Here is a 144,179-nt window from a genome sequence, read left to right on the forward strand (position 1 = left end):
CAACTTCACACAGACCTTTAAAAAAATGAGGTAAATTCAAAACATATGTATATATGTATGTATAATATATCTTTACAACTGTTCAACGTTGCGTCACTTAAATTCAAATGACATTAATATATGTATATATTAATATATAACATAATGCACGTGGCTCCAAAGGTCACGTGTGCGTTAAGTCGCGGGCAGTTCAGTTATGGTGCGGGAGCAGGTTATTAATTGTTAATAATGTTAACGTGTGCGCACATTATCAAATCAATAGCAACTTGCAGGACTTAAGGGGCGCTGTGGTTTTGGCTGCTAGCTCCCGACACAACTAGCTAACGTTAGCTAACGTTAGCTAACGTGCACCTGCCTCCGGTGAGCTCTTTCCCCGTCAAACGGGTCCTCCCGCTCCGGCCTCTGTGTGTTTGTGTGTGTGTGTGTGTGTCTCCCGTGCGCGTACACGTAGGAGACTGACGTTGGAAACAGGAAGTAGAAAGGCAGTCAGCAGCTCATGACAACAAGGAAGTAAACTCTGTCGGGTCGAAGTGAGGAACACTTTCTTTTTCTGCCGTAACGTGAAAGTAAGAACGGCCGAGAGCTCGGCGCTAGAATCCCAGGCGCAGCGAGGGTGGCTACGGAAGTTAGCCTTCAAGCTAATTCCTCCACTGACTGAGCAGCGTCTCAACACCAGCCCCAGAGAGAAGAACACACAGGGGTGCGGGGGGAGACGCGGACAGGTAAGTACACTGCAAGCCCTACGAGATGAGCGCGTGCTTGTGTGTATGTATGTGTGCGTGCGTGCGTGCGTATGCTTGTGTGCGCGCGTCCGTGAGCAGGGCACCAACTCTGTCATGAATGTGTGAGATAGAACTACCAGAGGGCTGTGGGGGAGGGACGTGCTGCATTACAGCACTTTTACCACCGGTTATTTGTGTCAGCATTGAGGAAAGAGTACACACACAAAGCTCAGGAGAGGATGGCTCCGGGGAGAAAGAGAAAATGAGATGTCTCTTTGTGTGTGTGTGTGTGTGTGTGTGTGTGTGTGTGTGTGTGTGTGTGCGCGCACGCTTTGTGTACAATGCACAATGGTCTCTCTTAACTTCCTCCAGCTTCACTCCTGCAGGGTGAGGTGAAGGGGGGGTGAGAGGGTAAAGGGACAAGGAAGGAAAAAAACAGAATTAAACCATGTAAAGGTCACACCCTGATGACTGATGACTGACAAAAAAACAAAACAGCGTTTGAGTCCTGCTGAAGATGCAGCACTTTCTGTTTGTGTGTCAGTAAACAAAAGTGAGTCTGTTTACACACAGAGACGGTTACTGTGACTGCAGATCAGGTCTTCTTGGTCAATGTCCTTGCAAAATGATGGATTTCTAATGCTGCAGCTGGTGGGATGGTGTGGCTCTGTAGGCAGTGTCCTGTGACTCTAACTCCCTCTGTGCATCATCTGTTGTGGGAGTATTATATCAGAGGGGATTAGTGCAGAGGTTCTTGGACTTTCCCCAGTGCAAATATGAGAGCTGTTCAGAAAAGGTCACCGCTATTAATACCCTGTCCTCTCCTGTGTGCGTCTCCTATTTGACTTATTCCTCTTATCCTCATATCTAGTATCCGCCACTATGGACCACAAAGGGGAACCCCAGGAAGAAGTTATGGGGTTGAAACACGAGGAGCTCCCGCAGATGGATGGATCATGTGATGCGTGCGAGCCTGATGAGGCCCAACCGGCCACACAAGTTTGCCATACCTGCAGCTTTGCCTTCTGCCCTGTCCATGGTGACGCACATGCCAGCAGAACACATCATCCCATACTGCCTTACAACCATGCCGAGACACAAGCTAATGGACCTGGCACTAACAGAGACTCCAGAGTTGGAGGCGGAGCTGAGGATGAAGCGCGTGCGGACGGAGCAGCTGCAATGGCCACGAATCGGGAGACTGCGCCGCTCGGAGCGGCGATGCCCAACGGCGATGAGAGAGACGAGGCTGGTGGAAGAAAGGGAGCCAAGAGCGGTCTGCATCCGGAGGCTGAGCCGGGGGATGGAGCCGAGGGTGCAGAAGCAGGCCAGGAGGCCTTGGCCGCTGCAGAGCCTGAGAAGAGGGACACCGTGACCGTGGAGAGGCTGCGCTGCAAGGAGCACGCACAGGAAGGCTCCCTGTACTGCAAACCCGACGAGAAGATCATCTGTGTGGTGTGTGCTGTGCAGGGTGAGCACCGGGAGCATGAGATCATCACCCTGCATGAGGCCTACGTTTGGCAGAAGGTGAGTCTCACAACCAGTGGCTTTTGAGAATAACTCCATTTAGAGTCAAATGTTGCCAGCAAACACATTTTGTTATTGCACAGTGGACCAATGACAGAGGGGGGTTCGATAGTATCAGAAACCGTGACACCAAAACAAACTGAACGAGCTGCACTAGTACCGGCCCACGTGATTGGCTGAGGGTAATTCACAGAGCACGAGGTTTGTGCTCTATCCTCTGGCAGGGGATCTGAAAAAACAAAAGTAGAACAGTGCCTTACTCTTACTTTATGGATTGATGAGAGACAAAGGGGGTCACACACAGAGCCTAAGGCCTCATTAGTTACTCTAAACCTACTTTAGTTTCTGTCCTGCTCAATGTGTCAGTGGGTACATGTAGAAGAACTCTTAATTTCCGGCAACCGTGATATGATTTCCTGTTGCAGGAGCATGTAACAACACCTATACATCGCATCATGTGTTGACTGATGAGCTGTCAAGAATGTTGCATGCTTTTTCCTGTAATAGTCAACTCAGATTTTCGACTATAAATATATGAGAATATTTCTTTTTGTTGTTGTGCCCAGTTTCTCTTCGTATAGAGTTAGGACGACAACATTTGATGCTTTTCTAAAATGAATAACAGTACCACAATGGCCTGCTAACAAATACTCTTTTTGTAGTTATACGCTGTTTTTTATGTTGTAGCATTGTGTTTATTGTCTTTTTTTGTTTGCCCCACTTTAAGAGCAGGCAGGGGCATGACCTTTTGGGCTGCACGCAACAAATGTCCGAGAAGATCAAGTCCAAATGGACAAACCCTGAGGTGAGTGCGAACTCTCGCACACACCGCTGCAGCAGCAATAAAAGTACACTTGACCGCCTTGCAGTAATTGAGAGACGTTTCAGTCAGCTTAACAAATGAAAACGGCAGAGCCTCTTCATGCAATTTTGTATTTAATTTCCCAAGTCACTTTCTTCCTTACCCACCAAGTCTAGTTTCAATCTCTGACATTTTATCGATGTGATTTAATATTTTCGGTTTGTCTCAAAATAGAAGAATGTTTTATAGATTTTCAAATAGCTTATGTATATAGCACCTTATTCCTTTTTTGTTTTTCTTTCATTTTTATTTTCTTCACAAAAACAGTTCAGTTGAACCTGGTTTTGAGGCAACAGAAGCCATAAAAAAAAAGAACCGATACGCGTTTCTAATTCATTGGGTACACACTACGAGGTGTATAGACAATCAATGCAAACACAGCAGTCCAAAACGGAGACAAAAAGGGATTAGAAGAAGAAGCGAGAATGTCATAAACGCATTGATTAGTAAACCTGAGAGCAAACTATTTTAATTCCATATATTTTATAATGGTGCTCCATTCTGCAGCAGTTCTACTTCAAGTGATCATTGTGAGATCCCTGAGTCGTGTCATAGTCCGGCCTCAGCTGGTGTAGGTTCTTCTGGGTCAAGTCAGAGGTTGTGTTTTCACGAGAGAACCACACCCTGTACATTTTTTTTTTTTTTGTCTTACTGGACTTTTTAAGTTGACAAAAATCCCCCTCCTTTCATACAATGTAGCCCAATATAACACAATTTCTCAAAACACCCCCATAAAGCTGTGCAACAAAGATGAGCAACCACTAGTTGAAACATTCTTCAACCAGGTTGCGTCTGATTAGCAGGGTGTCTGCTGCATTTTGCACACAGTCACCTTCCTCTTGATATCACCAACGCAACAGCGGCAAAGTATATTTCCATGTCACGTCAACCTCGAAAACCTTGGCTGTGTTTCCATCACGGGTGGCACAGCGCAGGGCGTGTTCGACCACTGAAAATCCGACCTGACCGCAGGACGCTTGGCGCTGTGCAGGTGAGAGGCGTGAGGGTGAGCGACCGCACCGGCTCGCTCACCCGCCCCTGCGACGCCTTTTCTCCCTTGTGGTCTTCTTAAAACTGTGTCTGAACACACCGGGGAGTATCGACACAAGGCGGCGGCGGCAGCAGCACCGGGGACTGGTGGGCCAGTGGCACAGGGGAGCAGCGCTCGCTAGCTGCAGAGATGTGACCGGAACACTGTGGCACGATGCAGAAGGTTAATTCGACTTTAGCTGGCAGCTGGCGCTCGATCCAAGTTCATGTCTATTATCATGCTGAAATATCAATGCTGCCCCAAGGACTTCCTGGACATTTAGTCTTCTGCTGTTCAGCTTTGGAGGTGCAGTGCACCCGGGGGAAAAAAAAAAAATTTAAAATCACTTGCCTGCTCACTGAGACAGCATTTTGGCTTAAATGTCAAGGTTACTTATTATACGTGACAGGCAGCCATCTTCAGAGTGACTGCTCCTGGTGAGGAAAGTTGTGTCTCTTCGTAAGTGAGAGAGAAGGAGGCCAAAAAAGGGAAGATGAGACCAGAGTTGAACCAAATCAACATCCAAGAGTAGAAGCATCCAAGCTATGAGAGATGAGCCTGGCACAGGGAGAAGTAAAGAACAGCACCTTCTCGTAAATGACTAACAAACAAGCGCACAGCAGCGCGCTACTACGCAGATGCTCTTTTCATTATCATTTGTTCCTTTTAAGATGGCGACACAGTTCATCACTAATATGATAATACCGTAATGTAATGAATGCAATCAATTGTTATAATGTGCTTGTGAAACTTGCTGTGCGTGACAGAAATGCATACATTGATGAAACGCAATCAAAGGTGCGATCTGCAGTCTGTGAGAAGGTGAAGGCGGGTATTTAACCCGTAGCCGGTGTTTGCTTATTAAAACTACCTTGCATAATGATGTACTTTGCTGCAGGTGTGGGGATTTTAATCTTTCCGAGCTCACATCTGCGTACTCCACAGGGAAACGGAATGTAATGCAAAAAAAAGGAAGGAAGGAAAAACAGCGACGAGGCTGCACACATATTGATGCGGGGCCAGAGGCGCTTCGTAGCATCAACGTCCTGTCAGTCACCCGGCCGGTCAGCGTGCGTTCCTTCTCCTCGGACAGCTGGGGGGTGGTTTGTGAAGCGCGTTGTGGCTTGAGTCCCGGGACAGCGGGTTGTGGGCACATCTCCCTGCCTTCCGTCTTATTTCATCTACTCCCGAATCCGCCGGGCAGGGCGTCCGTCCCGTCGGCACGCGCACAGCCGGAGGCTCCCTGCTGCTACGAGTCGGGCATCTGGACGGCAACACCGAACCCAGTCACTAATGACCGCGTGTGCCGCAGCCGCATCCGTCTTCCCCGCCTTGCGAAATGTGCGAGAGCCGCAGACACATTAAAGCTGTCTCGGGGAGCCGAGGCCGAGGGACTGACGGGAGCGGCATGAAAAGACTCTGGGTTATTTTCATCCTGCTTTTCTTTTTTTCCTCTTGTTCGTTCCTCATCCTTTTCTTCCTCCTCCCCCTCTCCGTCTCTTTACACTCTCTCCCAATGCTCTTTTTAAGACTGCAATTCCCCTTCCATCTCAATTCTAATTGAATTACTGGTGAATCGTTCCCTAGAAAGTTGCTCGGCTGACATCGGCTCACTCAAAACCAATAAAACGGTGCTGGGTTTTTAAACTCGGTCATCGTTAAACCAAAGGCCTTCTCTCTCATTGTTCCGCTTCCTCTTTAAACATCCCCACTTTGAAGTTCTGTATTTGAATTTTGAAAAGCTGATGTTTTTCAAATGAACTTGTATTGTTGTGTTAGAGGTTTGATTGGTGAATTTAATTTCTGGAAGATCTAAAGCAGGCATTAGAGAGATGTGTTCACTTGGAACGGAACCATTGCCAAGGGCAAAGACAGTTCAAATCCATTTACTCCTAATGTGCTATTAATGCTCCTTAAGGCTTTTAAAAAAAAGAAGGAAAAAAAAACATCATACAAAACAGACCCCAGTAAACACCAGGACTGGCACTGATTTCAAAGAAAGTTAACCAGTTGAACTCGAGTGCTCCCAAAGTCCTCCTCAAGGAGCGTCAAAGTGTCTCTATGCCAATTTCAAAGAACATGTTCTGCATCTGCATTTTTCATTACTTCATTAAAGCTCCAGCATGCTTACATTTTAGGGGGATAAAAGAACACATCTGGTTGAATGTAAATTTGAACTCACTTGGTGTCTGTTGAAACTTTGGGACTTAAAGATAAATGAATTAAGGTAAATCAAACAATTTTTACACAAAATGAATTTGAAATTATGGACCCACTGATGAGTCTGTGCAGTTAAAAAGATTTTGATTCTACTCTGATAGACCTTAGGAGCTGTTTTCAGATGTCCCACCAAAGTAGTGCAACACAATTTATTTTCCCTCCAACACATTTTTATTCCCAAGGGCTGTAGTTTTTCCATCTGCACTAATGACTAACAACCTTATTGTTTTATATCCAGTTACAGAGTACATTATTGTGTGAAGTTAATTTTATTTGATAGTAATCATGGGTTTGTAAAAAGTCTAAAGTTTATTTAAAATTTTGAGGCACATACCCAACCATTGTTTTTCTGATGAAACATTTTCACTCCCAAGGAGCTGTTTTTTTTCTTCTTTTTTTTCACGTCTCCCTCATTTTGTTCATTTAAGTAATGACCCAAGGAGGGGGGGGGGAGGTTGTCCAAAATGACTGCAGATTAAATTGGATGCATGACGTCTTAACCGCCATTGACCTTTTTTAAGCATTTTCCCGCATTACCATAATTCCTGAATTCTGATTCCTGAAACATGGCTTCCCTAATCTGCTCGCCCAACATCGTACCTTTTCCTTCAAAAAGAAATGAGCATTCCTAATCTGCTTGCCTGATGTCGTACCTCTGCCTGCCTGCCTGCCTGCCTGCCCGCCCTCTCCCTCGCTCTGCCCTTGTAAGAAGCGTGCCGCTGTGTCTCCCGAGGCCTTGTTTTGTGGCTTCAGCTTTCCGGCTATGCAAATGAAGATTAGCACGCACGAGCGCTGCTTTCCTCACTCGCCGGGCAAATTTCTCAGAGAAACTCTGCGGAAAGGTTCAAGGGCCGAGGGCTCCTGCTTCCAGATGAACAACGAGGGCCCGTTGGGGTCGCTGAGCACAGGAACATGCGATGATGAGCTTTGTTCTTGTTCTTTGCGTGGTCCTCTGTGATTTCTTTCCGTCCTCTGAAACCTGGTATCACCACAAAATATGGTCCGTATGGTCTGTGAATTTCAACAGGAGATATTCATATAGATATATAGAACAGGAGATATAGTTTTAGACCTGCACAGTCACATTACACTCGGTAAACTGTTTATGAAGGAAAAGGCCTTCTTTAAGCTTTTAAAAATGTTATATTTTGAAGGAGAACTTAAGAACTTGACTTATATTTAATATGATTAGAATATTAAATATGTAGTTCCATCAACGTGATTTGCCAATCAGAGCCCTCTTGGAGCAAGATGTCTGCCTCATCAAAACATGAGCCATGGAATTATCTCCCTACAAAACTATGTAGTGAAGGCCTTGTTATTTGTAAAATTTTGTAAATATTTGTTTTTTTTTGTTTAATACATACGTTTTAAAGGGAGTTTCTAGAAGTTTTAATCCGCCTATATTGTAATTAATTTGAGTTTGTTTGTGGGCTCTTTCTACTATTTCTCTATTTAGTTCTTTCACAGACACATTTCACTTGAGTATCTATACATGTAATAGGACATGCTGCTAGTCCAACACAGTTGTAGTCCATTGTTCCTTATTATTCAGACATATATTGATTTCGGTGAAGAAAAAAAAAAAACACCACTCTTGCTCTCCAATTATCCCCTAACTAAATCTCGGTCTGATTCAGAATGAACAATGTGCATAATTTCCCTCGCTCATACAAAGAAAGTAAATTAAAAGTGTTACCTCTTGCGCTTGGTTTAATGGCCAATTTGGTGAATCTGATTGCTTGTGCAGAAATGGCACCAACATGATGGTACTGTGGGCCCCTAGGGGGCCGTGGCTCTGCCAACCCCTGTAAAGACTGATGATTCTGTGCTTCACTGGAGAGAGGAAGGCTGAGGGCAAACAAGATGAAATAGATAGAAGGGAAGAGCATGAAGTTCTGCTCAAGGGAAGACGAGAGACCGAGCATCTGATGTTCATAGATCGAAGCGATAATAACGTATTCAGGAGCGGAGATCATGACGAGAGGCGGCAGCATCTGCGTTGGAGGTGGAACCACCTCGGTGGCAGTGATTGGAGGCAGGCACCTTGTTCATTGAGACGTCTTCACGTAACGAGTCGGAGCCAAAGAGCGCTCCATCGGGGAAATGGATGGAAAAGGTGTCTGTGAGCAGTTTGGTTGCCCCGAAAGCCAAACAGATGGCTTGCTTTTGTAGATGAGCCTCTGAGGTCTCTATCTACAGATGGGAGGCATGGAGTTTACCTCCGGGGCCTTTGCTTCATGCTATTAATTAGGTGCTGCATGACAGAGACCAGTGGGCTTGTTAAAGTCGTATTCCCACCTTTTTTAAAAGTAAAACATCTCTTTCCGTCTTTGTTACTTCAACCGGTTCATTCTGTCACTCACGCTCTCCTGTCCACCGTCTACCCCACCACAGATGTCCACGGAGGAGCTTGAGGCCTATGTAAACAGTCAGTTTGATGAGCTCCGCAAACTGGTGCGTCTGGAGGAGAAGAGGACCCTTCACCTGGTGGACCTCAAGGAGGCCTTCCTGACGGCGTCCGCCGCGGAGAAAATCGCCGAGATCTCCCTGCAAACGGAGCTCCTGCAGGAGGAGATGGCCGAGATCACACACCAGCTGTGCCTGCTGGAGCAGGCTGAGGCCATGGGTCCCGCCATGGCAGCAGAGGCCCTTGGACCACTGCCGGCCCACAGAGTGCCGGTGAGGTTACGGCTACACTATGTACACAACTGCAGTCTCCGTCAGTACACCAGTCTGATGAAGTTTAAAGTGTCCCTGAATCTGAATGGTTAAAAAAAAATACGGTTTTTCCAGTGTCGTTTCAATCTGGTTGGTTTAGAACTGGGAAGTGAGAAACCGCAGTCTGACTGACAGTTGGGGGCAAATTTAACGCCAGAAAATCCCCCGACAGTCAGCTGAGAAACCCGGTCCAGATGATCTGGTAATGTGAGGGGGCTACAGATCCAGTCCTTTATCTCCCTAACTGCTCGCTGCCCCTATAATTACAAAATGTTTTAGATTTTTAGGGGTTGAAGGCTGCATGACAATGCCAGTACCTTCTGAGCCAGACCGTAATAGCCACAAAGAGACCAGGCCAGAGCAGCCGACGGGGATTCTAAGCAACAGTAACCGCTCTTCTCCATGAACGTTGGCTTGCACTCTGCTGGCAACTCCTTTTTAAGACCTCACCTTTTAGCTCCCGCTGATTAACGTTGGCCGCTACTCCCGAGCCATTCTCTCCCCCCACACTCGTTAAGCCTTCTGCTTTTTTGTTTTTTTTTCTCTCACTGCTAAGCTTTTCTCTAGTAACTTTTAGTGCCATTTTACTCTCCGCTTTGTTTAACCCGGCTTCCGCACGAGATCGTGTGGCGGTTGACGCGTGGCGCCGCGTTGCTCCCTCGGGCACGACGATCATAACAACGTGGCGCCATTATTTTCAAATCTTGTACCTTGTGCGTGTTTAAGATTAGAGACAAAGAAGATCTGTGAAGATTTTAGAGACTAGAAAAGGGAATAAAATAAAAATCCCAGTGCATTCGACCCGTAGTCCTGTTACTGATCAAAGCTGCATCACATGACAAGGTCTGCTGAGACAAACCAAACCGTGTCGGTGCTTAATTAAGGCTGATTTTAAACACAGAGGTGCCGTGCCAAAGTTGGTAGTGAGGGCAGACTTGTAAAACCGGGATCAACTGCCTTGTCGATAAACAATTAAAGGTTCGTGAGGCGGTAGCAAGCTGTTATGTAGCTGATCACGTGTATCCAACCTAACCGTGCATGCTGGTTATTATTCATAATTTCTACCAGTGCGTAGTCTCTGGCACCTCGGTTTATCTTCATCTGCTTGTTGTCTGGCTTCCCTTACAAATATTGTGGCCGGTAATTAAGCCTTTTTCAGAGACACCCGAGCAGGGTGGTTGAATCGACGTCAAAAGACGTTTGAATCCAGGCCTTTTAACCCAAAGGATTATCTTTCTAATGACTGTGGCATCTGTGGGTAAACAGGTGCCACTGTACACAGGTTGGTTCCAAATGAAAGCAGAGACTGGCTGTATTCATCCAGGCACGGATTATGTTCATGCCGACTCTTTCTTTCATATAGTCCGTTGCGTCAGTGTGATTCGGGTAGTCGGATGAACTAGACCAATATACACAGCAGCTGGCTACACTGTCTTCGTCTATTTTTCATACTCTTTTGGTACCTTGCTTTGACTCCCGAGTCAACAATTTACACGCAAGTTCCCGCAGTCACAAATACAAGCCAGAACAACGCTTTTCATGCACTCGCATCTCCTGTCTGCACATTGAAGTGGAGGCTTTTGCTGTGTAAACATCCGACATTTAAATACGCCATCGGGCCATTTTTCACTCGCGATCCCTCCCCCACGTTCAAAAGGAAAAGGAGCTTGAGTGTTCCCAAATGACGCTATACAGGACCAGGGAGACCGCAGTAATGGTGCTGTGCAGATTGCTTTTTCCAGCTGAGAGATGAATCCATGGCGGGCCAAGTTCATTAAGGCCCTAATTGAATGCTGATTCTTACCCCGCTTGCTCTTGGGTTTTAGTTGTGGCTCGAGTGGGCAGCGTTATTCACAAATGTATGGTCACGGGAGAAGTATGTGCAGCTGTAGAGATGTTGCTCATGCAGCGGGTTGTGTCCTTTTTAATGATCCAAGTGAATCGAGGTTAGTTGTGTGCAAAGTCTAACAGTCGTTGCGTCACCTGCAGACACGCCGTCCTCTGTTAAAACAATTGTGATGTGCAGAGTTTCCAGAGAACAACCGGCTCGACCATTAATCCTCCTGCTGGGCCCCTCGATCTATCACTGTTAGTCCGTCCGTCTCATAGCTGCAGTGTCTACAGAGGCTACACTGAACTGCAATCATTCACTTGTCCCTTTACTGCAGTTCCGCTGAACTTTGCAGAGTGTTCTTTGTCTCTCCGTGGCGCTGGATCTGAAAGGATACACTTTTTTTCTACAAAATAATTGTTTGGATTAATACGTAGTTCAAAACCACAACAAATCAAGTCTGTCCAAGAGAAGAACGGTCCAGCAGCTTTTGAGCCGAGTCAGAAAAAGCAATTGTTGCGTCAAGCTCACCCGCGGCAGCTCTGTGACAGCCAGGGAGCCTGTGGAATACGACTAACTACTATATTCTCACCTTCCTTTCTCCGCTCTCCAAAGAATAAACCACATAATTGATGTTAGTCTTTGGGCTCGGGGTCAAACAAACAAATTGTTGCTGCTTCAGTTTAATAATCCCTCATCGTTCTTTCATTGCATGCACAGGAACACACAAGTGTAGACACACACACACACCCACACACACACACACACACACACACACACACACAAAGAGGGTCATCAAGGATGAGAAAAACATTCCGAAAATGATCCAATCAGCGGGAGCCAGAGGGAAAATACATTAAGCAACTTTGACAGTCCATTTATCAAAATACTCGCTCTCGGTTTTCATTAAAAGGCGCCAGGAGGTCCTGTTTTGTACACCCATACAGTTTGTTTACTTGAGCATTCACTGATGACTGTACAGTAATTAAAAAAAAACAACGTATACGTCACTGGGCAGGAAACGATGGTTCTGCCTGACTGGGACTCAGCCAGTGCATAAAGAACAGCAAGCCGAGCTGCCTCCTCAGTCGGGCATTGGGAGTCGGCACCAGTGACCCGTCTCGGGGGTGACCCGGGTTCAATGTTTGGACTGTTTGCAATGGATGGACTTTGAATGGGGTTAGCAGGAAAACTGTGTAGTTGCATCATATTAAAGGGACCGCTCACCCCTGAATAAATATATTTATATATATTTATAAGGCCAATTGCAAACCCTAAATTGCTTTAATGAGGAACTAATGAAGCCATCCAATATTAATTTCATGATATACTGACTTTTTTCTACTTGTCTGATATCATGACTGTACTAATTGCTTATTATGAAAGGCATTTATTATAGATCATTGCTAAGTATATTAAAAAACCGAATAAGCCAAGCTAATTACAGGGACCAATTTACCTTAATTTAATTGTGAACGGCCGTTTTCTTTTTTGCTGTGACCCAGCAGATTTCCTTTTTTGGGGAGCTAGCGGCACCCCTTTTATAATTAATCTAGGCTGCATTCAAACGGATCAAGGGCACATATTGCATCAATTTGATATTGTCTTAAAGAGAGCAGCTTCATGTTGCCGAGTTGGCTTTGAGAGTTTGAGCTTGTATGTGTGCACATTATAGACTGAACAGCCCCGGGCCATGTGAATGATGTAACAAATGTTTCAGCAAGTATTATTCAGCTGTTTTTATTCCCATAATACTGCTAGCCGTCAGCCTTTCTAAAAGCATATTTTGTTAGCAGTGGCACGAAAGTACTCAAAAATACGAACTTCACTACAATGACATTCCATTTATATTGTTGTAATGGAATTTAATGTTAAAGCAAATATAAAAGAAATCATTGTGCATTACTAATTCAACATTTACAAACATAACATCATGTTGAAAAGTGAACTAGTGTTGCATGTCACCAAATGCATCAATCCGCAAAGTGCTGGAATCAAATGGTATTCTTGATACAAGTCCACCTGGTTACGAGGATTGATTAGTCACTATGAATGATGTCATAGCTTACAAACGACAAGACGACATTATGGCATCAACTCCATATAAGCATGACTCCCTTGTTGATTTTGGCCTCTAAAGGGAAATTGATTAAAAGATGATTGAACGCAATTGTTACACTTTAATACGCAAATGTGTTTCCAAAGTGTTGCATTACTCCGAATAGTGAGAACCTTTTCATTCATTAAATCCACCCAGCAACATCATTAGTTTTAATAGCAGACTTGTAGTATTGGATTTTTTTTTTTTTTGCATCTCTTTGCATCTGCCGCTGTTAACTGATCTGTCATCAGATGGTTGCCAACCAACCAACCAAGCAAAGAGGGAGAAAGGCAAGCTTCTCTGGTGAATGTGAGCTTTGCACTCTCATTTCCTAAACTTACCTTTTAAGTCTCTTGAAGCGTTTGACGAGGTAAACCAGGCAGAATCTCGCCGAGTTCCAATATTAGAAAGTACGCCCTTTGTCCAGATCTGAAGCTAATTAAATCTAAAGCCAAACCTTAGTCAGTGAGGCAGACAGCCAGCCAGTGCTCGTCAGCTCATCTGCTTTGCTGCCAGGAAGCCGCTGCGTTCGAGGCGCCGTAAATTACACGGTGTCAAAGTCCCCATCTTAGCGTCGGTAGTCGCGGTCCAGAGCTACAGGACCGTCTGTGCTGGGGTGAAATGTGAAAAGAGTAGATTTAAAAAAAAAAAAAAGAGAGACTGGCTGTTGCCCCAAGTCCTCTTGACTGAAAATAAACAAATTGAGATTACGGGTGGTGTGAAAAGTAGTGAGACTGTTGTACACGGCACAGATTTCAAATGTAGTGCATTGATACAGGTGCAGAATGCTCAACCTGCTAAACAAACCAGTGGTGCTGGGAGGCCTTGTGAAATAATGCATTTACATCTTGGTAGATATTGACTGAATCTGAATTCAATTGGCACATGAATATGCTTTGCCATGTCGGTGCAGCCACAGTCACACACTGGCACTCAACGAATCGTGTCCATCATTTTGAGAGGAAAAATGTTTTTAAGCCCCAATTGCAATTAAACATTTGGTGCTTTGTTCCAGACTGCTCCTTTTTTTAAAGCTCATGAACATGCATGAGTGAAAATGATTTGGTCCGATTAGGAGCTACACCAGATGCACAAACTGGTTGTAAATTGTGTTTACGTTATTTACCTGTTTATTTGTTATCTTGCAGGAAGATTTAAAACATTCTCTCTTTTTCCTTCTTTTTCAGCGGGACATTGAAGCGATGCCAAGGTAAGGCAGCCAGATTGATTCATTTTCCCCCTTTCACGACAGCAGAGTTTCACACACACATACACACACCCTCCGAACCCCTTCTTATCTTATCGTTACTCATTAAAACAACTCACAAGCTCACCGCGGACACAGAGTCACATGTGCGCATCAAGCCTCCCAAAGGAGGGAGGTGGGGTGGTGTGTGTGTGCTGACATCAGAAGAGGTGACCGTCTCCCTTCTCCGATAACGGTGCTACAGACAGTGTGTGTGTTTCTGTCCGTATGACCCTCTGATGCAGCAGAGTATTTGATCATGTGGGCCTGCAGGTGTACACGTGACCGAGGTCAAGGAGCCGGACTGGACAGAAGCAGATGTATTATTTTACGGGTTGGTTTTGGTCCATAATTTATCCCAGACTTTTTAGACGCGTCCGTGTCAAACGTTCCGTGAGCGGATGGTATCTCTCGGAGTCTCGCGCCTATTGATCTGTTGACACTGAAAAACCGTCTGTGCCTCCTCCACCCGGTTCCAGCACCACCTGCCGTCTCTGGCTCCCCTCCTGGCCGTGTCTCTGGGCTTTCATCTCAAAGCAGCTGCTCCTCCCGGCCCGCCGACACATACAAACCTTCCGCAAACGCTTGCACGAGCGTCCTCAGAGAAAACAACGGCACTTTCTGCGAGACTTCATTCGATTAAGATAAGACGAGATGAATGCCTGAATAAAAACATGATCCTGTCTGCTACAAGATAAACTTCTCATGGATAACATGCATATTCGTTTCATTTTACATTTAGAATCTCACTTTTTGCCGTTTCTACTCCAGGAAAATGTGCTACTAACGTATTTCTTCTTTGGACTAATATTTCTATCGTTAGTGAAAGTAAGTCACCGCCATGTCTGGTGCGCCGGGCCAACATGTAAAATGTTATTGATTATTGGTCAGCCAGTATTATGAGCCCACTCTAGAGCAGATGGCAGCGAGCTTGGACCCAAGGGTGAGACAGAGCTAATAGTTTGCCCTTGGCCAAGGTTAACCTGTACTGTTACATCCCTCCACTCAATCTCTTCCCCCACACACACACGCATACTGATAATTACCTTCTCTGCTGTGGCGACGCGTTTTGTATTCTGTAGATTACACGAGAAGTTCTGGTGTTTTGAGGAAATCAACATTAAGAAATTCCGTTCCGTTTCTCGTGTGAGCTTATTACGGCGTCTGAGCAATAGAGATTAAAGGGCTTAAGTTTTGAAGGGGAAGCAAACAAAGGGTGAAAAGAAATCCAGACGGAGCAGGAGGATACAAATTTAGGAGGATCAAGCTAGGAGCGGTTGTTTAGGTTATACGGAGTGGGATCCAGGCAGCAAATTGATTATGAAGCAGAAACTCTAATCTGGTGTCTGAGCTGCATCGGGCCGCCATCCTGCACCCACACGCATCTTTCCCAGAGTTTCCTCATCAATACGATCCCCAAGCCCCTTAACATGGGTGGGCCATGCCTGCCAAGATTTGTCCTTCTCTGAATATAAATCTTGCTTTACTCCCCTTAGCCCAACCTTCTCACCGCTGCCTCCAATGTGATGGATTGCACATTTTGCTTCCCTTGCTCGGTTTAAACCCTCCTACCTCCCTTGCAATTTCTCCTTGTTGTCTTTTGGGTCTGGGTAGAGTGTCTGTCACTTTATTTGTATGCTTTCATAGGCCTACTTGGAAAACCAGAACAACGCATGTCGTTCTGACTAAGGGTGGGAACATTTGGGTTATGCAATTATCTTGTGCCGTTTTAAAACCTTTAATGTGTCTGGTTAATTATTTAAATTAATTTAATTAGAAGAGTAATAATTAAATGTCGCACCTTTTAACTTGTGACAATAATTGTATACCTCTCTCTCTCGAAGTCGACACTGTCTTTCTGATTTGCTTTCAGTCATGGATTCTAGTGTCTCGGAAGTCGCTAAATTAATGATAAAAAGAGGAGAGGGTCTCCTACCATCTTCACACCCACACAGACAGACACACACGGTCTGGGGAGGACAGGCTTGTGTCTGCACTTTAATGTTGTCTCCAGAGTTATTGTGCATAAGGAAGAAATGGAAGCAAAGACAGCGGCACACTGTTTCCCAGAGTACTTCTCGAGAGGAGAAAATAGTCAAAGGAAACCCGCCTGTTAGACTTAAATTAACTATTATTAACAGAATATTTCTTTTGAATAGACACGTCGTATAGTATTTCTGTCTTTTTGGCTTCCTGGCAGATTACCTTAACCTTCAAGCAACATATTTCTAATTGTGACTCCGCTCGGGTTTCGGCTGTCACTCAAATGATGATAATTATTGGCCACTTATAACTTATGACTGTCTCCCTACATTTATGAAATACGTGATTATTAACACAGAACGAACAACAATGACCCTTTTGTGCTCACCAGCCTCGGCACGCAGCCTCAGAAAAACAAAATAAATGATTCTCTTTCTCATTTCGAGGCATTTATTTCCCACAAACCAACATTAAATTGCTGCTGGGGTCAATGTATGCACATTTGGTGTATTGTGTGTGGGTTTTATTCACTGCTCTCAAAAAGAATTGTAAAATGTTGCATGTTGGAATATTAGCCTGACAGACGTGGCTAAATGTTGATACAGCTCGCTGCTATGTACGACGCAGTTTTATGTAAAAGGTGTTTTTGCTATGCAGTGGAGGTAGCAGGATAAATGCATGACTGCAGGAGTGGCTGCATGTCTTTTGTAAGAGACCCATCTGTGTGAGCATATTCTGCACCTGGTTCCCTCTTGAGTTTGTTTTACAAATCTGCGACAAATAATTGAAACCGAAGAAATAAGAACTACATGTCTGTGAAATCCCAGAGCCTGCTGTATAACCTGTCACCCAGGTAGAAGAAAGATAAAACGATGCAAGAGAATATCCAATATCGTCAAAATGCATACATACAGAATGAACGGATATAATGGGCATAAATAACCGGTATCCAAGGAATGCGAGAGCTCTGTTTGACAGCCTTTGTGCATGTTCTCCACAACAAACACAACAGAGAGCATAGAACTCCAAAGCTCCAGCTGAGCACCTGGTTTGTTCCTGAGTTTATTTCCTGCCTCATGATCAGTAAATATCTAAGAAGAAAATGACGTGCTTTGCTGCACGTGGCGAGTTTGCTTAAAGAGAGTGATGGAGGTCCTCTTAGCATATAAATCACAGCGTAATCACACTCAAATGGTAAAGCCTGCTGGGAAGCAGAGCACTTCTAATTACAATGGGAGGTCCCTCCATTCATTGCTCCAATCGATCACTCACCACACGCCGTATCTCAAGAGTTTCTCTTGCTTTATCACGCACGCATGGCCCGGAACACACACACACACACACACACACAGCTTGACAGTGGGAAGACGCTGTCTCTTAATTTTCTTAAATTCTAACATGCACTCACACATTCCAATACGGCCTACATTCATTTGCATCTATAAATAACTAATGTGCTTTACACTTTGTTATTTGGTTTTGAAGACTCTTTCTGTCCTAACTATATATACATTTTAAGCTTGAGCTTTACATTTTTTCCCAACCCCTCGCATGCTCGCTGACAGACTCGCTCTATGTGGCAAACTGCTCGCTCTGTCTCCCCCTCGAGTGAATGCTGTCGACCAGCCTCTATCACCGCACGTTCACATGGACACACAAGCCCAGGGGGACGGGGAGGAGACGCTTTGGGACACGTCCTGACTGTCGGCCTGAGGGGGCCTGCCTTGCGTCGGGTCAAATAGATGAGTGAAGCCGGGAGGCGTCGGCACAGAGATCAGGGAACGGGAGAGAGATGCATTTCCTTTCGTGAAAAATGTACTCTGGCGCTTACAAATGGAGCCACTATTGGCCCATTGGACTTTATCCCTTTCAATTTTTGTGTGTGAGTGTGTGTTTAAGCCGCTTTTCATGACTATACTTGAACTGCTTCCTTTATACATTCTATCTCTCTCGCTCCGTGTCACTCTCGCTCTGAATGGGTGTACTTTATTTTTTTTATTTTTTCTTTGGAATAGATTTGCATATTCCTCTTTCTCTCTCCCTCCTTTTCTTTTCTTGGCCATCACCATTCTACAGGAGCGGGTCTAAGGTCCCAAATGAATGCAAATCACACACACCAAATACAGACATGCATTCAGATGATAAGAGACTATAAGCATGCATAATTCATGCCACATGCACAAGTCTTTATTTTCTGTTTGTGTGTCTGCATACTCGCATGACACATCAAAGTATTTGGAAAAGGGGTGTGTGCAGAGGTGTCGACGTGAACGAATGAGTGGATGTGTTTGTCACGTATGATGACTAGTGGCAGTTATTTGTTTCTACTTAAATGAGGAAATTTGTGCCATAACAACCCGTCTTTCTCATTATTCGTTCATGTTCGAGCCAAAAGATTCCATCCAAACCCTCCAGCTCGATGTGACGGTTCAAAGAGCAAGTTGGGAAATGGAAGACGTCTAATTGAAAATCCTGTTAAAGTGTGGCTCATGACTATATATCAGCATGTCAAAATGCAAACGAGATCAGACCATTAGGGATGTCTTTTTCCCAAACATGAAAGGTATGAGTGTATTTTCAAACAGAAATGGCTTCTTTTAATTTTGGATTTGACTGAAACCTAAACAGTTTTATGCTATTCAGGATTTTGAATTTCTGTCGAGCTGCAGTGGGACCGCTACTGGCTTTTTAGTTGTTCATTTAATGTATAATTGATTTTCCCTTCCATTCCCACTGCTGCTATTATTATTATTGTTGTTGTTGTTGTTGTATCTGTGCAAAGTTGTGTTTCAGTGTCAGCATACTAAAGAATGGCAAACATTTTAGCAAAAAGTGTCGCACAAAGTAATCTGTTACTAGTATTAAAAAAGGACAAAGGAAGAAAAGCTAAAAACAGTGATGCACAATACATTGAGAATCAAGTATGAAATGTGGCGGTGTGGTGTAACCAGCAAAGTGCAGCCTGTAGAGACCAAGAAAGATGGGGGGGGGTGGGTGGGGTGCACCGCATACTAGAGACAAGCTTCCCGGCTACGTTGCAAATACACATGGAGAAAAGCATGAAAAATGAAACGGCGTGTGACAAATAATATTTCCCAAAGCTCCAGTGCCCAAGACAGCGACAACAGGGTTGGTCTCTGATGGTGCCCTTCACAAGGCAGTTTATATATCTGCTCCAACAAATACCCTTTCTGAAATGCAGCAGTGTTTAACACTGCTGAGAAGACTTGAGAAGCCATATTTTTTATTTATTTATTTATTTTTTCTTGCATTCATTTACTGTCTTTGTAACTGCAAATTCAGGCGGAACGTGTCTGACTTGTGTCACGTGGTAAAGTGTGTTGATGTGTTCCTATCTACTTCATTATCTGTAAATGCAGAACAGTTTCTACGTGCTGCGCTCCTTTTCTCTCAGCCCGACTTGTTCATTACTATTTCCAGCCGGCACCTGCTCATTAAATTACCTTCCCAGACTCCTCTAGCTCTCTAATAATCTCATTGCCAAGGACGCGTATGCGGTTTGTCTGTTCGGTTAAGAGGAAGCAGCGGGGATTGGGTATCGGAAATATATCCTTCCAAATGTGAAACTCCTGGCGTGTGTGCGTGTGTGTCTGTGTGTGTGTGTGTGTGTGTGTGTGGTGACAGTTCATACCAGGCCAGAGGTCTGATACGGCTCAGGTTCATCACCAGTTGGCTTTCCACTATCGTTCTTCTACATCTCAACCTGAAATCAAACTGGTAACTCCACCCGAAGGCTGACGCACTGTGCGTGTGCCTGTCTGTGCGCGTGTGTGTGTGTGTGTGTGTGTGTGTGTGTGTGTGTGTGTGTGTGTGTCGGTCCAATTATTCGAAAAGAAGAAAGCGAAAAAGGCAAAATAGAAAGCGAGACGAAGGTGATCGAGGAAGTGCAGTGATGTAGTGAGCTGGCAGATGCATCATATTGGATGTGCAGATGTTGTGATTTTCCTTCTTTTTTTTTTTTTTTTCTTCTCTCAGTCAAATGTCAAAGCACATATGGCGAGATACAAATCTGCAATGGAATGACCTTCTAGATCAAATCCTGTGATTCATTAGCAGTATATTTTATAGTCCCTCACAAACCATGTTGATGGATTTTTTTTTTGCCGTCATTAGTTTTGCAGGCATATTATTGAATTATTTTGACCCACAATACCTGAGCAGTAGTAATGAATATTAGCTATGACATCATATGTGGTTCATAAATGATCTCATTAGACTCTACGCAACATGTGTTTGATACGTAAACAGTCAAACCCCCCCTTTTGAACGACATGTCGGCACCAGTGGAGTCAGGGTTCCTCGGCCGGAGGCCAGCAGTGTCCGGACCCATCGGGCCTCTTACTAATTGGCATGAGGGGCGTGATGCAGGCTGTAGGCTATGCACGAGGGTGCTTGTGAGATTTGATCTTTGTGCATTTGGGGAGAAACACAATTTGCCTCTGGTAAGGGAGATGACGGAAAGGACACCAAAGCCATCGAGGCCCCTCGTCTCCTGTCCTGCATCAGTCAGGAAATCGCAGCCAATTTACAAACAGGCGAAACTGTTCTCATCTCTCTGTCTCTATCATTCGCTCAGTTTAATATTCTTTCTTGATATGAGTGTTACAAGGGCGTATTGCAGAAGCGTTAAATAATAATGAGATTACAAAGAACAAGGTAGAATTCATAAAATCAAGAAAGCGCTTTCTCACTCACTCCTGCTTTGCATGCTTGGCAAACTTGATATGTAGAAACTTTTTCCGCCACACTGTAATGCATTTGGATGCTGATGGGGGGGGGGGGGGGGGGGGAAAGGGACTCAGAAGATGTTACACAGTTTAGAAACATTCATTTTTAATTCTAGAAAAAGCACAAACGGTCGGCACGCGGTTGGGATAATTAGTGGAAAGATGGAAAGATGAAGCAAACTTTTTCTCCACATGAGAAAGAAATGAGGATGTATTTATACACCAAGCCTTTCCTCGCACTGTCTCAACTACTATGTGCCCTTTAGCTACACACACACACACACACACACACACACACACACACACACACACACGCACAGTGCGCCAGCCTTCGGGTGGAGTTACCAGTTTGATTTCAGGTTGAGGTGTAGAAGAACGATAGTGGAAAGCCAACGGGCGATGAACCTGAGCCGTATCAGACCTCTGGCCTGGTATGAACTGTCACCACACACACACACACACACACACACACACACACAAAATATCCCCCTTCAGCAGTTGGACACAGCAACTACGTCACAGCACATGTCTCAGGGCTCAGTGGGCCGGTTGTCAGGGCACTCTTCTCTCTGCCGGTCCCACAGTCTGTCGCCCTGCTCACTTATTCTCCCAGTGGGGTGTGGGGGGGGTTGTGTGGGGGGGGCAGCGAGCAAAGGCTGGCCTGTATAATTCAGCTATCACCATGTAGATTCATAGTATCGGCGAGAGAGGACGGAGGAGGAAGTGGGGATTTAACTACCTGGGGATTCTAATGGGAGATTTAGCGAGCACTTTACAGAATCACCTTAATCCAGCGGTGCTCTGTGGAGGGAAAATTAATTGCTTTTTTCCACACGTCTGAGTTTCTCTTTTGAACCAGACAATTTGCTCACTGAGTTTTTGCTTTTCATCATCAAATGGCATTGCTTTTTGATTTTTGTTTTTTTTATGTTGTTTTTGTTATTTCTGTATTCTGTGAATAGACATTTGCCTTTTTAGATAGAAATGATGTCTTGGCTTTTGTCTTTTGTGACCGACAAAGACCTAAATCCCAAGGTTGGGCACTTATAAGGAAGTTAAATCCAATACCTAAATAGTGGCACGTCACCTTCAGGAGAACCTTCTCTGACTGATGTTTCAGAGGATGCATTAGTGTCACGCAGCACTGGCGAGCTGTCAAACCCCCCCCGCCCCAACTGCATTTCACTGTGTTACAATGCTGAGCTGCATCAAACTGTGCTGCTTCTACAGAAATATAACAACACATTTCACAGACAGTTCCTCTTTCCATTTGTTGCCATAGGAAAATGCCTACACACTAAAAGAAGTCCTTTATCCCGCAGCCAGTTTGACATTGTGCAGAGGAAAGAGCGGGGAGGTACTGGCGAGGCATGTGAGACTTCTATCAGAGATGAGAGCTGTGACAGTGTGGAGCCCAGGTTTTCTGGGCTGTCTGTCTAGGTGTCCTTCACACTGAGGGCTTGGATGATGGGGCTTGGAAGCAGGGTGGGGAACTTTTCATGTGACAGAAGGCTTTTCCTGACAAGCCAGCCTGTTCTCCAACTCTAAATGGGGTTTTTTGTTGTTGTTGTTGTTTTTTTACATTCCGTCCCATGGATGCACTTGTTTTCTCTCTCCTCCCCCATCCCTGGCCATATGTGTCTCTGACATCTCTGTCTCGAGCGGAGGACATAAGCGACGGAGGAGGAGTCCGTTGCGTTGCCTCAAGTGCGGCGTAAACAAGCCCCTTCATTTTAAAATCCCTGGGGAGCGATCCAGATTCTGGGACAGCCGGTCCGGGCACCTGAGCAGTTCCCCCGACTCAGGTGGCGCCGGCATTCTGCAGCTAGAGAAAGGGGTGGGGGGGGGGGGCTTTGAAAGAGGCAACAGGGGGCAGCTCTGCCAGCCTGCCAAGTGTGCGGGCGCCGCCAGTCTTCATAATGGCTGTCTGGCCGTCACACGACTGACTGTAGAGATCAGAAACCCCCCCCCCGCAGTAACCCTGGATCAATGGTGACTAAGGGGGGGAACGGGGCATAATGAGTTGAAAAGTATGGACCATGAAACCAAATCACAGCCTGTGTTGAAGTCACAAAAGAGGAAATGGGGAAAGAAATGTTAAGTAAAGGCAGATTGGGGACAGCATAAGTGGTCACTATTGTTTCCCCATAAGCGGATGCTGCGGATAAAAGCTTATCGCTTCAATGTGTTTTCCTCTCTCTCATTCTCAGATTCAAACTTCAAAGCAGTATTGAATACTAGAAATAAAGAAAAAAAAAGCCAAAAACCTAAGTCTGCATTTAAAGTTAGCAAGTCTTTGATAACTTGCAGGAGAGGGAAGTTCTGCCCTATTTGGCAAGTATGCCTGGACCTGGGACCAGTATAATGACGCAATATCAGCCCAACTGTGTCTGAGACATGGAGGTTCAGCACACCTGATATAACCAGTCTGACAAAACGGCTTTAATCAGAAGAGGATTTTCTGATGCAGTAGTGGTCATTTACGTATTTAAGATGTGGGAATTAAATCCCTGATCGCATGCAAGAGGTACAAGATGAAGAACGTGATGTAATGGGAGATAAGATTACTCTACACGGGGAATTGTGCAACAACATAAGAATAAAGACAGAAATGTAAAGTCCTCCGGAGTTATTTCTCAAAAGATTCTCTTCATAGAGAACATCTTTGTTAAAAGTTGTGCTTTCTTGTTTTGTGGATAAAGGCTTTTTGCAGTGTTGCTTTGTGGGAAAATGCAGAGACGCCTTCAATATAATTAGATGCTTACAAGTAATCATACAAATAAAATAACATTATGGTCCGAGAGTGGCCCGAACCAAAAGACGTTGTTGCTAATTATGCAAAGAGTTTATCCCCAAGCGAGCATGAAAGCGTTTCGCTTTCTATGGAAATGTGTCACACTCTCTTTGGCCTGAGGTTGTTCTGATGGAATTTAATACTTTAAACTGACTAATTCAAACTGGCAATGAGATGCTGTGTTGTGGAAATTTACAACTTATTTATCATGCTTTAATACTGACTTATTACTGATGAATATATAATCCATAACGCAAGACTAAAAGTAATTCTTTTATCTCATTTGTTATCTTCAGTGCTCTGTAGCACTGGAAGAGGAAGGCGGCCACTCAAGAAATAAGATTTCTATTGTTTTTTGGAGTTTTTTCTGTTTAGGTCGATTAAAGTCAAGCTTTAGGCAGTGTTTTTAGGAGCGTTCTCACCTTTGGGCAACCACTATTCTTTTCAATCTGGTAACTACATTAGGTGTCTGTGAACCTGTTTGACACCAAACAGTAACGTTTGCCTCGTGCCGCCAGAGTGGGAGATGGTTGTGGACCAAAGCGTGACATTTATCCTGATTCTTTTATGTCCTCCTTTGCTCACCTGTGAGGGATCTTCTTAACCCCCCGACCCTCGCCATGTCATTTGTGGCCAGGCGTGCCATGGCTGTTGAAACGCAAGGCACCGTCTACACAGCGCCGTGCTCTTCGGGGCAGTTGTGTACCGTCCGAAAATGCATCTCAGCGAGAGGGGCCTTAGGAGGAAGTACGATCCGATCGCCATGTCCAGCTCACTTTCATTTTCACATTCAATCTAATGAGCGCTTCTTTTTTTGTGCTCAATGATTTCCTTTTTGGCTAAATCTCTAAATGAGCCGTTGCAGGTTTGAGTCTTCAATGCTCTTGTTTGAACGGCGCTGCTTTGATTCCCACTCGTGCGATTAACGGCAGGCGGCCGTGTCAAAGTGCGTCGGGAAAAATTAGCTCGTGGAGGCAAATGATATTCATCTGACCCGTCACACCTGCTCCAGCGTGGATGAACCCGTGTGATTATTCTGATTGGCTGAACATCGGACAGCGCGGCATTTTACTTTTGCTCCGCTGACCTTTCCGCCTCACCGTTGGCCGTCTGCATGGCGGGAGAAAGCGTCCCGGGGGCGTAACGCGTGTACCGTCTAGTGAGTTCGCGGCGCGCAGTCCTCGGTTTGGAGTGGTATGCGCTGCGCTTTCTGATGCACATTTCAAACTAATGGCCTGCATTAACACGAGTTTGAATGGGGGTCTACTTGAGGCGATGCGTCTGGGGGACGATAAAGTGGATTCATCGCTGCTTTTCCCATTTCGCTCTGATGAATAAGCTGCTTTGCCGACATATTAAACCTCCCCCTAGCGCTGTCCCTTCAACCCTGATGCATTGTCTGGTGCCGTGCATCGTCTCCCCATTTCCTTCCGTGGACTGATTAAGGCTTTGGGACGCCATAGAAACACCACAGGAACACTATTAATAGACGAGCCACTCTGTCACTGTGTGTGGAGACCACTCGGGCAGCTCGGGCACATCCAGCGGCGTCTGACGGGCCCCGTCTCTCTTTGGTCAGGGAATCGGTTCCTCTCCATTCCACCCCCCCCCCCCCCCCCCCCCCCTTTCGGGCCTTTTTGGAGGACGTCAATCACTCAATTCATGTGAATGCAGGCGTGAATTCTGCATCTGTGCTTGTTTTGGAATAACAAAAAGAATTTGCTCCACTACTGACGAGATGAATCACAACACTCCCCTCCCCCCCCCCCCCCCCCCAGCTGTGTCGAGTTGTCATCTTGGATAAAATGGTATTTCTTTTGCAACACTGTGGTCAGCGTGGATGTTGATGGTTATATTCCGCCGGGAAAAGCATCTCCTCATCCAAACAAATCTGCACGTAAACAAAGCCAATACTGCCGTGACTGTGGCTCAACAGGGGGTCTCTGCACGGATGGGCGCTATAAAGCAATTTTTTACGGATTTCTCATTAAACTGCCCCTGGGAATTTTGACACCCGTGTACATTCAGGTCCCAGCACGTGGAGGAAGAATCGTGTTGTTGGTTGTTTTCTTTGTCTCAAGGCGAATCGCAGTCTGAATCCCTTCTCTCTGTGTGTGTGTGTGTGTGTGTGTGTGTGTGTGTGTGTGTGTGTGTGTGTGTGTGTGTGTGTGTGTGTGTGTGTGTGTGTGTGTGTGTGATGTTTGCACAGCATGTGGGTGTGTGTTTTTCTTTTCTTCATCTGAGAACGTTAGACACTGCTGAAATTTTAGCTTGAGGAGAAAAGTTCCAGCTTTCTAGTTTCAAACAAAAAAAAGTCAACATCTCCATGTGCTTTCTTTTTTTGGGGGGGTCGGGGGGGGGGGGGGGGGGTTGAGTGTTCTTCGTCAAGCTTCCTACAGCATGTCACACATTTGTGACCCTGACACACCAAGTCCATGAAGGTCCTCTGTGTTCCTTTGCATCATTTAATCATCCTGTCTGTCAGTGAGTCATAAAATCCAAGCTGTGAACCATTCTTTCTGCCATTCACCTCCAGAGCTGCTACCACCTGCCCCCCCCCCCCCCCCCCCCCCCCCCCGGCTTAATGGAGTCCTCACTCCTCAAAAACGGCTGTCACACTCGCTGGGCTTCTCTTTTTCTGCAGTGGAAGATGGTGTGTTGTACAGAGGCGTTGGAATACACGTAAACCAGAAGTCCACTTAAGATGAATTATTAAAGACAAATAAATGGGGGGAAAAAAGCCTCCACTAACCATTTGTATGATGAATTAGCCTATTACAGAAGTGACTTGAAATATTTATCTCACCCGGAGCGCCGTTCTAGGACGGAGTCTGGACCACAGATCATCTAAAAAATCCCACCGTGTTGCAACTCGTCAAAAAGGTCTTTGATCCAGTCACGCTCCAAAAGTTATCACCGCTAAAAATAGCGGGTACAGTAAGCGACGAAGAATCGACGTGCTTTTCTTTTGTTCTTTTTCTTTGTTCAGCTGTGACAACCGGAGCAAACGGCTGCAGCGATGCTTGATAACGGTTCTCAAGTAGAGAATAAAGAGCTCCAGCAGTCACAGCGAGACAAGAGGCCAGTGTGAATTACACATGCAGTGTTTTGTTAGCCCAAGGACGCCTTTCATCTTTATTATAGAACAAAGCTTACGTGAATTGTGAGTTGAGGAGCCGGGGTCAGTGCGGTTTAGAAAAAAGTGATATTGTCAGTATGATCGAATGATTCAATTCTGGTCATGTGTTATCTACACACTGTACAGGTCCGTGCATTTAACAGTGAAAACTGGGAAATGGGTACTGCAGAAGGTATCTTTGTACATCAGAGCGAGGAGACTCCATCTCTTGTTGTCCTGTCGTTGAGATGAGATTAAAACCCGGGGAAATATCCTCAGGAGACACGGTCGGTGAATGTTGTACCCGGAGATATTGCAACCAATGTTGCACTTTGCAACCAAAAACCAAAAAACTGTTGTTGGCAGGTGCTGGGGCAAAAGAAGACAGCAATGAAATATGGAAATAAGGGTATACACACACAGTAACTCCCAATTTATTAGCACCTCCACATGTGACGTTTCAAGATAACAGGCTTTTCCAGACCTGGTTATTGGTGATATTGCCTGCAGGAATAACAATGTTTTTGTTACATCCTTATAAATGAGTAAAATTAGGTCCATTTGTATCATCAGGCTGAGTTTTAGCACCACACAACAGAAAAGTCTAAAATAGGCTATTTGTTTTTCCAAAGGAAGACTTTAAAATGTTTTTATTTCATTTGTTACTTCAAATGAGATGTTTTTCATAGATTCAATTATTTGTAATGAAAAAATGTCTTGTTAGTTTTTGTGGAAATGGGTTAGTAATTTGCTGCAGTAGCTGTCTACAGCCCGACATCGCCTCCTTTGGGAAGCTACGCCTAAACTCCTTAGTTCTTAAACTCTGAGGCGTAATTTAAAAGGCTGTTGATGAGTGTGACCCTGGCATTTCCTAAAGTCTTGCCCCACCTCCATGTCGCTGCTCTGCCCTGCGTGTCATTTCCTCTTATTAGGATACAGCCGTATGGCAAATCTGGGCCGGCAGGATCATCGCAGTGCAAAGTGTTGGAAAGATCACAGGGCTGCTCTTAATGAAAGGTGTGTGCATGGGCTATTTCTAAATTACACACCCCTAGACAGAGCTGTCAGATGAAAGGGCATCAATTCCGCACAGAGGGGAGGGCAATTTGGCAGACAAGCTGGCAGATGTAAACCTTTCCAGGACAATGGTCAGTTGGATCCAGCAGAGCATTAGCGCAGCAAAGTTAAGGGGTCCTAATAGCAGTACATCTTTACTTCTTTACCGTTTTTATATCTTCACTTTTCCTTTCTCACATCATTAAGACTCTACGAGCCTTTAACTCTCTAATTTTTATGAGTTGAATTTTTTTTTCCCCAGTCATCAGTCATCTCTTGTCGTAAAGCTGTTTGTAGTTTGAAATCCTCCTGCAGGAATCGCCTCATTAGGTAGTGGCAGAATGCACTTGCTTCACTGAGGAGTAAGAGTACGGTCTGTCCTCGTGGCCTCCTTCGGTACCATTCGGTGTCCTCTCTGGTAAGACCGGACCTCGTAGGCCTCGAGGGGCTGAGAAATGAGCTCACTGTGTCACTTCTGTCGGCAAATGCAATTGACAATAGTGACTATTGCCTGCAGCACTACGTAAGCAGCCTCATTCTCCCTCGTAGCTTCATCCAGAAGAGACTCTCTCTCTCCGCATATACCCCCCCCCCCAGTTTCTTCCTTTTCCCCCTCCCTCACTTTTTTCTTTTAAACACACACGCACCTCAAACCCATTCAGCATATCCAAACTACTGCAGTTTGATTATTCATGTGGGAACGAGGCTGGATCGAGCTGGCAAGGCGCGATGGGAGCGTTTCCCGAATGATGACTTAAGAGTCCTGCAGCTCTCGCTGCCAGGAGCAGGGAAGGGACCCCTCCCTCCCTCCTATCTCCCAGAGAGAGAATAGAGTGAGAGAGACAAAAGTGGAAGTCTAGGCGGCTTCCTGCACACTCCAGCCCTCTGTTTTCCTCATGGGGAGCCAGAGGTTTCCTCCTGTGAGTGATGGGTTCGTTTTAGGGCAATTGGAGACATTTTTCTCCTGCAATCTGAAAGGGGACATTAGTAAGATTGTCTTTTTTTTTTCTGGTCTATCAGTGCTATCTAAAATCTGATCTCTCACTTACACACACACACGCGCGCGCAGAAGGCCGAGTGAGTGAGCTCTGTAGCAGATGTCCCAGCCCCTCGGCTCAACCCTGCCTGCAGGACATGGTCACACCAAGGGGAGGAGGCAATGATCGGCCCTATTCAATAATACATCGACTGCATTAAAGCGCATGAATAAGTCATGAGCGAAAAGAACCCAGTCGTCAGGAAACACACACACACACACACACACACACACACACGTATATCCACAGGAAAACCAAGATATATTTACTTCTAAGGCCAGGGAAGATGAGCACATGGACATGAAAAAAGAAGAAAGCAATGGCTTTAAGGGAATTTATCACACACCCACCGACATTTTGTTGCATGTTGAAGCTGCACTCTGTCTTTCACCCACAATCTCTCTCTCTCTCTCTCTCTTGTAATGGCCTTTTCTCCTACGGGTGGAATAAATAACTTAAATCTATGTGTCCTATGGCTTAGTGAGGAGCGTTTGAATATAAATAGTTAATTTGCCTCCATAGTGCAGCCCTCGCTGTGTAACCATACATATATATTTGTAATTATTATTATTTTTCTCCCTTTTCTTTCTTTTTCTCTCTCGTGCCAACGTTTTGCCCCCAAAAACCCCCATGTGAGACAGGAGGGATTCTGCAATGAAGACGTTCACGGGTTGCGCAAACAGCAAAGCGTGAACAGCCGGTGTGACGCTGCAGACGCTTTGAACGCTGGATTAAAAATGTGTGCGTCACACAAAAACACAAAAGCGCCAACTATGCCGAGGAATGGAACGGGAGCTGCACCCTTTGAATAATTAATGTCTCGGGATGTATAGCGATGTTTATCCACACATCCTGATTCATTTTGGCGGGCGATATGTAGCTTGTGTGTGTGTGTGTGTGTGTGTGTGCGCACACTGTTGCTGCTTGGTTGAAGCATGACCGTGTTGTCTTTCACTTGACCAACAGGCCTCCTGGAGTCAATCCGTCACGTTTTGAAAAAGGCCAACAGTTCCTCGAATGGTTTCCGCCCGCGTGCAGCCGTGCGGGCTCGTGCACACTCGTGCACACTCGTGCGCGCACTCATTAGAGGCTGCTCTTTGATGAGGTGACTTGTCGGGGGGAGGTGCGGGAAAGGGAAAGGAAGGAGCTCCTTGTTTTTGCCAACAGAAGTATGTCAGACAGCAAAGCTCGGGGAGCAGCCCCCTCAAAGACATTAACCAAGATTTATTTTACCCAACTAAAACAGAGGCAAGCGCAGGTAGTGTGCGCTTGAGGGAGATGGAGTTGGCAGAATATTGCTGCTATTAATCAAAATGATATTGAGTATAATATTGAGCCGAGGAATACAAACAAACGTTTTATATATCCGAAAGACTTGAATCCACGTGTTCATTGTGGATAGTTTAGTGATTGTTAATGGCCTGCAGCGTTTAAAGCCTTCTTGGTCCAATTTAGTCTTTGTGGAGTTACACAACACTGACTTTGACAGACGCTCCTTTACCTCATTCAGTGGCAATTCATTATGATACCGTGTGAAATACTTTTTTTTTGTAGCTTGTGCCCTTTTGGAACTGTACACCAGGATGACAACGCCGACTAGAACGCAATAATGTTTGTTGGTTCTCCCTGTGATGGATGACTCTGAATTCACAAATATAAATGCAAACAGGCTGCCCGAGGTCAAAGGAAGTGATTGTTCTTAAAAGAAACATTTGGAAAGTGAAATTAGATAAAATAGCTCCAAAGCAAATTGAATTTCATTGACTTAAACAGAAGAGAAAAACACGCTGACACGTCACTGTTTGGGAAATGGATGCGCTGTGGACTCCAGGGGGAAGATCCGAACAGGAAGGATGCAGGGAGGCCAGAGTGGAATAAGTTCCAGAGCAGAGTGACATGTGATGGGAGGACCCTCGCGACAATTAGCGCGTGGGATTAGTGTGGAGCGTGTGAACCCATCAGCCTCAGAGCCATCACTCTGTCTCCGTCACCGCAGAGCTGCTAATATGAAAACCGACATAATGGATGATTTCTACTTAAGGCGAAGCATGATTGAAGCTGATTACATTGTGTTTCCATAAGTGTGTATGGGGAGAGGGTGCGTTTGTACAAAAGTCTTTTACCATTGGCCAGGACAAATTCACAGTAGTCTGTATTATTATTATTTGAAGGTATTTATCTTCTTCAGTGATGGAAACATGACGCATACTTGGAAGATTTCCCCCCCCCTCCTCCGAAATAAAGACTGAAGTCTCAAAACCACATAGGCAAATAGGTCTAACTTTTCTTTCTTCTGTTCTTGTGCTCTCGTTTTTTCCCCAGACTACCGGAGCCGAGGCCAGAACCCATGAACCCACGGGGCTTTGACGACAACGATTCTGGACCATCCATGGACCACGCCCCCTGATACCAGCTGAACACGCTCCGATTCACCTGTCCCTCAATGTGTACTTCAGCTGAGCTGTCAGGCCACCCTCTCCCCCCCCTCCCCCACCTTCCCCTCCCCTCTCTCTCTCTCTGTCAGCCTTTTTCACCCCCCCCCCCGGCGCTGTGCCTGCTGCCAGCGAGCTGACCTTGAAGAGGGCTGATGTGACAAATGTGGCTGATGGCGACGTCTTTTCTGTGCTCCAACTTTTCCTTCACCAGCGACTAACTTCTTCCCTGATTGACATGTTCCGTGCCATCAATTACCATCGGGCTCAATTTCCACAGCCAGTCGGGCCCTGGGCTTACTGGTCGACTCGGGGGGGAGGAGTCCGTTAAGCCCGACAGATGTCAGAAACGGGAGGTTCCGCGGGCGCCGTTCTCTTCGCACTTCAGCCGTGAACAGTGTAATTCTGTTTCTGTCGTTTTGTCGAACATTTGGACGCGAAAAGGGAACTTTTTTTTTTTTTTTTTTTCAGACGCCGCAATGCCTTACGTCATCGAGAGAGGGTTCCGAAAAGGGTGCTCTCTGTGTCGTGTTTTGATTGTGTACTTTCCCTTCACCCTGAGCCCCACCCGCTGGTTCTTTGTGCTTGTGGATTTGAGCGCACTTCCTTGTGTGCTTGTCAGGTCCATTATCAGAAGCGGGAGGGGGGGGGGGGGGGGCATTTTGACGCCTATCGATTTTGTGAATGTGGTTGAGTCTTTGTTCAAATCAAACTAGAATTCCACTGTGCAAAATAGCACTTGGGCAGTATCAGCTTTCTATTTACTGTAAAGGCTCATTACTCCTGTCCAATCCGCAGGGCGCAATCCAGTGCACGCACTCTCCACCGTGACCCACTCAGCCGTGGCTTTCAGTCTGTCTGTCAGCGGTTTGCTTTTAATGCCATGGTGATGCTGTTGCCTCACACTCAGAATTCAGAAAGTGGTGTCACCCGTCATACGTGGCACATGTTTGACAACGACATTTGTCACTTTGCTGTGACGTGTCATTGCACCAAGAAGCCAAGCCAAGAGAAATGTTTGTGTGTCAACAGCTTATTGAAATAAGCCTTTATTCCAGGGTAACAGAAGGCAGACATCTGACTTTCTGATATTTCCTCTTTGTCTATTTTTTGTTTGAAATCCATAAATAAATTACCAACCAGTGGGTTTCTGAAGATGACATTCATACTTTCACGCATTTTTTTTTTCTTTCGCCAAACTCTACAAACACCTCAATGTCATCAGTCATCCAAGAGACTAATATAAAAAAAAACTTGTTAAGCATGTGACGATGGGCGGAGACAAGAGGATGAAGTGCTGTTTAGGAGGGGTTCAGGGTGGCGGGTAGTTCTGCTTCATCAACATGCAAGGCGAGCCCCCCCCATCTCGATAAGACTGGGAACCTGTAGGTTTGGGAACAAAAGGCTTGTTGATGGAGCAGCAGAGCTCTTCGGGGGGGGGGTTTCTTCTTTTCCGCAGATACATTTAAATGTCGACAGGTTTCATTCCTACGCTGCCAGCAAAAGCCAGAACCCACTTTCGTCAACTTGAAGCCTCAATCACTAAAGCCGCTCTCTCGAAGGCTTCTCCTTTTTTTCCCCCCTCTCGCTTGGCTTCTGTTGCCCCGTCAGTACAGCGCTGTGCGTTTCTCACTCCTTCCTGCCACGTCGGCTTCATCGAGGGACGCCTTTGCAGCGTCTCTGATCCCTCTGCAGCCAGATATTGACCCGGAGAGAAACTCATTTAGCCGGCGGTCGCTTCCTGCCTGGGTGGGATCACGTCTGGGTTTGCATTCTCTGGTGAATTCCCTCGTATAATGGGGCCTAATGACTTAGCGCGTGAGGCATTGATCCTTTAGCATTCACTAAGCCACTGCGGACTGACCAATCACTCAAACCCTCTTTAGAGATTTTTTTTGTTTGTTTCCTATGTGTGTGTGTTATAATGTTTCTGCCCCCCTTGCTGTTAGAGACTGGCTGGCTTGGGGTAGCAATCATTAGGTCGAGAGTCTGGTGTGATCAAAGGAACAAAAACCAACCTGATCGGGGGGGGGGGGGGGGGGACAATGTGCCTGTTTGTCTGTGGAGGAAATGGAGAGGAGAAGATGGTCAGATCTAATTCAGCCAGGGAGAACACAAGGTTCCCTTTTTCCACCCCCCCCCCCCCCCCCCCCCTCCAATTACACTTGCTCTTCAGGTTCACTTCACAGGGCGTCTTCACACGGAGGCGTAATGACAGTTTTGGGGCCGTGCACGTACCGTGTGGGCAAAAAAAAAAGAAGAGAAAGACTTTGTATTTGCATTGACATGAATGAATTGCTTCATGGGCTGCGAGAATGAATTAGCTACGTGACACGCGTGCTAGTGGTCATGCAGCTTTGATTGCTGCCTTTTAATTGGACCCCGTTGCGTTATAGAGACAGTTGGTATTACGCGGTAATAGAGCAGCGCCACCGCAAACCAACCCACCAAGACTTCTGTTTGTTAGCAGCCAACAGGGGAATGCGAGCTGTCTCGTACGTACAGTACAGGCGTGAGATGTGTGTGTGTGTGTCTGTGTGTGTGTGTGGGTTACACACCTCTTGTACCATTCAAGAGAATGTATTGCTTGTCTCACAGCAGATGCACTTTCGTATTCATCTTTCCCTTTGGCCTCTACACACACACACACACACACACACACACACACACACACACACACACAAAAACAAAAGAAATTGGTATCTGTCGAGATTGAAGCTTGGATTTTTACATTTTCCACTGTTAGGCCCGAGTTCAACCACCAATATGACACCACTCATTGTGTTATGAAGTTTAACATTTTGTATTCCTTATGTGGGTTTCCAATGTGTTAATATGTGTTTTGTATTATGGGACAAATGGACACATAAAGAGCCAATAAAATGGACAGAATATGCTTAATGCACACAAGTACTCTGCGTTTTTGATTAGATTTATAATTGCAAACCTCACTTACAGCTCATGCTATTCTACATTGTGGATAATGTGTTAATTATCCAGTTTTGTCTCGCGTTGACATCCAGCCTGCGAGAAGGTGCCACGGATTACGGGCCATCCCCCACTGACTGGCAGCGGGCATCTGTCAAACGCGTCAGGTACAGACAGCCGTCTGGCAACCCCTGGCTCATGAACAATGGCTGGGAAGAGCCGGGAGGGCAAAGGAATCCGTCTCTTCCCCCCCCCCCCCCCCCGAAGACGGCACCCATCAGTCTTTCATCCTCGGGTCAGCGCACACACACACCTTCAAGGCTTTTGTCTCTAATTTCTGTGCATCCTACTCGAACAAGTGAATAAACTGTAGAGGAAGACTGAGGACTGGAGGGGGATACTGTTATCAAAAGAGCAGCATGTGGGCGTGCTCTTACCAGGGTTTAGAATGATAGTACTTAAATGTGCAAGGGGGAGACATGCAACCGGTGACATGCGAGGTGATAAGGATCTCGAAGGCGTGGATGCACTGGAAAGCAGCCGGGATTTTTTGGTGCTTTCTTCCAGCTGATAGTGGGACGTGGCTGTGAATAAAATGAACATCCCCGCCTAGATAAGACCCACGGCTGTTCCTTTGGGGAGCTGTAACGTATTAAACTCTCTCTGTCACGGCTGTGATGAATCATCCTCCCAAAAAGGATGAATGTAGAATGCAAAGAAGTGGGAAGTGAAATATAGCCTTTGCAGCCTCGCTGGGACAAAAAAAAAAACAATATACCTTTATATTGTAATACCAAAATGGAATTTCTCCGTCCACACGAATACGTCTGCACGATACATCCAAAAACAATACGGCGTGCTGTAATCCTCCAGAGGAGTTTCGATGTCCGCCCTCACTAGCGCCACCCACGTATTCCCCCCTCCATCTCTGCTCCCCGGCCTCGCTCGCGCCTCCCATCGCTCACGCTGTGTACGCAGCCTGTCCCCGAGGCGTTGCCCGGGCTCTCCCGGAGCTTGTTAATTGCGTTGGTGACAGGGGTCCGCTTGTGAAGCAGCAGCAAGTAATTGCTCCGGCCCCGAGGTCCGAGGTGAGGGAGGGTGCGTCCGTCTGGCCTTGGGGTCTGCCCCCGGGGGCCGCGGGATTGGACGCGCGCCTCCATGTTTGATGAGACGCAGAGCATTAGCAGTTTTATCAGGGACGTTTGACATCAAACTCGCAGCGCTCTGCGTTTTGCGAGATTATGTGGGCAGATAAGTGATACGTTAAGTATGCAGTTCTTTGGCTGCAAAGCTAGTTTGTACTATATTGTGATGACCTTCATATTACGGTCATGTCACCATGTTATCCGTTCACTTCATTTGTTTCTCTTCACTCTAAATCTAAAACAGGGAGCTCAAATACCATCGCTTTGCATAATTTGTGACGAGGCAGCGGAGTGTCAGTGGCCCTCATTAATCAAGCCGCTCTAGACGAGACTGGGACAGATGCTGTTAATTTATCCTAATTAAATCCAAGGCAACATTTGGAGGGAAACCAAGGAAATCTGTTGACCGTTTACATATAAGACACCCAAATGGCTGCTTGTACCTTGTTGGTCCATGCATGCAGCAGGCTTCGGCACAACTTTACCAGCTTGCAATGTGAGTGTAGAAGACAATTTTATCTGATTGATGCAATAAAGGCTCAAATCTGGCAACGGTGGGTCAGTGCTGGTTGAGTTTTCCTCCCACCACTAAAATACATGCATGTAACCAACATGTTCTTCACCTGTTCAAGCTACTGCTCTGTAACCTCGACTACCGGTGAAACTCAAAAAATTAGAATATCGTGCAAAAGTTCATTTATTTCAGTAATTCAACCGTCTACCAGGATATTTCGGAGCACTTCATGCTTCCTTCAGCAGACGAGCTTTATGGAGGCGCTGACTTCATTTTCCAGCAGGACTTGGCACTTGCCCACACTGCCCAAACATTTCTGAGATTTTGAATTTGGGGTTTTCATAAGCTGTATGCCATAATTATCCAAAATTATATTAAATAAAGGCTCGAAATATCTTCCTTTGCTTGTAATGAGTCTATATAATAATAGTTTCACCTTTTAAGTTGAATTACTCAAATAAATTAACTTTTGCTCGATATTCACATTTTTCGAGTTTCACCTGTACATTGAGGCTCACATTGAGGCTGCCCACTGGTGCTAAATGGGTCAAATGCAAAGGAAACATGTCCCGACAGTGACAAATGAGGTGTAACATAGCAGGTGTTGTTTGGGTTTTGAACTTCAAGGTTGCACACGTTGCTGCCAAAAGTGGAGCAGAGTTTTGTGGCAGTCAGACACATTTTGGAGAGTTATTTAGGAAGATTTTGTTGGAGTATCTTTCCCAATTCGTACTACTCTCAGGTCAGAATGTCTCTTCTATTTCACCATCTGGGGTACAGTTTTACAGCTCTGCTGTGCAACCCCTCTTTTTACAAAGAAAAAGGTAAATAATAATAATAATACAAGGACAACACAAAAATAACAACCGGTGTGTAAGAACAAGCAGTCACAAACATGCTTTGCATTTGTTTGATTAGTCTGGTGTTGTATGGAGATAATTAACAATCTAGAAAGGGGAATATAAAAGCTGTAAAGAAACACACAAAAATGTCAATATCAGAAAGAATTTTATACAATTAAGATCATTTTTTTAATCCGACATGTTCTTGTACTTCCTGCCTTAACGAAGTGTCTTCAGCAGACTCCCCATGGGCACTGCTTGATTATAATGATAAGCATCTTAACAATCTGATCCTAATTGGATGCACTGATGACAAGACATTAACTAAACATCTACTATCTTGTATTTACAAAATAATTTTCTCCCTCAATCAGCATCGTCATCGATGTTGTTTAAAACTGCTTAAAGACAAATATTTTCAACTTTCACTTTTTTAAACCTTTCAGTTGTAGCAGTTTCCTGTTGACGGATCCTTCAGCTCTTTGGCGCCGCTTTACTTGTTAATTCAAGCACCTTGAACCACGTGCATGTGCTAATGACTTAGTTCAACTCTTCCTCTGCATGTACCTTTGCTCCCGCTTCTTAGAGACACCATACGGTGTTTGATAGTGTGTCCGAATGTCTTGCATAGAAGCCCCCAAACACCCCGATGCAATAAGACACGACATAAGAAATTAAAGCTGCATTAGTAGGGTTTTTTTCTTTCTCCTAAATTGGAACGGCAAATTGTCAGAGTAAGTGTTTCGGTCCGTTATGATAGTGATTTAGCTCCTACTTTTTATAGCGTAGAATAAAAGGTGTACTCCCGAAGGGGGGTGTATTCTTCTGCAGAAAAACACAGGAGGCGGAGGGATGCATCACAAGTAGTGTCTGAACTGGGGTGCAGTTTGAAAGGAATACAAGTAAAGAGAAATGTAAACTGTAAACAAGACATGAGGCGGGTTCATCACCTGTTTCTGTTGCAAATAGAAAATGTTTAGATAGAGCTCCTAGCATTAATACAGCTGTTATTGCATTCAAAGATCTTTTGAATAACTTTGATTCAATTTCCAACCAGGCAGCCACAATTCTGCGGGTGACCTAGAAGTCCGTATTCAATCATCCTTTAGCATTATTGATGTATCTTTTATTTCCAGTGGGGGAAATTGGACATGGGGCTCATAATAAAGAGCACAGAAAGGGGAGATGGAGGCGAATGAAAAGTAATCCTGCAGTAAACCGACACATCCGGGCTCCAGTGAACCCATGGTGGGAAGGCAGCTCTGCCCTCAAGGCTAATGGGAGGTTGTTGTGGAAATCGCATCGTGAATAATACACACGGTAGCACAAAGGGATAAAACGTGTTTGCATTTTTCACTCATGTGCAGATATGCCACAGGAGCCTGAAAGCCTGTCTTTGGTCCAATTCCATTGTCTCTCCAAAACAGGCCGACGTCCATTAGTAATGGCAGGCAGGGGATTGAGATGAATGTGTTCCTATTTTAACCACCCTTCTGGATGCCTCGCGGGGTCTCGCAGCATCCAGGGGGCCTGTGAAGCGGGAGCTGGAGTCGTCCCGAGGGTGGCTCGGACTGTTTGGGGAGGGGCCTTTTGGACGTCTGCGGGCGGAACACCAAACACACAACTCTGAATGGGCTCCTACGTTTTCATGTAAACATTTCCACTCGCAAACTCCTCTCCTTCTATCTCGTCCGTTTTTTTTTTCCTTCTTCCCTCTCGCGTGCACACGATGTCACTTGAAGAACACTGCACCTTCAAAGGTCAGTCTCTGAAACGCTCTGTAATCACTTGAAGCGTGGCCGCTCCATCTCGGCTGCCGTGCCTGCGTGGCACACAACGGGGGGGGCGGGAAGACGGCGACAACGTGCGCGCAAACACGGCGCTAATGAGAGCCCCTCTTGGTGGGAAACAACCCGTTTGTTTGTCTCCGAGACACAATTAACAGCACCGCGGCTTGAGTCGTAGTTGCACTGCAATCCTGAGGAAGCCTGTGTGTGACTGAGGGGACTAATGAGTGGATCCGATAAAACTTTCCTCCCTTTTAACATCTTTCTGCGTGTGGTCCCTTTGAGGAGACGCATTAAGCCTCCGATAACGGGATGCGCATTTGACCCTGTTTTTAAACCTCCCCACTGTGGTGAGGTTGAAACCCGGGTTAACAACTTGGGGAATAGAGGATGAATTTGACCGTGATGTATGGGCGGCCATTAAGGTAATGATGAAGAAATGGCTGATCAAACGAGCCTTCGGTGCTGATGTTAATTGTTCTCACGGTGAAAGGTCAAGCTCAGCATGTTTCTGAGCCCAGGCGCCACCAGTAGTGGAATTCAACGCGGCTTTTCTCAAATTAAATCATCCACAGGGAGACAAAATACTGCGCTGTCTGATCCCTAGTGACATTTATGGAACGCGCTAGGTCCTGAAGGCCATTTAGCAATAAAAGGCCGCTGGTCGCCCACCAAAGGTTATGGTGGATGGATCGCTGCCCACCTTCCTAAAAAAAAAAGCTTATAAATAATCCCCCCCACCCCCCTCTTTTTAGGTTTAGAAACAATCAAAGCTATGCTCACTCCACGCTCACATTTCCTCCCTCCAAATAGCAACAAGTGGACACACACACACACACAGACACACACACCTGGGCACCCAAAACGGCTTCTTGTACCTGTGCATTCCTTCCCGTTGACGGCGTGCTGTGTTTAGGGTCCATATGGTCCCGTGCACGTCTTGGATTCATTCACGTTGCGTTTGGAATTTGGACGCCACCCTTCATGCCGTCCAGTCAGAGACACATGCTGGGACACGTTTTCGCCTTCACACCTCAAAGGACGTCCATTGTTTAGAGGCTTCGAATGAGGCGGCCTGATGAGGCGCCTCCTTTTTGTCAGTGAGTCAGTGCTGACTGACGTACGTGCGTGCGTGTGCGTGCGTGCGTGTGTGTGTGTGCGTGCGTGTGTGTGTGTCTGTTCTAACTGGTATCCCCCTCACGTCATAGCTCCTCAGCGGGCCACTCCGCCCGAGGCAACGCAACGTCCCCAAAACATTTAGTTTGTGCGTGTGTATTTCTGTCTGTGTGCCTGCCAACAAATGAATGCACATTGTGTGTAGCATCGGGGGGGATATTTAAAAACAACCACTTCCTGTGGGGGCTTTTTTTGCGATCCAGCAGCCGTGGGCATTGAGTGAATTCTTCCACCCTGTGATCAAAGGCCCGGTTCTCAGCAAGCTCCCCTGCCCCCTCCCGGCTACCCTCCCCGCTACCCTCCCCCCTCTCCCCCTTCTGCTCCAATCAGAGCCCACGGCCACCAGGAGTGAGTTGTGATCCGGTGGCAGCCTTGCTTAATATGCCCGAGTCTGGCAGATCTTACTGGTCTCGGTTGACAAGTAAGCCGTCGCTGTGCCGCCCGTTGGGATCGGAACTTTCTCCGTGCTGCGGCTGGCTCACACCTAAACAGATCTATTTTGGTCTGGAAGCTTGAGGCAGCGCTGCTACCTCTCGCCTCCCGTGTTCAGGCTCTCGGACCAGCTTTGAACTCTGCGCATGATCCACTCTATCAAGCCCATGGCCGAGACCGTTCTTAAAGCCCGTAACTTTCAGTTTAGGAAAGATGTTTCAGGCTCCCGTTTCAAACCCCCATCTAAATTCATGTACTGGACGGCCCGAATCTTTTGCATGAACCGATTATTTCTTCCATGTTTGCTCCAACTTTCTTTTGTTCTCAGTAGCTGTCTACTGCTCTTTCTATTCGAATTCACGCTTCAGTAGCTCAAACGTGTCACTCACTCAACGCGGGATGTGCATATTTTTTCATCTCGTAGACGTACAGCACTTCTGTAATATTCTCAAGGTTGCTCTGAATGTCACCCTCCTGCACATTTTGGCTCTGTTATGCAACCCGAATCTGGCCTGGGGCACCATGCAATCTGATGAAAAATGCAGAATGAGGGCTAGGATCTGCAAGTGGTGAAGCTTCATCACATGATGAAACACCTGAGATGGTCGAGGGTTCACCAAACAAAGGCAGCCTGCGGATGTGAGCGGTGGGTCAGGCCTGCTGGGAGCACTGGTGCCGCTTCTCATCCTGGCCTCACTCCATCAAATGACCTTCTGGCCCTGGTGTTCTCTTCTGTCCTTGATTTTACTGCTCTCCCTTACCCACTCTGTGATCTCCATGCTTTTCTATTCTTCAATATTTTATTAGATTAGGGGGAAATAATCAAAATGTAATTGAGTTCTTTTTATTCTGTTTCATCCCATTTTACTGTAACGTTGCCTTTGATTACCAGAGTTATTAACTTTAACTTGAGGATCTTTTTTGCAAGATGACACGAGCAACACCTGGCAGAAGAAAGAGAATATAATTGCAGAGGTGGACATTATGCAGCGAGGAAGCAATCAACGGCTTATAAAGCAGGAGTCGTGCGGCTGGAATAAATGAGAATACATGTTTTACTTTCTGAGACAGTTTTCTTAATGCTCTGTTGGGTTTGATGCCATTCTGGTGCTTGTGAGCGGTCCAGAAAGGCCTCACAGTGCCATCCAAAGCAACACGGATCAGAAAACAGAAAGTAAACGGGACAATTACAAAAGAAATTCTGATCTTCCACCTTTTTGAACAGCTGGTCGTCCCTCTATTGGTCCAGACTGAAATCTTTTGCCAAATATCATGGATGGACTTAAGTAAAAACATTCGTGGTCCTCATGGGATGAATACTAAACACGTATTCCCTGGTTTTTTCGAGTGCTACCTTGAGTGAATGATTTTGTGTGACCTTCCCAGTGTATTTAAGCCATGTGTGTCATTTATCCCTTCCCCCCGGTCGTTGAATATCATCACGTTAAATGTCTTTGCGAGTACGCTGAATGCCTTTTGTCTGCCCCAGTCCTGATCCCCGTTTTTCCCCCATGCATTTTGGCTTTTGATGTTGAAGTATTTTTCTGGCTGAAATCTGCATTCGAGCACTGTTTCCTCCTCCCTGTTGTGACAGCTGCCTTGCCAAAGAAAGTTAATCCAAACACGTCCAGCTTTATTTTTTGGGTTGATTTGGATCTTTATCTATCAGAAAGAACTGCTGACTAGTATTTACATTTGTATTTACATTTGCATGTACAATGTAAGACCCAGGAATTTATATTATTCTTTTACAGTCAGATAGCCCCCATTTTGTAGTTCAATAACATAGTTTTAATGCTATATTTACTATACTTATTATCAACATTGTGTTTTGCAATTTGCTGTGTAGCCCATTCTAATCTGCACATCGTTTTCTCAGGCTTAATTAGAAAGTAATTGTTGATGCTTCAGGCCCTTCTACCTCAAATTGTTATCGGCCCGCCGCGTTTGAAGTCCCAAATCAATATCTGTTCCCCGTTTGATTCTCTTCCTGGGCTTTATAGATTGTCAGTCGGACCCCCCCCCCCCCCCCCACACACACACACACACACACACACACATGTACACGGAGACAAACGACCGCTTTCTGTCTCTGATTCAATTGTTGATGCCCATCTGATGTCCCTGCAGCGCCGCCATGCTGGACGTCTGCTTTTGGAACCAGGCATCAGTCAAACTATTCAATGATATTTCAATTAAGGCTTTAACTGTGTGTTTGAGCATGTGATTGGTAACTCGTTGGGTGTGTGTGTGTGTGTGTGTTGCTTTGTATATGCATCACTAAAGACTACTTCTTCATAAGGCCATTGTCCCCCGATGCCCCCCCTGCTCTCCTCACCTGTTTTTTTCTCTTTCCGACTCACACACTTACTCACAAACAGAGATTTGTCCTTCACGTTGGTACGCTGGTTATTAAATGTAAGAGGAATGTCAAGAGACATGCACCTGAGAATGAGCCAGTCCTTTCAGGGCCTTGGCATATCGCAGCTACCTCGATGGCGTCCCGACATGACAAGGACATGTCAAACCCAAAGCTCTCATGAGTTTATTGCTCTCTCCCTTGCATTAGATTTAGTGATATATTAGCAGAGCTCTCACTGACGGGGAACAGAGTTACAGTGTATTTACATTCAGCAACACCCCCCCCCCCCCCCCAGATTGCATTAAATGTTTGGTAAAAGATGGTTTGATTCCTCTTGCTTGCTATCTTTCTATTACAGTATCTACCACTGATTTTTTTCAGTTATCGCCTCTTACTTTTTCTTACTGCCGGCTTCTTTACTCATTCTGCTTCCCTACTGGTCTGTAAGTGTTCGCCACATCTCCGGCTGAATCTCTGTCCCGCACGCGATTTCTCTCAACGCCACCGCCACCACTGCCCCGGAGGCAAAGTCGTCCGAGGTCGCGACGCCGTCCGAGGTTTTCACCAATCAGGTTTTCTCACTCTGTCTGGGATTTTCCAAATCGTGCCACTAATTGGGTTCTCCTGCCATTAACTCAATAACAACCTTCATAATAGAGTTTAATGTCCCCTAATGGGATAATTTGAAGGCCGGCGGCCAATTAGGTCCGAGCTGTTTAAAAATAGCCTAAACTGATTGATGGGCATTACTGCGTCAATCAGGAACATAGTTAAACTCATTTCTGCTGTTTGCCTCTCTCCCCCCCCCCCCAAACATATTATACCATTGTGGTTCATGGATCAGCCTGTATCATTTGTGAAACCGCTGTGCATTAACATTAATGATAACTCCGGGGGAGCAAAATGAAACCCATTTAACATTGACTGACAAATCATCATCCACCTCCTCAAGCATCTAGTTTTATTAGTCTTGATTGTACACAGGATGTGTGGAGAGGAAACTTGTGTGTGCTTTCGTCAGCTCATTAAGATATTCATATCCGCCAACAGTATCCGCTGCGAGAGCGTGTCTGCTGCGACGTGCACGGCCGCCTCACATCGGGAATCCTAATACACTGAAAAACGTGAGGCCCTACAGGCGATAGAAGAATAGAAGGATACGAGGACGACGGGGCCCTCGCAGCAGCTATCGAGCTGGGATCTTTGACAGAGTTTAACAGATTCCAACGACATGCCAAGATCCTGCACCGGAGTTTGAGTCTGCACGAGGCTTGATAAAGCAGTGTGTGGATGAATATAAAGTGAGCGGGAGAGGTCTGATGTTGGTACCCATCCCAGTCGTAGGCCCCCAGGTTAGCGTGCTATCTAAAGGGGGGGGGGGTTTGTTTGAAGCAAGCTTGTCTGTCTGCACACAGCTGCAGTTGTGTGATAAAGAGGAGAGAGGTTTGATAGGTAAAGCCTCCCGTCGTTCTACCCCTGTCACTGTCTCCCTCTGATTCAACTTAAATACCAGTATAAAGCATGAGGATACGTTCTTGTGTCTTTTCTGCCTTGTAGCGCTTATAAATCCGCCATCTGGGTCGTTAAATATTTGATTCATTACTATGTGGAACGTACAACTAGTCAGAAGATGTCTCTTTTTGTGCGTCTGTCTCTCTCTTTCTGTGCCATCAACAACAACTCTTCAATGCTTTGATGTTCTATGAGTATTTTCCTCCTTTAACTTACATCAAGGCAAAACATATGTCTAAAAAATGCTTCAAATATTTCGCTCTCGTGTCATCTATGTCTTTCAAACTTCATTTTAATTTTTCTGTTGTAAAAAGACTAACGATTGAAGGGGGTACTTTTAATCCTTCCTACCTGTATGTAATAAAATAAACAGGGTGTCTCTAAAAAACTGTTGTGGGGGAAAGGTTGCCCTGATAATTTACAGGTCAGGCAGTGCTTTCTAATACCGTGTTAGGAAAGTACTGCAACGTCTACATCTATTGTATAGAATTTAACTTTTTCTGTGTGTTCCAAAAGTTATGTGGTCCCAAAAGTCAATCAAAAAGAGCCTTCAAATGAAAAATGCTGATGAGAAGCTGTTGCTTTTAAACCTTTCTCAACTTTTCAGGTGGCGCTATTTTTTTCTGAATATTTTTAGGTGAAGCATTTTGAAAAAGACTTTTGGGTGATAAAGAGGAGATGAATGAGGAAGAGCAACGATGTCTGGTGCTCCTCAGAAATCCATCATCACATTGGCATTTACAAATAACAGAATGAATATGATGCAGAATGTGATATCTGTTGCTCCTCTGTGGTTATCTTCCACTCTTTCTAGTAGTGACATCGTTTTATAAACAGTTAGTAGTTTTATCAGGAGCTCAGGACTGCTCATATCTTTATTACCTTCCAGGGAAACCACACTAGTAAGCTCTGACCCCTCAGAGCTTACTAGTGTAAGCTAGCGGCCCCTCGCCCGCAGTTTGAGAAACCCTCTGGTCTCGTCGTACTGGGGCGACCCCTGCTCCCCCGGCTCTCTGCCTCCGACTCCGCCTCCGCCTCTCTCTCTCTCTCCGCACCCCCCCTCCACCCTCACCCCTTCCAGCCCGTGCTCCCTCCCACTCCCCGAAACCGGACGACGTTACGTCCCGGACGCGAACCCACCACGTCGAGCGGACTCCCTAGTTTTTTCCCGGAAGACATAAAACAAAGAGTAAAAGCAGCTCCACTCGGGAAGTAGTCCACGGCGGAGGGACGGAGGATAAGTTGGGTTTTTCTTCTTCTTTGCCCCCCCCCCGCCCCAGTTTACGGCCCCGCGGCGGGGCAGGACAGCAAGGGCAGACCGGGGAGAAGGAGGAGGAGGAGGAGGAGGAAGAAGAGGAGGAGGAGGAGGGGGAAGGAGACCGTAGGATGTGGATCTGGTACCTTCTGCTCGGTTCGGGGTCAGGCTCGCGAACAGTTGGTAAGTTTTTTGTTTTAAAGCACACGGAAACTGTTGTGACGGCGCTTCGCCGTGCGGGTGGGTTAGAGGGAGGAGGAGGAGGAGGAGAAAGAGGAGGAGGAAGAGGAGGGGGGGGGGCGCCTGAAGCCGCACTGTGACAACACTGTAACTTCTACACTGAAGTAAAGAAGTTACTTTGTTTTCGCTCAACGGTGGATCCGGTTGTGTTGTTGTTGTTGTTATTTTTCGCACGTCGAATGGATGCGGGTCCCCTTCGCGTCCGAGTGGGAATATCCGCATCCCATTAACTGCGTGTTCTGCCGGGATGGGGCTGGGGGGGTAACTAGTCTCCTCCGGCTGGGTTACGACCGGGAGGCTGTTGGCCGAACCGTGTGGACCAAGTCAATCGATCCCGCGTCCCCGCCATGGCAGCGGGGGCCCCTGGTGGCGGAGGAGGACACTTGTGCACGAGAGGACAGACAGTTGGCATTTGACCCCTTTTTCCAACTGGGGCAACTGTTGGTTTTGGGGCCTGGGTGTCTCAATCGGGGACGCATCTAGGCCCCCGCAGTGCGATGACACACGAATGGGCCAGAGGAATGCGAGACACGTGCGTGAGAGTCAATCATCCAGAGGTGATGTGCGATGAGGTGATATGACCCGTGTTCCTCTTTACCCCTTTTTGAAATAATATTTTCTCTTAGGGGCTTTTCTTGTGGCAAACAGGTATTGAATGTGTGTCAAACGTGCATAGTAAAAAGCACTAATGCTCCAGGTACCATGCAGGTCTTATCTGGGAGACGTGTTGACAGGGCCCCCGCAGTAAGAAATGCAAACAATGATGGTGGGTGATTTCTATTTTGCTACCTTGAGTTTAGGGTTCAGATTATGTTGACCCTGGCTCACTGTCACATGGTCATGGCGTACTAGGACGCTTGGACGGAATCATTGTAGGTTATTAGTAACACCTGTTGCTGGTTCATGGCAAACACCTGAATATACTTTTGTGAGTGCAAGTTAAGTGTAAATATAATTTTATTAGGTGTGGAACAGAGATTTAGTGTTGCATGCTTGATGTCAGACATTTATATATGGTTTAATTAATGTAAAATCAATGCATTTGTGTGTGTATGTGTGTAAATATATCTGGGGACACACACACAATTACGTGTGTGTGCGCGTTGCACATGTATCCTGTGGAACCTGTGAATCACAACACAGTAAACATCGATTTGCATGCTGTAAGTCATGAACTTGCAATTAACACAGTACCCAAATGTACTGCTCTTCACAATTCGTAAATTTAAATCCACCTAATGGACTTTGTGAGCCTTGCAAAGCAGCGGATTCAGTCCACCAAGGACTACGCTTAATGAGCCACACAGTACACGGGATGCTGCATCAGCCGGTTCAAGCCCTTTTCCAAACTAAAGACGTTCTCAGTGTGTACTTCACTTTATAAAATAGACAGAATCATCTGGGTTTGATGCACAGCCTGAGAAAGTTCCCCATTCTTTATCTTATTAAGTGTCACTCCTACTGTTCCTTCTTGTGCTTTTGGTTGATAAAGTAGTTGTTCTCTTTTTGAGAGGATACCTACATACGTTGTTTTGCGTGCTGCATTCTTCCCCTTAAAGCTGCAAGAGATAAATCGGCGATTATGTTTAGTTTAAAATGTTGCCACCCAACTCTATTAATGATGGATTGTGGCGATGCTGTAACGAACGAGGACAGTTTCTGGCATAGGGCCGTGCAGCCTGAAATGACTGTTGGGATGTTCAGCTGGTCTGCCGGGCCACGCCCCATGCAGACATAGAGATGCATCGAGGTACAATGCGGAACAGATGAATTATCTTTAGTTATTTATTTCCTAAGGATGAGTATTGCCTGCTAAAGATCAGCGAGGTGATTTGTGTGCGAGTGCATTGCTCTCACCCAGAGGGTTTCCTCTGTCAAATATCCCTTAATGTAACACGTCTGTGTGTGTGTGTGACACCGGCTATACTTACAGAATTAGACAACTTAAAAGGATATGTAATTACTACCTACTCGCTGCAATCACACATCATATAAGTGATGATATCATATATCACACAAGTTCAAAATGCACCTCCTCGACCGATAAAACACATACAGTAAGTGCATTTCAGCTTCAAAATGACCTGTGCATTTAGATTCACGTTCTCTTGGTAGTGCTCTTCGTATTTTCTACCGTCCATCTCACAGAGCTCCCGAAAGCCGACGTCGTGCTTCTGTGAGGAATTTGGGAAGAAAAGCACAACGCTTCCCGGGTTACTGTGGCGAAACAGCTCAGGGCTCAGTTCCCCCCCCCCCCCCGCTCGCCCACTTCCAGCCGTACAGTACAACTGTCAAAGCCTCTTTCCAAAGTTATTCTGTATGTCCGGAGCTTTGTATGTAAGGAGACCTTACACGCTCTCCTGACTCTAACAAGGCTCAGTCAGCTGACTCAGCCACTTAAGTATCTCCTCCATCAACATGAAGGTGCCTGCCTTGTGTTACCAGTCCACACACACACACACACACACACACACACACACACACACACACACCGGCCAGGTGGTCTGATTCATTTTTTTTCTTTTTTTTTCTTACATTCAGAACCGAACCGTTCGACTCTCCGGGTCATTTCTCCCCTTTGAACGGGGAGACAGAGTTGCATTGTGTGCTTTGGGTTTCCTCCCACAGAGGGGCCAGCTGGCCCAATAAACGCTCTGCGTCCACGCTCATCTTGGCACGAGGAGAGATGTTGGGTTGTTCCTGCCGTAGTGGCTCAGAGAAGGCCCGGGACTGGGTTAGGGTCAGCGTAGCTCGGTAATAAACAAGAGAAGCGTGACTGGGGTCCGGTTCCAGGCTTTAAAGGGGTCGGTTCATCTTCTTCCCAGTAATATTGTGGTCATATCTCTTTGCATCGAATGCTCTTGACAAAAAAGGAAGAACAAAAACCTGCTATGGGCACTGATGCCGTCCCATCACTGAATATGGGCCGAATGAACAACCAACCCTGATCACTGTAAGCGAACCTGTGTGTTCATTATTTATCGATCAAATGGAACCACTGAAGCTGTACGTCACACTATGTTTTTTTTTCGCCCTACGTTCATGCTCTTTGAGCCTCTGTGATACATAAAGTCATGAAGCTAAATGTTTTCATGAACCCCCCGGGGGGTGTGTGGATCGAAGGGGACACGGAGAAACGGAGGGTCAAATTTACTGGAAAAAGTTTGGAGACAGCTCATTACACATTGATTTTGGATTGATCCGTACCAATTAGCCATGCAGCGATGCACAAGCTTTGTTAAGCCCTTTAAGCTCCTATTGATCCACCTCGTCCTTGGATGCTAAAGTCAATCTCCAGTCTCCGAAGAATCTGCTTTTTTATTGAAGAGAGCCGTTTTAAGAATTCCAGCAAATAGATTTTGGTGTTGTGTCCACTTGGGAACATTTGTGGCCCTATTGGTTTTTACCAAATATAGTGTCCGATCGGTACATCGAATGCCATCAATAGTTTTTTCCCCAATGGAAGCGACCACAAGGACACTTTGTGCTAGACATTGATTTGAACTGTCTGGAGTCTTGTAGCTAAAGGCGAGAAGTGCTGACGCGTCCGTTTTCAAGTGAGGCCCCGAAGACAGAACGCTTTTATTAAAGCATTTTTAAGATGGCTGCAGTCTCATGTGTTCACAACACAAGACCATGCGGTGCACGTCGTGAGAGGCACAGCGCCGGAGAGAGAAAGTGAGATTTACCTGTCCCTGCCAAGTTTTACAATGGACTGTAAGGGGGAATATTTGTAAGCTTGTTGATGTGAAGGAACTGTGACTGTAAGAGATTTGCAGTGAGGTAACCAATCACACCTGACATTGGCTCCACAGTTTATCGATATCAAGTCATTTTTATTGACGATGTTGTTTCAGACGCAAGCTCCTATCTGATCCTTCAACACCTATTATTAAGCTCGCAGTAAACCGCATGATCTATCTGACCACAACGAGTGGAGGTTTGTGGGATGTACCAGTAGTCACCATGTGACGTGCAACACCAACATCTATCTGTCTAACAATAACTAGGCACTTTAGAACCATTTCATCTGAACTGAGTAAGCATTTAAGATGTTCCAAACTCAGGAGCTGTAACAACCAAAGTTGAGAGTCGGTGATGTACCTGATTGTTACTCATTCTCCTCCTTCTCTTTCTATTGGCTTTTTAGTTTAAGGTTTGATGTTTTAATGTTTAAGGTCATTTAACCCCGTCATCTCGTTGTTCTGTTTGACAGCTGGAAGGAAGCCGTCCCGCCTCCCTTGCTGTAGATTGTAAATACTTTGATTCTGTACATGGCTGATGTTAAAACATTTGCAATTAAAGCTCTCGCAGAGTACGAGCGGTGAGCTGGTCGTCTCTCTTATGAACTCGCATGGACCAGCGTGGGGGGGGGGTATTTATTTTTCTACCAAGCACATTTGCTCATCTTGGGTTCCCCACTTTTACCTCCATCTAGTGTGTCCCTTAGCGCCATGTCCCCAGCGCTGCTCTGGCTGCTCTCAGACAGGGAAGAGACGCTGGCCGGCTGACAGCTGGCTCCCCCGCTGTCTCCCCCCCCCCCCCCCTCCCCCTCCCCCCGCGATTAGCCGTCATTTGCTGCACTCTGTATCACAGCCAGCGTGGACGGGCTATTTTGGATCGAAAGTCCCAGCATCCTGCCGTCAGAGCAAACAAATGCCACATTAAAGGTCAACAGACACACAAAGAGAATCACAGATAACACGAGGGGCCGACTCTCTGTCTCTGCCCGGGGGGGGAGGGGGGGGGGGGAAATACACGTGGTGTGAGTGTTTTTATATATTTGGTTCTTCAAATAGATTTGATTTGAGGTACGGAGAAGAAAACGGAGTCCATATGTTCCGCTGAGCTCCTTTTTTGTGATGCGAAGTCAGGTAACATAAATGATCTCTGGCAGATTGTAGAACACATCCGGACCCAGAAGTTGTCCCGTCTGGACCCGGGCCCAAAAGCTAGAAGAAGACACTTGTGATTCAAACGTGACAGCGCACTTTTGGACTGCGCATCTTTGGTCGTCTTAAAGCACAGTTTAAGCTTAAAGCTTAAAGTTTAAGCCACTATCACGTTAGGATCTTCTGGACCTTTGCTTCTAGAAATGTTCTCTAACTGGACTTCCATAGATTTTAGTTGAAATACCCCCTGTAGAAGAAGACAACTTTCTCCGACGGGAAGACGGCAAAACTAAGCAAAAAAAGGAGAAATGGTGGCGAAATAAAAGATTCAACTTATTTATTTGGGTGTTTCACACATGACTGTGGAGGCACTCAGTGTCCTGTGTGATGAATATGCAGATTGCATTAATATCCTTGGAGGTAAAAATAAGTTTTATGTTGCTACCGATGCATTTATGTGCAGGTTTAGTTTTGAGAGATCGTTTGTGCAACCATGTGCAATTTTGGTGATTTGCAGAATGCACTGAATTCTTTTGCCCTGTGTGTGTGTGTGTGTGTGTGTGTGTTATTAATGGGAATTTGACCAATTCTTTTCCAGGTGTAACTGGGAAGATTGCATAGCGCCCGTTGTTCCACAGAGATCTTTGCATGCCACAATGTGTCTTATTCCAGTTTCCCTATTCTCAGAGCACACCAACACGGCCGGGCATGAGGGTTGCAACACTAGCAGGCTGATAAACCCTCAGTTACACTGATAGCCGGCCCAATCCGCAGAGGAAACAGTAGAAAAAGGGGACTGATGTGAACCCGCACTTCTCTTTGCACCAGACCTTTAAGTGACGGTAAAATTGTCCTCTCCGGATATTGCGTGCTCGCTCACACCGGCGCAGGTTGTGTTTCGCTGGTGAAATTCCAATCTAGTGATGCCAAAGCTGTCACGCACTTGAAGCTTAAACGAACAAATACAATCAATCTCAATTTGGGTGACTAGAATAATGGCCTATTAAGCGCTATTAATTGCAGAGCTTCGAATCTAAAACCCCTCGATATTGATTTTTGAATTTTCCATTATTGCAGACCCGAAAAGCTGCTCATTTAATGGAGCCGAAACCAAATAATTAGTCTCCGTGTGAAATGGATGATAAAAGGTTCAAGGCATTCGGGGGTAATTTGAAGGCTGTTAAAAGGAGGAGAGGCCAAGCGATGCGGCGGCAGGAAGTGGAGCAGACATGACTCCACCTCTGTCATGTCACAAACCCCTTGAGCCCTCAGCCCCTCGCTTTGAGTGTGCACTCTGTTTGATTTCCCGATGCATTGTGCCTTGCTTCCCTAAGAGTGCGTATGTGCGCGCGTGTGTGTGTGTGCAGCGAATGCACAATATATGTAGGGTAATCCTCTCTTGGAAAGGACCCAGCGGAAGCTTATCTTCACGGTAACTAATCACCTGGTCTCGCCTGCTGTTTACAGAGGCAGCCTCGTCTGCCAAAATCACACGCAAAACCCATGTTAATTGCCTTAATTCTGCTTCCCTCGTCAACCATGACTCGGCAGAGGCTCCAGGCTGCAAAATCAATCCTTTTCACTCGTTCAATGAATACCCCGAAATGAAAGTGAGCTCCTGCTCCTCAGGAATGAGAAGCAGAAATGCATTTTTTTTTTTACCCTCTGATATTTTCGACAGGGGGGAGCAGAGGGGAGGAGAGGTCAGGGAGAGGCGAATGAAAGCGGAAGCGGGTTTGTTGTGGAGCGTAGAGGGGGTTGGGCAGGAAGTTCAGGCCTGGCTTGGGGTCATGATGGGGGCCAAAGGCATTAGTCCTGCCCGGGTCTACTGTGTCGCGGTGGGTAATTGAGTCCGTCGCTGTGCAGCCTTCTCTAATGAGAAGCTGCAGGCCTCAGATTTGACTAATTTCTTTTTATGCCCTGGACGATATGTGAGACCCGGCCTTCCTGTGCCTAATGACTCTGGATGCTTAATGAAGGGTTGGTGGGACTCCGAAGACTCTGATGGAGCTTTGTATTAATATACTTCAAAAGTGAATGCACTCTGGAGATTTTCCTAATGACATTCATAGGCTTTTGATGTCCTGACGGTGCCCTCTGCCGCAGATCAAAAGGTGTTTGTGGATATCGATGCAGGTCTGGAATAAATTAAGAGACCACTCCAAAATGGGTCTGAGATCTCCACATGCACGGCATCCTTCTGCTCGGACAATGTTCCCCAAATCAGGACAATGCTCCGTGCCACACGGGCAGGTCAGTGAAGGTGTGGATGAAGACCACCAGATCAGGACGCTGTCATCAGCCCGGTCCTTTTGGAAAACGTGTGGAATTTCTTGAAGAGGGCGATGGACGGTCACACGCCATCAAACGGAGTCAAGCGGCTCAAACCTTTGTTTCCATGGTGACATAATGTCACCCAACAGAAAAGTGACGGGATGAGAGCAGGTCGAGATTCACGGAAGATGTTTTAAAATGGAAATTATCTTGTTATCTTAATTATATTATTTCATTATTATTCATCTGAAACCACCGCTTATTTTTAGTAAATCCTTTAAATATTTGACATTTTAAATTTGGAATAAATGGACTTTCGATACCTGTGGAACCAGGAAACAACATCATCATTCTAACATCAAAACAAACTTGAGTTACGAGTAGTATAAGTATGATAGTATTGAGCAAACATATTATGTTCATTCATATGGGTGATCATTGGAGTGAATTAAACTACAGGTATTATGACCAAAATGCAAAAAGTTCATCCTTGAATACACATACAATGGCATGTCAATCATTCACAGTGCAACATCAAACAGGGGATCTGAAACCTCTGGTGCTGCTTAATCTCCCAAGTGACATTTTCCAAAACGGTATACGTGCATCCACTGGAAAAAATATTTTAAAAAAAGGTTGCTCAATAACGACGTGCTTCTGTCGGGGGCCCTGATGTGTACACGTTGTCTACACGCCGCCCCCCCCCTCTCCCCCCCCCCATTGAGATGAAAAGCAGTCAAGCTGGTAAACATCACATTCCTCTCCAGCGTGTCGGCCACGGGTCACGAGCTCATCTGTTCTGAAGAACCAGCACCGCCGCTGATTATGATGGATTATGATAGATTCCTCCTTGACTGACCTCTTCCAGCCAGCCATATATCCTTTACAGCACACACACACACACACACACAAATAGACAATCATTGTATATGGAAACAAGTATAAACATAACTGCAAGACAGTTGTTAAAATAAGATACATTCATCCAAGGAAAAAACATGCAGGATATTCAGTCACATATGGATGCACACACGCACACACACACACACACACACACACACACACACACACACACACACTGTAAGGCTGCATACACATACACGTTACCACATTAGTAACTGACCCTCTAGCAGGTTCGCTTAGATCAGCACCACTGAGAAGGAAACAGCTGGTGTTTGTGACCCGAAGGGCATATGAAACTTTTCAATGCAGTGTGAGGGTACGTTCTGGTTCTGGTTCTGGTTCTGGTTCTTACCAGCAGAGAGATCCAGGCCTCTGGTGTGTGTGTGTGTGTGTGTGTGAGAGAATTAAGAGTAGCAGCTGATCTTGCAGAAGGGAGGCAAAAATCTGATGAATCGGGCTCAACAGCAAAGTTGAATCCATTTCCAGTACCGGTGATACCGCCGCCACGTCGACATGGATTTAGATCAACGGAAAAAAACGGATGAAAATCTCCCCAGCATCCACTTTCTTTCCCACAGCGCCGAGAGAAGAGCGTATCACACTATCCCCGTTGCCCTTACTGTAATTACCATTTGGGAAAAGAAATTGGTGACCTCCGAGTACTCCGAGGACCTTTCTGTTCACGGCTCTGGTCACTGCCGCGTCCACGTCAGCCTTTCAAAGACTCAAATGGGGGTAAGAACGACCTTTAATACGTTAGCCGCGGTGAAAACTATTCACTCAGCCGGGTGCCTTTTTTAAACTAAAACCTCCATTTGACTCATTAGCATTTTGACTCATTACCATTCAGTTGACTGGATATTTTATCACACAGAGAAAAAAGAGAGAGGGGAGGCAGATAAGGAGCACGGGCAACGCCTGGCGCTCTTTTCTGTTGAAATTAACATCTGCCATTTTCCCCTTTACCCCTTCTCTGTAATGTAGTGTCTCCATCCCACATCCCTTTGTTTCATGCCCCCGCTCACCTTGTGCTCTCGCCTTCTGCTCCTCTAGCACGGTCCTTCCCTGCATAATCATGGCAGGTAAAGCTCATTCACACAGCTTTTCATCCCTTGCAGTGACTCCATGGCCTTGCTGCACAATTAGGAGCTCATTACTTACTTAAATACAGACTCGAGCAATCCGTGCCTTTTCTGTTGAGATCTCGCTGCTTCCATCACTTTATTTCTCTCTCTTTCTCCTAAGTTTACAACTTCAAGGGGGGTAATAGGTAATATACATATACACAGGGGGGGGGGGGGGGACCCTGCTATGATGGCTAAACGGGATGTACTAAGTACATGCTAAGAAGAATCAATAGTTCAGTTTCAATCCCTCCAGCATCGTTTTTTAATAAGTCATTTGCAGATGTCCTGTCCAGTTTTTGGGCTGAGTTCTCCCCCCCCCCTCCCCCCCATCTCCATCAGCTCCTCCTCGCGGTGAAGGTCATCCCAAGGTGAGGTTGATAGGCTGGGATGCTGTGGAAAATGCCGCTGTCATCTCTCAGGGGATTAGATGGACAATTGCTTCTCTGCAAGCCCGAGCCAAGAGGTTAAAACCAAACTGCAACCAAACAACTTTTCTCACGCTGTTATATACTAACTTATGTGGGACATGTGGTTTATTGTACTATAACACAACCACACTGGATTTTATGACCTCTATATTCAGCTCCCATTGCAATGTGCATAAATGTTCGGATCTCGCTTTAAATTCCGCCACAGACAGACTTATAAAAAGCTAAAATAAACCAGTGTGTGATTATTAAGGCCTTGTTTAGGCCGAGTTTGGCCAGTCACTGCTCCGAATACAATATCTATTCCATGAAGGAGAGGCTAATAATGAATACATAATATCAAGCAATCCTCATTGTGCTCATGTTGGCAAAAGTTGTTTGCAAAGTAAGCATTTTTTGTTTCCATTAACCTTTATGGATCCACACGTGAGAACACACAAATAGCTTCAGGGAATCAGTTGCGGGGAATAACTCAAACAGACCTCTGTAATTTGGTTATTTTATGAATAATGTACAACCAATTCTTTCTGCGGCAGCATTCAGAGGAGGATTTGCTGAATGATGTTCCCGACTGACCCTTTGTGTGAGTTCACAGGCAACAACCTTGACCTGAGATTGTTGTTTGCATGGATGCTTTGTTGGGCTTCATGGCAGTCCGTGCTCATTTCATGCAACGAGTTTCGAATCCATGACAAATTCGGCGTTTTAACATGACGCGAACATACAAATGCGGTTGATACGGACACACATAACACACACATTTTTGCTCAATAGCGGTAATACAAAATAGCAAAAATAAAATGTAACTCATTCAAACTAGTATATCCTCGCTCTATCTGTGTCTCTTTGTGCCTCTGTCTTGTTCTACTGTTCCAGCCCACAGATGTGCCATCAATAATGCAGGGATTTTTAAGAGGGGTTTTTTTTTCTGTGCCCCTCCCTTCTGGAGGCCTGCTGGAAGCTCCGTGGTCGCATCCTGATTGGAAATCGTTGCTTTTGTTCTGAAACCAAAAATAAACTCTCTGCTGACAGACATTTTTATTCTTCATTTATATTTTTATGGAGACTTTTGTCCTTTTCCGAACCTTGCAAGCGCTGGAAAGCCCTTAATGCTGGCGGGGGTCGCTAAAGCAAGCAGTAAACACGGCAACAGTATCCCACCCTGAAGTGCATCTTGTAGTTGAACATATTGGGATTACATCCATTCACACCACAGATGGTTTGAAAGGGCATCGCACACCTCACAAAGCCTCGTGCTGCGCTTCAAGCAAACTCTCTTCAGGCAGACCCGTGCGGTGCAGCCTGTGCTTGAATTTGAGTTGGATCTGTGTGTGTGTGTGTGTGTGTGTGTGGATTAATTATAATGGGGGTTTGAGGAAATAAAGGGTGTTTGTCTTCTGAGTAATGTTCCCTGGAATCAGTTATCCTTCAGCCTCTGTGATAATGCTGTTAGCTGGAGCAGGGTAGAAGACGTCCATTTATTCATGGGTGTTGACTGTAAACAGCGCTGTGTTTGATTGAGTGTACATCCGATGCAGAACAACAACATTAAATGGATAGTATTGGCATTTTGGCATTTTTTCATTATTTCGGAAAAGCACAAGATAAAGAAGGATGAAAATGTTCATAAAAGCAAGCGACTGCTTCCAAACCTGGATAAAGTTTACATGCTGTTATAGTTAAAATACCATCCAGGGGTGTGCATTAGTAAGCAACTCAGGGTAACTTACGTATCCTAATGTGAGGTTTGTTGATTGATAACCCACAAATGACATGAAAACCACCCACAATGTATTTGTGTTAAACAGTCACTCTGCGCACACAGGAATTGAAACAGGGTTTTATTATGTACTGATACGTTGTTGTTGTTGTAAAAACTAAACTGTTGTGTGTATCTATCCACAGCTATCTACTGTGTGTCATTCACGTTTCGTACAAAGAATACGTCGTGTTTTCACGCCTCCTTTTGATTACAACACAAACAACAAAATACAGTGAGACGCTGCAGAAGAGAAGAGGTTTTTCCGCATCGCTCGTCTTATGTCGCGTCTTCTTACCTCGAGGAGTTTACTCCGACTTCCTGCTTTTGGAGCCCGTGTCCTTATTTCATTACACAGCCGCAGCAAAGTCCCGGAGACAAAGAATCGCCTCGTTATCGCGCTGCATGGACGGAGACTAATCCTGCTTAAGCTGAGAGGACAAGCCTGTGGTCCATTGTTCGCTTCTCCCTAGATGCACCCCGAGGGGGGGCGGGGGGGTTGGCTTTACTGACCAGAGCTTTGGCCAATCCTGTTGAGAATGAACCACGCTCTCCTGGTGAGCTTGGTGCTTTTTAAATAATTAGTTTAACCGGGGGGGGGGGGGCGGTTGCGTTGCCCTTGGACTGTAATTCCTTTTCCCAGGATGGGGAAGTCAGCTCAAGTCTCATTTCTTTTCTTTTTACCGTCAAACTAGGACTTAGAGAAGGCAGCAGCAGCCTATCTACTTGGTTTGGCATCCCCCACCCCCCCCCCCCCTTAGTATTACACAATGGAATGCTCAATACTCTGCTGTAAAGGATTAAAAGTACACCAACTCCTTCCTGCTTATCAAAGATGTCAAATTCATTGCATATGCAAATATGGATGTGCATTGGACCGCCCTGTTTAACTTTGAATTCTAAGCGTGTGCTTAGTTGCATGAGCCCTGAGATTGTGTTTTCACATTTAATTCAGCCACCTGCGGTGATGGGTTTAGTACGAACGTACTCTTTTTAATAACTTCTCCTTCCTCAGGATATTGCCACATGTGTCCTAAAATGATCTTTTCATTAGTTAGGCAGACAGATGCGTGCGTGGTGCTCTTTTGTGGTATGAATGCTTAAGCATTCTGTGCGATGGGGAAACTGTAATATTGCTTCACCGCTGACTGATATAGGCAGTATCGTTTAGTTCATCCCCCCCTACTGCTGCTGTTTAACTTTCTTGCGCAGTATGCCTCCTGCGCTCTGTCTGTACGTCTCTTTGGTGATGTTTACACACGCGTGGTTTACCATTAGAAATACACAGACGAGGAGGATGCTACTGCTGAAATTAAAGCCAGAGAGAAACAGAGGAACATCATTGCACTTTTTCATATTTGATACATTTTATCAGTGCATTGGTAGATGGGATGGGCTAAAAAAAAAAAAATCAATCATCACAATATTGTTGGCCAAATACCTCTATCGATCATTCTTGCACAATATTGTCCCTCAATCACATTTTTGACAAGTAGTCATTGGTCATTTGGAAATAATGACAGTCTGGAAAATTCAGAAAATGTTCTAACTGTTCTACATATGAGGAGCCCAACCAGGTCTGTGGCCTACACAAGATTGGGGGCATTTCTGTAACCAAATCATATCAACCACCATATGAAAGCATCTTTTTCTTCAGCAGTCTGTGTGACTGACTTCTCTCCGCTTCCTTAATTACCACAAGTGATGATGACTCCATGAGACACCAAGATGTCGGCAACAGTTTTACATCCTCATCCCCTCACTTCTAGAATAATGCTGATTCAGATGTTCATCGCTCACAGCTGTCACTGCCAATAAATCTATCGTAGCAGAGCAGATGACTCCGTCTAGTATTTAACGAGGCAGCACTTTAGTATTATATTATGCACTAAAGTTAAAACTAAAAATCCAAGTGTAATGTAGAGTGGTGTAGATTGCTGTAAATATTCTCGCATGTTTAATTTTGACTCCGTGTTTTTTCATCGTTACCACCAAATGTGTGGAATCAAGGATTCGTTTTTTTAAACTCTTCTTGGATTTCTTGTGTTGGCCGTTGTTGTCGGCAAGGATAAATAGATATAACAGAAGGGGGAACTAAAACCTGTTTACACCAGCTTTAAGCTCATAATACATCATTACAATTTGCAATGACAAGATTGCAAGTATTTAAAATACAGTATTTTATTTCTCAATAATTTGCATTGTATGCATTTTGATAGAAAAACCCCCACCATAGTGACATGGTGGGTTTTCACATACTTTAATGATTTGTGATGATGGCAGAAATAGCCTGGAGCATCGCAGGCCGTAATCAGACCACAAAGGGATCTGTACCTCTCAATCACCAGTTAGAAGTAATATGAGCAGCGACCGGCCTTTAATATTCACAACCGTCTGCTGCTCAGGGAACAACTGATGCTCGGGCAGGAATTCTGACTCACGTCACCCCCCCCCCCTTGTCTATTTTTCTCTTGTGGGCAAAGTCTTATTTTTGGAGTGTGCTGCACATCAGACGCTGCAGTGAAAGAAAGATATGGCCCACATATTGAGTGAGCCGGTCTAAAATTACAGAGGCTTTACTGTGAATAGATCCAGATTATTTTAATACATGCAAACAATTGGAGAAAGCCATTGTGTTAGCCCCACATTTAAAAGCTGCACAGGATTAGGTACTTTTGGTTCATTAATGCATTTTCAAAGGAAATATTAGATTCAAAGTTTTTCTTGTTGAGTATTGTCCTAAATTTTTGAACAGATTATCCAGAATCCTGGTGTTTATTTGTTAAGCAAAACAACCCGTTTCTTCCTCAAAAAGAGCTTTTGATTAAGTTCCCCTCGTGCTCTTATTCTGCTCATTCAAATTAATTTTATATTTTTACTCCAGTTCTTTCTTTCAGCCCCCCCTTAGTTTGCACCTTGATGGGATTTGATTTTTTCTTTCTCTTAGCAGATCCCCACCTCGACCTGTTGTCCCCCACACGGCACTGGTATCCTTACTGGATTATGATCATCACTGATATAGTTTTCTGAAGGACTCAAACAAAGGACACAAAGTGCAACACTTTATCCCGCTGCACACCATCGTGTTTAATGATGTGTCTAATATTCATGTCTAATAGGGTGGTTTCATCACGTCACATCATATTAATATGGGTGTTCAAATGTTATTATCTAGGACTTGAGATCTGCTTAATGACTTGAGTTCATTTTTAAGCCTAATTACATCCATAATCTTCTATTGTATTGTACTTTTTCTTTTCATTGGGTAGTTATACTATATTCATGGGGTTTTGTTATTGACTGATAAGGTTGTGCTTTGCAAGTATTTATGGTTGTAATTCAACCTCCCTTTTGAAATGAGTCAAACTTTGTCTTTTTGACTGAGTTGCTCATTTAACATTTTAATGGCCTCAACTGTACAGTAACTACGTAGCAGCCAATTAAACTTATTTCGATGTGGCTTTAAGAGGTCGACAAAGTCGGAACAACAGAAGGCGCTAGAGGCTAACATGTAGCCGATGTTATTCTGTCGTTTCTTTCTTCTTTCATGCAAGGCTGCCCTTCTCTCCATCTCTGCCCATCGATGCCTCCTGGCTGGCTCTGTTGCTTTGTGCTGCTGTGTCGTTCTGTCCGGAGGATGCCTTTAATGGATGCAGACCAGGTCCTTTTTACACTTTGGCTTATTCATACTTGACGCATCAGTGTTACGTTTCCATCCTTTAACCTAAAAGTTGGTTCTCCTTATCCTCCAACACAAGCAGACATTTCTCTTCATGTTTTGCGTGGATATTACCCGGCTGAATGTAACTCGACTTTCTTTTTTTTTTTACACAATACTTTTGAGGACACAATGTGAAATCATTTCTATGACGGCCAAACTTTGTTCATCTTTCGGAGGATTTCATTTTTATTCTACTTTAGCTTACAAGATCAAATCAATTTTCTGCTGCTGTTTCAGTTCGAGGCTCGACCTTTGACCCAGGGCTAGTTCACGCAGGTTGGGGGGGGGGGTTCAGCCTGCTGAAGAAAACGGGTGAAAGCAGTCACAGCTAAGCCAATAGCCATCCCAGATATGGATTTGTATCACTGACCTTCCAAGCGTGGAGCACAGCGAACAGAACTTTCTTGGGGAGGTTATTACAGTTTTTTTTCAATTGCCAAGAAGCGTTGTTCAACACTCGAACCGCATTTTCAAAACTCTTCACACATTCAGCGACGCACAAGTGTGCACGGACGTAACTGTGAATAATATTTCATTGCTTTCAGAATAAATGCGTTCAGTCACCACATTTTTTTCCAAATCCACAAACACTTTTGTCATTTGTACTACACAAAGAGCAAAACGCTGTATTTGCAGGATATTTTTCATATGCTAACACACTGCTTTCAAAACTGATAAAAACCACATTAGAAAGACATGAATCAGAATGATGACAAATTTCAAACATTTCTGCAGTAATTATTTTGAAATATAGAAAATCTTGGGAGAAAATCAAAGAATAATCATTCCAAGCTAGTTGCAATTTCAGCTCTGTCCTGCTTTACTCTCAATACCATGTTTCAGTAAAAGGTGAAGCTTGGAACTGATTTTGTTTGAAAATATGGATCACAGAAGACAGGTCGTTGGGGGAAGATGATAAATGTTACCGTACAATACATAGTCTACATTTTGAAAGCTATTACAATACAGTAGTTATTGTATTTTACTGTAGGATCCAACGATTGCTTTAGAGAGTTCAAATGTGCAGGAAACCAAATGATTATTATTACATGAGTATGCTTTATTACATTCAGTAAATTAAAAGTTGTTTATTCTGTAATGAAATAATGTTCATGTGAATGCATGTTCCCAGTGATCGGTGGAACGAGCTTATTTTGAGACACGTATGAAGTGTTTTGTTGGTCCAAGTGAGTTTTGTAGGTTAGGTTACCTGTTTGCACACTGTGTGAAGAGTTTTGAAAGTGTGGTTTTAGTATTGAACGATGCTTGTTAGCAATTGAAACAAACTGTAATAGGGAGTCTGAAGGTACAAAATGATACCATTGTCCACCTCTCTTTCTTCCATACTTCCATGTATGTGTTCCGGTTCTCCAGCTTCTTTACCTCCCATTTTCTCCCTTCATTTACTTCTTTACTTCTCCTTTTCTCTTGTAGTTCCCCCCAAACACACTTTGCTTGTCTTTGTTTCCCTGTCTCGAGAATTCTAGGAGCAGCTATTTCCAGACATCCACTGAAGAATCATCTAATCAAAGACTTACATATTTACGTATTTAATAACAGGCTTTTTTATATAGAGTAATATAGATATTACTACCAAATTAGTTGTCCATTGTTAGATGGCATTATGACATTTGGGTTTTCATCTGGGTGGCTGAAGGCTGTTTGCATACTCGGAGAATCGATAAGGCTGTACTGATGCCTCCAGGCTGCCATTTCCACCATCATTATGCATGAAGTGCACCCAAGGAAATTGCGGAATATTATTTGGAAGCTTGCCATTTACACACCAATTTCATTTTTGCTGTTCAAATGGGACACAGATGGGACACAGGTCAAAGATATTGAATAATAATTTTAAAAATGTTCTAGTGCTTATACATATACATAATTTACATTTCACGCTTTTATTTTAAGGTAGTTTTATCAGAACAATTCTCGAAAGCAATTCCCCACGTTAACATGCAGTATATGAATAGTTTTCTCTTTTTCCTGAACAGGTACCAGAAGAAACATTTGTCTTTTATCAGGGAACTGCATAGTGCTTAATGCAGCACATGTCCAGTGGTAAGGCTCCCTGTTAGAGTGAGATAAAGTGGTCTTTAAAAAAAAAATTGGGATTTCCTTTGAATCTCAGTCAAAGAAAAAAAATGACCCAATGACAAAATTAACTTTTAACTTTTTGCACTTTTTTCATTCCTCTGACTTTACATTTTCTCACTCCTCTGCAACAAGCAAGTTGCTTACGTTTTCAGATGATAAAGAACCTTTTTTTCTTCTGAACAACATGACCAGAAAGAGAAAGCCACCTTCCAAAGGGCATATTTTGTAACATCGACCAGCGCACGGCTAATTCACCGCTTGTTGTTTTTTACACTAGCATAACTAAAACAGGATTTGGCTCTAAAGGTCTGAATCATCACTGAAGAAGACTCGAAAACAGTGTTTGAGACCATAAACCCATGTTCACAGTGTTTACTCAGGTAATAAATCAAGTGAAAGGTAGGGTCATGTTTCCATAGACACAATCTCACATTTCTTTGAAAGCGGGGGAGTTGCTATTATGCAAACAAAAAAAGCAAATATCTTGCATTGCAAGCCAAAATAAAGTAAAATATATAAACTGAGAATTAATTATTTGTTTCCGTTGGTCTCAGAAAAAAAAACCGTTGGTCTCGAATCAAAAGGTTTTCTCTCTCGGATTTTCTTTTTTTGTTTTAAATTATAATAGAGGTAAGAGAGGTGCACTGCAGAACAGCAGCTGACCAAAGAGATGGAGAGGGAAGACGTGAAACTCCTTGTAAGCAGCCTGAATGTAAAGGCTAATCATAAAAAGGTTTTAAAAAAAGAAATAAAAATGTTCTACTCTAAATGATTAAACAGTCTAAATAGGACACAGACGTCGCGGTTGTGCACAGGCAAGGACAGTATAGTCAATATTTACCCCGAGTAATTGGTCTGCACTTCCCCCGGCAAGATACACAGAAGTCCACCTTCATCCCTGCCTTATCTCCTCCGGCTCTCCCTGCTCTCCCTTACACACTCACCGCCTGACCACCGTTGCTCCTAGCAGCGTTACGCAATGTGCCGACGTTTCCACAGCAGAGTAGCTAAAAGCGTCTATAGGGTGGCCGAGTGAGTTGCTGTGCTGGGGCGGTGTCACGTCCATTCGCGCTGTCCCGGTGACCTTCGGCAGCGCCGCTGTCGTTCAGGTAATAAGCACAAAGAGCCGTCTCTAATGAGCTGTGTAGCCGCGGTCACCTTTGTAATGAGGTGGTTATGTTACTCCCAAAAGGTGCTCCGTCCATAGGACGACAAGAGAGCAACTCACAGCCTTTCCTATTTCTGGCTGTCTCTCTCTCTCTCTCTCTCTCTCTCTAACCTAAAGTCTTTTGGATTCCTCCCTCCTTCACTTGTTCCGTGTGGGTTTGTTTCAATTCATTGAGCTTCTTCCTTGAAGGACGCAGCCTTCGTGCTACACCTGGGCTGGTCCTCCCACAACCGCATAGGCTGAACCGAGCGGTCTCTGAAATGGGACAGTCCACGGGGGGGATTGGGGGGGGTGGACTACCTTTGTGCGTCATTAGCGTTACCTCCGCTGCTCCCGTTGCCCGGCAACCTGCTGCGCTTGACAGTAAAAGCCTTAAAATCCGAAAACATGCTTCTCTTCCATAGCATAAGATATTTCAGGCTGAGAGAAGAACATTTTCTTTTTTTTCAAATGCAAATTAAATCAGTTTTGTATTTTCAGCTACAAGTGATATTGCAATCTCAAGGCAGAGGGCATCAATCAATACTGACAATAAAAACCGCAACAGAAAACACATTTATTAACTTCCACAAAACAAAAGGAGCTAAACATCCAAGTTGAGTTTCTGCGTGTAATTTGTTCTCAACGTTACCGTAACATTACTGACTTAGAAAGTGATATTTCCGGTTCATAACTTCTCTACTTGAGCTCACTTTGATCATAATACAAAGTATAAACAATACATAAAACTGTCACAGCCGCAGTAGGATGTTGTTTAGCCTCTAAAGTGTGAAAGTTGAGGCGTCGAAGGGACTTTTCAGTCAGATGCAGCTATTATGTTATAAATGTGTGTATTAGTGTACATAAGAAGCAGTACATGGACCCAGGGAGGGGTTCAGGTGAGGGGGCACTCTTTAAATAAAAAAATTCCACATCCGTTATCGAATTCACTTAACTTCCATTATTCTAATTGTTGTTACATAACGTTACATTTTAAAGTGAGCTCCTTCCCCTGCTGTCGACTCACCCGCATAAACGAATCCCTCGTCTGTCGCACTGCATGCTGGGATATGCTGGGCTGCATAGGACGGATCCGATTGTGTCCTCCCGAACCGGCGGCAGGAGGGCTGCGTCCCTCGACCCCGTTCACAGGGGCCAATAGAATGGGACGGCCGAGTCGCAGCCAAAGTGAAGTGTTTTGGGTGGACCAGTGAATTCGCTGGTAGATTCAAATCCATAGTGTAAAAAGTAAAACCAACATCAAGAGTGCGTTATGAGGAACTTAATGAGAATTAAGGGTGTCCAACATTGACATGAACAAAGCAGAAGGAAATGAACAAGCAAGGACGGGGGGGGGGGGGGGGGGGGGACGAGCCAGGGGACACTGAGTGAATATGGCGGTGTTTTCTCAAAATAGACGAAATGACATTTGGTTGTTTTTGCGTTCCTGTTGGGATTTTGTATTTTCCACCACACAGGTGACACTAATGAGAAGACACAAACAGTCCGCTATTGGTTTCCTTCTGGGGAAGGAAGTAATCACATATTTGCATCACATTGTTCATTGCGTGGGACCTAGATCAGTTCCGTCGGGTGAGGCCTCCCACCAATGAGGTAGGATAATTTGAATGCTTTTCAGTCCTCACGAGGCCCTCTTGTATATTGCAACAGAGAAAAAAGCGGGGTTTGCATCATGCAGACAGACGATCCGAAGGGTCTCATGAGAGGATCTTTCTATGGTTTCACGAGATCTGCTGCGGGAAAAGAGCAGCAGCAGTGTGATCACGTGAGAGCGGACGATTTCAATGTGTCACTCACTCAGCGGTGCTCTGGGAAGAAGCTAGTAGTAAGTGCACATCAACTGGCTGTGAAGCGGAGAACTCACAAACACTGACATGTTAAAAGCTTCCTACAACGGATCCCTCAGCAGTGCCTCATTGAGGACGTGTGTCGTTGTAATGGTTCCATTTCATATGATTCATTTTGAAATAAAGGCTGCGTCTTTTGTCCTTTCTTCAAATAACACATGTTTCATCCCTTTGAACACTTATGAAGTATGACATTTTTGGGATGATCTCGAAAGAAATAATAATATTGATGTGACTGATTTTCACGTCTCAATCTGCGTCATGTAAGAAAAAGTCAAGGTACTGGTCAAGGTACTGTCACCTGAGGCTCGGAGGTCCGCTGCTCCTCCGTCCTCCTCCGCGGTGTAACGAAGTGGCCTCGACCAGCCGGGTCCAGCACTGCAGCAGAGAAGTGTTCTGTCCCGAGCTGCTCATTACCGCCCTGTAGTGTTGTTTACGAGCCACGGCGTTCTCCGCATAGTGTCAGACCTCAGCCAAAAGACCATGTTTCACATTCCAGCCCATTACGCCACAGCTGCACTGCGTCGACTACAAAAAAACGCCCCGGAAACAAGCCGCTGGATGCTTTCATTTCTGGTCACTGTGTGCGTTTGTGTGTGTGTGCGTTTGTGTGTCCATACGCTTGCACAATGGTGCCCGTGTCCAAGGCATGAGCAACATGTTTTCTTTCTTTTTTTTTTTTTTGTGCCTGCCTCATTGGGGGATCTGACAAGCTCTAAACCTGCTTCTTAACGCACCCTGTTAACACTGAATGACCCCGCTTCCGTTCGCACTCATGATATCGCACTGTTTATTTGCAATGAGCTTGATCTGGCTTCATAAAGAGAGACACTGCCCTTATTGCCTTTTTTATTTTGCTATAGTGAACGGAGATAATAACGGGTCCGGTTTGATTGCGTTGATGCATATCGCGGGGATGCAATATCTCTGCGGGTTTAATTCCCCCCCCCCCGTGCCGTGTGATGGTAATAATCGGTTCTCTTTCTCTTGCTGTTCTGTTTGTTTGTCGAACCAGAGAGCCAGCTTCTGCCAGGAAACAACTTCACCACCGAGTGCAACATCCCGGGGAACTTCATGTGTGGAGACGGGAAGTGCGTCCCGGGCGGGTGGCAGTGCGATGGATTCCCCGACTGCTTTGACATGAGCGACGAGAGAGGCTGCCGTGAGTCCAACCCGGACCTCCTTACCGTTGTTCTCGGGCCGGTGGCGCTGGAGACGGCCTGCTCGGAGAGGCCAGATCTCGATTCCTGAAGTCCTTCTTGTGATCGGGCGTTTTCCCGCTGCTACCCCAAACAGCCACAAAGGCCGTGGGATCCTAATTGTGCGCCGATTTAAAATGAACTTCCTCAACCCGTCCCCCCCCCCCCCCCCCCATCGCGCTTAGAGCCGCTTTAGCGCAAATCTTAATAGCATCAAAGCGAAGGCCCGATTGCCTCTGTGCGCGGTGATAGTAGCGCATGCATTATTCCACTGTAAGAATGTAGTAATCTTCCCTCTTAGTCGCCTTTGATCTCTCTTCCCCTCTGCCGTCTCGGCTCCACGCGGAGATGAGCCTGCTGATGGGGATTGACTTAGAGGCCCCGCCATACAGACTTAGATACCCCCCCCCCCCCCCCCCCCCCCCATCTCCTCATAAATTCTTCTCTCTGTCTCTAACTGTCTCGCTCTCTCGTTTTTCTCACTACGATCTCTGGTTATTTTTGGCTTTTGGCTTGAAAATGGGCGTCACAGAGGCTTGTTCGAAATGAGAGTTTTTCATTGAATTTTTTCCCCTCCCCTCCTTGTAACTTCTTTTCTCCTTTCTCTCATTCTTCTCTCTTGTTGGCGCCTCAGGGAACACGCAGACATGCAGACACACTACATGGATAAACTTTGCAGTAATTCACCTTTTATTTTTTTAACGCCGTGGTCATTTAATGTCACAAACATTTCAAGAGACGTCCTGGACTACATAGTTCAGTACAGTTTTGTTGTTAAATATCCTTCTTACTAACTTCAAATAAGTCATACACCACTTGGGTGGATGGGCCCCGTGTCCTAGATTCTCATTATTCATTGGCCTTAAACTGTCAGCAACTGTCTGACCTGGCAAATGATATTCCCGTGCATTGAGGCTAATTTCATCAGAATGAGCTACATTTAGTGCTCCTTTTCCATCAAGTCACATTTAGTGTTTCATTTGTCGCACTCAAATTCATCCCGAGTCCTTTCTCGTCGAAACCCCTCGGACAAGTACGACTTTCTTGTCTTCTGCTGACTCTAGCAGACTCGCTGGGGTGAAGATAAAAAGTTATCCTCCGCTGGCCTCTCTGGTTGTCAGAGGACTGTTGGTGTTTGTTGGCGGCGTCCACGTTATCCGCTCTGGCGTAAGTAGGCCTAATTATGCTCAAATAGACGGCTACTTGTCAGTCGACGTCTCCACAAAACTCCCCAGACAAACCTTGAGCTCCATTAGGGGATCTCTGCGGGGTCAGCCAGCCGGGCGGGGGGGCGAGGTAGAGAGGAGGACTCATTGCGGTGGCTACAGCGGGAGCTCTGTCTGGATGTCTATTATCTGAGGAGAGCACAACGCCTGCAAGCTTTGAGACTGCGCTGCTGGATTCTCTGTCGGCACAATCATAATTAGACACCCCCCCCCCCCCCCCCCCCCCTTCTTGAGAAAAACACAAACCAACACACGCACACACACATATTTAACAGGGGGGACGACACATTTGCTAACTGTAGGTATGTTGACTTATTTTATTCTCATTCTGTTACTGAGAGAGCATATTCCTCACAAAATACTAAAGGCTGTGTAACTGATGATGTCCTCCGATCTGGAAAATGAGCAGGTGGCCCCCAAGTATTCTTCAACATAGATGATTTTAGCTTTATATCCTTTATATCTTTACACATACAGAAATAACAGAAATAATATGTATATGTATGTAGCCAATCGATGCTGATGTGGGCATCTCTTATGTGAGGAATGCCTATGAAGAGCCTGATATGCGGTGACACATCCCTGGTGCCTTATTCAATTCTCAACAAAACTCTAATAGCCAATAGAGAACACAAAGGAGAACGAATCAATTATCTTTTGAATCCGTGCGAAATATGTAAACTTTGCAACGCACACTCTGGTGCTCAAGTACTTTGATCGTATCGGTACGAAAGTGCTTCGCGAGACCCAACAACCCCACACATGGACCGATGCAGACTCATAACACATAACTTGATTTAATTCCCTGCAAACCTGGTGTGTGTCGGTCTGCTACACTTCACGGGCCGGGAGTAATCTCTCTAATGGTCAGGGGATTGTTTATTCACTTGAAAAGGCAGCCTTCCCTCCTCCTCCTCCTCCTCCTCCTCCTCCCATGCCCCGGCGCCTGTTTGTTTGTTCTTCCGGTACCCTCTAGCAAATGGGTCAACTTGAGTCACGTAAATACCTCTCGCTTGCACTTAAATACCCGTCTGGGCTGAGAGCAGATGTTGTATCTCCAGCCTGAGTTTATTGCATTTAAGATTCAGCTCATTGTATTAGTGTTCTACTGAGCGGGGCCAGGACCCCCTTACAGATCATTTTAATCAAATCCAATTGTACAGTTTGGGCTGTATTTAAGATGAAACAATATCAGTAGATTCTACAGTATTGCCAATACTGAACTGATCTGCTTTACTCTGGTGTGCTTGTTTGCACATATTTTTTTGGCAGATCTGAGTTTTTTTCTTCTTCTTTTTTCAAGCTATGTCAGGGACAGGCTGCTGACTAACTCCTCATACAAAAAGGTCAAAAGTACCACCCTGCTCTCGGGGGTGTCCATAACAACAGCCTGGGAGAGTGTTGGACGAAACGAATCCTGACAGAGGAGAGAGGGAGCAGAGCGGACTGAGCTCACTGGGCCTCACGGGCCGGGGAACAGTGTCTTTGCCCTCGTGTGGGCGGGGCACGAGCAGGGCGAGCCGGGACAGATGTGTAGCGGGGCTGAAGGGGTCACTGGGCGTGATGTATGACACAAGAAGTGGGGAATGGAAGACGGAGGGTAAAGAACCTAAGTTGAGAGAGGGAGAGAGAGAGAGAGAGAGAGAGATGCTTTCAACCAACATACCTGTTTTTCCACTGGTGCAATATCTCAATGATACAACTTGTAATCTTGGGTTTCCCACCATGTTGCTGGTTGAGCCCGTCTCCTCTCTAAGAAGAATGGTGCCCTGCCAGCTGTTTGACACCAAAGGGGTCGCAAGATAAAGCTGATTCATCGCGACACATTCAACAATGGTTTACCCTCTACAAATATTTGCTTTTCTGTCTTCTTTCAAATAATGACCTGTCCTTTGTGTGTTTCAGCCATTTAAGCTTCAAAGCAGGACTGCATATCTTTTGATATCCTCCTTCCAAAATGACTCGAGGAATTCCAAGGCGATCCAAGAAATGGTTCAATAAAATGAACCACATTTGGTTATTGTCACACTTCAAATGCATATTACTGCGTACCTGAGATTGCACAGCCAGTTGGCTGACTGGATGACTCCTCTTTAGTTGAGCTACATATTTTTGCATACATTATAATACATCAATTGCCACTTGTGGCCACCAAGCTGTGTCAGCTGTGTAGGCGTCAGACCAAACTATTTGAACAACGTGAAACGGAGACTTGTGTCTCCAAGAAAAAAGGTTTTTCCTCGATAACATTTCGCTGCAACATGTTTCTAGATTGTGGGAGTCGTGGGGACATCGGTCCTGGCCTGCGTCACTCAATCGCTGCGTGACGCGCCGCGAGGGCAGCAAATTGGAGGCCCGCCCAGCTGTGGACTGATGTTTTGTCAGTTAGTTTAGAAGTCTATTATCACTTCATTAGAACGGGGGGGGGGATACGACCATTTGGAGTTATCATTATCCGACGCACTGCTTATTGATTCTGTTAGCTCTTTGCTACAGTTCGGAGGAAAATGAATTCATTTCAGAGGATTACTGGAACGTGATTGTATTATTTGCGTTCCACCGTCATAACACAGCCGAAGCCTGGAGCCGCATCAGTGCTGCTTTTTGTTTTTCTGTCTACTGACCTCCATAAAATGCCCACGAGAAATGCTTAACAACAACAACAACGTTTTCCTGGAGAGCAGCGGTGCAAATAGCTGAAAGGACTCCTGAGACGCATTGGCTTTAATTTAGATATTTAGGCCCAATACTAAAAAAAAAACAGGTGACGGGGAGGGTTTACTGAGATTAGAAGTGTGTTTGTCTAAGAGCAATCACCAATTTACTGACCTGAAACACACAAAGCCATATTTAGATGGTTTTTATTCTGGTTTTCACACTCTGCTTCGTTCAAAAATACGTATTTTCTGCTCTGAGAGGTGTAGTGCGACGGAGTCTGCTGCATCGCCCGTCTGCTAAATGGCCGACTGATCAATGAGCTGCTGTAATTAATACCGAGGAACAGGGATGAAGTATTGATAAGCGTCTCCTCGTCTGACTCTGTCTCCTCGTGTCCATTTTCCTCTCCTTTGCTTTTTCATATCGAATGCTGCCCCTGTCAGATCGTTAGTCACAAATGAGATGAAATGATACCTTTGAAATGTGACCGTTTCAATTAAAAGCACAGTGTTAAAACATGGCCATTTTAGCCCTGTGATGAATATTGCAGCAGGGCTCTTATGCAGCAGAGCTGCTCCCTCACTATGTGCTCTTCCCTTTCTCTCCGCCTTTTTTTTAAAAATTCATTTATTTTTGCTGCTGAACTGTATTTTGATAACCACTATGTGTTAGACACACGAGCCGCCCCTTGCTTCCTCGTCTAGCGCGCAGTTTTGATGGCTTCGCACAGCGCCCATTGGCCTGCGAACACTCGGGCCCCTCGAGATGACGCCAGCGATACGACGCTGCACACAGAAGGGTCGTGGTACCGTGCGGCTGACGCGCCGCGCCCAGACAGTGTAACGTACCAGGTGATTATTTCTGATCCCCGAGCCCTCTAGACTGATACTACCCTTCCCCTCCTTGCTTACAAGCTGACAGCATTACCTATTGATTTTTCCTCCCCGAAGAAACCTCAACAAGGTCAGAGAAGCCTCTCGCTGCCCCTGCCGCCCTCCACCCACCCGACTCGTGCCGCTCTCACTCGCTAGTTAGTCTCCTCCTCCCATCTTCCATCCCTCACTTCGTCAATCGCGCATGCCCGTCACGACCGAGCCAACCTGTGCCGGAGCAAGTTATTCTGTTCTCTCGGGATTTGAGGAGAGACGAGAAAAAGGGGGGAGAAGTGTGGGAGAAGGGCATGGGGGGGGGGGTGCGTATTTGGGGCCTGCAACAGGAGTTCCGCTGTCAGATTCAGCCTGACATTAATGCCGAGGCCACAGGGGAGACACAGACTGTGAAGGAGAGACAATCGCTAGCATTTTGTTTTTATAAACTTCATTATAGATTATCAACGGATGGTCCGGGTTTGAACCTTTGTTTTTTTTCTTGATTAAATCTGTGAAAATAAAGCAATGGCTGCAGGGAGAAAGTACGGTGCAGCATTGCAGGCGAAATTCCTGGCAGATGTGAATATAAGCGCCTGTGTGTAGTGTGCGGGGGCCTGTAATTGTGCAGGAGACCATAAACCAGAGAAAGAGGGGGGGGCCGGTATTGTTGTGTGTGTGCTTTTGTGCCATTTGTTTTGTGTGTCCTCCAGCTGTGCGTTTCTGTGTGATCCAGCCATGTTTTTCCTGCTAGTTATGGTGCAACCATCAAGTAATCAAGCTTAACTGCTAACCGTTGACTTTAATTCGGGCTGCTCGGCTGAACACTGGGAATACGTTTGGAAGCCACCCAATTTTTGGCCTGCTTTTTGTGAAAACAACTAAAGGCTCAGAGAAGAGAAAGTGAAGTTGTCATGGGACTAATGCGGCTCAAACCAATAAACAGAGGGTTGGTAGAAGGGATTGAGACTGGGGACGCCGGGTCGTCAGAGGCTGCAGAATAAGGCACAGGTGCTAAAATCCATCAGCGCTACCTGCATTTGAAGTTACCTGGAGTAAAACACGACACCTTCAAAGGATCATCAAAGGAAGGCTTTTCTTTTTTTCTTTTTTTACCATTTCTTCCACCCTCAACTCGCTTCTTCTAATTAATTTTTCCTCCTCTTGCTCAGCTCAGGCTACAGAGGGCCGCACATCCCCGGGAATACATGCTAAGTACGTTTATCGCTACGCTTCCAACCAGTCCCGCCTCTCCCACCCACGACTTTCCCTTCAGAAGCTTACCCTTTGCGTGACTTTTGAGCTAATTTGGAACGCGCACAGTGGGTCAGAGGAAGCCTTCCAGCAGTAGACGTAGTAATGAGGATTCGGATGAAGGAGAGAGTGAAAAAGGAGCCTCGGAGCAATAACCGGGCTGTAACACGTGGAAGTATCGGGTATCTGTGCGCATGCAGAGAAAACGCTTCATATTTTCAGGCCAGAACATCGTTCCTTTAATTGTCATCACAGGTTAAAATAAGTGTGTAGAATTGAAATTGTTATTATTATCGTTATATTGCCTTTGTGGCCACACAAGTCGAATGTGCCTGTGTACAGTTGCGTGTCTTTGTATCTTTTATTGGATGTTTGTGCAGCTCAGTGGCGATGTGTTTTGTCTCCGGACTGAATGCGGCACGCCGTGTGATTTGGGCTCTGGGTGGTTACGGCCTCTGCTGTCCAGGTAAACAAAGGCTTTCCAGACAGGAACACAGAGATCGGGCGCTATCCCAGCTTCCTCCCGCATTCGGCGGATTACATTTCATCCTTGAGATGGGCCCTCTAACACCCACCCCACCCCCCCCCCCCCCCCCAGGGTTGTTGCGCCTGGCCCTCCCACCTCGCTACACGTAATCGCTGCAGCTTGAAAGAGCTCATAAATCAGCCGACCGCGATACATCGCAGAGGGAAAAATGTGCGCCCCTGGCATTTGAGACGGTACCATGCCAAGCTATGAGCGGGCCAATTCAGCCCTTTGTGTTCAATAGAGAGGGGGGCGCGGGGAGAAAGAATGTTTGGTGGCTTCTTGAGATGTTCAGCATTCCCACAAGCCCCCCCTCCTCCCCCTCCATCCTTTTGTTTCTCTGAAGTGTTTAACATGTTCAGAATGCTGTTCCCTCACTGGAACCAGTGATGCTGCTTTTCCAGTTTGATACGATCCGAGTACCTGAGTACTTTTAGCAAGTCATCACCGTGTGGAAGTGAGAGGTGATTATTCTTTTATGTGTAATTATTTCTTAACTTCGTTTAAACAAAATGTAACGGATAAATATTAGGCCCGGGACTTTGGCGCGTGAATTAAGATTAATTAATTACACCAAAAATAACACATTAAACATTTTTTACGCATTTTTACACTTATTTTTTGCACCGCGGAACGTTTCTCACTGGATGAGTTTCGGGGGGACCGATTATACTGGAGCACCAACTAGCGTCCATGACTTCAGACAACAACAAACCACAGTGAACGTGAAGGAAGAAGCTGACGACACCGTGTCGGGTGGCCCCGTGAATGGGAAATCTTATTATAATAAACCCCTGCACTCACCCCTACACCACCAGTCCTGGTCACATTTTAGCAACTTTGATTCTCCTATTTAACCTTGAGCATGTGAGTTCAACTTTAAAACTCTTTTAAACGCTATTTCCACATCTGGGCCTGAACCCACAACCTTCAAGTGCAGTGCAGGCTTGTGGCAGCAGCTCTTCTGTGGATTCTCAGGCTGGAATCCACAACCGTTCCATCCCGTTATAATAGAATCGCAGGTCAAGTAAAGTCATATAATGGCATTTCTAATAAAGCCCTAGTTGATTTCACTACTTTTATGCTGTGATCCTTATTTCACTTTTTTCGACATGTGTGCTGATGCCCGGTGTGAATTGAGAGGATCCATACCGACTCCCCTATGGAGCTAAACCAGTCTGAGGGTCCTCCTCAGCTGAGTGGAGAATAAATCCCGGAAGAAATAAACACGTTTGACACACGGCACCTTGAGGAGAGAGAATCAAATCCCAAATGTGGATCAGGAAGGTCAGCTTTGATTCCACTAGAGACACCAGAACTCACGATGATTCACAGTGTCACTGTTTGGTTAATTTAATATATATATAAATGAATATGAATAAGCTGTATTGTTGTTTATTTTGAAAATAATAAAACCAGCAACATGATAAAACTTTCAAATGTAAAGGTTTTTGATTCAGCAAGACATTTATGTCCCAGTCTATAATGTATAGAGTATATAAAACATTTAACGGCATTTAACTGAATAGATTGGCCCCATTTGTCACTGAATGTAATATCAGCGTCGGTACATCGCTAAGTGCTTCCCTAGTCTCCAATAAGTACAATTATGACAGGAACAGCCCTCACAAAAGGTTTAAGCTTTAGTATTATTATAATGCACCTGGGGGGAATAGTTCACAAGCTAGAATAGAAGAACAGTCTGAGCCATGATACTAAAAATAAACTGTGGATGGCTGACGTGCAATGTCTTTCAAATCTGTTAAACTCTCCGTGGTTGCGTGGTGTTTTATTTGTTCTGTTTTTCCCGAATCTAGCTGCAATCTTTTTTTTTTCCCCCTCTTTCTGCAAAGGAAGATCAATGTGTTTGACTCAAAGCTAGCGTCCAGTGCTAAACGGAGGACTGCCAGGCTTTTGATGATCCGCAGGCTCGTCACTCATTCTTAGTCAGGCCTGTGCTGGGAGATAACACCATTGACCTGCTTATGCTGATCAATGACATCATCTGTTCAAGGCCTCTTCCACACGATTTGCTCTCTCTGTCATTAACTTGTTTTTCTACTCTTATCGGTACTTTGTGCTCAGGATCAGGATCTTACCCTTTACTTCACGTCGTTCTTTGGAGAACATGATTACAAGCACTACAGAACCCCAAAAAAGAAGCTCAGTAATGAATTGGTCTCTAAAACAAAGCAGCTGTTTTACTGTTTGAACGTTGTATCATGGGTATTGGTTTTAATGGTTAGCAGCTCTTTTAATTTTGTAACATGCAGTTGTGTCTGTTATTTAATCATCATAAAACATGATGTATTAAGGATTGCTGCATCATCCCTTGGACTAATCATCTGTTTTTTATTTCTTCTTTTTCCCCCTGAACCCTCCATCTGTCTTTAGCTAAGGTCAAGTCAAAGTGCGCCCCGTCCTTCTTCGCCTGCGCCAACGGCGTGCATTGCATCATCGGACGCTTCCGCTGCAACGGCTTCAGTGACTGCCCTGACGGAAGTGACGAGGAGAACTGCAGTGAGTCCAATATCTACTCTAATCATTTGGGCATTGACTATGAAACTATTCCCGCTTACAAAACTCAAACGACATCCCAGCTCGCTCGTTTGTGGATGATCCAGTTTTTTTTTTTTAAGCCTTGCTGCTTTTGTCTGGCTTTAGTTTCGTAATGCCAGACCAGTATACTTTATACTTTCTTTATGTCCCTCCTTTCAGAAGAATGTCTTTCTATGAGCAATGCATTGTTGCTGTCCCTCCAAATCCTGCATTTAGAACAGATAATAATCGTGCTGAAGGTATGAGTGGGAAATATAGCAAATTCTGTTTGAGTCACTTGTAACTCCCCAGTCTGCACCTTTGTTTCTAGCTCTGCCTTTTATATTATTATGCATGTGGAATTGAAAGGATGGAGGAACACCAGGGTCCAGGTACAGTATGGTTTATCCCCCATATTGTTGTTTTGTCCTCACATGACCCCACCCCTGCTTTCCCCGCTGGGGTGGGGGGGGGGGGCATGCATCCAGCCGATCACTCACCATTGTCGGAGGCGGCGCTCCCTCGCCTGCAGGGCACCTCGCTCACAAATCTAATCTAGCCCTTTAAATGGAGCTCCCAGCACCCGCTGCGTCACTGTGTGCGTAATTGTCTGGATCATCTCAGAAGATAAATCTGCCTCATTTCACACAAGCTAAAGACCAGAACGTAAAAAGGAAGAGAATACTTCTTTGCTTTTTCTTTTCAGTTTGAGTTCCCAGATCAAATGATTTACTACTGGAACTCCAAAAAGTCCCATGAAGATGTTCCTCTCTTAGATGTAATCAGTGTTGTAGATGGAATGGGGAGTACAAAGTTTGTACAAAATTGCCGCAGAATCATTATTGGATTTGCCGATTCTCTCCCAAAGGTGCTCGCGTTGCTTTGGGTGACCTTTGAACTCACTCACTGTAACCCATGCTGGAACGTAACACCTGACCCTTGACCTCTACCCCCCTTTCCCAAACGCAGCCGGCAACCCTTTGGTGTGCTCAGAGGCTCGCTTCAAGTGTCGAAATGGCCACTGCGTGGACCGCAGCTTCCTGTGTAACGGCCAGGACAACTGCCAGGACAACAGCGACGAGGAGCGCTGCCTGACTACAGCAGGTGAGTCATCAACTCTACCACTCTACCTGATGATAAGCCTTGAACTCACACCTTTTTTTTGGGGGGGTTTGATTGCTAAACTTTTCACATTTCGGGCAAAACTGAAAACACAGAAGCCAGCGACAGGTGGTTAAAAGAGTGAGAAACTCCCACAGGAACAAGTAAGGTATTTTGATTTATCAGGGAATTATAGTAATATAGAGTATGTATGTGATGAGAAAGATATAAGAACAGGAAACACGTTTTACTATGGTATGTAAAGATTCATAGAGAGCGAGTTTCAGACAAATAAAAGCATTTGGTATAAGAATACACACATAAGTAAATATATTAATCATTTTCGCACAGAATGTGAAGATTTATATTTGATTTAGAGTTTGTTTACTTCATAATTCCACATGGGCGGAATATATTGTATGCGCCACAAATACTGGCAATTGTTGTATTAATGTCAGTGTTTATAAAGTCTCTTTGATAAAGTACACATTCTGAAGGAGCGCAGCATACATAATAAATCCCCTTTCCTTGTAACGTGTACTGTTATTACATCAGAAAGGTTTTGTTGATGATCTTTGATCCAGAATTTTAAACATGGTGTAAAAAAAAAAAAGAAAAATGAGTTAGATATATTTTCGCTCGCAGTTAAAGGGGAACTTGTAGATACAGTATTCACAGCTTTTCTGTCAATCTGGATGAAATGACAATGATGACAGAGCTGGAAGTTGCTGCCACTCAATATGTCACATGACGATATTTCTGAAAACATCACGTAGAGCTGTCCACTGACAGAATATGTGCTGCTGTAAACATTTCCCTCTGTGCCTCGAACACAGCGTTGCATCGTTGGGGTAACGTTGTGAAATTGATAGGACATTGTGCTGACTTGCACTGTGACACCAAAAACACAGCATGGTCACCCCCCCCACAGCCCCCTCTGACGTCCTTTTGGTACAGAGCGGCTCTTTCACTGGCAGCTCTGCTACTTGTTGCCACGAGGGCACCTGAGGTCAGCTGCTGTCAGCTTCAGCTGTGCCACGTGATTTCTGCCAGCAACCCAGATGTGCACGTGACCCCCCCCGGCAGTCAAGCAAGGGGGGGGGGGGCGCGCTGTCGGCGTTTTTTGCTTCTGTGTCCCACCTTATTCTTCACATAACGCTGAATAGAGCTGTTTAGTGGAGCGGAAATGTGGATCGATGTGGCCAATGAGCTCCATTTCCTTATTTGGCGATGGAAGACCTCCACTGCTAGCAGTATCTGTATCTGAGACGTTCGTTGTCACAGCAGACTTGTTTTGGGACCAGCTCGCTGTGTGCAGAAAGCAAACTGTTATGGGATTAACTCGACAAATGTTTGCTTACGTTACAATTATCTTGCAGATGACATTTTCCACTGAAGAAAGTGTTCACTGAGAGGCTCTCCACGCTGCCTCTGTAAAATGTTGTGTTTGATACTTTTGTTATATCCCCAAATGTTGGTGTTGAATGTAAAGGAGGTCAAATGACCCCCAGGTTCTGCACGAGGGGCAGTTGTTGAGAAGTTGTGAGCTTCGCGTTGCCGTTACCTTCAGAAGACACGAAGGCAGAGCGGCTTAGGGTTTCTTTTCTTTGTGTTTTCTTCCTTTTTCTATTTTTTTTTTATCATCGGCCTCTGCACTTCGGAGGGAGTGAAGGCATCACCGTTGTTTGACTCTGCAGTTATTTCCTGTATGTACTCTCACACACGCAGACACACACACACACACACATTTCCCTTTTGCTCTGACTTTGACCCTCTTTATAATAAGCAAGCAGAGACCTGCAGGTGACAGATAAGGCATACAATATCCGTTCCAACCCACCTGAGCACAGAATATCCTTCCTGACTTTCTCCCCCTGCCCTGTAACTGCTCCTCAGTTTAACTCCTCTTCCTCCTCCTTACCAATAATGACTTGCTTCAGTGTCTCCAGATTTGGCTCCTCGTTTTGAATAGTCTGGAGACAGAGACATCAGTGCTCGGCCTGGCAGCAACAGATCACCACATACGGAACCGAGCATTTGGTTAGCCTGCCTTAGAGGGGTAGGATAATTAGATCTACAGAAGCAGCACCGTCCCCTCAGCTCCTTTTATTTTCCTGTCGGGGATTTTTAAAAAAATGGATAGATTCCCACAAACCGCAGCACGGAGGCATTTTTATCATTATTTATCATTTATTTGATGGGTAATTGATTTTTGAAATAGCAGAGCGCTGGCAAAAGTGGCAAACGGTTCAATGTAACAGTGCACCATCTTCTTTAACTGCCGCGGTGCAATCATCGCTCGGCGAGATGGAAGAGTCGGGATGGGGAGCCTGTAACCGATGACCGAGATAACGAAATAGAAAGCACTACACGTATACGTAATATAGTGAACCGGACGAAGAATCCCGAGCAGCAATGAATAGCAATGGGCAGCAAGATGGAGGCCAGCGAAGAGAATCAGGTGATTCTGGTAAAGAAAAAGAAAAAAAAGGGGGGGGGGGGGTAAGCGATTAGCCAAGAAGGATGAAGAGGATGAAGAGCATTCATCTCAAGACGAGCCTTCGAGGCCGAGCAGTGTCACTCTGGAGACGGAAATGACATGAAAGCGAGTTTGGTAAAAAGCTGAGCTTCTTATTGCTGTGTGCTGTGCTGTGGCAGGAGAGCCCCCCCCCCCCTGCAACGAATCGTTGTTGAAACAACGCTGTAGGGCTCACAGAACTTAGCCAGATGCTGGGGGAACCCTTGCTGAGAACAAGGGACACTGCATATCCAAAGAAGCATGTGCATGAGCACACACACACACACACACACACACACACACAGGCACACAGAGACACATCTGACAAGCGATTGTTCTGCATATTTAATTCCCAAAAATAAGTGCTTGACTTACAGAGGAAACTTCCTCAAGGTCACAGGACTGATGAGACTCAGTGTGAATCTGAGCAGCACAGAAGTTGAGTTTCTGAGCATCCCCTCAGTCGTTAACGGAGATGAGTGGATTTAAAACCCACACAACACTGTACCTCATTGTGTATTAATTAATTGAAGTAGACGAAAGAGAGTCAGGTGGTCTGGTGGCTGTGGGAGAGTGTGATCGGGATTAATTCTCATATCTCCTCAATCTCAAACAAGGTTCACGTGGGCCTTTTTCTTAACTGAAGTTGCTAGGAGAGAGGAAGACTAACAGAGTGAGGGGAAGTTTAGGTTTAGGAAGAGACGGGGGACTAGAGGATGGTTGGACGGCATCAAAAGCTCACCAATGAATGCGTGACAGCAATCTCCGTTCCTGCTTCATGTTTCACAATGTTCTGTAGCTTTGAACGTCACACGGGGAAGATGCTTTCTCTACTCCTGCTCCTCTAGACTCTAGATATACACTGTGGAATCAGGATCACAATGTATTGACCACGTATGCACACATGTCTAAGCATACACTGAGTGTACAAAGAGTCAAATTCCATGTATGCTGACAAATACAAGGAATTTATCGTTTAAAAAACAGCAAAAAGACAGGTGCAGGCATAAGGTGATTAATCAATTCCACTTGGTGGTGTAGCAATGCGTACACTTGCTTAAATGCATTTACATTGTTTGTGATTTTGCATCACAGTGACAAAAGCAGAAGAAAATATTGGTTTACTCACTGCTTCAATGTGCACTGGACAGTGTGCAGATTTTGGGAAGATTAACTGCCATCACGGTTTTTGTTTAACTTTGTGACCCCCATCAGAGTAGTCATTGGCCTCGAGGTCCTCAGAGCACTGTCAGTCAGAGAGAGCACGCTGACACTCAACATTAGTCTGCTACACGAGTAAACTGTCAAAACATGGCAGGCAACATCACCCTTGACCCTGATTGATGTGATGGAAATGTCCACTAAACAATGTCTGATCTGCCGAAATGAGTGATGGCAAAACGTTTCTTTCACGAAACGTGACTGTGTGTAATTAAAGTTAAAGTTAAAGCCAGCTTATTTTGTACATTTTTTATAAGCCTGAATTACTGTTTCCACAACGATTGTCAATGGACTACGATTTCTATCTGTCACGGTTTGGGTCTGCTCTATGGCTTATTTTGTAGTTTTCATGTCTCTTGTGTCCCTGTGGTAACTTCACTTCCTGCCTTGTCCTGTCTTCCCCTGTGATTGTCTGCCGTGCCTGATCGTTTCCACCTGTGTCCAATCACCTGCACCTCCCTTGTGTGTTTGAGCCCTGTGAGTCTCTTGTCTTGTGTGGTGTCATTACATGTCAACGTTCATGTCAAGTAAGTCTATTCGTGTTTTCAAGTCTGTTTGGTTTTTGCCTCCTTCCGGTCCTTTTTTTTTTGGTTGGAGTGATTTTGATTTCCAGTTTTTGACTATTAAAGTCCTTTTATTTTTCCCAATACTCCGCGTCTGAGTCCTCCCTCCTTGCCTTCGACCCCGCGTCCTGACACTATCCAACGAAATTAATATCACCATAATTCTTCCAATCATCCCCACATAACTGCGACCGTTCTCTCTATTCACCGACAGTACAAAGACATAGTTTTAACCTTAATGCATGCAGCACTTCTCTCCAAATCCTTCACTTCAAACTCCAGGCATGCCCCCCCCCCCCTCCTGCAGAGAGTAATCTGCAGCTTTCTATTTGTTATATCCCCCTAAGGTTGTGTAAGAACCGCCTGATAGATGCACTATAGCGCTGCATCTACCGCTTTGCATACACACTATGTATTCAACACACCCCTCTTCACGGCGCTGCCGTTTACAGGGCCAATAAACACCAGTATTTCAGACGTGGCTGTATATACTGTGACTGCCGGCCGTAACTCCTGCTACTCCATTAGCGCCGCCAGTCTGCTAGGCATCGAGATGTATTGTCAGTCCGATGTAGAAAGAATAAAGAATGTCTTGGTGATTAAAAGTCTTTGGGTGTTTATTCACGTTTTGTGTCCTCACAGCTAATCGTTTCTCACACGGGCCGCGTCCTCCCCCAAAGATGGCTGCCCAAATAATTCCGGTTGCAATACATTCAAATAACGAGTCAATCCCTTTTCAGTTTTTTTTTTTTTGCGCATGTGGCGATGAGACGGCGGTCTGTTCGTGCCCTTTGTCGGTAGCGCTCAGAATGAGAGAGAAAGGTGTAGGAAGGAGCGTGAAATGGTGCAAAGGGATATAATGGCACTAGACCCCGAGGTGTGGGAGTGGAACGTAAATGGCGCCAGTTTATCAGCCAACGCACACTTGTCACACGCAAACAGGGGAGGTTGCACATGTCGCCCGTGGATTTGAAACTCCGAGACAGTTTGAGGTTTGGGCTTTGGTTTGAATGTCCACCAAGCAGCGCTACGGGGGGGTGGTGGTGGTGGGGGGGGGGGTCTCGGCTGTTGGTCCTCAGGAGAGAGAGAGGCCGAGCAGTCGGCAGGGTGTCGTTGGCTGCTGCTAGACGGTGAACTGCGCAGCTGCTCCGTATTCCTAATTCAATTGTTTTCCTGTGTATTTACAATTCTCGGTTTGGAGGTCTGGCCGAGGCATTTGGCATTTTTTTTAATTCTCTATCTGAAAATATATCCCCCCCCTTTTTTTCCGTGTTTCAATTCTAGACATCGAATCCCTCCCTCGTTCCCTCCCACTCGCTAAGTGTCAGTTTTTACAGAGCTGCTGTTGTTTGCAGGACCCTGTTGCTATTGGCCATAGCCACACATGGAGGGGGGAGGGGGAAGGGGGGGGGGGGGGGGGGGTCACTCCAAGAGCCACAGGCGGCATGAATCACCCCCGTCCTTGAATCACGACGAGACAGCCATTGCCGTTTAGGCTCCTGTAATGAAAAACCTTTTCGCTCCTAAAATTATCGTCATTCCATCGCCATGGTGACGGTGGTCAAGCGACGACCTGCACCAACAGACCTTCGGTGGAATTTCACTCGGAACAATAGCGCCACTGTTGCCATGAGGAGGAGTTGTACTCCAGTAGCACACGGCGAACGTAAATACCGCCAAAAGGAGATAAATAAGCTCCTCGGCTCCATCGCATCTGCATCAACATTGTTTTTTTTATAACTGGCTTCGTCTGCAACATTTCCCTGCTCCGTCGACACTTTGCTCAAGAGGAGACGTGCCCCTCTCTGGCCCCTCAGCACACACTGGTTGGCTGACCCTCTGTCTCCGTCCTTCTCTGCATCTAGATCATTTCACTCGTTCATAATAGCCGAGCAATTTTCAGAAAGTTGTGCCTGCCTTCTCTGACTTGTGCAAACTCCAATGACGTCGTTATGGTTCTCACACGATATCATGTGGACGAAAGACCAAGAGGTGTTATTGACTGCTCATTAGTCACCCTGCTTGACGTACTCTGACTACGTGCAAGATTAATAATGAAGTCCTTAATCAGTTCAGCGACAAGGAAAATGTGATCCTTTCTTGTTTCTGTTCTATGTTCCATAACTTTACGCAATAATTGTTTTGTTTTTCTATCTCTGTCGGCCCGAAAAAAGGGGTAAAAATGCTGTTTTTGCATTTAAAAATAGAGAAATATGTAAAACTAGAGAAAAGTGGTGCACTGAATATAATTCCCTCTGATAGCTTTGATGAATGTTGGACAAATCGTGAAACATTACTTCCAAGGGATGGTTATGTGCCCACAGCTCAATTTAATTTCCCCCACACTGCCTATTATGTTTCCTTAAGGCATGTCTAATGCAGCCATGCATAAGTAGCACAACTCTGGTCTGCCCCGCAGTACTGCAGGAAGACTAATGTAATGAAGGAAATAACAGAAGCTGAACTTTAAATGGTAAATGTGACTAATCGACACGGGCATCAGGTGCATCTTATCGAAATAATCTGCTCCATAAATTCCCCTCTTTCAGCCTCCTACCTAATGGCTGACACATTGGATGACTGAGCGCTTCCTCCCGTCTCATTGCTCACTACTGCTTTACATTTTCACGCATGATTTCGTCATGATAACCTGACGGCAACTAATTCGGTGTTAAAAGATTGAAAAGAGGCAGCATGATCCGCACATTTATCTACAAAGGGGTGAAAAGCACCAAAATGGGACACGGCTATTGTGGGTAAACTGATGGACACTCTTGAGTGATGCATTAGGTGTCAGTCGGCTCTCGCTAATGGGCCGGGTTATTTTCTGCAAATGCTTTTTCGGGCCACTACTGTGAGTGTGCACTCACCCATGACATGGCTGAGCTCAAAGTGTTGCTCGACAAGGCACCATGCCAATTATATGTGGTGTGATAGACTGCATATATTCATTTAGCTGGTGATAAAGAGCAGGGGGCAGGGGTCGGTGTGTGTGTGTGTGTTATGGCGGCGTTAGCATCCATACATGTGTTGGGTGTGTCCATCAGAGAAATGCAAAGGGAGGGAAGGCTTTAGTGAAAACGGAGGAAGAAGAAGAGTGCCCCGGAGAGAAGGAAGAGGGATTGCGTGTCAGAGAGTGTGAGAGGTGGAAATGTTAGGAGGATGGGGAGAGGGGGGGGGGGGGGGGTTGAGTGCTTTAATATGGGATGGGGGGGGGGGGGGGGGAAGGCTAAAATGTGAGCGTGAAAACGATGAAGCGGAAGAAGCACGGCAACCACAAGGAGGAGAGGGATGGAAAGCAAGAGGGATGCCGATGGAGATGAGGGATTAGGGAGACTGGCAAAGCCATTGAGGGAAAAAAAAAAAAAAGATTAAACCATCTGGATGCATTGTGTACAACGAGAGGGAATCGAGGCTGAGCACAAAGAAGTGGATTGAAGCGGCGAGATGTAAACAGCTGCTGGGAAAGGGGTCATGGACGCTGGTAGAGGAAGAATAACCACTGAGGACTGGCACTGAGCGGAGAAAGGGATTACAGGCTAAGCAGGAAACACGGTGTCTGCAGAGATCACACAGTGATCGCGCAGAAACCTCCGAAATGGGGGGGGGGGGGGGGCGTCGAGGTGGGAATGAAACAGAGCAGATGCAGATGCAAGAAGGGAGAGACGGCGCGCATGGACGCACCGTACCAAGCGGAAAACGGGAGTGTGGGCGTAGGTGTGAGAGGTGGAGGCAGGCGAGGTGAACCACAGGGTACGACACTTGAAGCTCAGATGTTTTGAGAGGGGGCATAGATTAGTTCCTACATGAAACAGGGCTCGTTTGTGGTAATTACTGGATTCTGTCTTTTTCTGTTTCCCATCCGTCTCTCCTACGTGTCAACTGCCTCCTCACGCCCCACTGTCTCGTCCCACCATGGGCCTGCCCCTCCCGCCTCGGGTCCCTTTCCCTTGTTTCCTCATGGCAGTCTGCTGTTATTATGTTCAGATGGGCAAGGCTTGAGGTGAAAATAACACCCTGTGTTTTGTCTAAAACCCTCCTGATCCTTTTCTTTTTCTTCCTGACTTGCTCAGTCTCCCTCCTTATGTTCTCATTCTTTTACACTGTAGTATGGACACCCACACGCGGGTTGCATCTCATGTCTGGTATGAAATGCAGCCGGCTGGATAGTCCATACTACAGTTTACGGTTGCAGCAAATTTGTATAGAACAAAAAAGAATGTTTGTGCACTAATTGCTTTGCTTTCATAACTTAAGAAAATGCCTTAATTTTAGTTTTCTCCAGTATACTACACATGGCAACAATAAACAATAAAGTTACATTTCCACATATGTGATCTAAAGGTTAACTAATAAGTATCATCACGGCGTAACAGAAGCTTTTCCCGTTATTAATCATCTCCCACACTGCTTATATGTCCTATTTAAAGCTATACATGCTCCTTAGAGTCTTAAGAAATCTTCGATCTTACAGCTGTATGCATGTATCATTGATGAGAGCAAAAATCACTTTTAAGATGTTTAAATAAGACCGAGAACCTCCACGGTTAGTCAGAATATGTTTACGTTTGTCTCTTGTTGTCCATAAAGGCACCTCACAGTGGCTATAGTGTGCATTTATTACTCTTCATTGCCCTTTGCTTTGAATGTGTTGATCTTTAGGAAACATCCTTGCAGAGGAGGTTTAGACCAACTGGGCGTGTCCTCGGGGAGGGCTTTCCAGTTACTAGCCTAGTTTCTCAAAGCAGCATCCTGCAGCTCTACCAGTCCACTGGGAAACATCTCAGCTGTGTTTGTATTCACAGAAACAGTGAATAGTTGTGAACAATTTTATTTTTTTAAGAATGTCTTAAAAACAGGGTTCAGTTCATTCAAAGTAGCTTTCATGCTTAAACCTCCCCCTTTCTTTCTTTATTTCTGGTTGTTTTGCGCAATGTTGACCTGTTTCTGTTTTTGTTTTATTCAAATAGCATTTGTATTACTAATATTTAATGAGCAGAACAGCTGCAGTTATTTATTTCTATGACCTGCTGTGCTTCGCTTACACACACACACACACACACACTAACTTTTAGCTTCTGAATGTCCCATTGGGTTTTAACCTTCCAATAACCTAATTACTCACGCAGCTCCCGGGGGGGGGGGGGGTTGTGAATGGCTCAAAGTGTAAGAAAGACAACTACTTTAAACTGACTGCAAAACAGATTACTATGGAAACACGTTTTTGTGTATTGCAAACTTGTGATTCTGTAATTGCGTCCGTGCCATCGCTATGGAGTGTGCAACACGACCGGACGCCCTGACGCGGTTTCAGACGGCTCCCTGACACCTGACACTGCTGATGAGGAATAGCTAGAAGCTGCAGATATTAGTTCGACGGGCTTTGAGTTGAACGGAGTCCCGTAGCTGGATGTGTGGTCTGCTTCCTCTGTGGTTGTGTGGGCTGGAGGTCTTGTTTGTGTGTGTCAGAATATGCAACACAGGCCCCTGACGCCACTCGATCGGAACACGGATCCGATAAAGGGCCGTCGTTGGAGGGGAGGGGATCGGACGGTGGAACGGGCATCAAGGGCTGTGCTCTGTTTCTTAACCGAAGCCGTTGGGAGGACTGGCATCGTGCGTGCGTGTGTGTGTGTGTGTGTCTCCGTGGCTCTTTTTTTCTTCTTCTTTTCGCGTGTCCATGTTTGCGTGTCAGTAAATATATATATATATATATATATATATATATATATATATATATATATATATATATATATATATATATATATATATATATATATATATATATAAAATAGAAATTCAGTTTGATTATTTGTCTTTTTATTGTTGCTGCCTTTAGTGTTCCGATGTGATGTATTCATGCATTATGGATTTTTCTAACAATACAATAATTTCAGTGTAAAGAGTGCTTACTGTGTCTTATGCATACCGCCTTGCACTTTGGATCAAATTCAGCAGGTGAACCGCTGACTGGCAGCTCAGGAGAGATTGATGCCATAACTGCCGCTTAATGCGATTGTTAAAACTGACATCCGCACACTCATCTTTAAGCAGCCAGCGATGACTATGCACTGATCTAATCACCAGAGAACGGGTGGAGCTCCCTTCGGACAGTTGGATAAGCATCAGCAGCCCGACTACAGGCTGTCTTGACTGAAGCTAGATTATTTTAGGGCATATATAATTGTGTTTTTCAATTAGTAGTTCTTTCCTCAGTTTTTTAGATGGCTTATCTAGTAAAAATAGAACACTTCCTAACACTGCACTAGGACTTTTTTGGGGGGGGAGGGTGAAGAAGAAGAGGATGAAATACCTTCATTTTGTATGACATTCACGTTGTTTATTTTCACATTTGAGCTTATTGAACATCCTTATTCTGTTAGTCAGAGCTTTTTTTCACATTCAATCCCAACTGGTGATACTTCACTATGTATACAAGTTTAATAAGTCAACAAATTAAATTATTTTTGAATAGTCAATTGCACCATGTGTCCCCTTCCCTCCTCCCCCCTCCTATTCTTCATTTTCCTCCAGGAAAAATAGCCTCCACCCAGCCCACCCAAATGGATTCCACAAAAATATAAGAATCTATAGTCCATCTCCTGGGCCTCTAACTCGAGCATGCAACGTGTAACAAATAGAACAATGATTGACGCGTCCTTGTTTTGCAGCTCATAGTCTGATTTTCTGTGATACACAAGCAAACGGGGCATTCATCGCCCACCTTTTCACACAAAAAGTTTGTTATTCATGAACATCCCTTTGAGTCTTTCCCTCACGTGCTGGAGAGCCTCCTCTCCTTTGCCGCTTTTCACTGCTCTCAAACGTTGCACGCCCTTAGCAGCAGAAGTCCTCTGTTCTCGAGATCCAGTGGTGGAAACCAGGTTTTTCTCTCTCTGCTGACCGGAATCTGAAGCTGCTTCTCGCAGCCGGTCAACTCGGCTCAGTGAAAAGACTTGAAGCGTCTATTTATAATCACGCAAAAACTCTACTGTATAGGCATAATACAAATGCAGTATGTGAGCCTAATGTAGGAACTACTGCAAAACACATGTCCTTACTCACTTCATTCATCAGCTACACTGCATTACTTCTCTAAGCCCGTCCTTGATCTCTTTTATTTCATCATCAACGTCTCAATAGCTGCACCTTCCTTGTCTTACTCTACCCTTCAACGTTCCTGTCCGGTCCTTCCCGTCGATCGCTCCACACTCCTCCAGCTCCTCCTCTTCCGTCGACGCTCTGCAGGCACGGAAATCCTTCATTAGCTGTCGACCATCTGACTCTTTACTCTCCTAGCGGCCCACAGTAAGCTCCGGGCCGAGTGGTATGTGGGGTCTGGTAGTGGCGAGCAATGGAGCGGACAAGTTATTACAGGACAGGCAAATACGGTCACGATGGAGCGTGAAGGCCTCCCTTTCCCCAAAGCCCCACTAAAACACACACACACACACACACACACACACACACACACACATGGATATACGGACGGACAGAAGGACAGAGACACATACAGTATTACACAACTATACAGGTTCTACTCCATGAAACCATGAAGACCTAAACACGTCTTTGATGACCGGTGTATAGAGTACCACACACACACACGCAGTCTTTTTCAATAATTCCGTCCATCTCTGTGCATGGTAACGAGAACAGACGTATAGTACATGATGGGGCACAGCGGCAGGAACAGGGTGACGGCGTGGGACATGAATATTAATACAGGGAAAGCCAAAGGGATCTGGAGCTGTGCTGCCGCGGAGCAGTTAACTCGCTTTGCTTCAATCAATCCGTCGTTAATGTCCCACCAGGGGACACAAAGTGTGTTGGCAGGGAGGCTTTGTGAAAACACAATAACACAGAAGCCAGGACAAACGTACGCCAAAGTAAGGGGTGCGAAACCTAAGATTGCAGGAAGGAAACATTCAAGGTCCTTTCATTGAGGACATTGGACCTTTACAAACTTGTGTAACATTCAGTAAGAAAGTCAAGTTTGTCAAGAAAGTCCAGGTTTCTCCAGGAAACTTCACAGCTTCTTAGCAAGGCTCCATTCAGTTTTTCCTTAGTAGATATGTCTCATCTGTAAGGTGCGGCACAGAAGCAAACTGTCACACCTGTATGTCAAGTTGCGTTTTTGTCCTGTCTCCACAGTTGTTTTTTGACTTCCTGCTTTATTTTGGAAACTAACTCCCTCTCGTTTCAGGTGCCTTGCCCTTCCTCATGTGTCACCAGTCTGATTGTCTCCCCTGATTCCTGATTGTGTCCACCTGTTCCCACAACTCCCTCATGTGTACTTATAGTCTGCGTCGCCCCTTGTCCTGTGCCAGTGTGTCTTGCTGTTTTGCCCTGCACACCAGCCCTCACGTCACGAGTCAAGTCCGGTAACGTTTGTCACGTCAATTTTTGATTCCTGTTGTATTTCCTCGTCAAGAGAGATTTTGAGTTTTTGGCCTTTTTGAATTTTGATCACGACCTTTGTTTAATCGTTAAGAGAGATTTTGAGTTTTTTCCGTTCTGTTATTAATAAAAGCATTATCAGCTGAACCCTCTCTCTGCGTCCGGGTCCTCCTCCTACGCCGCCACCCGCCTGACACAAACATCCATGAATCTCAACTGCAATAGTGAAAAACATGAGGTGGGATGAGGTGAGGCATCAATTTATTATTTGGAATTAAAGTGTGATCTCTATCTGGACGTCTTATCGGGATAGAGATTGTAATCCACACAAACACGATCAGCACGTGGTTGGAATCAGCCAGACCTCCTCTGGAGCAGAGCTGGCTTGCAGAACAATCAATGTTTGTGGAGAGGGTCAGCGCGTCGCTTTAGTTTCTGCTCTGCTACTAGTCATGTTTATGTACCAAAAATGGAGGATCCCCAAAGTCAAGAAGAAAACGTTGGAACATTTGCACGAGATGCAAACAAACGCTTCCAGATGCTTCCTGCAGAAAAAGGGATAGTAATCTCCCCTGTGTATTTTTTCCATTGAACCACAGATGAACCCCAACATGTCTGCTTAGCGTAACTGATCGACCAAAATCGAAAATGCTCACAAATATTGGGGACATATGCAGTGAAGTGTTTCAGTATATTACCGATGCTGACTAGAATTCAATAGCAGTGGAGTTAAATGGGTTAGAAAGAAAAGTAAAAGGTGCATAGTTAATTTTGTATTATCATTTGTGTTGTTGCAACCACAGCCCCCACATCCACGGTTTGTTTTTCACCCTCTAGATTCCTCTCTGCTGGTTAGTGCACCAAACAACCCCCAAGTTGTTGTTTTTTCTGCACCATGTGCCATGGCTGTAGTTAGCTCACTCTGGACCAGGATGAAAGGATTTCTGGGATTTTGTCTGAATTGTCGTATTTGCTAGTATGAGCATCCGAAAGCAGCCTGTGTGTGTGTGGGTGTGAATGTGCGTTTTTTTCTTCATGGCATGTGTGCGGCTGGTTGGCGTGCACACTCTACGCGGGGACTCAATGGTCATTGCAGGTGCAACTGTTTGACGCGCCCTCCCACTGCTTTGGATGCCTGCCCACTACCGACTGAGGGAGTGAGGTTTGTGTGTGTGTGTGTGTGTGTGTCTGGTGCACGTGAACACGGGAGCTGTCTGCCCCCTAGTGGTTTCAACGCTCTCCACTCATCTCAGGCTGGACTTGATGTGCTCACAAGTCTGTCATTGGCTCCACGCCTCATTTTGTCACCCCGTCGTTGTGGACGTAACTGTGGCAACCGCGCTTCCAAATGAGGCGGAAGCCCCACACCTGTAATTAGCGTCAGAGAGAGAGACTGCAATGACGGAGACCACCTCTGTGACCAGCTTCAATCAGCTGGAAACAGCCGCACTCCACAGTCTACGCAAATCTCGCAAAAGCTGAAAGGATCATTCCCCCACCCCCGCTCCCATTTTGGACACTTTTTAAAGATGGCACTTTGTGAATGTTAAATGAGTCTTCGTTGCTGAGGGAGAGGACTGTGCATCTGTGCCAGCCGTATCTTTTGGCTGAGGAATGAGCCGGAGGAGGGTGGGGGGGGGGGGGAAATGTCTCCATTCCTTTTATTCAGAGGCGGTTTAAGTGTGGCAATTAAGATGTGTGGACTCTTTTATTAGCCTGATTTCTTTTCATGTTACCCTGCTCATTCATCTTTGGATGAGCGTATTCGGACAGGTGTTAGTTAGCGTATTCACTGGCAAGTGGCCAATCAGGATAGAAGAATTTGCTCTATTAAAAAAAACACCCATAGACATGTTTGCTGTTGATCTGCGGCGAAGGTTCATTAAAGACAGACAAAGGAGGGCTGCAGATCATAATCACTTCATGCTCAATGGGCTATTTTGCACTAACATGAGCCTGGATTTTGCTTCAGTGGCGGCATACAATGTGAGGGGGTGTACCGATTTTCTGTCTCATCTCTTCTGTAGCACCTCACTGGATTTCTGTTTTTTATTTCATTTCAAGTTACATCTTGCTGTGAACACCTATTGTTCATGGGCTGTGCTACAGTTTAATGGAAATCTCTGTATTTTTACACGGTGGTGCTCCGCGGCGATACGTACCATTAAACACACAAACATGTTTGGGTGCATATGGTTTACGTTGTAAAACGTGGACAGCATCATGTATCGATGTTACTTACATTTTGAAACTGGGAGCCAAAATGAACTGGATATTAGAGGAAAATTAATTAGGCCAATATTTGAGAGTTAAAAGATAATGTCAGTTATCGTATGCCATTATGTACTCCTATATGAAATACCTTTCTTATGTATAATACATCACCATATATATATATATATAATTTCAGTTTTCAGCCAGTGTGATCGCATTCATCAAGCTTGAATCCCAGATAAACCCAGTGCTATTTTTCACACAAAAGAAAATGAAACCATTAAAATGAGGCTGGTTAGCACAGCGATGTGCAGCAGAAGAAAGTAACGCTTACGATGAAAAGGGATTCCAGCAAAAAGTGTATGTTCTTGGTACTCAAGGGACACAGCCTGGGTGACTCTGTCTCTCATAATATATTTGAATCTAGTTTGGAGCAGCGTGTTCATTTCCATTTTCTTATTCTGTGCTGGAGGAGATGAGGTGTGTGTGCATTACACTCAAAAAGATCCCAAAAGAAACATCTTCCTTTTGGATATCTCTCCTCGTTAATGTCCTCCCCGCTAGTGTCATGTATGTGACCCTTCTATGTCCCTATGTGGTCCACTAATGGAGAGAAGGAACAAGGTTGGAGGGTGTAAAACTGTTGATACGCATTCTATAATTGAAAATTGAATCTAAAAGTAAGTAATGTAATCTTAAAAGCAAGGTACGTGTCATCGCCATGATGGTAGAGTATCGACAACGTGGGAAAAGGGGCAGAGGAGGGAAGGGAGCAAAGCACAAAGCTGAGGGGGGGAGAGGAAGAAACAAACGGCACAGGAGAGGGGAGGAGAGGAGAGGAGTGGAGAGGAGAGAGAGAGGGGGGGGGGGGAGGAGAAGGCACTCTGATGGAATTAAAGTGGCTTGGTAGAGAGGTTGCACCTTGCCACCATCCCCAAGCCTCCAAATATGGAAGGTTTATGAGTTTATGAATAGAGGAGAGGAGCACTACTAGAGGGGCAATGTCACTGGGGGACATGCAGAGATCAGGTTATTTATGTGCAACATGAGTGCATCTAGTCCACTGCCCCAAAATGTAGGGTCATGCTTCCTCTCTCTCTCTAAGGAGGATTCCTGATGACTGAAGATAAAAGAAGCTCATTTTGAAACGTTTTATCTATTCATTTTTGCTAGACATTTTAAATGTTTACACATAGCTAATACAGTATGTACAACCAACATCTATTTAGTATTTTAGTTGTTTCAACCATTTCCATTCCCCACATTGTACATAAGTCTTATGCAACTGACACTTTTCACAAACCGTCCTCCTGCCACGTGAAAAAACAATATATAACTGTAGCGACCTGTCTTCAAATAAACAGTCGCTGAGAGGCTAAGTGATGGGTGTAGCGGATTGTGACGCGCTGTACCAAAGAAAAATTCCGCTCCGATCCAATGATGCGTTTTGACAGGTTTATTGAAGTATTAGTCCAACATATGCATAACGTGCTCAACGTAAAAGAAAAATCACAACTGTAGCAGCGTAGCAAACAGCGGCGCAGCAGCAGCAAGCAACAATGTCAATAGCGTTCAACAAGCGTTAGCGATAGCGATAGCGATAGCGATAGCGATAGCGATAGCGATAGCGGTCAACAAAAATACGGCGTCCCCGTCACTCACCCTCTCTTTCCTCCCTCGCTACTTCCGTCTGTGCCTGCTATTATAATCAGTCCAAAAGTTACCGCCCCCAATTACGGTCATATGCAATTAACAAACCCAACAAATATAACGACCCAAGTGTCCCAAATATACACCATTAAACTCATATCCACTATCATTTTATATTAGACAGAACATATATAATAATCACCTTCGTGGCTCCTACACACCAGCCCCTAATTATTAAACTACTATTTAATAATTACACACAATAGGAGTCATGAAATAATTAAAATAAACAGAATACATAGCTCCATTACATTCTTCTTCTTTTTCTTCTTCCGGTCTTCCTTATTTTGTGAGAGGTCAGTCATTAGGGCCAGAGGTTGCCAGCACATAGCCCTGTGATCTGTGTTCACCACAGTCACTATTAGTCAAACGTCAAAGTAAAGTCATAGGTCTATTCAGAAGTCTAGGCCTTGTCATCTGCCTCACCTCGAGGATCGGCCTCCTGCAGCAGGCATACCTTGGTTATAGGCCGGATCAGGCTGCTACTCTTAGTCTTGACACGCACCTGACGCACAAAGCCCCTTCGGTCCGGAAAGGTTTGTAGGACTCGTCCTACAACCCAGGAGTTACGAGGTACTGCACTGTCCACTACAAGCACCAGATCCCCAGGAACAAGGTTTCGCTTCGCTCCTGACCATCTCTGCCGCTCCTGCAACTGAGGTAAGTACTCCTTAACCCATCTCTTCCAGAACAAGTCTGACATGTACTGGACCTGCTTCCACCTCCTGCGTGCATACATGTCTGCTTCCTGGAAGATTCCTGGTGGCAAAGATGGTAATGCCTTCAAAAGCAGCAGGTGATTAGGTGTCAACGCTTCCAGGTCATGAGGATCCATGGAAGCTTTCGTTATCGGTCGACCATTGATAATAGCTTCCGCCTCACAGAGAACTGTGTGAAGTCCTTCTTCATCCAAATTTTGCACATTCAAGGTGGAGTTGAGGACTTTACGCACTGAGCGAATCAACCTCTTGAATATTTCCATATCCCTCTCTGATGAGCGTCGTTGCTGTTCTTCATCCAATCCTGAGTTTGCAAGAACCACATTCAACTGTTTCCTCTTCTGACAGAAAGATAAGAGCAAAGTTTTGAATCTCAAGATCCAGGCTACAGACTTTCTCAGACGGATCCATGAGCTGGAGTGGTGGATCATGCAAGACACTGCATCATAGTCAAAACCAATCCTGATCTTCCTTTTCGTAGGATGGTAAACCCTGTGATGCGGGATGTACCAAACCCTTCCATTACGTTCCAAATCCTCTTCAAGCACGCTTTCTGCATAACCTTTGACGAGCAGATCTTCCATGCGGGTTTTATAGTCCGCATGAAATGAGGAATCCTTCTGAAGCCTCTTCTTCAGATATAAGGCACGCTGTTCAATGATCGTTCTATTCTTTGGCATACCAACGTCCTTATTCCTCAATGGCAGGTTGATCTGATAATGGCCCTTGACCGGTTTTGCTGAACTTGTAATAAGCTCCATGAACTTTTGTTCCTCTCTCGACATGGCAGGCTGTTCCTCCACGCTGCACTCAGGGAAGTCTGTCTTAAACTGCTGCTGTTCATCTAAAGTCACAACTGACACTCTGTTCACGGTAAACTCTGGCTGCTCACTGCCACAGTCTTCATCCAGAGGCCCATTCACTGTCCAGCCCAGCATTGTCCTGATTGCATAGGGTCCATCTCCTACACTGCCAATCACTTCCAAGGGTTCCAAGGCTTTGGAGACATTTGTCCCAATCAACAGCTCAATTCCAGCATTAATTTCAGGCAAGTGAACAGGTTTCAAATAAGACCATTTCTGGATGTCACTTTGTTTTGGTATGTTTCTTTTGTGAACAGGCAGGTGTGTTTGAGTGTAAGCCTTGGGCAGCTCACAGAAATGCTCCCCAGACAAGCCGGCAACTTCAAGTCCTGGCACAATGTAACTGCTCACCACTTTCTCTTGGCCCATCGTCCGTAGGAGAATACGGACCCTCTTTCCTGGAACATTAAGTTTTTCCCTTAGTGCTTCTGTGCAGAACACGGCCGTACTTCCTGGGTCCAAGAAAGCATAGGTGGTGACAATCGTATTGCCCTTCTTGGACTTAACTTGCACTGGAACTATTGGAAGTTTGCAATCGTGATCACCAGCCCCTGTAAGCCCACTTGACATCAGGGCGCTGTCGACGGACACCTCTGCTTTTCTCTCAGCTTCGTCCGGATCCTTGTCTTTTTGTGGAATGTGAAGAACAGTTGGGTGTTTAAGACCACATCTTCCACAGGAAATCCGCTTTCTGCAAACTCTGCTCATGTGTCCAACGCACAAACAGCCAAAACAGACACCCTTCTCTCTTAAGAAGCCTATCTTCTCTTTGTGTGCCTTCTTCCCCAACTGCGGACACAAATCCAAAGCATGTCCTTTTCCACAGCAGATGCATGTGCTCCTCGCAAACTCCACACACTCCTTTCGGCTAGTTTCTGGCTGAGTCTTGGCTATCACAGGAGCTACAGTGGTGGCAAAGCTGGTTCCCTTTATTCCAGAACGAGTTTGTGAATTTAGCTTGTTCACTCCTCTATTAGTTGTCAGTGATGGAGCGTCCTGTATGCTTCCAAACACTGGGTCAGTTAGAATCCGCACTTGTTTCTCTATGAAAATGGTGAGGTCAATGAATGTGGCTCTCTGGCTGCGTCTATCCTGTAGTTCACAGGCTGTAGAACGCCATTTGTCTCGAAATTTGTAAGGCAACTTTTTTATGATGGTTAGCATGTTAGCAGGTATGTCCAGTTCATGCATATATTGCACCTCTTCCATAACGTTACAGCAACCTCTGAGAAAAAGGCTATAATCGCAAAGAGCCTTTGCATCTTCATTCTTGATTGGCGGCCATGAAAGAGCCTTTTCCATGTATGCGTATGAAATTCTCTGCTCATTTCCAAACTGCTTCTTTAACAATGCTTTTGCTTTAGCATATCCTCTCTCCAGCTCCATATGCTGGCAACTCCTGATCAGTTCTCTAGGGTGACCCCTTGTGTGCTGTTCCAAGAAATACAGTCTGTCACTGTGATTTGTAGTGTTCCTCTCAACACCGTTCTCGAAAGCCTTCACAAATGCATGATATTTTAATGGATCACCATCAAAGATTGGTATCTCCCTCTTAGGCATAGATGAAAGGCACTGCTGTTGCACCAACAGTGATGTTATTTCATTTTGTTTCCTCATAATGTCCAACATATTGTTTTGATCTTCATTTGGACCAGTGTTTAAAGCATTTCCATCTTGCATCCCTTCTAGAGTACTGTGATTCACTGCATGTAGATTGGGTCCATGTGAATTAATTACCTGAGATGGATTTCTCTCATTAGGTCTTGTTCTTGCATCCAGGTAAGCATAGTTGATTTCATCTGACCTTTGTGGTACAAATGGCGTTGCTTTAGCATTGAGGATCAGTTTTTGTTCTCTTACCAGATAGGAGTTCATTCCATCAGAGCGCTTCGATATTGAGGTTCTCTCACTCAAGATGCTCCCAGACTTTAGCACATCCAGTCTTGCCATGTTTGCTGCAATTTCTTCATCCAACTTAAGTTGTTCCTTCCTTTTACGTAGCCGCTCCTCCTCCTCTTCCAATTCATGTTTATTTTTTAATAATCTTTGTCTTGTCCTTAAAGCTGCCAAATCAGCCTCTGTTTTGAGACGTGCAGAAGAAATCCTGGAATCAACAGACTCTCTTCCTGTGGCAGAACTTTGTGATTTGGACACTCTGCTTCCCACATTTGACACACTGTCATTTGGTTTTACATAATCTTGCAGCTCGTCTGCATCAACAATCAAGGCAGCCAGTTGCTGAGTTTCATCAGGTTTTGGAGGCAACTCCTGTTCCTTCATTTCACCATAATCAGTTTGCTCATGTAACTCAAGCAATTCATCTGGCTCAATCAACCATTGGTTAACACGTTTTTGAAATGTGTTGTTATAGGTCACGATGTCCGAAAACCATTCACTTTGGATCTTCTGTTGCTCTTCAGGGAGTAAAGGAATCAGCAGGTCATGTGACTTGGTGGCCTTTCCACACTGATCAATTACACTCTCCAACAGAGATTGTACTTGTGAAACATTTTCCTTATTTTTCAGGAATGTTTTAATTTGTTGTATGAACCCTTTAATTTTATCCACACTCTTTCTCCTTTCATTTTGAAGCGTTTCGATTTTGTTTGCCAAAGCCTTTGCTGTGGGCTTAGATTGCCTTTTCTCCTTCTCCATTTCAGAACTAGAACCAACCTTTTGACTCATTTTATTTTTCAGTTACTTCTCAATAAATGTGCATCCACTTCAACATTCAAACATGTACAAACACGTCATGTACAATAGCAGAGCAACAGCAATCTCAAAGAGCCAAAGCGGGGTTTCAGTGTAGCATTGAGGTCGGCTACAGTGCATCCAAACACTTCCACAGATCCGGAAACGTCACGCACATTAGCATAGCAGCGGCAATTTCCAAAGAGATGAAGCGGAGATTCATCATCTGACAGTATGGAGATATACAGCACCGAATCCGCACAATCAATGCCAGCAATCGGTACGACCAACTCAAACGGTGTTCAATCCAATAACGTCCCCAATAGACGAACAACAGCATATGCGCCGCATACCTTCCAATATATACAGCTTAACGCACATGAACACACATGAGTGCTTCCTCCGGATTGAAAGTTAGTGCCGTCCTTTATCTCCGATGGTCCTTTCAACGTCCGCAATTGCTTCCTAATGCCGTGTAGTTTTTGTTGACAAAATGTAGCGACCTGTCTTCAAATAAACAGTCGCTGAGAGGCTAAGTGATGGGTGTAGCGGATTGTGACGCGCTGTACCAAAGAAAAATTCCGCTCCGATCCAATGATGCGTTTTGACAGGTTTATTGAAGTATTAGTCCAACATATGCATAACGTGCTCAACGTAAAAGAAAAATCACAACTGTAGCAGCGTAGCAAACAGCGGCGCAGCAGCAGCAAGCAACAATGTCAATAGCGTTCAACAAGCGTTAGCGATAGCGATAGCGATAGCGATAGCGATAGCGATAGCGGTCAACAAAAATACGGCGTCCCCGTCACTCACCCTCTCTTTCCTCCCTCGCTACTTCCGTCTGTGCCTGCTATTATAATCAGTCCAAAAGTTACCGCCCCCAATTACGGTCATATGCAATTAACAAACCCAACAAATATAACGACCCAAGTGTCCCAAATATACACCATTAAACTCATATCCACTATCATTTTATATTAGACAGAACATATATAATAATCACCTTCGTGGCTCCTACAATAACTGATCATATATATATATATATAACTACCTATTTTAAGATACATGCACGGTACAGTCTATGCACATTTTCATGTTTGAGAGAGTAACTGACTAATCTAAAACTTGGAAATAATTATTACAACAAGATAGACACTATGATCCATGTGATCAAAGAAATTAAAACCGGGAAAAACAAAACATTAAACTAGGGCCGGGACTTTAGCGCGTTACTACATTTTTAACGCATTTTTACACTTATTTTTTGCACCGCGGAACGTTTCTCACTGGATGAGTTTTGGAGGACCGATTATACTGGAGCACCAACTAGCGTCCATGACTTCAGACAACAACAAACCACAGTGAACATGAACGAAGAAGCTGACGAGACCGTGTCGGGTGGCCCCGTGAATGGGAAATGTTATTATAATAAACACACGGACGGAAGCGTCGATAAGAGCGTGGTTGTGTGCAAGCTGTGCACCAAGGAATTCACATCGAGCCTCAAGTATCACCTCAACGCAAAACAATTAGCAGCTAGCGTGGACGTACAAGGACCCACACCCAACCCACACTGCACCAGATGACTGGTTTAAGGACCAGGGTAACTAAGTCCACGTCTGAACAAATAACCAATGTTCTGAATGTACTTGAAAGTATTGGTCTACTTAAAAAAACCTAGTTTACAGAAGGTCTACTTACCTATTGGCTACCTGAATTTCTGAAAGTACTATATTTCTAAATATGCTATTTCTACACTTGTCTGCTGGAACTGGTTGAACAGAAATAAAAATCCATGTGAAAAAAATTACTTCTCACTGTTCTCAGGTCAAATATTTATGCAATTAAAATTAATTTTGATTAATTAATTACAAAGCCTCTAATTAGATTCATATTTTTAATCGAGTCCCGGCCCTAATAATTTATATATTATATTATATATATATATTGACCTTACATATATTTTTTTATAATAATTTTTTACCTATTATTTAAAAAAAATATTTTCTGTGACATTTTTGACCCTACATATTTTTGACTTTTTTCACAATATTTTTTTTCCCATGACATGACTGGAATGATCTTAGATGGAGCAACCTACACGTCCCTGTCCCTGCCCCAAATTTCTGTACTTTAAACCTTATCAAAGGACATGGTGGCTCTTCCTAAATCCTTTTTTAGTTTTGGGTAACTGACATTTATAAAAAATCATAATGGGATATTGCCCCAGAGACGGATTGGTGCATCTTGGAGGATCAACCATGCTATTCCTGCATTGTAACAGAGAATTGGAGGGTGGATGCACTAAAAAGGGTAAACAAATCTACACCCTGTGCCAGACTGTCAGTTTAAGGTTGTCCACAGGATGCCCTGAAGTAGACAAACATGTGATTGTCTTGAAAAATGCCCTCAGAGGCTGTAATAAGTTTCATGTCAGTGTGACCACTGAATGAGACACATCTGCTCATCTTTACTGACTCATCCGGCCTTCTCTCTCGTCAAAAAGGTGGAACCCTATAGGCTATGTAGCATGGCTAAAAAGTGCTAAAAGCAATTAACATCAAATTTAGTCAATTCATCATCATTCAAAAGATTCTTCATCATTCTTGACAATGCCATCATAACTCTCAAATGAACGCGCCTTGTGTTTCTGCATAACCCCTAGGGTTCACTTCTCTGAAACAACCAGTGGGGACAATGCCCCCACTACTACCTCCGCGGTAGTCGCTCAAGACTTGGCGGGTGGGATTTGAACCCACTGGCGGTGCGCACAGAGGCTTTTGGCACCCTGCACTCACCCCTACACTACCAGTCCTGGTCACATTTTGGCAACTTTGATTCTCCTATTTAACCTTGAGCATGTGAGCTAAACCTCAAAACTCTTTTTAAATGCTATTTCCACATCTGGGCTTGAACCCACAACCTTCAAGTGCAGTGCAGGGGCTTATGTCAGCATCTCTTCCCCTGTGCTACTTCACCACACACTAACCAACCCTTTGTTTTGTTGTATTTAACCTTGAGATTGCTACTCAAACCTGAAGTAAAGCCAAAGGATCAAAGCCAAGACTGGGCTTGAACACACAACCTTCAAATGCAGTGCAGGCTTGTGGCGGCAGCTCTTCCCCTGTGCTAATTCACCACACACTAAGCAACCCTTTGTTTGTTGTATTTAACCTTGAGATTGCTACTCAAACCTGAAGTAAAGCCAAAGGCTCAAACCCAAGACTGGGCTTGAACCCACAAGGTAAGGACAGTAGCTCCTCTGCTCTTGTGCTGCACTACCTCACCATGCACAAATTCAATTTTTGTTTCTCGTATTTAACCTTGAGACTGCTACTCAAACCTCAAAACTCTTTCAAAGCAGAAGTGATGTCTGCATTAAGGGGGATGAACCCACAACCTCACACCGCAGGTTGGAGCCTGCAGCCCTTCCCATGTGCTATTCTAGCACATGCCTCATTGTGTCCGTTTTTCATATTAGACCTTGGGATTGTTTACTAAACCTCAAAACTTTTTCAATGTTTACAATTTGAAGCCCTGACTGCAACCAAACCCTCCTTCTGTGAGAGCAGGTTTGAACTGAGGATCCTCCACACTTCAGCCTTCCTGCTATCTCCCTGCACTGTTCCACCACACACCTGTTGATGCTTTTGAATCCAACCTCAATTCTCATAGATTCTCAGGCTGGAATCCACAACCGTTCCATACTGTTATAATAGAATCGCAGGTCAAGTAAAGTCATATAATGGCATTTCTAATAAAGCCCTAGTTGATTTCACTACTTTTATGCTGTGATCCTTATTTCACTTTTTTCGACATGTGTGCTGATGCCCGCGTGTGAATTGAGAGGATCCATACCGACTCCCCTATGGAGCTAAACCAGTCTGAGGGTCCTCCTCAGCTGAGTGGAGAATAAATCCCGGAAGTAATAAACACGTTTGACACACGGCACCTTGAGGAGAGAGAATCAAATCCCAAATGTGGATCAGGAAGGTCAGCTTTGATTCCACTAGAGACACCAGAACTCACGATGATTCACAGTGTCACTGTTTGTTTAATTTTATATATATATATATAAATGAATATAAATAAGCTGTATTGTTGTTTATTTTGAAAATAATAAACAACAATACAGCTTATAAATAAATAAGCTTATAAATAAATTATTTTGCAGTTGCCCATCTACCGGGATGCTTCATTTAGAGATGTTTCCACTGTTCCAATTTTTTTTAAGTCAACTCTTTTAGCATGATTTGGGTATAATTTATTATGGTTAAATACGGCAATCACTGTCTTCATGGCTATTGTTTGACGGCACGAATGTAGCCTCCCTCGGCCTTTTACGTCAGATTGGACGAGACGAGGCAGGAAAGCCTCCGGTGACCTTGGATGTTTCACTTTGATCATGACTCCTGCATCCAATGAGTGAGGTACAAAATAACTCTGTCAGAGGCGATGCTGTGAGCACACGTTGTGTTACCACAGTGCAGCTTAAACCCAGAGTTTGTTCGCTCGAAAGTAGATCCACAGAATGTGCATTGAAAATATTTAATCATAGGTGAGAGTATGTGGCTTTTCCATTTTTAAACACAACAGCTCACCTACCCAGGACTTTGATGTGGGAATCCTTACTTCAGAGAAATGACGTTTTTTGCCATCAAAGGACATGAGGTGTGCATGTGTCCACGTGTGTAATCCTGACCCGTGGCTTTTGAACCAGAACTAGCATCGTTATTGTGAGATCACGCTCACTTGTCTTTGTATGCGAGGATCACACCTTCCTTTGTGCCGTAACTGCAACTAACTGCTCAAAATGAAACAAAGAACATGGAGCTCAATCACATTCTCAGCAGGGGTGGGATGGGGGGGGCGGGGGGGGGGGGGCAACACACACACACACACACTCTTGTCCTCTAACGGAAAAGAAGCCTGCTTCAGTCTGTATCTCCGTCTCTTTTCATCTCCTGTGTGATGTGAAACACCCTTTCACGCCTCCGTCACTAATGCTCTGAATGGGATCCCATTGTTAATGTTCCAGCATTACGAGTTTCCTTTGTGTGTGTGTCCCTCTCTGCTCCCGGAGGACTGCATTGAGACCTGAAAGGCAGGACAGGGTGGCAGAGGTGTGATCTCTTTTTATTTGGGCTTTTTTTTAATTAAGTAATTACGCAAATAATGTTTCTTTGTTTTGGCCTTTCTTTGCTGAGAGTCCGGTTCATAATTAATTGGTGGCATGAACAACTAGGCAATTTTGTAAATCCTAAAGGGGGGAGTCGAGGGGGGGCTTGTTTTATTGGCTGAGGCCTAGTTGAGGCAGCGGCCGGGGGTACAGCATCTGAATCACATTTCATTTAATTAAGGCATGGGGCCTCTGACCAGTGACCAATGGTACATGAATGGGGCCCTATGCCAGGCTGCTTGTTGTCGGGAATTCAACAGCGTGTGTGCACACAAACCCAAACGCACACTGACCCCCAGAGGGCCTCGGAGGTCAGGAGGCGGCCAGCGTGCCGTTTGGGAGAACACAAAAAACAAGTTTGAGAAAAATGCCTCCTCTGTACAGAAAAGGCTCAGTCAAATATGGAGCTTTGATGTTTTCTCCAACCCTGTGGGGTTCTTAAAAGAAGTTCAACATGTTAGCAATTATTGTAGATGAAATAGATGAACTTGGCATGAAGATTGGAACCCGGGGGGAACCAGCTAGCCTTCATCCGTCAGAAGGTGACTGAACACCAATTTCTACACTACATCTTGAAAAAGGTTATTGAAGCATTATTTACATAGCAGAGAACTGTTTACTGGATGTTTAACATTTGTTTCACTAAATCTGTCTAGTAGTTGACTCATTTCTTAAAAGGGATGACATATATTGGTCCAATATATTAGTCAGTGTCTTTTGGTTGTGCACCCTTCGGTTTGTCTGCTCGAGGCCGTCTATCGAGGTGCATGAGTGTAAAAAAAAAAAGAAAGAAAAAAATGTTGCAACATTATGCGCTTGACCGTTTCCGTGCAGTCACTGCGCCCTGTGAAGAAATAGTGAGGAACGTAACCCGTATGAAGCTGAACGCTCCACCTGTTCTTTTTAAATGGGTGTGAAATTATTCATATAAGTGTAAATTGTGACCTCTATTAAGGCATGATTTGAATTCCAGTTAATATAAAGAGGTATTACGTAATACACTAGGAATCAGTAAGTGGAGTTTGCTTCAGTCGATGTATATTTAGAAATCGGACCTTAAACTCACCATTACGAGGTCACATCAGCTGGAGCTCTGCACGTTTCATTTGATTTGGCTCTGGCTCTACCTTGTGCTGCAACTGCAATATCCCCCAAGCGCCTCTAAGTCCATACAACACTGGAGTACTTCAAAAGAATCCAATTGGACACCTTCTTCTGCGCAGTTCTGAGCCAGGGGTTTTCCAGCCATGGTTTCAACCCGGAGATATCTCACAATAGTCGCTGCATGGTAGGCTCCTCAGAAACGATGGCTAACGAACAGAGAAGTCACTCATCGTGTATATAAGCGTTTATGTGCACATGTCAGTTAGGAAGCAACACATGCAGAGCATGCGAGGTGCTCCAAAGGCTGTTTTGAACTTTTGAAGTGTTCATGTTTACAGACCCCCGAAAGCAACAGTGTCATTTGAACAGGAACTGTAAAACACTTTAATGTTGCTCATTGCTTATTAGCTCCGTAATATAAGGGATTGTTTCCGCTTTCCTTGCTCACAGTGTGCCGGTAGCAGCAGAAAGGCCATTAAAATGAGCGTCACCCAAGTGGCTGATTTAAATTCCCACTCTGTGACATCAGTGAGCGGAAAAAGGTTTAAGCGCTACTAGCGTCGTCCCATCTGTGATAATCACAAGCTGCTGTATCGTAGCACTCCCTCCCCTCGTATCTCGTACCAGGCAGCGAGCTGACTGCTCTGCATCTCTTGCCACTGGCCACAGGGCTCTGGACGTGAGCGTACGGTTTGCTGGATTCTCTGGGCCACAGCGGGACGGTCCCCGGTGCCCTCTCTCGCCTCCAATGCTGTGTTTTATCCCGAATGGCTGTGGGCTATTTTGGCCTTAACACAGAATTATTAAGTCCCTCCTTTTCACTCACTTCCTTCAAGGTAAAAAAGTGACGTCCCCACTTGTGAGGGCGCTCTGTGCCATTTGCTCTCTTAGTCCCCCCCCCCCCCCCCCGCCCCCCACCCCCCTCATGCTTATTATGTAGCACTCTCATCTCCAAGAGAGGCTTCCTCTATTGAATCCCACAGAGCACATTTCAGGATGAACCTGAATGCGCTGCTTTAAATTCATGCCCGTCTTCTCTCTCCTTTCTCCATTCCCCCCCGAAGCTCTTCAACTCCACCACTCACCCTGCTCCACCCTCAGCCTCCGCTCGCCTCAAATTGTTTTTCCTCCCCGTCCCTTATTCCCTCCAGTGGTCTCTCTGTCTCTCCCTCGCCGCCACTCGTCCTCTTGTCTTCTCCCAACCTCAGTCATCATCAATTTGCTCTTCATTCTCCCCCCCTACCCCCCCACACTCCCCCCACCCACACACCTCCACAGAAGCTCCGGGGCAGGACTTTGTGACACTGGACTATCGTATGCGCTACCACCCCAGCATCACCTACGCCGTCATTGGCAGTGCAGTCATCTTTGTCCTGGTGGTGGCCTTGCTGGCCCTGGTGCTCCATCACCAGAGGAAGCGGAGCGTCCTGCTGCCCAGAGGTGTAGGAGGAGGCACGCACCACCACCACCACCACCAGCCCCTGCTGCTCTCCCGTCTGGTCATTCTGGACCGGGGCCACGGCCACACCGGGGGTCCCGGCCTCTCCCCCGGCTCAACTCCTCAGACACTGCAGCTGCTCTCTGGGAGCCTTTATCCCTCTGGGCTCTCCATGGACTCACCTCCGTCATACTCACAAGCTGTTCTGGATGTCAGGTGAGAGAAATGATCTCTCCAACAGCAGAATGGAACCTTATAGCATTTGACTGTATCCAAAAGGCTGGCATTGCAATGTAAGCCACAATTAAAATAGCGTGAAAGCATTAAAGCTGAAGTAGTGGTGTTCAACGTCCTTGGCAGAGTCTTATCTAATCTTGCGTAGGATTTTCATTCAACGTAATAGGCAATTATTCCCTTGAAGTTCATCAACATGGAATAAAGTGAGTTGTAAAGGATGCTATCTGAAAGAGCTGTCACCGTGTTTCTCAGACAATTAACCCCTTTCCTCAGCTGGTTACTCATTTACTGTTATTCTATTTATTTAATTGTATAAAATGAAAGATTAATAGAAGATTGGTGCTATTTAATAATGATTACACATTACTCAAGTTAACCAGAATTGAGTATACATGAATTATGTTTAAATTCAATCAATCCAATGTTCTTCTATTTGCTTCCCAGTAATATTTAAGCACATCCAAAATCTTGGCTTGATGCTGGTTCAAATATTGACATTCATTGTACAGTATTTCGACATCACATTATTATCTGTTTCTTCTGTTCTCTTACCCCTAGTCGGCCTCCCTGGTTTGATCTCCCTCCTCCTCCATACCTCTCAGAGCCTCCGCCAGAGGGCGAGCTCCCTCGATACGAGGACCCACAAGACCCGTCGAGCCACAGCAGAGCAGCACAACCCGCAGCGCCGTCCACTCCCAGAACTGAAGCCTCGGGCCCACAGCTGAGTTTGAGCTGTCTTTGAGAGGAGTCGGACCAGCTGTAGCCTCTCTCTGGGTAGATCTAGTCAGGAAATCCGAGACTGAAGGACCGAAGGACTGAAGGACTGAAGGACCAGGCTACAGAAAAGACCTGCCGAAGCCACCAGGACTAAGACACTGTCTGATCGGGTCCTTCACTTGCTGCACACGCACACACACACACACACACACGTGGGCTCACTGGAGCAGCGCCAGCTGCTGAACTGATCTTTTATGGGGGCTCCCTCTAGTGGAGGCTTGGCTGCACTACATCAACCTTAGTTCGACATTGAGTTGATGCCCATTTCGCATCTGTAGTGTTTTCCATCGTGGGATGTTAGTTGTGTTCGTGATTTCAGTGTTTGAATGATATACTGATGATTTTCAATCATTTAGCATTGACGTGTTGAAGCCTTGTTCTTAAAAAAGTTGATTCCATGCTAAGAGTAAATCTAATTCAATCTAATGCAGTGTTGGGTCATTTTTGGATTTTTGATTTCTCAGCAGTTAGAATCTTTTTCTAGTGTTGATGTGAAGAGCGACCCGATAATATAGCTACAGTGGACTTGTAGTAAACAAATAGCATTTTACAAGTGAGTGGTACCTCAAACTAAACCCATATTATCCAAGAGCTTTTTCAAAGTTATTTTGTAAAATATAAGAAATACTTCTAGATAAGAAGTGGAAGTCTTTTTTTAGAAAACCTACAAATTCAGCAATTCTGTATGGCATTATTGTTGAAATGATGTAGAAATGATGTGTATACGTATGTATAGATATACATGTATATATAGTAAGGTACATCTCATTCCGCTGAGCAGAGAATCCTGTGTATTGTTCAGCACTAACTGTTCCGTTTCAGTTTGAAGACCAATTATGTTTTAATCGAGACACAGCAAGAAATGTAAAAACTATTTGGTTGATGCCTTATTGTGAGCCATTTTCTTTTTGGGCACAGATTTTTTTTAGGCTATTTAAACAATAACGTAGTAATCTCACATGACAACATTCATTTTAAGAATACCGTCCCTTAAATAAGATGTTTTAATTTTGTCCTCCAGGTTTTTTTAACTAATAAATAAGTCATTTTGGTAAATCATCGTCTGTACTATTAGACAATGACCATCAAAGCAAATCGGAACGATCTGTGTTCAAAAATGTTATATCACCTAAAAACCTTTTTTTAACGTTCAACATTCAAATGTTCAACACTGTAAACAGGATTTCGGAGAAGTTTAGAAATCTATTTAAAATACGTCTTTATAGTGAGACACGTGTAATGTACTTTTGCTTTGAATCTTTCTTTTCCTTCGGAGCCAGCAATAAATAATACAGAAAACCAAAGATAATCATCATTATTAACATTTGTCCTCACAAGGAATGATCATGTGTCCCACTTACCGTCTGTATCTTTATTATATTAAAATGTATGTTATCTGATGTAGTACTGGAAGCATTTCTCAGGACGCCATTAATGCCGTTCTGTCTGTTCTGTTGTTTATATCTTTGTTTTGTTTTAAAGGACATTGAAGATCAAATCCCCTTTTTTCTGAATTGAAATCATGGAGTTGGCTTTTTTCACATCTGTTCACCCGTCATGATCTTTACATATAATGTGGTCACAAGTCAACAGTAAGGAACCAGTTCTTTACAATTCGTTTTATTTTATATCCATTATCTAATTTAATAATTCTCAAACAGAAGTAGTACAATCTAGACCAGTTGGGATAAAGTTGTAAAGCATAAGGATAAAAAAATACATAATCGCAGAAGATGGAGAAAGGACTGTTGATGCTGGATTACAAAGCTTCAGACGTGAGCCCTCGTTGGAAAGCAGGGTGGAAACAGGACGGTCTAAAAATAGTAATCAGAGTACTCTAATGACATGTAACATTGCCTTGTACATGTGATGTGTTATGCGGTTCCATCGGGCGATGTCCGGCAAATCGGATCGGCTCTTCAGCGGCTTTTATCTGGAACAAAGAGTCTGGATCAGGTGTTGATGCGTTCTATTGGATCTCTGCGCTCAGGAAAAATGCAGAAGGAGCAGCTGAAGAACCGCAGGGAGGATGATGAGAAGCAGCTCAGCCACACGTCTGTCTCTCCAAGGTGAGATCCAAGGTTAGAATATAATAAATAGTATTGCATGAATATGGTAGGAGACACTTGCAATGCCCATAAGGAGCCACGTTGTTTTTACAATATACTGGACGGGCTCACGAGTACTGGAACCCAAATACACAACACACAGAGACAGTGCACAAGTACGTGAATAGTATAGTACAGTATTAGAAATGTCCTGATGGACAGTTAACTTAAAGTCTATAGTTATCTTTTTCTACTGAATTTAATTTCATGATACTCCTGTTATGATCTAACATAGAGTTAATGAAAATGATAACCACTTAATTATTTTATAGGAATCATTTGTTTGGAGAGAGAATCTGGACAATGGATTATCTTTAAAAAAAGATTTAGTTATATGATCGTTTGGCATAACTTCACACAGGAAGTCCTACATCAACTTCAGCTCATAGATGAGCTGCTTCAAGTTTTTATTTTAACAGGAAGAGACATTTTTTATTTTTATGTCTGGAAAATATCCATATAAAACTGACAGGGACCTCAAGTTTCAGAGATGATACTAACAATGATTTATTTAAATAGTAGTTTGCTTTAAAAGGGTTACAAAGTGTATAGTATAAGGCTGCATTACTTCCTCTGTTTCCTATATTATGGTCATCTAAATGCTTTTTAACAGTCTAAAAGTGTACACTGTAAGACACTTTAAGGCCTTAAACTCATTAAACGCAGTTTTCCACCTTCCAAAAAGGGGTTACAGCTGCTGCCTTGGAGTTTGAGTTGGTTTGAATTAAGAGTAAAAATCAGCTTGTGCTTGAGTCCCATCTGGTATCCATGATTTGGCAGCGGAAGTCCTGCAGCTCTATATTTACACCAGAAGAGGTCACCATGGCACCATTATGCACAAAACCTTGAACTCAATGTTCATTTTTCAAAACTGAAGAATTTGTGTGCGCTTCGGTGAAAGATAAAAAGTCAGATTTAGGTTTTGTTACACTTTTGTATGCTAAAAAAAAATGACAAAGGTTTGAACAAAGATTTGCATACATTTTAGATTCATGGCAACTATCTACATCTCTCATGACAACTAGTTGCCTGAATACATGAATATTATGAATACTATCTCACCAGTCACCCCCTATTTTCATTGTAATGCGACCCAAAACCTGGCATTTCTTCAATGCCCCTCCCACTCCAATATCCACATTACATTATGACATATCAGATAACATGCAATATCATTTCTGACAACACGCCCGTCCCGTCTCCCCTCCATCCCACCGTCCTGCTCATCTTTGATGTCTCAGCACTCGTAGAACTCGTATTTTAACTCCCTTACCCCCCCTTTTGTCCTCTTTTCTGTCATCAGCCCACTCTCCTTTGTCTCATCTCAAACTCTGATGCAGGAGGCCCATGTTTGCTTAGCCCGAGTCCTTAACAACACAGACTTTAATTAAAAGCCTGCACACTTCTATTTTGCTGTCTGCCCTTTCTATTTATGGCTGGCAGCTGGTAAATCGGCGAAAGGGTTGTTTTTTACGTATGCCGTGAAATATTTTGTTGCTGGACCAGATAACGCCGTCCCTTGAGTTGTGATCCCGCACATGATGAAGTATAGTGGCCAGTGATAAAGTAGGGAGCAAACAAGGACAAGGAGGAAAAGGAGGAAAAGTTGAGTTGGCTGTTATGGAAGTAGTGAGGAAAGTGGTGATGTTTATGTAGAAAGGTTGTGACCGGCATCATGGCACGATTCCAAGGTGACAGAAGAGATCGACTACTTGTCCCGTTACTGGCCGTGAGCGTTTGAATACAGCGTAATATAACTGGATAATATTATTCCACTGTCAGTAACACTCTTATTCTTTCAACTTTCAACTATGCTCGTGTGTTTTTCTGATAAAAACAATCCATCCATGAAGGGTTGTAGGCGCTCACACATAAACGACCATTCTCTCTCTCCCACTCTCTCTCTCTCTCTCTCTCTCTCGGCCGGTGTGCCATAGCTGCAGTGAACTGCAGATAAGACCCCGTGTTTTCACATGTAAATGGTGTGAGCGTGGAGGGGACGGAGGGCGTATTGTTAGCACGGAGAAGCTCTGAAGGGGCTCTGAGGAGCTCTGCCGAGGGTTTGGCCAGCGTGGCCCTTATCAGATGAAGAGCAGGCCTCCCAGGGAAGGAGGGGTCGCGGAGGGACCGGAGCCGGGTGGGGTTGGGGGGGGGGGGTGGGGGGGGGGGGCGCACCAGGAGAATAGAACAGCTGGCGGAGTCACGCGTGCAACCTCAAAAAAACACACAGAGCCCCGACACGCTGAGCACGGTGGGAATCTCCTCAGCCAGGAGACCCACAAACACACGGCCTCTTGTGTCACTATCAGCCACCAGCCAGCAAGTCTGAGCACACAATCGCACACACAGCAGCACGGGAGAAAAAAAAACACAGCATTTCACACAATCACGGACACACACGGACACACGGATTGTTAAGGACAATCGCAGAGATTCACAAATACACATTTCCATACATGCGCCTTAACGCATTATTATGTAACACACACACACACACAGAGCAAATGAAAGACTATGGTCGCACATTGCACACGTTCAAATAAATTGGCTAACTTCACAGAACAACACATCATAACTAATTTCAGCAAGCACCTGGTTTCAGCTTCATTGTATAGCTTGTGGCAGGGTTAGCAGAATGGGTCGGATGCATTCATTGTGCCACTTCAAGCGACATTCATTCATTCTGTAATCACCCTGATTCTGCAAATCTGACAACAAACAGAATGTGTGTATTAAATCAGTGGATGTCTGATAACAACTAAAAGACCGACATTTCGGTTTCAAAGGCCAGCCGACCACGTTGGTGGTACGAAGTCCAGGAAAGGTTCCTGAAACGATTTTTAAAAATTTGGTGAGTTCTTCCATCAATGACTCACTACAGCATCCCACGTTAGCTGTGATGATCTCAGTAAACAAACCAGAAACAGGAATTCCTCTGATGTGCATGTACGCATGCATGCTAAAAGTCAAAGCAGCTGAAACAGTAACACTTCCCTGCTTAAGAATAGACCAGGCTGCTGGCTCTTGGCCTCTTCCATTCAGGCCAGAGTTAAACACACCGACCAGCATGCTAATGGGTAATCCCTGAGGACCCAGCACCTTTGTCCCGGCCTTGAGAGGATGTCTCTTTCTGGGCACTGGGTGACAGCCACCAGGCTGCCGGCTACTGGACAACCAGCATGGCGCCAGATACTGATCTGAGTTCTGCAGAGTGATGCCAGCAGGTCGCCTGGCCCTGATTGGTATCTGACGGGCAGAAGATTGGCGTCTGTCCTTGTTTCCTTTCGGTGTATTTCCTGACTGTGATGCAGGAGGAGGTTTGCTTTCTTCATGAGAGGAGAGTGAAAGTGTGGCGTAAGTGCATTCTGTCATGCAGCAGGTGGTCTGTATGCGTCCACAAAGACCTCCAGCCAATCTGATAGGGTACAGTGGGAGTGGTATGAGGTTTGCTGCCTTTGTCTTTAATTCAACAACCTCATGCTCAACGTGTTAAAGCCCCATTCAGTGACCTGGACAGCGTTTCAAACACGCTTTGGAAACAAATAATTGGTTATCTAGATAGAGCAGCCTCAACACAATTACCATTCTGTAATTCATGGTCTTTTAAATAAAATGTACTTCTGCCGGTACTGAGCAAATGACAAGAAAGTCTGAATTTGAATGCTGTCAGGCAGTTGAATGGGGATTAGATTTTATGCAAATTACTGAAAGGTGTTCCTGTGGTTATGAACAGTTGATGATTATCTATGGACTACGGCATTCCACATTGCAAGGTGGACAGTGGGAGACGGAAGAGGACATTCCAGAGTGCAAGGTGCAGTAGGGAGGCCATGGGAGGAGGGTACTCCCTCGGGAATAATAGAATTCCTAATTCTTAAGGTTGGATAAAATAAGGACAAAGCTTTTCTTTAGGTTACACAAGCACATGAGAGCAGCTTCCAAATTGATGATAATATCACACAGCGCGTGTGTGGTATTATATGCTGTCGGCACAACGGATAGCCACATGATGATTATTTTAAACAATTTATCCAGTCCTGGTTTGTAGTGTCCATGATGAAATATTGTGTCCTCGTCCTGACTCAGTACCCTCATCTGTCTTCTCACCCCCAGAGAACTGAGCTCCACATATTTCAGAAGCACCCAAGAACACACATTCTACTCGTACACGTGCACACACACACACACACACACACACACACACACACACACACACACTACTCTCTACTCTTTCCTAACAAAATACCACTTATTGACTGGGTTCTCAATTTGCAGAGTTATTTTATTCTGTATTCAAATAAATATCATGAGAATATTTGATATTTATGTTCATCCTATAACGTTTCTGGAATATCTGCCAGTATTAATCAACTTTAGATCAATAATTTAGATCATTTAATCAACAGATTTGCTTGTGGATGACTTGTCTTGCAGCTGGATTCCCACAATGCTCAAAAGCTCATATTTTTATTCAGCATGAACCCACAAATCCTCAGCCGTAGATTCTGCATGGACCCCGACACACTCCTTCTTACCAAGGCTTACATCCTCCCCCCATTTCCATGAAACACACAACATATAGAGACCATAACCCTCCCACCCCCCACCCCCCACCCCCCCCCCGACCAGGGTCTATGCACCACCCAGGTCCACCCCATGCCACGCACGTTCCTCTCACACAGGGAGCACGACACTGGGCCTCTCCATCCCTGCAGCCCCCCCCCCCCCCCCCCCCCAAACTTGTCCATGCCCCCAAGTTCCATCCATCATACATGCCCCCCCGGTCCCCATCACTTCCCCACAATGGCAGCTAACCCAAAGAGAAGAAAAGGCAAAAAAAAGAGAGGGGAGAAGAATATAGCCGCTACCATGCAGAACAGCGTTGGGCGAAGGAGCGTCTTTTGTCCCGGGCCCTGCCTCTCCTCGCCTGGTCTCCTTTGCAAACACACCCTCTTCTCTGAGGGAACAACAGCCCAGGGGCTTGGGGGATGGAATCGGGGTGTGGTGCCATCTAAAGTAGTATAGTTTCGCCCCCTCAATGGCCCCCTGGTCACCAGCAGACCCTGTGTGTTGAACTGTCAACCTGGCCCTCCCCTTGCGTCCACATGGGCCCTCCCTCTGGGGGGCAGTAGGGGCCCCCGGCCCCCCGATCTCCTGAGCCAGGGGGCCCCCGAAAGCCCGGGACTTACCGGGCTGCGCTGACCTGACAACTAGTGCTCTGTGAAGTGGAACAGTAAAACCTCAGGTGCGCTGAGGGGCTGAGTGCACATCTGCAAAGTAGGAGGTTTACATCAAAGACACCTTTGACTTTTCTGTGATATGTGCACTGAACTGTAGTGCTGCTGGAGCACAGGAAGAAAGAAACCTTCAGCAGCACTGCTTGTGAGAGAAAAGAGACAGAAAGCAAAAATAAAAAAGAGCCAAGATTGAGGAGGGTAGCGAATAAGTGAATGGGCAGCATCCATTAAAGTGCAAACAAAAGCGGGCGCCTTTCTGTGGTTGCTGCTGTTCTGTTGCAGAGCATCCAGCCTTTGTGGCCCAAGGAAGAGAGGGAAGTCCCCGCTTGGTCACGTTCACACCCTCTGCTGATAGAACACCTCTCACCGCTGGTCATGGATGTTATGAAGCCCTGCAGCTGCGGGGTCCACAAACAGAAGTGACAGGAGAAAGGCCCGACGGGACGGGAGAGTGTGTGAGAGATTGATTTAAGGAGAGGATGGAGAGGGCAAGAGGACGAGTATAAACAACTCACCGAGCGCCCTGGAATCCTATTCCAATACTCGTGCAAAGGAATACAGTAGTGGAATAAAATGAATAAGGTGAAGTACAAAGAAGATCTGAAGCAAGCCAGGAAATGTGTTGAGGAAAAGGTTATACAGAAAAGGTCAGAAAACAGGGAAATTAATAAGGAGGAGAAACCCCTGGTCGGGGGGTAACAAAGCACATGTTGGATTGGCCAAATTCAGTGTGCTACATTATGAGACCCCAGAGACTTGTGAGGCAGATAGTAGACGGGTGGAATTAGAGGGGGGCTGGAGGGGTGGAGAGGGGGAACAAATGGTCTTATATGTGGCACTGCTATTGTTAATTAGCGCCTAGCAAAAGCATGAAGAGAAGAGGGGGCCGTTGCATTTCATACATCATATGTATTCCACTATAAGCAATATTATTAAAGCAATCGATATTTTATATTAATATTTTCTTCTTTTATTATGTTCGACGGGAGGGGTGGAAAAGGAGTGGAGCGGTCAAGGACACAAGTAGACATAGTAACACAAAAAAACCACAACACACACATAAGCAGACATGAGTCTTCAATCACACAGCATCCTAATGGAACCGTGACTGACCATGTTCCAGCTCTATTCACTTAAAGGACAATAGTGCGCTGAGGCTGCAAAAAGCCAGTTGAATGTGTGTTTGTGTGTGTGTATGTGTGTATGTGCTGGCCATGTAAATGTGTGTGTGTGTGTGCGTGTCTATACACATCAACTTCTATCCAGTGCACAGATTGTGATTTTCCCAGGTGAAAAACGCCATACGGAGCGCTTCATCTTCAAGCTTATTAGAGACCATTCTGAGCCATTAGAAAGCATTCAGCAGGGTACGCATTCCCTCAGACTCCGGTGTCAGGGCACAGAGCCATGCCCGAAGGCCCCGGGGTGGGGACCTTTGCTAAACGGGCCGAGGGAACGCACCAGAAGGAGATGATCCTTTTCTTCCACGGGCACTGGTTGCTGTGTGGATTGATAGGAAGACGGGGGGTGGGGAGTATGTGTAACAGCTTGTTGAGTTCCCTTGAATTAAAATGAAGCATAGCAACTGTTGAATAGAGAGCAGCATCAGTTTCCAAAACATTTTTTTTGCATTTGGTCTCATTTTTTGCATATATTGCCAAAAGAAAAGAAAAATATTATTCATTATTCATGCGGCTTTTTGATTTTCAGTTGAATCGGTCCGTCGGAGTGAATAGAGGATGGCATAATGCTGTGAGGACCGTGATGGTTGATCAGCAAAGACAAACAGTCCCCCTTGTGGACGGCAGCCAGATCCTCAAACATCAGAGGTCCATTGATTGCGCTGACCATGGAGCATTGTGATGCCATTCAGTTGCCGAGCGTTGCTAGGTAGAGTGCACTAGCACATAGCTCGTGTGTATATTTGTGCGTATGTCTGTTCTAGCAAAGTGGGAGAGTGAGCTTGGTAGAGAGGAAAGGGTGCAGCATCCACCCTTGATGGTTATAAATGAGAGTCCTGTCGGCAAAGGGACCCCAGGCCATCTGTGATACCCTCAGATGATCTCACAGAACACACACACACACACACACTCGCACTGAAAGCTTTACCCTCAGGACGCCATATTGCAGAGATGAGCAATATATGAAAAGATTTCCCACGTAAGAGTTCTATAGTACTAAAACTTGTAAAGTAGAAAAATCTCAATCTCAATCCTTACTCTATATGTGTCTTTGTTGGGCTTTACCTGGGAGGAAATATGGGATGTAAATATTTATCTATGCCTATCCCGACCAAAGATGCCTATCTGTGTGACTAATTGGATAAATCTCAGTCATACAAATCTTATGCATACAATCATGTAGTGTTCTCTGCATTTAGTCTCCGGTTCGAGCTCTTTGATACTTTTAGCTCCTTATTTAAGGTCATGTTGTGTGAAGCAGTGCATTCACCTAAAAATACCTGTGTAAAATTGTACTTTACTTTTACCATACTTTTTGCCAAATTTAATTGTTTTGTTTCCTCAATTAATTGTAATTAGAGATATATTTGTGGGACAAGTTGCCCCCTAGCCAAATTCGCCAGTTGCGTTTTGTGGAACCAAGGTGATTTATGCTTTACTACCCTAAGTTGAAAAATCCCAATTGCCCTTGAGCTAGTAGCTAGAAATAGAAGAGATACACAGAGATGGGAATACATCGAGGAAGAATGTGTTTCAACACACCACTACAAAGGAATGTGGGGAGAAGCAGGGCAGGCTTTAGCCGTGTAATGTTTCACTGGTAACAGGCTCAGATTTAACGCTGAATAAGATGTTCTGTAGGATTCAGAGGATAGGCGCAAACTTTTTCTAGGTCTTCCGAAAAACATGATCTATGTTCTCTTTTAGTCAATTAATCAGACGACTTGCCACCCTGTTCCCTCTGGTGAGGAGAGCAGGAATAGGCAGAGCGGCTTCTCGCGGTGGGAGCTCAAGGAAGGAGAGTCAAATATTTATAGAGCTGCACACCAAGATTCATTTCTCTCTTCGTGACATTCACATAATCCTGCTTCAGCAAAGAGCGTTTTGGCAGCCACCTCCAGGTAGGTAGGTAGGTAGGTGGCAGAGTGTCCAATCAGATCTGACTTCATTTTAGACCGACACATGTGAGAAAGATCGTGAATCATCCTCAGAGGAGAGAAATTAAAAGTCAAGTCGGGGGAATGCCGGCTGCAAAAGGAAAGCTGCCATTTCCTCCTAACTACTGTAGGGTTTTTTTTTTTTTTAAAGAAAGGCGGTTGCCAGGGTTACTTGTGTCGGTATGTTTCGGTGAAAGCACGAACAAAGCAACACGTGACAGGCTCGCCGTCCCCCTACAGCTGTGACCTGTCTCCCACCCTGGAGAGGGAAAGAAGAACAGGAAGGGAGAAGAGAGAGATGGATTGAAAGCGGGGGAAGAAGTGTGGAGGAGAAGGGCGCCATAAATAAATGACCATGAGGGGCGAAGAAAAACAGAAAGTTTGGACATGATCTGATAACGGTGAAAGAAATAAAGGCGACGTCAAACAAGGCAACAGAAGCAACACGTATGTCTGCGGCAATCCATGTCGCCACCAGCTCAATCCGTCCTGCCCACTGCTACTCCCACCCCTCCCAACATCGAGGAAACAAAGACATCGTAAAATTAAACAGAGAAGAGAAGCACAAAGAAATATAAAATAGTGGCGTCACAGAGAAAAATTCTGTAACTGTGAGGGGGTCAAAGTAGCAGCGGCTTGAACTCCTGACCTCCCTTGTGACCGGGAGGTGCCACCCGGTTGAAACAATGCCTTCATGATCTCTCACTCTCCCTCAGTGTGTGTGTGTGTGTGTCTTCTTGTCCTCTAGTGCCAACGGACCGAGACACCTTGTGGTGGCCGTCGTTTAAAAACCCATCAATGACCGCGTCTCCCATCCTCCCTCCACCGTCTGCTCCTCGCCACCCCACCCCCCCCAAAACCTGCTCCATCGGAGGCCCTCTCCAGCCCCGCTCAAGTGGGTTCACCTCGCCGCAACAAAAGACATCTTCTTCTCATCCTCCACCGAGAGGACAGAGGGACGGCTGAGGAGGTAGAGGAGCATCCGCTCATCCCTTTAATCCAGGGTAGACAGAAAGAGTCTTCAGTGAAGAGGTGGGCAATCCACTGATCAGGGGATTAAGACGCAATTCCTGCGGCGATAGACCTGTGGCGCTCTTTGAGGTCATCGCAGTGGGATGGGACACCAACCTCTGTGTGTGTGTCTGCGCGGATTGTGGAGCGCACACTCTGGCTTAAACCCGCACAGCGATGAGGCACGTCGTGCAAATACAAACATTACACACCTCGCAAACGTCACGCACCGTTGTTTGTCCTTAAAATTCCTACTTACTCTGAATCCTTCCCTTCACTTGTCATACGCATAAATCATCATCGCATTTAGCAGCGATGAAGTTCTTCATGTCATGATCTGTTTTATCAATGGAAACAGTGAGAATGCATTGACAGGTATTTAGTCTAATTATAGCTCATACCTTTTGTATTATTTTTTGGTTTTCGCATGTGTAGTATTGCAAAATATGCTCTTTTTTGCATCCACGCTGGTTTCCGTTCTGGGGGAGTGTTTATCATAAAAATAACAATTAAGTCAAAATTCAAAACATGCTCAAATTTGCACAAATTATCAAAACCCATTCATTGTGTAAGTACATCAGCGCAAATGACATCTGTAAATATGTGCACATGCGTGTGAGTATGAGCATGCATGTCGCCATGTGTGTTTGCGTCATTGTGTTTCCTTGTGTGTGCGTGTAAGGCAGTGAGTGTGCGCCTGCTTTCAGCATTTTCCTGCAGCTAATGAGTGGCGGCCCACCTCTCCAGCAGGCCTGGCAGTCCTTGGCTGTGGGGCTGGAGCTGGCTGTTTTCTCATGGTAATCACACACTTTGTCCCGGGGTGGATAATCCTGCACTGGCATTGTCTGGGCCCCAGAGGAGAGCCCCACAAGGTCGACCCCGCTTCACAGAGAGCCACAAAGACCCAAACACAGTAGCAGCACCCCACTCCAGGCCTGCGCTCCTCAACACGCAGACACACAAAAAAAAAGCATGCTTGCACAGAAATGCGTGCACACCCACCGGCACACACTCATTAGTTATCCTCAATTTCAACGGCGAGCCCTGGACTCGTTAAAACGAGCTGCTTGTGCAAAAGCAAAGACATACACGTTTTCACACACGTGTGCATGTGCTGTCTGTAGAGGCAGATGAGTCTTTAAAGCATAACGTGAGCTAAACACAAACACTAAGCCTCAACTGTATGTTCAAAGTAACAATAAAATATGTAAATGTTCATGTTCATCAATAAAGTAATAATACATTCTTGATCCAAACGTGTTGTTGCAGCTCTTAGCTTTTCCCACAATTGGCAGCATTCCACTATCTATAACCCTGATGTGTATAAAAAGCCCGTGCTGCTGTAAAGGGAGTAACGCGCTCAAGGCTTGGCGCGGTGTCAGGGAGGATCAAGTCAGCCGAAATATCTGGAGGGGCAGAGCGAGGCGGTGAAGGCTGAAGCAAAGGAGAGTGGAAGACATGCTCCCACAGGTCCCGCTTACAGTCCGTCTGCTCTCCAGTTATTAACGAACAGGCCCGGGAAGCAGCAACCAACCAACAACTGGAAACAACTGGAGCTCGGTGGACCGTGTCTGGGCCTTTAGCGTCAACATTAGCCTGCCAGCCGATAACTTTTGGGTGAACAGAAAAGGTGTAGTTTAACAAACACCACGTCCCAGCTAGCAACTGCTCTCTGCAACGTGAATCTGTCAGAGGTCAGAGAGAACCAGAAGCAACAGCAGGAGCACAAAAACTCAAGGGTGTGATTCGTTTAATGTGCCTGATGTTGTGGCAATGAGCCTCTGCTGTTCAAATGCTTTGTTGAGGAAATATCAGAAATGAGCCCAGATCTGTGGTCTATTTGAAGGCCTGAATGTGTCTCGCTGGGTCATTAGCCAGGGGGAGTGGAGCACTGTGGGCCAGTGTGATGAGGCAAAGAGAGGGTTTGTAATCCTCTATGGCCAATGGGACACGGCCAAATGTCTGTCTAGGGACACACTAGGACATTTTTGTTCCACAAACAAGTGCGACACACACATACACATGGCTGCCCATACATACATAACCGCACAAGGGGCGCCGCACACACACCTCTTGAAATCCCACTGCTTCCAATCCAGTAATCCTCATTGCGTATTCTGTCGGAGGTTTGCTGTGGACACCAAGTTGACAGACAGAGTTAGAGAGTAAAAGAGGAACAGAGGGTGGGAGGAAAGGGAGAGGAAAACAGACAAAAAAAAAACATCCCCTTTCTCTGCTCCCCCAGCCCTCATTGGTTGATAGCAGCGGGTCTTTTCTTTCCTTTTTGCTAATTGGCCACCCAGGCATTGACTCTGGCGTGAGTTCTTACCCCAAAACAAGTGCATGTCCCTCAGTCCCATTCAACACCCCCAGGCTATTTTCTGCTTACCTTGCCATTTAAATGACTGGTGGGGGTCTTGTCTTCATGGCAAATGAAAGCACCATCCTCGAGGAAATTGTAAAATACTTTTTCACAGGTGCAAAAATGGTGAGACTTTACATCAGGTTAACAGTAAATACTGATACAATTTTCACTTGGCCTTGAAAGTGCAACAAAGTGCTTCACTTAATGGAAGCAACTGAATGAATAGCTCCATAAGAATCGGAGAGTCACGTGTATCTGGGTGTCATTTTAGATACATATTACGTAACATAAATAGGCTTGATAAGGTCGATAGGTTGATGCTCCAAACCCATTTTCCAAAAAAAGGGCGTGTTTTTTAATGGAGGTCTGGGATACATGAACCCCTAAGCCTCCTCACATTTAGAACGAGGCATTTCCCCGAGAATTCTTCAGGGCCTGATGGACGGGCCATGATCTCGTTATTTCATTAACTTATTAGGAGCGGTGGAATTTGGTCACATCTTCCACCTACACCCTCCCTGTCTCGGGGTGGCAAATGCAAAGGTTTGCGATAATTTCTTTGAGAAACTGAAAGAAAGAAAAGCCAAGAGAGGGGGGGAAAAGTAATTTGATTGCCTCCATATGGTTCCATTGCTTTGTGGTGCACCCTGGCTGACTGCTAGCAGACTGAGGCCTTTCATCGTTTCAAACCGATGACAAACTTCCCTATCCTCCCTTCATCCACCTCTCAATATCCCCCCCCCCCTCCATCCTCACACTGAATCTGGTTAGGGGAATAATAGAAGGGGCAAACAATAAGGGGGCATGAGGGGGGGGCGGGGGGGGGGGGGGGGGGGTGTCGGAAAAAAAAGAAGGAGGGGGTGTCAAGTGACCCGCAGAAAAAACTATCAAACAAGACTGGAAGTCTAAGGGGCTGACAATAGAGCGGCCTGCTCTTTTCTGTGCTACGCCACTGGTGGGGCAAGATAAGGGAATTCCTCAATACAGCAAAAAGGGAAGAAAGGGAAGCACTGCTTTTGAGAGATTCAGACCTCAAATCCAAACACCCCCCCCCCCCATAGATTATAGCTTGTGTGTTTTAAAGGCTGGATGAAATAAAGCAGCACTTTGTTGGACAAGTTAGCCTTGTTGGTGTTGATCTGCGCTGCCATTGTGAGCGGCAGTTTTTTGCAGTTCTATGCAGATGACAGAAGATTAGCGAAAGGCCCGGACTATGCGAGGCCTTTAAAAGTTGTGATACGGAGATCTATCACAATAATTCAAAAGGTAACACAATAGCACTAACTGCTGCAGCTGTCTGGATTTATTGAGCTTTAAAGAGGTATAGAATACACAGCGGATTTAGCTGTTGGGCCGATACTCCTCGTTAAACCTTTCCCTGCACTCTGTCTGACCTATGTGCTCCAAGCCAGAAAGTCTGCAGCGTTTGAAAACCCGGGCGCAATGGTAATGCAATAGATTGATTGATCTCAAAAGAGTCAAAAAGTGTCAATCTAAGACAGTAAATTCAGCCTCTGGCCACGTGAAAAGGAACTCGAAGAGAACAGAGTGGGGTTAGATCGTTTAGATTTACACTGACGCGTCGTCAAAACACTCCGCATGGAGCCCGGGAGCCTTGGTACAAGCCTGCTCCACGTCAAACAAGGTGAGACACTTCACAGGGGACTGACAATGCCAAATAACTGTCACGCACAAACACACGTGACCGTCCCGCTCAGAAACTCCCTTCACGGTCTCTTTATGAAAAGCAGCAGAGCAAAAAGGAAAGCGGCATCGTCACCGCAGCGAGGGGGTGTCTCGCCTTGACCTTCTGCCCACGGTGAGACCAACAGACAAGGCTGTGAGTTTCTTCGGTTTACTTTGAGATTGTCACAAGGAAAGATGAAGTAATTGCGTTGGTAAAAAAAAAAGGCAGGAACAACGTATGATGCTATACTGGATGAAACTGCAGTAAGTAATGGAGAGTCCATTCTGGTTGATGTTTCATGTCACACCGGTAACGTGTAACTTGGTCCTCACCTAAATACGGGGTTGGTTCATTACTTCTCTTATTCACAGGTTCTTTAGCTCAGTAATTCCAGTAAGGACTCACTTCTAAAAAACAAAATGTCCTGATCCAATTCAAAATAGGCTTCATCTAAAAATCTGAAAATACCACAAATCCACGGCTCCGACCAATTCTACAGTCATTTATGCATCACCAGGGTTCATCTTAAATAGGTAAATATAAATACATTTCTTACTGAAAACTATAATGTATGAATTTGATCAAATAGATGTATTTACTAGGAGTTGAAATCTATCTCTCATATTTTCAATAGCTCTCATCAGTACAACAAACACAATCTACTTAGCCTTTAAAAAGAAAACAATGATATAAGATTATCGGATCAATACAAACATAATGGAAATATAAATGTGAATAAATGACTATAAAAATCTATGACATATATTTGGACACTCTCATAATATAATGTTTGTTTTAATGCAACGTTGGTTTTGATGCAACAATGGATGGATTTATTACTGTCCACACTCTTTGAGTTATAAATCAAAGCCCGCATCCGACCACACGAGAAACCTTTGGGGACACCAAATGAATCAGTTGCTCTTCTAAATGTTCATCTAAAAGCTTTTCTCAAACATGAAAAAGGACACGGCGAAGATGAGGCAAGAGAGGAGATGATGAGGCTAAATAAAACAGAAAGAGAGAGAGGGCAATAAATGATTGAACTCTTTTTAATAAACAGAACTCTCTTCACCATTTCTGCAGATAGAGGCGCTGATTCCACAATTATCCCAAATCATTCCTTAATATCCCGTGTGTTTAAATGTGTTATGCGGCTCCGATGGGGAACAAAATGGCACAAGCAAGAGCCAAAAATATTGACCGTTAAGACATCCCTGAATATCCCTGAATAAAAACCAAGCCCAATGCTTATCTCAACGTTTGGGGCAGAAGGGGCTTTACTTTGCAGCAGAGCTGCTCAAATATGCGCTATTTGCACAGCGTACAACTTCCCAGTCACTGCGGATTAGTCAAACAATACGGCTCCCCCACACTGCCCCCTCCGCCAAAAAAAAAAAAAAAACCTCCGCCCAAATTAGTCTTTCTTTGGCCAGTTATAAAGACCTGAGTATGAATGAGGGCCTCTGTTAGTCCAGGCAAGATAACACACACTCACTCGCAGTGAGGGGGAAATAACGCTGTTTATTCTGGACCTCCTCAACATCTGATTGGCGAGAAATTATTTATCTTGAGCGACTGGCTGTCCCGATTGGCTGATAAGCACAACTGACTGCAGAATGTTTTACACCTGTCCAACTGTTTCATGGTGCCTATGGCGCATGCTTTCATGGTGTGGGTTTATGTGTTATGTTACGACTGTGTGTGCGCACAGAGGCACTGCGTGCATACACGCATGCATCCTTATAATATGAGTGAGACAGAAACGAAAAGTTTGGTCATTAAGCCACGACGACTTGTCAGACATCAACGATACGGAAGATGAAGGGCGACTAAAATTCCCGTTACTGGGGAATAAATGCTTTGTACTCGTCTCAAACGGGAGTTTACACTTAAGTGTGTGCACGTATGGGGCCTTTTGCAGTGCTCACTGCATGAGCCACTGGGTTAAGGTGTTTTGATCGGCTGATTTAGATTTATGGAGCTCACACTTCATTGGCTTAGGTAGAAACGCCTTGAGCAAATTCCTCACGGAGTCAAATTAATTGTAACATTCTCGACTCGCCGAATAGAAGAACAACACTTTCGATGGCACCTGTTAGGTGTCACTCAGAAAACAATCAGATAAACATTTGAGCAAGTAACGTAATGACTCGCACATACTTGAACGACCCAAACTGCATCACTAACTGCTGCTGCTCTCGGTCACATCGTACACTTTCAATAAGTGTGACAGATGATTAAATTCCTCCACCATGCCGACAGGTAGGCACAACCACTGCCAAGTTACAACGTAGATCTAATGGGCTTTGATTCCACTATTTGGACCCTGGGGGTAAAAGTACACACTGACATTGGAAAAGACCCCGTGCCTTTGCGGAGTGAGGATCCTCTGTGAATTTTTTTCTTTTTTTAGGTGGAGGTGTGCGTAGTTGCATGCGGGGCGCGTGCGTGTCTGAAAGAGCGAAGGGGGGAGCGAGTGCAAGGTAACGCGGCGACACCAAGAATGTTTAATTAAATTCTGGAACAGGCTGTGGGTGCTTGTGCTCTAAATGGCCCTCCAGCTGAAAGGAAGGATTAACACGGAGCACGGACAGGCCTGCAGCCACAGCACACTCATTACTGCCGAATGGAAAGATAGGTCAAAGAAAGAAGAAAGGGGGGAGAGACAGTGAGAGACAGAAGGCGAATGAGAAAGAGAGAAGAGGGACAGTTGAAATGTAAAATAGAGAGATTGTGTGAATTTGACTAAAGAGTTGTACATGCAAGGACTACGGGACGACAGGAGAAGAGGCTGTGGGCACCAACCGTCAGTGACTCAAGCAAGGTGGAGCAATAGACCAGAAAAAATCCCACAGCACATTTTGAAATCACCACGTCTAGTCGCATGCAAGGCCATTTTTGCATTGCAATGAGGGCTCTGTTACACACGTCAAGGAAATTGTAGTTGCTGCCTAAAGTATATAGATCTGTTTAATTTCTCTATTCTGGGTTTTGTTACCTTTGTGTATTTTGTGTTGTACAAAGGGGGTCGGGATGGACGACACGGGCCACAATACGCACACCAACATTTCCTCTCTTTACTCCTGCGAGTGGCTACATGGCAACTAGGGGAGCCCTAGCAGCTGAGCATCCGCAATTTAAAGGTTAAGTAGAACGCAAGGATTCAAAAAAGGCCACATTTCATACCTGTGCTGTGGGTACATGGAAAAAGTTCTGCCATGCTTTATACGCAATGAGAATGTTGTATTTGTTGTAAAAGACCATATTGCATGTAAAACCAACAGTAAACCCAATGCAGAAATACCTTAAACATCTTTCTTTCGTACAGACGTCGTTGTGACGGCAGTCCACAAACTAATGTCACAAACTCTTTCTACTTCTCGTTCGGCATCAACATTTTGGGAATTAGCAAAAAACCATCATTGACACTTTTACAGCAGCATTATGTCCCACTGGAGTGTTTGCTGGGGACGAGAAACATGACATCACTTCAAATCTTTGCTACAAAAAGATGAGAACCTGAAAGTGAGCCCTCCTGAAATATAAGTAATAAACCCTGTTGTCTACCTGGTCTGCTTGTAATAACATTTTTAGTTAACTTTCAAAAACAAAACTTTGATTTGTCAGAGAAAAACATTATAATAACCAACTAAATAATTACCAACAACTTTCCCAGAGGAACGGCTGATAAGAAAAGGGACAGAAATGGCGGAAGAAACACAGGATCTAAGAAATGAGCCGAGAAAAGAAGAAAGAAAAGGCTGAAAATTTCACCTTCATTTTGTAATATGGCCATTTTTGAGACTGGACCCTGGCATGGCTGTTGTTTTCAGGATTAATACTCCTCAACTCAGACATGCCCGACAGGCTCCCTCCAGAGCGTCTGAAGCACTGGGCAGAGCAGGGTTTCTTTCCAAGCCAAGTTCAAATTATAGCTTCAACCAATCAAACTGGGCTCAGTGTCAACATCTCACCCACTGGATTCACAAGGGGCAGTTTGCTCAACCTGCAGACTGTAGCCTCAAACGTCCTGTTGACCTGGCTGCTCCAGCTGGCAGGCAAATACACACATTTACACTCTCGCCCCGCAAACGCCGCTTCATTAAGCTTCTTGAAAACACTCCACGGAAGCGGGTTTGTTGAGGGAGTGCGACGTAAATGAAATCACACATGTACCGCTTCTACTTGGCTTTCTGTAAGTCTTTGGTAAACTTATGCAAGGAACTATGCAAACATTGATAGACGTAAGTGTTACCCAAACACCATCCTTGTTAACTGATTATTGTAATTGATGGAATGTGATGGTGGTAATATGTGAAAGCAGGTTTGAGCAATATCATGAATAAATATAAAAATGTGTAAAACTGCAACTGCATATAGCAGAGGAAGATTGTTGAATTCTTTTTTTAACTTTTAAGGGAACTGATCCTTAAATGGTGATCGTGAGAATAAGCTTATGAATAACCCACCCCAAGTCCTCATTACTGAATGGTAATTGTCTGTTGTGAAAAAGCATTTAATATAAAATGTTTGTGAATTGACTAAAATTCTTAATAAATCAAAAGAGAAACAATGATGGCAAAGTCTGATTACCAGCCTGTTAATGATCAAAAGCCATATTGCCGCACATAAAGTCTATGTATCAAAAGGAATTAATATTTCTGTCACACCGAAAGCAATAAGCAACTTGAAATCAATCAATTCAAGGTCAAACAGACAGATAAAAGCAAAAAAGAAACAGGAAATTAGAAGCTGGGGTCGTGTTGAAGGTTATCTCCAGACGGTTATTGACTTCTATTAGACGGACACAGGGAGACGGGAAGGTCTCAACGGCACGTCTCTTCCCAATCACTCCAGCTTTGTGATAGTTATGAAGGTAAAGACCTGCCTGGGAAGCTCCTTATCTTTATTTATCTAGCTGCACATCGGCAGCATCTGAATCATGTTTGACATGACAGAGCAGATAGATTGCTAGTGAACTTGTGTTCAAGTTCGAGGAAAATTCTGCGTGGATGAGAAGATAATGCTGCATTTTGTTAATCTGTTCCAAGTAATTAGTGGTTCTAAATTTATGTTGCTTGAGCAACTGGTCGAAATAAGAAAAATGCCAAAGCAAAACAGCTCGTATTATAATTCTACACTGTTTTCAAGCTGGAATCCAAATCCAACATGTGTGTGTGTGTGTGTCTGTGTGTGTGTGAGAAAGCGCTCATCTGCATGTATGAAAGCCTTCTAAGTATGCAAGTAAGCACTCCAAAGTGTGTGTGTCTCTTGGAGATGCTGTGGGATTTAGATCCAAATGAGTAGAGTGTTGGTGCATTAATGAGTATCACACAACCCTCACACACAGCACCACCACCACCAGCCTGCACCGCCTCCCTCTCTGCTGACATTTCAAGGCTGTGTTGGGAGCCAGAGGAGGAACTTCTTCATTTGGAGTGTGAGACAATGTGGCAGGCCGGTTGGCTTTGTGCTCCTGACATCCCGCCGAGGCACAATATGGCCCCGTCAGGGATCAGTGGGAATACACAATGCCTATTACCCACGGGGCTGTGCGGAGGGCCTCCGGGGCAGCGTCGGGATGGGCCCGTTTCCAGACTACGGGGTGTCTAGGCCACACTCAAAGAAAGATGGAAGGAGGAATGAAGATCAGAGCGGCGATAGATGAGGCACAACAAAATAAAAGTGGTGAGGAAGAGGCGGGAAAGTGAAGGGTGGAGAACTGAGAACTGAGAAAATGGTAAAGGGTTATGAGAAAGAGTCAAGCGCAAGCGAGATAGCGAAGGACACAAAAGATGGGGTATTGAATGTGAATAAGCAGGGAGCAGGTCCTCTGGCAGAGATGGGGTGCAATGAAAGAGAGAAGACACTCTGCCATGAGGGGGTCTCCCTGGGGATACAGAGAGAGTGAGGGGGGGGGGGGGGGGTTGGTTTATCTTGGAGCTGAACTTGGTTGCTTGATCCCACCCTGCACAATGCGAGCCTTGAACAAACGATTGAAGGATGAGATGCATTTTCACCTTCACTGCTGCTGCTTTGACCCCAGGGCTCTTTGAGGGGACACAGTGGGTGGACAGGAGCACACTGGGGGTGGATGTCAGGGGCCGGAGGACCAGAGGTGGTGACCAGGGGGCCACCAAGGGGCACATGGAAGCACAGAGAGAAAGATAGAGAGGGAGGACGTGGGTCAGCGAGCTCGGTGAACTTAACCATCAGTCTCCCACGAAAGTCTACCCTCTGTCACTGCTTTCCACCTTCGGAAAGTGCTAAACCCGTTAGCTAGACAAACAATCTGTGATCTAGAATCAAAGTATCCTACCTTCAAACGAGCAAGGAGGGTGGCTAAGTATTGCTAAGGGGACACCCTTGTTCAAACGTTAGATTATCCTAAAGTCGTCCCAACCCATTCGTCTGTAATCGTCACCTCACTTTACTTTTAGTTGAAAGACATGATCTGAATCGTTCCTGCAGCTCCTGACCAAACGCTTGCTCTCACCTTAGTTGGAGGTCAGCTCAAGTTTGATTAAATGGGTGAGCGCTCACCTATTTTCAGCCCTTGCTGACAGGGAGATGCATTAGTAATCTGGGAGTACATCCCTGGAAAGGATGGAAAAGATAAAACTGCTGCGCCGGTGGGTTTGCACGTATCCTAGGAAGTTTTTCCACAGACTTCCCAAAGGTATATCTTTCCTGTAATAGAGGTACTCTTATCTTAATACAGATTCCTTTGGCAGAAATTAAGACAAATTCAGTCCTACTGGGGTATATACCCCACACTCATTTTAGGTTACGCACCGAATCTTTTTGAATATCCCCCTTTCTTAGAGGCCACCGAAAAATCTATTGCTCCCTTCACGTTTATTGTCTCACATGCTGTCCCCCATTTTTTTGTCTCCCACGCACATAAAGTATTGTGCAAATAATTTCATGTATCTGGATGTATGATGATTTGGTTCAAACGAAATCAGAAGATGGAAGTATTGGAGTCCAGCAATGCAACGCAAAACCGTTATGTACAATATGCAAATGCTTACAAGAGCCAACATGGAGCTCAGAACAAAATATGGGATAGTGCACAGCATGCTTACCATCAGTGCTCTTGTAACGTCCCGTCCCCCACTTTACCCTCCGTCCCATCCTCCTGTCCACCCTCCTGTCCACGGCTGTGTGCGCTACAGGCTCCGCCCTAGGTGCTGCCACAGGTTTATTTAGGAGCTGGGGCCATGTCCATATAGCACAGCTTGTCTGAATGGAGACTCACAACATGTGGCGCCCCCCCCCCTCAACCAACACTCACCATCTGGCCTGGGGCTTTTTGAGGTATCAGGGACACGCTGGGGACTGCACAGATGTTTGATCAGAATATTCCCATGCTCGTGCACGTGTAGCGCTGCAAAAAAAAAAAAACTTTTGCTATTATGAGTTAATATTTTCATCAGCCTTTGTCCTTTGGGAATAATACTTTGTATTAGTGTAATAAATGATTGTGCCAACAGCACTTTCTGTAAGGTATGGGATCGTTTGATTTGGGTCTGCTAAGACCTCAGAGTGGACAGACTGTTTCTCAACAAGAGCTGAATGCCCATAAGCATGTTGACCTTTTGGGGTCAGAAATCATTGTGTCCTTTCCCTTCACTGTGTGGTCTCCGGTGTATAATTGACATTTAATGAAGGCCTCCGTTAGCATGGGGCCACAATGGCACTGGTAAAAGAATGGAGACAGGGGGACGAGGTAAAATGAAAGGATAGGGAGAATTATGGGGAAACATGTTGATAATGGAATGGTAAAAAAAGGGTGTGTGCACGGTGAGGGGTGGACGGGGGGGGGGGGGCGGTACGTCTGGTGAGGAGTGTTGGGGAGAGAAGGGTGTAGAGGCAGAACAGGACTACATGGGAGCAAGGAAAGGAGCCCCGTAGCAGACACAGAGGACAACGGCCTGTTGTCCTGCTGCCAACCCCATCTGTCTACTTTCACATCGCCTCCATCCGAAGAGAGAGACGGAGGAAGAGAAAATGGACACACCAATGCGCCTCCTGTTGACACTGTGCCCTGATATGTCATCTTAATAGCAGGAAACAGCATGAGGAGCACACACAAGTGAATTATTGTTTGGTTATGACAACGATGAATCACTGTTACATTACCTGGGCTATAGGAATCATATTCTCCTTTGGGGCCTGTCAGTGTTGAAGAGCACTTAACACATCTCTTAATGTGTGTCGTTGTCCGTCTGTTTCTTTGTTATTTATCCTCTTTAACAACCGAATGAAAGTGGATGAATCTAATCATCAACCAAAAGACAAAGGTGTGTTCTTAACATCATGTCATTTGCCTATACGCCTTAGGAAAACCAGTGTGTCTAAGGAGTGGCTGTTTTTTATCTGATTCAGACTAACTGAAGTTGGCCAGATATCAAAGTCTCAACTCTGGGAAAACCATGCTGACACAACGACAAAATGGTAAAAGTGTTGGCATCACAATTGCTTCTTTTGTAAAGTCAAAGAGTTGACCAGGCAATGTCTAGCTTTCCCAGCTCCGGCACCTTTACCATAGAGCACATTTCAACTTTTCAACTTATACATTACAGTCCACCGAAGAATACTCAGTGATCCAGTTCTGCAATCTTAATTGCTCCACCTTTACAGTGAATACATAGCTGAGATAGTGTGTCTATATGAATAATTTCCCTTGGTAGTCACATATCTGACTCCATTCGTCATACTTAAATCCTCAGGATAAATCTCTGGATTTTATCAGAGATCACAAACATCTCCAATTTCAGACTGTAAACCAAAAAAAAGAAAACCGCTGTTATATCTCAAATATGATATGGTCATGGAAGGAGAAGCACTAGTGTTACTTATTAACTGGATTTCACAATACAAGGACCGTTGTACTGAACCAAATGGAATTCAGTCATCTATCATTTGCATTAACTACACCTTTCATTTTTATTCTGTGACATGCCCCATTGTGTGTGAATCATTTTTTGCCCTTGAACTCCCAAATGAACTGCTGCATCATTGTGAACCTTTTTTACTTGGCTAAGAAAAGCAAGAGTAATTCAGCAACATATGTGATTATCTCTCCCAGGTAACTGTTTACAGGCATTCTAAGTATACCACGTACAGAAACAGGAAAGAAAAAAGTTAGGACTGATGGTTTTTCTTGATACTGCACGCTGTTCAGTGTCAGATTATATTTTCACATTCACGCACACAAAGAACAAGGCTTTAACTTCATTATTTCTGTCATCATCCCTCCTTTTTTCCTCTGTTTATTGTCTTCATAACCGTCTCCCATTCCTCCACTGCCTGTAACCACCTACTTAAAGAAGCTGTTAACGGTGGCAGTAGTGTGTGTGTGTGTTATTGTGTGTGTAACATAAACAGACTTAGAGACATCAATCTGTCAACACAGGGAGGTAAACGGTACATGCACGTCATTTTGGTTCATTTGCCCTCTGTAAAACTGTTGGGGGGGCTACAGGTCTGTGTGTGTGTGTGTGTGTGTGTGTGTGTGTGTGTGTGTGTGTGTGTGTGTGTGTGTGTGTGTGTGTGTGTGTGTGTGTGTGTGTGTGTGATACTCTGTGGCGCCAATACTGTTCCTCAATAGAGCAAAAGTAAAGAATCTTTAAACGAAGAGCAATTTGGGCTGCAGAAGCAGTTGTGGTCTGTGTTTTCGAACACACACATAAACAGAAAAATACAAAGTTCAAACTGTGCAGTTTGCCTGTCAGTAGCTATCAGGTGTTCACACATATGGTGGAGATGGAGGGAAGAGCTGCGTACATACCTGGACCTCTCCCCTGGAGGTTACCTGTCAATCACAGCATGTCAAGGCTCACAGAGGCTGCCTTTAACATAGCGATTAGTGCTCAGAACTAATAATCTCAGTCACTATAGTCACACGTAACTGCAGTTAGCAGATTTTTTTTAAAAGTATTGGTTTAAAAGAAGAAGGTTTTATTTCTATTTCAGATTGTTTTAACTATGCGTTTTTTCCAGTCATTTGTCCTGGAAAGTAGGCAGACTTTTTTAGTATTAAGATTTCATTACATTTTTCATTACAATCATACTTAAAACACCAATTAAGAAATTGAGAAAGTATATCAACCCAAATGTGAATGATAAATCAAAACACTTTTTAACTGCACTTTTCCACCTGATATTTTCAAATCAGCTAATCTAGTAATTTATTTCTACATTTATTTTAATAAATATCACAACTACAAAACTAATGTAAATAGTAAATATTGATATATACAGTATACTGTATATATATTGATAATTGTTGTATTGTATTAATGGCAGGACATAAAAGCATTATTGTAAGTTGTTGTCTACCATGGATTTTGCATATTGTAGATAAAGTTCATACATAGCCAGAGGCCGGCAAGCCAGAGAAAGTTAAAAGGTCACAGTTGTAAGGAAGACGACACTGTTATCTTTCATATTTCCACGCTGATGCATATTTCACCTTGAGAAATGTTTGGTGGGAAAATTTTGGAACAACTGCCAGAGGGTGACCTTATTTCCTAACTGCCTCCTTGCTTTTCCTCTTTACACTCCGGCTCCGTGGCTGTTGGAATCTGTGCGTGCCGTGAGAGCCACTATGCGCCGGATAGGAAAGGGCGTAAATACAAACAACCCGATGACCTGCATGGGTTTCAGTCTCTTCTCTCCTCTTTTTCTGCCTCTCTCTCTGCTGGCAAAAGCTCTTTCTACCAATCCAGAATTTAGTCCTCATTTTCTAACCCCCAAAAAACCACTACATACCGGTCTATCTTCTTCCCTTTCTGTCCAAAACTATTGAACATGCTACCTTTAACCAACTCTCCTCCTGTCTCCACCGTAACAACCTCCTTGACGCCCCCCAGTCGGGCTTCAAGGCAGGCCATTCCACAGAGACTTCTCTCCTTGCTGTCTCAGAGCAACTCCACGCTGCTAGAGCCGCCTCTCTCTCCTCTGTCCTCATTCCTCTGGAACTTTCTGCTGAATTTGACACAGTAAACCACCAGATTCCTATTTCCTCCCTTTAGGAACTTGGTCTCCCAGGCTCAGCTCTCTCCCTTCTCTCATCCTACTTTGATGGCCCCACCTACCGGGTAACTTGGAGAGGATCTGTGTCTGAACCTTGCCCTCTTACTGGAATTCCTCAGGGCTCTGTCCTGGGTCCCCTCCTTTTCTCTCTCTACACCAAGTCCCTCGGCTCTGTCATTCGCTCGCATGGTTTCTCCTACCGCAGCTATGCCGATGACACCCAACTAATTCTCTCCTTCCCTCACTCGGACACTCAGGTGACGGTACGGATCTCTGCCTGTGTGACTGACATCTCTCAGTGGATGTCCGCTCATCACCTGAAGATCAACCCCAACAAGACCGAACTACTTCTCTTTCCAGGGAAAGATTCTCCGACCCAGGACCTGACTGTTAAATTTGGCAACTCCGCGTTAACGTTGACTTTGTTAGGAACCTCAGCCAACTCTCCCTCACTCCCAACATCACAGCGACAACACGACCGTGTAGGTACACGCTCATCAGAAGAATACGAATTCTCACTCAAAAGGCGGAAAAGCAAAAAGAGAGAATCTAAGGAAAATAGTTCATAAAAGCTAAATGAATAATAAAAAAAAGCAAGAGCAAGAAAAGAAAAGAAAAAGCAAGAATGAAATTCTATTCATACTTTGTGGGCTGGCACTGACATAGGTATGTGCCTGAATATATGTGTGTGATGGGTGGTGGCGGTACCCAGCAGCATCGGGGACAGCCAGCAGCCATTTCTTGTGCTTGACAGAGCTGTCAGAATGCATCGGCTCGTCCCTTTGCTATCGGGATTGCGGGGCACACGTTCCTCCGTCAGAGAAAAAAAAGGATGAGACCTGGGAGGTGTCTTGATCCATGAGGACAGACAGATTGGCACAAATAAAAGTACGAAAGACTTGTAAACATACAGCATCTGACAGTGCAGGTTAGTGGAGTGGGAGCACGAGTGTTGCATTGCTACTGCAGGAGTTCAGAAAGCGGTGTACACAAGTTGGAGGTTTCACTCTGCAGAGCAAACATAACCAGACGGAAAGTTTAACTTCAGGAACTTGTTCTGAACAACAGTAAAAAATATTTGTTCATGTTTTATGGTCTCCCCTCAGCTCTCTGCTGCCGCTGACACACTAGCTCACTGAGTAGAATCCATCCTTGCTCCAGGCTACTTTCATCCTCTGCTGTGTGCTGAGACGTGAGCAGACCTGTCTGTCACATCCCACGATAAAATATAGCAATAGAATGTCCTTAACTGACAACACACTTTTATAAGTATAAATACATAACATGTATAAAAAAAGTCCTATTATTTTTCCCTCTACATTACAGAACTGTAATTGAACATATTAGCAATTGTGAAGTTTATACATCATGCCTCCCAACTATTATATTATCCAAGAAGTTCCGTCCTTTTCCGTAACTGTGAGGTATAAAAACTCATAACTTACACTGTGAATACATTTGCTTAAATGCCGAGTGTCAAATTGTAAGGCAAACCATCACATGAAAAACAGCATGGGTTGATTTTCAAATTCTCCCAGATTTTCCTCAGTCAGGTTGCAACAATAAATTGGAAGTGATAAGTCCCTACGGAAATCTTTAGTCTGGGATGGCAACCACCCGAGTGTCACACCAACAACACACCACTATTTGTGACTCCTTATTTCTGCTTGTTGTAAGTATAAACACTGGTAAAGGCCTGTCTTAACAATTCCAGTGTTGTGTGTGTGCTTGGAAGCTTCACACTTGGAGGGATGAAGCGGTTGGCCACGCTTTGATTTTCTGCTGCCAACGCCTTGTCTGTTGTTTACTGTACAGTGAGATAAGCCAAACACCAAACATAGAATACAACCAGCTCTGAATCAACGATGAGTTGTTAAAACAGCACACAGTGGTTTGATCCAACAGCAATGTAATCTGTCCAGGTGAGGTAAGTGTTTTTGGAAGATTTTGAGTAGACCAGTTGTCCGTCAAATGCAAAAGTATAGCTATGGTTTGCAATACGTTTTAGATGTACAATAACACAACATCATCAGAAACAAAGCAATCTTGTTTAAAACATCAAACTCTTTTTTTTTCTTACCAAAAGATGCATCTGACATTGTGTGAACAGGAACAAGAGGTAATATCATATTTTCAATATGGAAAACTACCATTGGGGAAATCAGTTAACTTACATGGAATTGCTGCGAGTTGGTTGACTTACAGAAGCAGCAAATCTTTTGCATCTAATTTTACTTTGGTGAAGGTCCACTGACCAATTAGCATATCATTCTTTCAAAGCTAGCCTAGCATGGAGGCAACAATGAGCTGGAAAGATAAAAAAGACATTTACTGAGCTACACAAAGAACACAGGAGATAAGAAATACCCCAAATAACTTTGTTGGGGTAATAAATGAACAAGCCACATTTAAATCGATATGCAGTGGGGAGCAACCAGTAGTACCATCTAAAACATAACCACACCTACATGCTCCTAAGGCCACACACACATGCATAGACAACATACTCTCATGGAAACGCACAGCACTAAACTATTTTTACGTTCACATTTTTTTTCATCAGCATTTTTAATTGTGCGGTTTTGCATTTCCCGTGGTGTATTTACAGACAGCGTACGAAGGCCACTCATACAAAGAACAGCCTCCAAACCCATCGTCCAGTCGGAGGAATCACAGAAATATTTATCCTCTTTAAAAGTTTAGGAAGGAGAGAAAGGGCCTTGGCACTAAACCCTTTAGTGAGGCAAGGGGAATGAAAACCTCCAGTGTAAAAGGACCTATTAGTCTCAGGACATGGGCATTAGCATGATAGTAGACTTAGCCTCTGGGCTGAAGGAGAGGGACGCTGTCTCTACGCTTTCAGCTAGCAGGAGAGGGGGGGGGGGTTCCTATACATAAACACACACACAAGCTCTCTGATAGGCAGGGAAATGCAAAGTGGGGCCCTATACAGAGCATGAGGCACACCAGCGGCCCAGTAAATAACGAGGAGGAGGAGGCGGGGAGGAGAGAGGGCGGGTCGGGGACCGAAGCAGGGCGATGAAGAGAGAGAAGAATAAAACGTGCACACAACAGACCGAGAAGAGGAGAACCATTAAAAAAAGTAAGGTGCAATTTGAAAAACTGCAAGTGAAAACAATGCTTTCATGAGGAAGGGGTTTTAAACCGTCTCCTTGTACCTAACAGTCCGTTTGTTAAGGAAAGCTATTGCAAAAAGCTATATTCCACTCCAGTCTGTAGGAATAAGCAAACAGGTGAATTGTATTCCGGGGCAAGAATCTCTTTATTAATTATTTAATGATCAAAAAAGTTTACTTTTTCACTCACACGAGGAAAGCAAGCAGGGAAGAACACTTGAGCACAAGAGGTTAACTCCCGATTCCAAAAGAAAAAGAACAGCCAGTTGCAATTAAAAATACAAAAAATTATACGCGCAGTATAATTATGCAAGTGTGTGTGTGTGTGTGTGCGTGTGTGTGTGCGTGTATGTCTGGGGTCACAGAGGGCAGTTATGTACAAAGCATGTGTTTATATAGTGTAAAGATGGAGGGGACACAAACAGCCCATGCAGGGAGAGGGCAACAAGTGAGAGAATGAACCTCATTTTATGTCCGTTAGAGAGATGCAGAGCATGGACGCCGGGTGGCAGTTTTTGGGTGGGGGGGGGGGGGGGGGGGGGGTCAATAACTGAAAGTGCGCGCTGGCATTGAACTGTGCACCGACAAAACAATCGGCGGTCAGAGAGAAGGGGGGGGGCAGGTTCCACAGAGGTGACACCTCCAGTCAGTCCCTGAAAATATGATAAATGGGCTGTTTAATGTCTGCATTCATCGTTTTGATGCAAGGCAAGACGTTGAGGGATTAGGCCCAAAGAGTCAATATTAGTGCTGGTGGCGTTAGGAAAGCCCTGTCTGGTTAAACACAGTAGGGAATAAAGCGCTTCCAGCTGATGTCAATGTTTGAACAATGATCCTATTCATTTGCACAGAGATGAGGTCTGCGTTGGTTTATCTAATAGATCAGACACTGGCGTGATGCTGAGAGCCCGCCATAGTGAGAGGAGTAACAGGAGTTTTCTGGATGTACAAGTGGGGTTGGTGTTGAAATCAATCTGATCCTAAATTCCATGTATTGCATTTAGATGTGTTTTTGTTTACATGTGTAATACTGTCACAAAATTATCATAAAAATCAGCAGCGCATGGTGCATCATGTGATGATGCAATGCTTAGTTGAGTATTATACCGTTACAAGTTGTTATACCTGTTCTAAATCCTATTGCCTACTCCACCTCTCGGGAATAGGATTTGGTCTTCTTGGTGTTTTTAGTCTCAACAGCATGAATGATGACTCATATTTGGACAGTGTCTCCTGAAGGCAGACGCAGTGTTGCACTGCATTAGAGCGGCTTCAAATGGCAGTGATGATGGGCAGACTGAGATTCATCCAGTGGCCACAGCGGCAGGTTTATTAGCTCTGGGAACACATTGTTATGATATGCAGACTCAGGTCTTACTATCTGGTTATTTTCTTCTCTATTTTTTTAAGTAAGTAACAAACACTTAACTAAAAATTCTAATGTTTTAGTGGGTTCATCATGCCTTTCATGAATTCATTGTTTTGGTTGTAGTTAGAAGAAAAGAACACTAACATTACTTATGTTACTGGAAGCTAATTTTCCAATAAAATAAAAAAAAGCACTAGTTCAGTATAAATAATTACATTTGGAATTATATGCATCAAAACTGAACATGTGTGTAAATGTGATGCCACTGGCTCAATTTAAAGGCTCTGCACTTGCAAGTTCTAACTGATTAGACCTAATTTTAGCTGAAAATTACAATTATAAGGTTGTAAATTATATTGTGTCCACAATGTCGATCACTAATATGTCTATAGATCCCTTTTAGAGAGGAGACTTTCACTTGTCAGAATAGGAGAGCAGGTGTCTCTACACTATTCACCATTCATCAGAAGAAACGATAATTCCAGGACCCTGAAACTAAGGCAGCCGATTGCTATTCAGCATTTAGATCATTGTGTGTTTTCTACTGTTTATGTCTAAATGTATTTACTGAAAAGGGACTAGAACCCGCCCACATGGTCCTGAGAGTGAACAGAAACTAGTAAAAAACAGTAAAACTTTTTGTGTTGAAACACTGATCTCCCCTGTGAAAGGAGTTATTATTGCTTACCTTCTGTGCTCAATTGATCAAAAATGACTCGTAGTTAAGAGTGACAAGAGCACCTCTGGTGCACTTAAGAGAAAGCAAACATTACAGTTACGACATCGTGTTCACTAAATGGGCCGGCTGGTTTTTGTGGGGACATTTTGCATCTCATGTTTCGACTGTTTGTTTTGATCCAGATGACTTACACGTCTCTCTGGTGCGGCAGGAGCCCAAGGCTGTAACGGCCTTCCTTCGGTGTGTGAGCCATGATGCAAATCTAAACCAAGCGAGCGGAATGGTTTTAAGAGAGATAACACTTGTCCCAGCGAATAATTGTTCCTTAATTATTTGCATGCACATATTTAGCCCAGAGCCAAACATGTGTGGGGTAGCAGTGTGTGTAGAGGTATCCCAATAAGACAGGGGGAATATGCTTGGCCCGCCTACAGCTGTGATGAATGGGTCTGAGGCTTTGTACCACAATACCCCTCACTTCATTACTGTCACATGGAACAGATGGTGCCTTTCACCATAGCATCACATGTACACACACCCACACTCACACACTCACACTTTCTTTCTGGGGATTCCGTTATTCTGTGATGTGCGCGCGCACACACACACACACACACGCGCAGTGGACAAGGAGGCTTAATGAATTCTACACCACATGCAGCTTCTGCGTTCAGCTGAGGCATTCATTTTCAGATCTGAAGAGCAACCAAACAAAAAATTAAATCATGAGTCTGAAATGTTAAACAAACCGAGCAGGGGGTAATTGAATTGAAGCAGGGAATAAACAAAGACCTGTGTTCCATCTTCCAAATGGAAATTTGTATTGGTATTTGGTATATATCTTGATTTGCCAGCACAGCAACACAAAATCCCAAGATGTTTGAGGAAAACCAACAACTGTGTTTGTGTGTGTGTGTGTGTGAGTGCATGTATTTGCACTGAAGCCTTTGGGCTGTAAGGTTTACACACTCTTCGTTTTCACTGTGCACCTCAACTGGCGTTCAGTGCACAACACACCAAGGGCAAAATTTGGGCTTGAGATTTCTTTAGTATGAATGTAAACACGCTTGAAACATGAGAAGAAACATGGCGCTGGGCGTTCAGGTCAAATTTGACTTATTCTATGCCGAACGGTGCATCTTATCTTCAACTTCTTCTCGTCTTTTGATTTGCCTTATCTTGTTTTCTCCTCTGCACACCTTTACTAACATGTTCTGTCAAAAGGCTATTTGACCAACACTCGCAGTGTGGGGGGGCAAAGTTCACATGGCTACACACTCTGCTTCAAAGGTACACCTGCCAATAAGCGGGTGCTGTAAACATTATCTTTTTTAGTTGGGGGCACACACGTTTCGGACCTCACTATCTAACTGAAAATCAGAGCGCACTGATACAGGGGCCGAGAACACACGCCAAAAAGTCCCCAACCCGAGCTCTATCTCTGAATGGAGCGGCTCAGACTGCATGGTACCGGTATTATCTTGTTGGTTTAACATTAAGCAAACTGTGGCAGCACACCAGACCACCAGCTAGTGGTTCCTCTTTGCTTTATTATTTTTTTTTATTTACTTTACCTTCCTTCTGCTATCTTGAAGGGGGCTATTGAAGATGCATATTTCTTCTTTACAAGCAAACCTCGACAGGGAGCGTGTGGGGGGGGGGGGGGCCCATGCATGTTTAGCTACTTTTATTAGGAATTGGAGGGAAAGGGGAAAGGTGCAGAGTCTATCTTATCCTTGGTGTGTTAACCACATAGGAATAAGGTGATAATATTCTCGGTAAAAAAAAAGTTCTGTTTACAAATTACAATTAGAATGTGTTGTAAATATGAGAAATGAAAACAATTAAAATGACATTTTGTGCATATGTTTTCACATATGAATGAATAGACTTTTTTTGGACTACGAGTGGGGTAACTGGTCCCAGTGGGCAACAGATGCAGGACAACCTCCTCACCATGAAACAATGGCTCCCAGGCCATGCTGTCCATCCATCTGAATGTGTCCAATACAGTAAAGGATCCCTGCAGGAAAACCAACTGGCCTTCTTCTGTCGTCTATTGAGCCAAAACCATCACAGGAATGGATCACTAGGAAGACAATCCGACCTAACTCGCTGATCCCAAACCAAAAAGAAGGGTAAGAATGGACTTTGATTGATCAGGGAACAAATGGACCAGCTTGTCGCTGCCTGCCATACAGTCCGAATGGCTAACTTGGTTAATTTCTGTTGAAGCCTGTTGCTCCGTCCCTGTCAAAGTCTGATGGAGTAGCTGGTTTCAGTAGGTGGCTCGTAATGACTGTGGGGTTCGTACGCGCTACTGCTGCTGATAGATGCCCCCCCCCCCCTCCTGAGGTCTCTGAAGTGAGTAGATGTGGACCCCCCAGTAGAGGTGAAAGCACGTTACACATTCCCGGGTCTTTGAAGGGATTGCTTATCACTGCAGTGACGCTGGACGCCTTTGGGTCAGGCAACAACTGCATCGAGTTAAGTTCACGAACAGATCGTGACACACTTTGGTTCTGTTTGGGCAACGGAACCGCGTTTCATTCTTAAAAAGTGCATCCTTTGGGTTTACGATGAACACGGACGCGCCAGTGAACCAACAGCAGCGTCCTGGCTGGAGGACGCTGCTGTTGGTTGGACTCGTCCGAGTGGTCTAGCAGTCTTTGCACTTCCTGGTCGATCATTACATGAATAGCGTGCAAAATGAGTTCACGGGGGGGTACCTATGGAACACAGCGCGCTCTCTGCGCCCGCCTGCAGGGTGCACAAAGCCCCGGCCTGGACTCTGCCCACAGGAACAGAACGGGGAGGAGGAGGGATGGATGAAGGGAAGAAGGGTCTCCTCCTTTATTGCCCATAAAGACCCAGTAGTGTGTGCAGTAAAAAGCGTCGCACACCTGTCTGGGTGTTGACTCCAAATCTCTATCGCCAATATCTAATCGCTTGCCTCTCCACTCTGATAAATGGTCTCATGTCGGAATTCTCCCCCTCCAAGCAAAAGACGCGCTCAACCCAGGTGTGAGTGTCGTGTGTGTGTGTGTGTGTGTGTGTGTGTGTGTGTGTGTGTGTGTGTGTGTGTGTGTGTGTGTGTGTTTGACATGGAGAGGGGATATGTGAAGCACTTATTCACGTATGGTTGACATGGTTAATGCTTAAGCAGGTGTAGGTGCATCGGTGGCTGTGAACCCGTACAGGACATCAAGAGGAAAGACACAATGGGGTTGTTGTGTAAAGAACTGTGATTAATTGTGAGCACAGCGGACCTGCCGCCACACGCCATCCAAACTAGATACAAACCAAACACACGTGCATGAAATACAAAGATGGACGAGGTGTGTGGTGAGTGTGGTGAGTCTTCTTTCTTTCTCTCCAAGAAAGGCCTCCGACATTCCTCTCGATGACTAAAACAGTAGAAAAGAAAACGTTCAAAGGCAGAAGCAGGCTGTTTCTTTAGATGCGTAAGCGATGGTGTCTTTTGGGGCGGGCTCTGTGCGATGTGAGATTTTGCACGCTTCAAAGTGTTGGGATTACAGTGTTTGACTGAGTTAATCCACGGGAGTCAAATGACGAGAGAGATACCTCGGAAGGCTTGGGCTGAAACCTGTGGCAACAGAAAAAAACACAAGGGGGGGGGGGGGGGAGAAAGCCAAGTGCTCTGTGCCTGGGTCTAAATATTGACTCTGTCACTGCGTCCAGTGCGTCAATAACAGGGGGATTCAAGTTGAAAGCTCTGCACCATTACGCAACTTGTTAATGGTGGTCTTCTTTTTGTACTCACTGAGGACAGTGCCAAGGGGACTTAACATCACCCAGAAACTCTCCTCACAGGTGCACATCTGTGTGTGGGTACACACAATCATTGGAGAGGATTGTAAGATGGTGGTGTTGATACAACGGGAGCACGGCAACGCAATGTGGTCGAAGCACTCAAGTATCTGCATGCGCGTGTCTATGCAAAAAGCTGCTAGTGTCAGTAAAATGTGTCCCACCACACCCAGAGGTGCGTGATATAATGGACCAAACACAACTCAGACTCCCTCACACACAATTAAACTAAACACAAGTTTGGGACTCAATTCTTAAGAGTCTTACAAGAAAAAACAAGTTTTTTTTTACAGCTACTATCTACTACATACAAACTTAATGACCTTTAAATAAAAATTTAATGGATTATTAGTTTATATATCAGTAAAATGATACTTATGTCCTATAATATACGGTCAATATAACACTGATTCTGAGCATTTTTCAGTACGCTACTTTGTCATTTTTCCTACAAAAACATTAACATGTTCAAAAGGGAAAACACAACTGCAATAAGTGTTTAATTGAAGTGCCACAAAAGAGAGCGAAACAGGGACCTTAGAGAGATTAGAGATTTTAGATAAAGGTGAATGAAAGTGAGGGAAAATGCATTCATTCCGAGGCCGCCCACCTACAGTGCAGGTGAGTACACACGTTTCAAAATGATCTGCCGATAGGAGCCGTCATCGAACAATAGAGGGCGGCCCTGAGGAGCGGCCAGCGCTGCAGACACATACTGATAGTGGATGACCTGGTACAAAAAAAAAAAAAAAAAGAGATAGAGTGAGAGCGGGAGAAAAGGAAGACCTCCTACCAGCAAGGCCACACAGGATCACGCCCATTTGACTAATTCCGCTGACCCCTGGTCGGCTTCCGTTTGTGTTTGTTTGTTTGTTGGAACTCATCTGAATGCCAGCCGGGTGATAGCGGTGAACTGGCACGCCGTTCCCTGTTTAAAGCTTTGTCGGATTTCATTTATTTATTTATTTGACACAGAGGCATCGGTGAATAAGGCTGAAATGGGATTACACAGTGACTTCAGCTCAGTCCACTTTTTCTCCAGTCCTGCCCCTGGACCCGGTCCTTCTCTACAGGTCTATAAAGCCACTCTGATGAGCCTGACTGGCCACAGCTCTTTGGGCCAGTAATAATCTCTCTTTAGGAGGCTGAGAGGGTGAAGTGAGCCATAAGAACCCTCTCTGTCAGCTTCAACCGGCCAACAAAAAGAAAAAGTCATAATTATAGTACTCTCTCTGCCTTGATTTAAATAAAGCCTCCTGGGCTGAGCCCCTACAGACATCCACTCTCTTGCTCACACACACACACACACACACACACACACACACACACACTTCAATAAAGAGGCACTAATCAATCAGGGCTTCCCCTGCCACAGCTTCATTGGAGCCACCTTCTGAAAGAAGGACTGACAGCCCTCAACCTCCCAGTATTGTCAGACAAGACTGATTAGGCCTCTGACTGGCTACCTCAGCCACCAGCTAGAAAGGCACGGAGGTTAAAGGGTCCCCATTTGAAACTGACAAGCACTGAAAAGTTCTGGACACCTGCCTTTTAAAGTGATGCTTGTCTCTGCAGTTCTGTCCTCCTTTTATGTTGTTTGCAATTTGAGGGCAGCGCAGGGGAGAGGGTTTTCGAGAGAGTAAAAAAAAAAGGGGTGAGTGGGGTACTGTGTGTGTGTGTAGGCTTGTGTGCGTTTTGTGTTTGTGTGTGTGGCTTAAGTTTTGATGGAGGGAGGGGGGGGGGGGACTT

General features: G+C 45.0%; 2 protein-coding genes across 4 annotated transcripts; both read left to right on the plus strand.

Annotated features, from left to right (window-relative positions):
• Positions 1 to 294: 294 nt before the first annotated feature.
• Positions 295 to 33,694, plus strand: trim44 (tripartite motif containing 44). The gene is made up of 6 exons (XM_037451789.2): positions 295 to 722; positions 1,594 to 2,249; positions 2,977 to 3,054; positions 8,759 to 9,043; positions 14,202 to 14,224; positions 31,319 to 33,694. The coding sequence occupies exons 2-6, from the start codon at positions 1,605 to 1,607 to the stop codon at positions 31,401 to 31,403; spliced, it is 1,116 nt and encodes a 371-aa protein (XP_037307686.2). The 5' UTR covers positions 295 to 722; positions 1,594 to 1,604; the 3' UTR covers positions 31,404 to 33,694.
• An 11,534-nt stretch (positions 33,695 to 45,228) lies between these two features.
• Positions 45,229 to 108,295, plus strand: ldlrad3 (low density lipoprotein receptor class A domain containing 3). Of its 3 annotated transcripts, none has more exons than XM_037451417.2 (6): positions 45,229 to 45,564; positions 66,856 to 67,002; positions 75,964 to 76,089; positions 77,077 to 77,211; positions 105,672 to 106,044; positions 106,624 to 108,295. In XM_037451417.2, exons 1-6 carry the CDS (start codon positions 45,513 to 45,515, stop codon positions 106,805 to 106,807), a joined length of 1,017 nt encoding a protein of 338 aa, XP_037307314.2. In that variant the 5' UTR covers positions 45,229 to 45,512; the 3' UTR covers positions 106,808 to 108,295. The 3 variants fall into 3 exon arrangements, with proteins under 3 accessions (XP_037307314.2, XP_037307313.2, XP_037307315.2); XM_037451416.2 differs by having other exon boundaries at positions 105,669 to 106,044; positions 106,624 to 108,292; XM_037451418.2 differs by lacking the exons at positions 45,229 to 45,564; positions 66,856 to 67,002 and adding an exon at positions 74,710 to 75,810 and having other exon boundaries at positions 105,669 to 106,044; positions 106,624 to 108,292.
• The last annotated feature ends 35,884 nt before the right edge of the window (positions 108,296 to 144,179 follow it).

The sequence above is a fragment of the Pungitius pungitius genome, chromosome 6 (genome assembly GCF_949316345.1).
Source record: "Pungitius pungitius chromosome 6, fPunPun2.1, whole genome shotgun sequence".
Taxonomy (NCBI): Eukaryota; Metazoa; Chordata; class Actinopteri; order Perciformes; family Gasterosteidae; genus Pungitius; species Pungitius pungitius.

Coding starts and splice junctions, on each gene's coding strand:
- trim44 (XM_037451789.2), top strand. CDS start 1,605: ATGGACCACAAAGGGGAACCCCAGGAAGAAGTTATGGGGTTGAAACAC. Junction 3,055..8,758: donor CCAAATGGACAAACCCTGAG/GTGAGTGCGAAC, acceptor ACCCCACCACAG/ATGTCCACGGAGGAGCTTGA. Junction 9,044..14,201: donor TGCCGGCCCACAGAGTGCCG/GTGAGGTTACGG, acceptor CTTCTTTTTCAG/CGGGACATTGAAGCGATGCC.
- ldlrad3 (XM_037451416.2), top strand. CDS start 45,513: ATGTGGATCTGGTACCTTCTGCTCGGTTCGGGGTCAGGCTCGCGAACA. Junction 76,090..77,076: donor AAGTGACGAGGAGAACTGCA/GTGAGTCCAATA, acceptor TCCCAAACGCAG/CCGGCAACCCTTTGGTGTGC. Junction 77,212..105,668: donor GCGCTGCCTGACTACAGCAG/GTGAGTCATCAA, acceptor ACACCTCCACAG/AAGCTCCGGGGCAGGACTTT.